The sequence below is a fragment of the Salmo salar genome, chromosome ssa12 (genome assembly GCF_905237065.1).
Source record: "Salmo salar chromosome ssa12, Ssal_v3.1, whole genome shotgun sequence".
Taxonomy (NCBI): domain Eukaryota; kingdom Metazoa; phylum Chordata; class Actinopteri; order Salmoniformes; family Salmonidae; genus Salmo; species Salmo salar.
Genome location: NC_059453.1, coordinates 22,697,500 through 22,825,555, shown reverse-complemented (window position 1 = coordinate 22,825,555; position 128,056 = coordinate 22,697,500). Strand labels below are relative to the sequence as shown.

Genomic DNA, 128,056 nt, shown 5'->3' with positions numbered 1-128,056 from the left:
CTAATGAATTGTTCTGTACTATTCCAGATCTGGAGCGAGAGTCCTTCAGGCCACGAAGGAAGAAAAGACAACTGGAGATCCAGCAGCTTTCTCTAATTAAAAGCCTGGCTATGCTGCCCCAGCCAAAAGCCACAAATAACAACCCCCCAGCAACAGAGAATTAGGAACCATTTTGTGTTTGCTATATAAAAAAAGAACAGGAGAGGAGGAGGATGCAGCTTACACCAGGGACCACCAACACAGTGAGCTAGCTAGCTAGCGCTGGGCTGGATGAACAGCATATTCACAACACAGCCGACTGGGTGGCATAGACCTGTAATACAGATATGAACTACAGCAGAGAGAGAGAGAGAGAGAGAGAGAGAGAGAGAGAGAGAGAGAGACAGAGAAAGAGAGAGAAAGAGAGAGAAAGAGAGAGAAAAGCAAGAGAGAAAGAGAGGGGGGGCTGAGCGAAGACAGGGACGTGAGAGTTTGGATAGAAAGATAAGCAGGAGACAAGGAGAGAAGAGAGAAGAAGGAAGTGAAGAGCAGTAGGAAAGAGAAGCAGAGACACAACACACACATACACACCGGTCCACCCTGCCTCGTACACCAAGGTGGCACAGGGAGAGCAGCATAGTTGTGTGTTTCTAACACCAAGTCAACAGTTTTTTCCATCAAAAGAGGCTGATCCGAACCAAATACCCCTACATCTACAAATCACACTAGACCTGGGTAGTATCTGGGTAGAATCAAACCCCATAGTACGTGGTCCGATATGGAGAGCTACTTTTCTTTCCTACAGTTCTGTCAATCTGTCTTTCCTCTAAGAAGTAAATGGCTGGTGCTGTTTGTTGACCTGGAAACTGGGGTTTGTGACTGATGTGTGGTAGAGATGGGTATGTGCGTGCGCACACACACACACACACACACACACACACACACACACAGATATGTGTTGGATCGGGGTGAGTGACGGTGAAGTCATGACATCTGGCTGTCTTCTGTGACATCACGTAGCGAGTCTAAACATAGCAGAGAAAATAGGGCTATTTGGACTTTTCTTTTTTCCTGCTTTTGTTGTGGTCCCATTTCTAGTTATGAGGTAATTGGAAACATTCGGTGCATCACATCTCTAAAAGTAATAGAAGAAAATCTGGGACCATGTTCGTAAAATGTCTCTGAGTGCTGATGTAGGATCAGTTTTGCCGTTGCAACACGCCTTTTATATCATAATGAATAAGATTATATGGACAAGGGGGACCTGATCCTAGATCAGCACTTCTATTCTGAGATGCTTTTTGAATACAGATCCTGGGTAAGAACATTGCGGTCAAAGTTATTTCAACAAAATAGGATGGAAGGATTTTACTTGACAGTCCCTATTTACACTTATGTGGTAAGAATGGAATTTTTGCACATACTTCAAAGAGTTCTAAACTACCTGGTACTTAACGGCACATAGGAGTGGTTGTTTCAGTAAAACACAAAGATCCAAATGTAATTATAGGTAATTATGATGGAATTTCTCAGTAACCAGGTAAATACCTGACTGTAAAATCAAAGCCACTCTTTGTCACCACCATCACTATTGTTAAACTCTCTTTGTCTCTGTTACTCTTCAGATGTTCCCTTTTCCAAACATCTCTCTCTTCTTCACTTGATTCCCTGTCCTCTACTAAACTCCTTTCTGGCACCATCATCTGTGTCCTTGTTCTCCTGAAACTCAGAAGCTCCGCACAAACACTTGTGCACGTGCACCCACATGCACACACTCTCTCTCTCTCTCTCTCTCTATCCCTTCCTCCCTTCATCTCTCTCGTTCTCTGTGGATGCATGGCTGAAGTGTGAGCTCATAAGCCTTCTGGGTGGCACTCCTGGTATATGTCACTGTCATCTGCTGCCACGAGGGGGGTCCCCTTTTCCAAATACACACTCCTTCATATCGCCCGCCATGCGCGCTCAGGGGCCTTTAAAACACAGTGCAGAGTTGAGTTTTAATGGGGCGCACGGGTGACGTGTACGCACGCACACACACACACACACACACACACACACACACACACACACAGAACAGTTAAACAGAGGCAGGGGAACAGGGGAAGGAGAAAAAGGTATAATTGATTAAAAGCCCAATATGATGGTGTGTGTCAGGAAAAGCAAACTGCTCAAAGAGATGACCAATGATGGAAAGTGGAGAGGTTTTGTGTGTTCTGATGCTCAGCAATCCAATAACACTAGGATTTATAACAGGAGATCAAATGCTCCAAAACACATGTCCATCCATCCCCAAAACTCAATGACCCCCATCCACAAATATATGTATTAATAGTATCCCTATGCTGTATCCACTGATGCTTTCAACTAAAGTGAGTAATATGAGTGTGGTAAAGCTGTGTAGTAATGCTGACATGGGTATTTCTGCAACGGAGAGGCAGGCATATGGTAAACACTATAGCCCAAGTCCAAGACAAAACGAACTATGCAGCACACAGAATCTATAGACACAGACAAATATAGGCTACATTGAAGTAAACAACTGCACATTACACTGAATATTACAATGTGATGTTTAATGTAGGCTGGATCTCTCTAGGTGCGTGTGATAAATCGTGTAACAATACTACAGAACAAGCAGATGTTTCATCACTTATTTAGCGTGCAGCATTTGGAACTGTAGGCCTTTATAATACGAAGGCGTTCCGTTTTGACTGTGGAATTCCTTCTTTCTAACACATGTAGGGGTGCAGGACACGCACAGATTCACACACACACACACACACACACACACACACACACGCATACAGAGAAACTCGAGCGAGAGATGGAGAATGGGCAGATGTGTGTGTGTGTGTGTGTGTGCACTGTGAGATCTTGCATATACATAACAGCTTTTTTGTTTTTAACAATTGGTGTGGAAATCAATCACACGTTGACACGAAGAGTAAAATAAAATAAACTAAATGATGCCGTCACATTTAAACGGGTTCTACTCGCGTTCCCAAGCTGATGAAGCTGATATCTTCTGCCACGCAGGAATGGCTAAATGTAGCGTAAATTAAGCTACTGAATGAAACATTGTCAAATGGTAATTTGTAAAATTATAACGCCAGTCAATCAAACCAAATATTGTCAACTTAAAACAAAAATAAGACCAGGCACCTTTCAAAACAAAAGGTTATTGAAAGCTCGCGTTTTTATGTTTCAGGGCTCCACAATGTTTGCGCTGCAAATATTTTGTGTGTTATTGATTTCACAGTGTAGGAAAACACACTTCGCCTTAAAGATAAATAAGGCAAAATATAACGTTTTCAAAGTATAGAGATTACATTTGCCACTGGCAAGACTGGCACATATGGGAGATTAGGCTAATTCTGAGAGGTTCAGCGTCAGTGAATCAAGACAAGTTGTATAATAAATCTGACATGTTCAATTACAAAATGTTTTTTGCTATGATTTGATATTTTTAAATTCAGTGTTGTTTTCAAAATTGCAAGTAATGATAAGTTGCCAAATGTCGTTATAAATCAAATGAAAACATTTAATTATAAAGTGCTTATTTACACAAAATATATGCCTCAAACATTTACATGGCCACTAATATTGTTAGACATTTTGACTCAATTGACATCTTCAAAACATTTATTTTTTTCATTTGAAACATTTGTTTAATTGAATAGATAAACATCTTTCAAAGATGTGTTTCCCTGATGAATCCACGTCAATACAGAAAACACTATTGACTAAGCTAATTGTCACCAAGTTGCTGCAAGAGTTCATTTCCTATGCGGCTGGAGTTGGGGAGAGAGCGCCGTTTGTGGTACTCGGGATGAAAGCTCCAGAGATGCGGAGCGCCCATTGAATGGAGCGAGGCCGGGGACAGAAATGAAGATCCGGGGACCAAAGCTTGGGTCACTGTGGAGGCTGAGCGGCGCGTCGTTTCGAAATTCTCAATGCTAAGAGACGGAGGTGGAAGAAACGTCTTTTGGACAACGTTCGAATTCCTTGATAAAAGTGAGGAGAGCGCGGGCAAGATGCTGCTCACTGGTGGGATGCTTTGGTTAGAAACAGAATTATGTTCGATGCCCAAGTGATGGTACAATTCCATACCGGGTACCTGAAAATGACACGGTCCTATCCCGTTCGCCCCGTAGAAGGAAAATCCAGGGAGCACGCCGCTGCGCTCGAGCGGGCACCGGGTATCCATCATCCCAAATCGGTAATTCTGCCGTTTGAATCGTTTCCTCCGCCGTAGGAAGCTCCCGTTCTCGAACATATGAGACGACATAGGGTCTAACGTCCAGTAGTTCCCCTTCCCGGGGTTACCGGGCTCTCGGGGCATTTTGACGAAGCAGTCGTTGAGGGACAAGTTGTGACGGATGGAGTTCTGCCACGCGGGGAACTTCTCCCGGTAATACGTGAAGCGCTGGCTGATGAAGTCACATATCTCCGAGAGAGTCAGTCTTTTCTTCGGGCTCTGGAGGATTGCCATGGTGATAAGAGCGATGTAGGAGTACGGAGGTTTCACGGAGGCAGCGATTCTCTCTGTGCACTTTGGCGTAAAGTCACCCTCATCCTCCGTATCCTTCGCTGGCTGTTTTGGAGACAAGGACGCAGCGCTTTGCTGCTCCAGATCTGCCCCGTCTTCTTTGGTCAAAGATACATACCCCTGGTTCCGTGTAGATTTGTTCCCTTTTCCCGCCACGCTGATATCTGCCCTCTCCATGAGCTCGAGCTCTCCTTCCAGGGTCATAATCCTCCCGCGGGTCCGGTGCCACCTGCATGCGCCAACAGGCGAGATGAGGAGCCTCGGGTCGGACACCAGCCAGAGCCGACACACGCGACGGGCCTGCCTCCTGCCTTTTCGCTTTTCATTAGCAAAAAAAAAAAAAAAAAGAAAACCCAGCTGCACCAAAATACTTCCCCCTTCCTCCTCTTGCTCTTTCTCTTCAGTCCTGAAAATAATTACGACAAAGACTTACTAAAGTAAACATCCATCACAAGCAGTCACAACAATCATTAGGCCTACAAACGTGTTTATGATCTTGGGGAGAGCTAAGGTATGGAATAAAGCATAGGCCATTTGACAACTTTATGTCCAACAGACAATGGCACATTAGGACAGTCTTTGGGGCTTGTTGTCATACACAATAAAAATACACTTTTTTGTACTCAAATCAGAAGCCTGGTTGTAATGATTTGATGGGTGAACTATTGTCAGTTTTCTTCGATATATTTAACAGATGACAGGATTTAAGAATATATCCCGTTATCCCATTTGTAAAGCCATTATTGAATACCTACAGATCTTTATTTTAATAGAATCTGTCTCCCACAACAAATGCAAATCCTACCCAGTTCTCGATCCATAGAATCCTTTTATGATGGCTTTCATTTCACTCGGGAGTCAAATATGGTTAAAAATGTATTGTTTTCTGAAAAGAGAAATGAATGAAGAAGCACTGAACTGGAGAGCTAGGACAAAATTACTTCGGTGCCATTGCACACGTGCTGCGCTTTTACGTGTGGCCTCTTTGCAGTAATGCATAAACATTGTAATGCATAAACACTAGCTAACTCGATATTGTATTATCAATTGAAATTAATCATGTATTAGCTATTCTTTCCATTTTGTTTATGGCCAGGTATAACGAATAATATATGATTTAACTAAATGTTATGATTAGGATAGGCTACTTATCTATACATGTGAAAGCCAAGCTAGCAGTAGTCAGATTTTCATTTAAAACTGGTCTATACTAAATATTTCATGAGAATTCCAATATTTCCAGCAGATAACGCAAGTGGGTGGCCAAGCACATGGCAAATACTGTGTGGTTATTATTTCAGAATGGATTATGCGCTTTTCTGATCTGAAAAAGGCACATCGGCAAAAGAAAAGAGCCGTTTCACTACAAGCACAAAATAATGCAAAGGCCTGGTCATGTATTCAACCCTGCTGCAGCAGTGTCTGATATAAACTTGCCTCTTTCTTATTTTGATACATTTTAAAGTCCCAATAATTGCATTTAATTTAAGCATAGAAACACCCCTGAAGTAATTCTCACAAATCAGTTTGAATATGGTTCCGCATCAATTCATATCCCTCATTCTAGACCAAGTTGTAGGCACACACATTCAGAAGGTTGAGAGATAAAATGAAAACAAACCGGATAAGATATGTTAACAAGAATTTTATGCACACCAAACCCAAAAGTGTAGTACACACTAATACAAACGTTTATTTTTGTTACAGCCAGTTAATGCTAAGGGCTGTCCAGAAACAACCAAAAAGAAAAACAAATTAAAAAAAACAAATACAAACAAGAACAAAAGATAATATATCACTCAACTTAATTTAACTTAATGTAACATACAAACTGGATAGCACCAAGGTCAAGCCTAGTAAACAAGGGGAGTAAAGAGTCCAAAATGGCTACCTATTCCCAGTAAAGCAGGGCCAGAGCCATGAGTCCTTAGTCACTATAGTGCACTACCTTTGGCCAGAGACTCCCAATTTCCTGTATAGTGCACTACTTCTGTCAGAGTCGTTTCAGACACAGACAGTCTATTGTCAACAGACACAGCATCCAAGCAGGAGACTGTTCTTCTATTGAACTCTTTCTTCCTAAAGTGACAGCGCACGCTACAGTGCTAAAAGCAGCCAGACCCGTCAGACTGACTCACCATGGCTCAGCCAACACCGTGACCCACCATGACAGTATGTGATGTAATAAATGATCAAATAAACTCCAAGTCGCAAAGTCAGGAGGTGTGGCCAATTACCATGTACTTGGAGGGGGACTGTCTGGGGTATCAGTGTCTAGGACCTCATGACAAGGCCTAAGTGTGTTCCCTTCCCCTACACGGCAGAGTGCTTGCGGTGGGATGTAGCCAGCCGTGATACGTTTCCACATTTGAAGCAGCGCGAGTTGGAGTTTCCCTCCTTCCTAGGGATGTGCCAACACTGCAGACAGCGTACCTTGTACTTCTTATACCTGAGGAGTAAGTAGACATGGAGGAGAATAACAGGGGATATACAGCTGAAGCCGGAAGTTTACATACACCTTAGCCAAATACATTTAAACTCAGTTTCACAATTCCTGACAGTTAATCCTAGTATTGTAAAAATTCCCTGTCTTAGGTCAGTTAGGATCACCACTTTATTTTAAGAATGTGAAATGTCCGAATAATAGTAGAGAGAATGATTTATTTCAGCTTTTCTTTCTTTCATTACATTCCCAGTGGGTCAGAAGTTTACATACACTCAATTAGTATTTGGTAGCATTGCCTTTAAATTGTTTAACTTGGGTCAAACATTTCAGGTAGCCTCCCACAATAAGTTGGGTGAAGTTTGTCCCATTCCTCCTTACAGAGCTGGTGTAACTGAGTCAGGTTTGAAGGCCTCCTTGCTCGCACATGCTTTTTCAGTTCTGCCCACAAATGGTCTATAGGATTGAGGTCAGGGCTTTGTGATGGCCACTCCAATACATTGACCTTGTTGTCCTTAAGCCATTTTGCCACAACTTTGGAAGTATGCTTTGGGTCATTGTCCATTTGGAAGACCCATTTGCGACCAAGCTTTAACTTCCTGACTGATTTCTTGAGATGTTGCTTCAATAGATCCACATAATTTCCCTACGTCATGAAGCCATTTATTTTGTGAAGTGCACCAGTCCCTCCTGCAGCAAAGCACCCCCACAACATGATGCTGCCACCCCCGTGCTTCACGGATGGGATGGTGTTCTTCGGCTTGCAAGCATCCCCTTTTTTCCTCAGAACACAACGATGGCCAAACAGTTCTATTTTTGTTTCATCAGACCAGAGGACATTTCTCCAAAAAGTACGATCTTTGTCCCCATGTGCAGTTGCAAACTGTAGTCTGGCTTTTTTTAATGGAGGTTTTGGAGCAGTGGCTTCTTCCTTGCTAAGTGGCCTTTCAGGTTATGTCAATATAGGACTCGTTTTAATGTGGATATAGATACTTTTGTACCCATTTCCTCCAGCATCTTCACAAAGTCCTTTGCTGCTGTTCTGGGATTAATTTGCACTTTTCGCACAAAAGTATGTTCATCTCTAGGAGACAGAACGTGTCTCCTTCCTGAGCGGTATGACGGCTGCGTGGTCCCATGGTGTTTATACTTGCGTACTATTCTTTGTACAGATGAATGTGGTACCTTCAGGCGTTTGGAAATTGCTCCCAAGGATGAACCAGACTTGTGGAGGTCTACAATTTTTTTCTGAGGTCTTGGCTGATTTATTTTGATTTTCCAAAGAGACACTGAGTTTGAAGTTTGGCCTTGAAATATATCCACAGGTACACCTCCAATTGACTCAAATGATGTCGATGAGCCTATCAGAAGCTTCTAAAGCCATGACATAATTTTCTGGAATTTTCCAATCTGTTTAAAGGCACAGTTAACTTAGTGTATGTAAACTTCTGACCCACTGGAATTGTGATAGTGAATTATAAGTGAAATAATCTGCCTGTAAACAATTGTTGGAAAAATGACTAGTGTCATGCACAAAGTAGCTGTCCTAACCGACTTGCCAAAATTTGAGTTTGTTAACAAGAAATTTGCGGAGTGGTTGAAAAACGAGTTTTAATGACTCCAACCTAAGTGTATGTAAACTTCCGACTTCAACTGTAGGTCACACTGATTGATGGCCTTACGTGTCCTTCAAGTCCTAATTCTTCTCACATATACGGTTATGTGATATTGTGGTCATCAAACCATCTACGTCACTGTCACCATTTACTATAACCACAGGGTCAGAGTTCATTGCCACGTGACCTGACCAGGAGAAACTCTGGGCCGTAACGATGTGCTTGATAATGCACTGCATTTAATGCGACTCACCTTATTCCACAGGCGTTACACAGCGGGGTGCCGTCCTCAGCATCTCGCCACAGAGGAGTCTTCGTGGTGCAGCAAGAGGCACAGATCTTATTCTCTGATGGGGAGAAAGGAGTGGCTATCAGTACAAACCAATAGGCCTTGTGCCATAATCCTCCTAAATATGTTGTAGAATAATGAAGTGACATGTTTCAATGACTATGCGGCTTCTCTTTCATTCTGTTTTTTCTTTCTAGGTGCACGGTGAGTGGGAGTGCCAAAGCACAACCTGATCTTGCAACCCTGCCCTTAACACTGTACACTACGTTACTCATTACAGTCTTAGGATGTTTACACAGCAGTTTCCCAAAATACCTCCATTAAAACTCCCCCTCATCAAATGTATTCCACCTGTCTATGGTTCTAGTTAAAGTGTTTGGATTTGTGTTGTAATGGTACCCCCTCCTGGATTACTGGAGTAGAAATAGTTCTACACAGAACATCCAGTCCCTGCAAATAACCTCTCATGAACCCTTTTTTCTAAGACTGCAGTGTTCTGCCTATTTCTACGGTGCTGGTATTGTTTTGTGCAGTAGTGGCGCCCCCTCCTGGTGAAGAGTGGTAGAGATTGGTAGTCACTGGAGGAGGGGTCGCTCTCTTCAGAGCTGCTGGTCCTCATGGAACTCTGGGATGAACGGGACCTGCCTGCTCTCAGTGACCTCCTGGTCGGACCACTAGAGAGATCTTCACTAGGACGGACGCACACACACACACACACACACACACCTTTATAAAGCAGTTTGTTTGTAGAGAACATTGTGAGATATTTTACAACAATATACCGCATAGGGAAATTTGTGACATAGAAATTGAATTTCATACAATGCTTTTTATTACGACAGCTCCGGCAACTCTAAATAATAGAATAATATAATACATGTTTTTGAGTTATGGGGAGAAAGAGCAAAGCATACTCTGACTTCAACCATACCTGTACTTCTTGGAGGTGATGAGAAGGCGACACTGCTCCCTGCTGTCGTCCAGCTCTGTCTGCATGCGGAACGTCACTCCCTGGAAGTCTGGGTCTCCAACATCCACACTCCGGCTGGGATGGAGCTGCTTCCTGGGGGCCTTGGTGGACCTCCACATGGGGTTAGACGGAGAGGGACACTTCGGGGCTGCGGGGATAGTGTCCATGTCATCCTCCATGTCCATAGACCTTTGGGTGAGGTCCAATGGAGAGTCTGTAATAACACTGGTATCTTGTACTGTGTCTGTGTTCTCTTCCATGGCGCTTTCATTGAGCTCTGCTTTGATGCCTGGAAAACTGGCATCTTGTACTGACTTCGCGTTCACAATCACAGACCCTGCTTCACTGTTCAATATGAGCAACATAGTATTATGAGGGGAGTTCGGGGCTGGTGGCATGTCTCCCTTGGGGTCAAAGGTGAAACATATGTTTGAGTTGAAGTCCAGGGTCATGTTAAGGTTCAGCTGTTCTGGGCCTGGATGTATGCATGTCATGGTGTCTATGGAGGGAGGTGACAGACTTGCTGCATCCTTAATTGTACCTACTTTGTGGACAAGCGGTTGCCCAAACAGGTTTATATATGACACAGACGGATGTTTAACTGACAGCCCGTCTTTTGCCTCAGGACGGGCCTCCTTCACTGTGTTGTCTTCTTGGACTAAGGCACAGGGGACCTTTCCGCTTTCTTCACTCACAGACAATCCATCACCGTTAAGACAAAATGTGACTCCTGTTTCTTTGTTCGTTGCAACCTCAGAGTCTGAAGCTCCCACACCAGCTTTAGTTTTGTAGCTGCCATTGACATCCGGTGATGTCTGAGAACTGGTACCTGGACTTGTGGATGACCAATAACCACCTCCACCCAACTCACCCATCTCTCCCCTGGACCTGACATGAGGATGGGGAGAATCCCCTCTGGTACTGACTAGAGTGGGGCAGACAGGGACAGTGTTCTTACTGCACCCCACACCTTCAGGAGGATGTTCGTCAGAGTCTATAGGAACCAACTGAGCCCTGGCTGAGGTTCCCTCCTCTTGGTCGTCTGACTGGAGGAGTCTCTCACACTGCATGTTGATCAGGCTCATCAACTCCCATGAACTGCTGCTACTATGACGACTGGGCAGGACTGTGTTTGTATGTCTCCTACATTGTTCGAAGTCATCTTTTGGCTGGTTATGAAGGCTCGTGAGAGAGGAATTGTGCTGAGGAGGATAAGGTCTATGATCAGACACTTGATCCTTTTTAGACCTTTCATTTGATACAGATAAAGTCTTAGGCTTTGAGTCTATGGAGCGGTTGTGGACAGGGGTGGGAGTTGCTAGCTTGGTGGCTTCTTGGATGAGGTAGAGGATGGTGGACTGGGTCACCTGAAGAATAAAAGAAAGAAGACTCAACCACACACTGAGATAATATTGACCCACCTCATGCACAGCACACACACCTGCAGGCCCTCCTGGGTGTCCGGATCTTCCATGGTCCCTTGGCTGCCTAGTCTGTAGGTGGCTCCTGTGCTCATGTCGATGTGCCTATCTTGTGGAAAGGAAACAATTGGAAAGTGTTTACTAGCCTTCCCTGTAGCTCAGTTGGTAGAGCATGGTGTTTGCAACGCCAGGGTTGTGGGTTCGATTCCCACGGAGGGCCAGCACAGAAAAAAAAAAAATGTATGAAATGTATGCATTCACTACTGTAAGTCGCTCTGGATAAGAGCGTCTGCTAAATGACTAAAATGTAAAATGTAAATGTACTATACTATTAAGTGACAATATAGGTTTGAATGTAAATACAGTATGTTTTATTGTTAAAGTTATCAGCTGAATACAGTACCAGTCAAAAGTTTGGACACACCTACTCATTCAAGGGTTTTTCTTTATTTTTACTATTTTCTACATTGTAGATTAATAGTGAAGACATCAAAACTATGAAATAACACATATGGAATCATGTAGTAACAAAAAAAGTGTTAAATCCAAATATATTTTGCCTTGATAACAGCTTTGCACACTTGGCATTCTCTCAACCAGTTTAACAATGTAGTCACCTGGAATGCATTTCAGTTAACAGGTGTGCCTTGTTAAAAGTTCATTTCTGGAATTTCTTTCCTTCTTAATGCGTTTGAGCCAATCAGTTGTGTTGTGACAAGGTAGAGGTGGTATACAGAAGCTAGCCCTATTTGGTAAAAGACCAAGTCCATATTATGGCAAAAACAGCTCAAATAAGCAAAGAGAAACGACAGTCCATCATTACTTGAAGACAGGAAGATCAATACGGAAGATTTCAAGAACTTTGAAAGTTTCTTCAGGTGCAGTCGCAAAAACCATCAAGCGCAATGATGAAACTGGCTCTCATGAGGACCGCCACAGGAAAGGAAGACCCAGAGTTACCTCTGCTGCAGAGGATAAGTTCATTAGAGTTAACTGCACCTCAGATTGCAGCCCAAATAAATGCTTCACAGTGTTCAAGTAACAGACACATCTCAACATCAACTGTTCAGAGGAGACTGCGTGAATCAGGTCTTCATGGTCGATTTCCTGCCAAGAAACCACTACTAAAGGACACCAATAAGAAGAACAGACTTGCTTGCACCAAGAAACACGAGCAATGGACATTAGACCAGTCCTTTGGTGTGATGAGTCCAAATTTGAGTTTTTTGGTTCCAAATGCCGTGTCTTTGAGAGACGCAGAGTAGGTGAATGGATGATCTCCACTTGTGTGGTTCCCACCGTGAAGCATGGAGGAAGAGGTGTGATGGTGCTTTGCTGGTGACACGGTCTGTGATTTATTTAGAATTCAAGGCACACTTAACCAGCAATGGCTACCACAGCATTCTGCAGCGATACGCCATCCCATCTGGTTTGTGCTTATGGGTCTATCGTTTGTTTAACAGGACAATGACCCAAAACCCACCTCCAGGGTGTTTGAGAGCTATTTGACCATGAAGGAGAGTGATGGAGTGCTGCATCACCCGACCTCAACCAAATTGAGACGGTTTGGGATGAGTCGGACCGCAGAATGAAGGAAAAGCAGCCAACAAGTGCTCAGCATATGTGGGAACTCCTTCAAGACTGTTGGAAAAACATTCCAGGTGAAGCTGGTTGAGAGAATGCCAAGAGTGTGCAAAGCTGTCATCAAGGGAAAGGGTGGCTATTTGAAGAATCTGAAATATAAATATATATTTTGATTTGTTTAACACTTTTTGGGTTACTACATGATTCCATGTGTCATTTCATTGATGTCTTCATTTTATTCTACAATGTAGAAAATAGTAAAAAATAAAGAAAAACACCTGAATGAGTAAATGTTTAAAACGTTTGACCGGAGAGAGATATATATATCTATCTATCTATAAAATCACACACACACACACACACACACACACACACACACACACACACACACACACACACACACACACACACACACTTCCTAAATAAAAACAAATACTTACCAATTACAATAAATTACACATGATAGTTGATTTCATAATACTATAATAATTCAAGTTAAAAAGATTGTAAAGTAGCCTATTAGTAGCCTACTACTGTTAACTTCTAGAACAGTCTGAATTAGCTGTCAAAATCAAATTAGCTTCGTGAGCAGAGCTAGAATTAATGGCCCAACAAACCTTTGAAAGTCTTTAGTAAATAATGAGAAAGCCTACAATGACATTCTAACTAACACCTAGCCTATTGATACACACTTACTTCGTCAAATTGTATTCATTTCTCCTCAAAACGTAACCATCTGCATTCTACTACTATTTGATAGACGCTCTGAATGAGAATGTCATGTCTTGCTCGAGCTCACTGCTCAGTCTGAGGGCACGCTGAGGCCGTGCGTTTGAATATGAACTTTTCTGCCACACAATATCTCCACATCCTACCTTAGAAAATATCAAGTATTTACATTAAAAAAAATCGAATTATATGAGATCCCTGTGATCGATCGGATTAAATAGTTATTTAAACTATCGCGCTCAATCGTTTGATTGTGTAATGTCCTGATCACGGTACAGTCTCTTACCAAGGCGATCAGGGACAACATGCAGACTCACCCTTGGTTTTCTCACTGAATCTGTCTTGAGAGATGACAATAGTTATTTCCCCCAATTTGATCACTAGCTTCAGGAAATTGATGGTCACGTTACCGCAATGCACTTGTTGTTGGGCCTACAGGATGCCACAGATGTCTGTGATTGAAGTTGATTGGCCTGCATAAACACATAAATGTGTGGGTTGAGTGACTTGCGTTACGAATTGTCGGCCTTGTGGCGCCTCGGTTTCTTCTGTATATATAAAACGTTTTACATACAGGTAAATAGGCAACTAATACTTTGTAAGAATAGCCATCCATTACAAAACACGTGAAGTGAGGTTCTTGGTACAAATTGTAGGCCTACTGTTGAGTTTGACTTGCGATGCTTTATCTTGAACCATTTAAAATGATCTCCCACACAAAACAAATACAACGTATCAGTATTTAGCAGTGACACTGGCTGTTTAGACAGGCAGCCCAATTCTGATAATTTTTCGCTAATTGGTGTTTCGTTGTAAAAAAAATCTGAATTGGGCTGCCTAAACGCAGCCGTTTTAGCAGTGGTATTCAAAGCCAGTCCTCAAAGGGCCAGAGGTGGTTTTCTTGACCCTTGTATGATATTGCAATTGGTTTCCATTTCCTGGGTTTTGAGGATTTAAACTGCTCTCAAGGACTGGTGTTGAATACTGCACTTGTGGTGTTCAATTGCCTTCAGTGTGGTTTTTAAAAAGCATAGGGCTTAAGACAGACTAGTACAAACATTTGGTATTTTTATTGCACAAATCTAAAATAGACTTGCAAATTTGAGATATACCATATATACATAATACACCTACATATTTGTGCGTATGTTAGACAAATTAATTACAGTACAAGTGAAAGCATTCCAGGTTCATAAAGGAGCCAACTAATACTGGATACAGGTGTTTTTTGATGGACAGTTATGAGACTACTAACAGTGAAATGACAAGGCAAATCATTACTGGGTATGGATGGACAGAAACAGAAATGACTTGGGAATTGGACAAAATGCACCTGTCAGTGTAAAATGGTTTAGGCTGCATTTGGACCAATCAGATCAGCTTTGATGTGCAAAGATCTGTGATTGGAATTTTTTTAAATCAAAATTAGGCTCCCTGTGTGAATGCAGCCCAAGTATCTCCTTGGCGTCATCAGTTATCTAACAGATTCAACCCTTTCCTTTCCAATCGATCTCAAGCTGCCCTCTGCTTACAAAACATACTGCAAAAGTGCTACATCAGAGACGGTTAATGATTCCTGACAGGCTTGATGTAGGGAAAGGGCTTTCAGTGTTGTGGAGGGGCTTGTTAAGGTCTTGACTAGTCACCACATGCCCACAACAGTAAAATTCCTAGAAACTTGCCATAAGTAGATATAATGGTGAAAGCTATGTATACGTACACATTACATACTGTTAATTAGCTGTATGTGAGTGCTGCTATTGTAGAGACTGATTACTATTTGGAAGCTCCACCTGAGATGTGTGTATGTTGACCTTGGTAAATGAGTTGTAACATGGAATGTTCTATTCAAGGACACAAAGTTGTCATTTGCGTAGCAATGACAGGCCTTTCTGAAATGCTGACTCAGGTTACTATGAAACAAAGAACTGTTTGTGACATTAAATGGTTTGATAGACATCTCAATCTTGGCCTGAGAACTCTTATACACACACATGACATTTATACATGAATGCTGAAAACCATCCAACTCTTCCACAATCAGCATTACTTTCAGTGTGAGCCAAATACAACACACGTCAGAGGCTGCATTTACACAGGCAGCCCAATTCTGATATTTTTATCCAATAATTGGTCTTTTGACCAATCCCATCAGGGGCGCTGTCTAAATGCAGCCAGTGACTGGTATATAGCTTTTGTCTACGGTCACACAGTCATGTGGCTATGTAAGAGCATTCTTGACTTGGGGGGGATCCTTCAAGCCTCCTCTATCCCAGCTCACCTCTTTATACCTGCCGACAGTTCAAAGAATGCAACTCTCTCTCTTACGACTTAGTCCTGAGGGGCTGTGTTCCAACATCCATACTAGCATACTACTGAGAATGCATGCCCAATATGTTGCTTCACACTAAGTAGGGTGCTAGTGTGGAATGTAGTGTCCTCAGTGTGGTTTGGGAACATGGCCGTCCACGTAGAAGTTCCTGGTGACCTTAGGCAGGGTCAGCTCGATGCCCTCCAGCTCCTGGGTGAGGATGATCTGACAGCCAAGTCTGGAGTTCTCCTGTAGCGCTGGGGCCATGTCCAGCATGTCATCCTCTCTGGGACGAGAAGAATCAAATTGAAGCCATTGATTTGCATGTATGCGTTTATTTGACAGGAGCAATGTACAACGTAAAGACGTGCAATGACATGAGCTCTCGTGGAATATGGCATATCTTATAATAAAACAAACAATCTCATACCTTTCGTCAGGCTCTGGTAGCTTGTCGACATGGTCTCTGTTCACATACACGTGGCACGTTGAGCAAGCTAGTGACGCCTCGCAAGCTCCTTAAAATCACGCATGGACAGGGAGAAAGAAACAAGATGTAAGTGTGGCTCTCGAGTGGCGCAGTGCCTGTCTCTAAGGCAGTGCCTGTCTCTAAGGCAGTGCCTGTCTCTAAGGCAGTGCCTGTCTCTAAGGCAGTGCCTGTCTCTAAGGCTAGAGGCGTCACTACAGACACCCTGGTTCGAATCCAGGCTGTATCACATCCGGCCGTGATTGGGAGTCCCATAGTGCGGTGCACAATTGGCCCAGCGCTGTCTGGGTTTGGCCGGTGTAGGCCGTCATTGTAAAATAAGAATTTGACTTGCCTAGTTAAATAAATAAAAACAGTGTTCATGAATACAATAATGGAGAAATCAATCACCAACTTTTGACCTGAATTCTCTCAGGATGTCATCAAACCCTATTAGCACTCACCTTCCAGTTCAATGTTGTGCCTATGGGCCAGGTACATTGCATTGTCTCCCACTTTAGCCTTCACTGGAATCCTCTTTCCTGATCTATCTATGTACACCACATTCACCCTAAGAGCAGACCAAAAACAACAATATTAAAAACTCATAGTTCACAAATGACAATGCAAGTGATAAATGCATGATGCACTCAAATGACATTAAGGCAAATCAGTAACAAAGTATGTATATATGCCCTTGAGTTTGTCTGCATAAGGGTTAGGGTTACTAACTTGACCATTTACGTACTGTAATGGAGTCAAAAGGGCAAAGACATAAATAGCTAACATTACTCAATTAGCTAGCTAAATGATACACTGGCAGAGTAGCTACTTACACGTCTTCTTGGGGGTCTTCTGCACTTGCACCCGCCTCACTTTGGTACAGACCTACACAAATAAAATAGAGACATAGTCGACATTCAGTACCAGATCCTCTTACAGATTGTCTGACTTACTGTACGACTTTGAGACCAACTTAGTTACAGAGAATTAGCAGCTTTGGAGATCAGTTACACAACTTATCAAACGTTCTTAGCAACAGATGACATGATTGTCTTGCTATGTTATTCACAATGTGGGTGCATTTTTTTTTAAAGTATGTAACCTTTATTTAACTAGGCAAGTAAGTTAAAAACAAATGATTATTTACAATGACGGCCTACACCGACCAAAATCGGACCACCCCGGGCCAATTGTTCGCCGCCCTATGGGACTCCCAATTCCCAATCACGGCCGGTTGTGATACAGCCTGGAATCGAACCAAGGCGTCTGTAGTGACGCCTCAAGCATTGAAATGCAGTGCCTTAGACCGCTGCGCCACTCGGGATCCTTACTAATAGTACATAGTTACGATGTTCTTAGACATAGCTGACTAACTTGTTAGCAGCTGTCTAGCACTAAATTGATATACATTAATTGGTTTGATGGAAGCTGAACAATTGGTGAACGTTAGATAGCAATCCAAGTGTAGCTTCGTAAGTTAGCAACCGACCAACTCACCTTTGGATGTCTGCAAGTGTCGGTTCGACGTCCGAAAACGATTAACATTCGACGAACTAGCTATACCATTCAAATAACTATTCAACCTGTTGAAAGGACATGTGCTACAATCTGGTATAACTCTAGAAAGTCTCAAAGTCAGCCCCACGCTCGACCGGACTCCAGCGGAGGCCGCCATGATTATGTTTTGATCACGTGAATGAAAGCAGCCAATAAAAAAGTAGCAATGACATACGCATGTTTTGACTGTCTTCAGTTATTTGAGCGGCAGAGAGCGCTGTTGCAACACACATTTATAGAACGATAACAATTTTTAGTCTGACTTGTAAATGCCTTTATTATAAATTCTAAAGAGAACGTGATTCTGGTGCTCGCATATATATATGTGTATATAATCTTATTAAATACTTTTTTCTTTACATAGTTGAATGTGCTGACAACAAAATCACATGGATGGAAATCAAATTTATCAACCCATGGAGGTCTGGATTTGGAGTCACACTCAAAATTAAAGTGGAAAACCACACTACAGGCTGATCCAACGTTGATGTAATGTCCTTAAAACAAGTCAAAATGAGGCTCAGTAGTGTGTGTGGCCTCCACGTGCCTGTATGACCTCCCTACAACGCCTGGGCATGCTCCTGATGAGGTGGCGGATGGTCTCCTGAGGGATCTCCTCCCAGACCTGGACTCCCAGACCTGCAGGCAGCAGAACGTTCTCCACGGCGTCTCCAGACTCTGTCACGTCTGTCACGTGCTCAATGTGAACCTGCTTTCATCTGTGAAGAGCACAGGGCGCCAGTGGCAAATTTGCCAATCTTGGTGTTCTCTGGCAAATGCCAAACGTCCTGCACGGTGTTGGGCTGTAAGCACAACCCCCACCTGTGGACGTCGGGCCCTCATACCACCCTCATGGAGTCTGTTTCTGACCGTTTGAGCAGACACATGCACATTTGTGGCCTGCTGGAGGTCATTTTGCAGGGCTCTGGCAGTGCTCCTCCTGCTCCTCCTTGCACAAAGGTGGAGGTAGCGGTCCTGCTGCTGGGTTGTTGCCCTCCTACGGCCTCCTCCACGTCTCCTGATGTACTGGCCTGTCTCCTGGTAGCGCCTCCATGCTCTGGACACTACGCTGACAGACACAGCAAACCTTCTTGCCACAGCTCGCATTGATGTGCCATCCTGGATGAGCTGCACTACGTGAGCCACTTGTGTGGGTTGTAGACTCCGTCTCATGCTACCACTAGAGTGAAAGCACTGCCAGCATTCAAAAGTGACCAAAACATCAGCCAGGAAGCATAGGAACTGAGAAGTGGTCTGTGGTCTCCACCTGCAGAACCACTCCTTTATTGGGGGTGTCTTGCTTATTGCCTATAATTTCCACCTGTTGTCTATTCCATTTGCACAACAGCATGTGAAATTTATTGTCAATCAGTGTTGATTCCTAAGTGGACAGTTTGATTTCACAGAAGTGTGATTTACTTGTGAGTTACATTGTGTTGTTTAAGTGTTCCCTTTATTTTTTTGAGCAGTATATATATATATATATATATATATATATATGTCAATCTTTGTGAATCTTTGTGTACCAACAATTCTACCAACCAATAAACATTTGATCTTGTCTCGTCTGCAATGTCTGTATATCTGTAATGTCTGTATATAGTTAAATAAAGGTTAAATAAATAAATAGGTTACTTTATCCTACGTGAATGTACCCCATGTTGTGCGCGTACTGATACCTTAATTAATGTTAACGAATGAAATATGAAATACTGCAAGCGTCAAATTCGAGCTCTATTGTTTATGTAGTTGGTGTTTTACCGGTACAAACAACATTATCCTTTGTCTTTTCAGTTCAGGTTGAAGAAAACAATTAATAAAAATGTATCGTCGATGGGCTTCCCGGTGCATTCTGGGCGATTCTGGGACAAGGAGACCTCTCCTTCAAGGAGTGAATAGGAGGCTGTCAACCGGCGACTGAAACTCAGTGGTGAAGTTGGATTGTTTGCTAAAATGGATGATGAGGAGGAGACCTGGCTGACGACTGTGGCATGTTTTGGGGGCATGGAGAGGCCAGAGATGGAACAGAAGGAAAAAGGCCATCAGTGGGTGTTCTGCAAGCAGTACAGCGGTTGAAGGCGCGGCATGAGCGTGGTGAACGGATAGACGTGGTTATGGACAGAGAGGAAGAAGGAGAAGAGCCGAGTGCAGTGGGAAGATGTGTGTTGTGGAAGAATGGCGCCAAGTACAAACCCTATTCTGCTGTCTGTGATAGCTCTGATGGCTCAGAAATTGAACCTGATGATTTCCCAGCTAGCACAGTGGATCTGGGCCGATTCCGGCTGAGAGTCAGACTCGGCCGACGTCTGGGCCGCCTTCAGCAGTATTACTTATGGCTAGGATGCGGGAATTGAGCTCGGACCGATTCTGGTGAGAGTTATCTGGCCCAAATGTATTACTTGGGGCTTGGGCCGATTGGGGCTACTCTCTCTCTCTCGTTATTTATTTTTTCCATATTTTGTTATTGTTTCTGTGATCCAAAAATACAATTAACATTTAAATAAAATTATTTTGAGAGTCCTGTTTAAGTAGTATTTTAGTATTTTGATACTTTGTGCAAGGCAATTGATAAGCATTAAAACTTGTGGTGGTTCGTTGCTACAGATGCTGGTTCGATGCCCATGCCGGCCGCAACTGGGAGACCCATGAGGCGACGTGCATTTGGCCCAGCATCATCTGAGTTAGGGGAGGGTTTGTCCAGCCGGGGAGAATATGGCTGGGGAGAAATTAAGTTGGGTACTGTTAAATCGGTGAAGGTAGCACAAAGTGGACTTGTGATGATTTTCATGTTTTTTCCATCCATTCTCGTCACATGCTTAGGGACAAGACCTGTGACCTTTGCTCTCCGGAACAGGGTGCCTTTGAACGGAGTGATTACTGGGGTGGCTTTAAGTGTTGAGGTGTAGCAACTGAAATTGAAGATTCCTTGTCTGTGACGTCCGCTGTTTGGTGCCAATTTAGCTGGGGATCAGAAGTGCCCAGTGTGTTACAGGTTGAGGTTGCCAGGGTCAGAGTAGAACAGAAGGTGTCGTATGCTGATGCAGTGAAGAGAGTAGAGGATGATAGGTCAAGGGTGAGTAGTAGGCCGAGGCCTATAGAGAGTGATACGTATTTGTGCTTCAGTAAAGTTGCCTTCTTAGCATTCATTACCATGGTTATCAACTGTACCGCAGAAATGGAACGTACTGTAAATCACAGACAACAGATGGTGGCAACTACAGAGAAGTACTTGGATGTACGAGGTTTTACAACGTGTTGAACGAAAGATTCCCGTCCTAACTGATCCTGGTGTAGGATCCGACAGGGTCAAAGTAGTGGAATGGGGTGGTGATTTAATTTTTTTATGACATATTGGTATATAGGTGGAGGGTTAGTTGGTGGTATGTAATAGTGGTATACACAGTGGCAAGAAAAAGTATGTGAACCCTTTGGAATTATCTGGATTTCTGCATAAATTGCTCAAAAAATTTGATCTGATCTTCATCTAAATCACAACAACAGACAAATACAGTCTGCTTAAAGTAATAACACACAAAATACTGTATTTGTCTTGTCTATATTGAATACATCATTTAAACATTCACAGTGTAGGTTGGGAAAAGCATGCGAACCCCATAGGCTAATGACGTTTCCAAAACCTAATTGGAGTCAGGAGTCAGCTAATGTGGAGTCCAATCAATGAGACGAGATCGGAGATGTTGGTTAGAGCTGTCCTGCCCTTTAAAAAACACTCATAAGATTTGAGTTTGCTATTCACAAAAAGCATTGCCTGATGTGAACCATGCCTCGAATAAAATAGATCTCAGAAGACCCAAGATTAAGAAATGTTGACTTGCATAAAGCTGGAAAGGGTTACAAAAGTATCTCTAAAAGCCTTGATGTTCATCAGTCCACCGTAAGACAAATTGTCTATAAATGGAGAAAGTTCAGCACTGTTGCTACTCTCCCTAGGAGTGGCGTCCTGCAAAGATGACTGCAAGAGCACAGAGCAGAATGCTCAATGAGGTTAAGAAGAATGCTAGAGTGTTAGCTAAAGACTTACAGAAATCTCTGGAACATGCTAACATCTCTGTTGATGAGTCTACGATACGTAAAACACTAAACAAGAATGGTGTTCATGGGAGGACACCACGGAAGAGGCCACCGCTGTCCAAAAAAACCCAGATGCTGTACATCTGAAGTTCGCAAAAGAGGTTCCAAACAGTACAGGTACTTTTTCTTGCCACTGTAGATGTTAGTTGGTGGTGCATTTTTTATTTTTGTATCACAAAACGTAGGCTACGTGATCGACCACACACTACCGCACAGTAGGTGGCGGCATGCACAAACAAAATGTTCTCCGGAATGATACAAAAGAAGAAGAAAAGTGACTGGGGGTCAATTGGGCGCTAGCTCAAAAACCCAACATTAGCAGGAATTTTGTGAACAAGAAGATGTGAGATAATTAACTTGTTCTATGTAATATCGTACTTTCAAGGAAAATAGACTCATAACCTGACTTTGAGAAGGGATTGCATGACGATTAGCTTACCAACTGCGTGACGCAGCATGACAACGTGAACGTGATTGGTCGACAGTCTGCTGGGTGGGGTGTTGTACGTCTCCCCATTCATTGCCCAATGGGATTCCTATCTCCTACTTTCTCTAATATCTCGGGCTAGGGGCTATCTGATCCAGGCAGGCAGTGAGGGGGACTATGTTTGACTGTCACTGGGCGATGAAGAGACAAAGATTATGTTTTGACTGGAGTCTAGAGGTGGGGTCCTAAACTCCTCTTCTGCACCCTGGGTCGCAATGCAACACACACACACACTCACTCCTCTTCTGCCCCCTGGGCCAATTCAACAGTCTCAGGGGTACACATCCTTTGCCTTGAAATGTCCATTCGAGACATGACTAACAAATAATACTAAAGCTTTCATAGCAGTAAAAACTCCACAGTGGGGCGTTCTTGTTGACATGTGAGATGTGATATACATCCCCATAAAACGACTGAAGTCATTCGTCTAGTGTAAGAACTCTGGTGCTTTATCATGATCTGTCCATAGGCCCCAAGTCAGTCTTAAACCTAGAGTAATATACAGTACATGCCCCAAGTCAGTCTTAAACCTAGAGTAATATACAGCACAGGCCCCAAGTCAGTCTTAAACCTAGAGTAATATACAGTACAGGCCCCAAGTCAGTCTTAATCCTAGAGTAATATACAGTACCAGCCCCAATATGGCTGTATAGAGTTCCTCTACTGTGAGTCTGTCGGGTCACTATAAAATATCATAGGGGTTATTCTTTCTTCTTCTATGAGTCTTCAGGGAAGGTCTTTAGTCAGCCAAGGCCGCCGGGGCCTAAGTAAAGGTGGGCGACTTTAGCTCTGATGGCTAGCTTGGTTCCTCTTCCTGTTCATTCATCCTTCAACCACATAGAGCAGGCCCAAAAGTAGAGGCCCAAAAAATGGTCAAAGACCCCAGTCACCCAAGTAATAGACTGTTCTCTCTGCTACCGCACGGCAAGCAGTACTGGAGCACCAAGTCTAGGACCAAAAGGCTCCTTAACAGCTTCCACCCCCAAGCCTGCTGAACAATGAATCAAATGGCCATCCGGACTATTTACATAGAACCCCCCCTCCCCCTCGATTAACCTGTACCCCCTCACTTTGACTCGGTACTGGTACCCCATATATATAGCCTTGTTATTCTTATGTTATTTTCTTGTGTTCCTTTTTGATTTGATTAGATTTTTTTACTTTAGTAAACTATATTTCTTGAACTGCATTGTTGGTTAAGGGCTTGTAAGTAAGCATTTCACGGTAAGGTAGGCAGTGGGAATGATGGGAAAGCCATGCTTGTCTTACTTCAAGCTCAAACACACACGCTCAAATACCTGTTGTATTTGGCGCATGTGACAAATACAATTTGATTTGATTAGGATCAGACCTGGGTTCAAATAATATCTGAAATCTTTCAAATACTTTTAGCACTGGCTTGAGCCTGTCTGGAGGTTCCAGATCACAGAGTTTTCCCTTTTGGGACTTTTCCATTGATTCCATTCCTCCAGCCAGGCTAGCTCAATCATGTGCAGCTAAAATATTTGAAATATTTGAAATACTATATATACCCAGGTCTGATCCTAGCTGAAATGTGTGTTTGAGTGAGTGCCAAAAGTCCTCACAAGAATAGTAAATCATAAAAAATTAGGGGGATGAGCATGAACTGTTTCTCAGTTAATGTTAGCATCCAGGGAGTCTTCACCTGTGTGCCTGTGGATTCCATTAGGGACCAGGAAGTGTCCCATCCCGGTGCATCCTTGAGCCCTCGGGTCGTCAGCTGTGGCTCTGTAAGGGTGTGGTGGGTGGAGGACTGTTAAACTGTTACACACATGACCTGCAGATGAAATGGCCTCTAGCTGCGAGCCTGTCCCCTCTTGCTATTCTTGTGGTGACTTGAGTGTGTGTGTGTGTGTGTGTGTGTGTGTGTGTGTGTGTGTGTGTGTGTGTGAGCGCATAAGTGTGTCAATATTATCTCAGCTCTCCCTTGGTTTCTCAGCATTGGGTTGAATGTCCTCCGATGGGAAAGCCATGCTTGTCTTACTTCAAGCTCAAACACACACGCTCACACACACTCGCACACACGCTCACACACCAGTGTACATTCTCCCCTCTCTCTCCCCAGAGGCAGGCCTGGGTTTACCTTTCCTCCTCAGCGGTGGCCTGGGCATGTTAGGTTAGTGGAGTCGTCATGCTCCACTGCAACTCCCCTCTGAGAAGTCTCCAGGTCTGCCTGGGGCTGTGTTCTGATACTCTGATATTCCCGGGTCTTTCCACCCAGGACAGGCCGTCGGGGATGGAGCTGTATGTTAGCAGACTCTTCCTATGGGTTTCTCTACACATGGCTAATACAACTTGAAACGTGAAACTCTATACACTCGATCATGGTTGGTGTGTGTGTGTGCATGTGTTTTCGAAGACTTTTGATATTCAAATATCTACTAATGATATTATGGTCATCCACACCACTCTGCATCATCCTGTCATGCTGGGATTTTTGATGGCCTCTAAAAGAGAGCGTGTTGGCAAAAGGGCAAGTCAGAACACGTCTGCTGAACACAATATTTCATGTCGTCTCAACATCTCATCTTTATCTCATGTTTGCAGCTGCTCTGTGTATGCCTGAGTGAATGTAGACGTGTGCAAGACAAGCAGTATCGGGACTCCTTTCTCTTTCAGATCGTTCAGATGACACACAAACCTCAACCTGTCCAAGCTACGTAGGTAATAAAGAACAGGTTACTATGTGCCCTGAAAGCCTCTGTCTGCATGGGAACGCAAGAATATCTGTGAAATTAAACAGAAAAATATGGAACAGAGGATTTTGGTGAGTAGCCTATCGGTTAAGAACATTGGGCCAGTAACCAAAAGGTTGCTGGTTCGAATCCCCGAGCCGACTAGGTGAAACGTCTGTTGACGTTCCCTTGAGCAAGGCACTTAACCCTAATTGCTCCTGTAAGTCACTCTGGATAAGAGCATCTGCAAAATGACAAAAATGTTAAATGTAAACTACATCTGAATAAAGGTTTGGATTGTTTGATAAGTTTGACTAATTGTTTCTTGATTTGTTTGATAGAGCCTAGATTTGATGATGTGTGATGTCCCTGAGACATTTGCACACTGATTGTGACATTTTGATGGTGTGTGTGAATCGTGCCTGTGCTTTCTGCAGGTTTTGATTGTTATGGCAATTAACATCTTTCTGATCTCTGTGACATTGATGTGATGATTCAGAGATATCTTTACTGTATGGTTTGTGCTATACTTTCCATGCCTTATGTGTGCAATGATGTGAAAAGCTGTCACAATCATTGAGCCCATTCACTCTCCCAAAACTACACTTTATAGCCACATTTTTACCAACTGAGGCACATGGACCACAGCTCTGCTAACCCACAGACTTCAGTAGTAAAGGTTATGCTTGGTTTGTCTGTGGTTTGTTTGTTGTTTGTGAGTCGTTGGTGTGCTACCAGTGTCTGGTCAAGTAATAGACAGTATTGACTCGGAACTGTTGACCTTTTGAAACTGTTAACCTTTGACCTTTCAACCTGAGAGAGAAACAGAGGGGTGACAGGGTTGTATAACAAATAATTTCAAAGACCACAACACATCAAGGAAGCCATCGCTCAGTCCTGATGGTGTTTGTTTTCTTTAATCTTTGGAGAAACACATTTAAAAACATATTAATCAATTTGATGAAATTAGTCAATTAATTAATCAAGTTGATGAACCTTTTTGTTTCATGTTGTTGGATTCAAATGAACTACTTCTAACTTTGCCTGAGACGGGTGTAATCATTAAATAGGATTTTAAATTAACCCTAATTAACATACCTATATCAATAGATGCATTCATTGAACAATCCTACTACAGTATATCCCAACGCGTCAATCACAGAATGCCACAGCATTCCAAGTTACCATGGTAGACTGACCTGTCAATCACTTTACCCAGTCTGACACACAGAACACAGATACACCCTGGGAGTATCAGCCAGCCCAGGGCCCTCCCCTGTTGTCATGACAGCAGGATGATTGATGGTTTCTCTGGGGAGTGGAGAGGAGTGGCTTGGGGACGGGATATCTTCTTAGTGTTGAAAGGTAGGGGGGATGATAACTTAGTGGAGTTGGAGGGGTGATGAGTTGGGGTTTTGGGGGTGGATAGGGAGTGGGTGTCCGGTCTCGATCTGTTTCAGCGACGTTTGGTGACCCCAGGTGAGCTTGTGAGATTAAGGTGGGGGGGGGGGGGTGTATTTTGATCTGTCTCAGGGACTTTCCGTGACACCTAGTTGAGGTGGTGAGTTTGGGGGAGTGAGGGGGTTATGTCTTGATCTGTTTTCAGGGACGTTTGGTGACCTCAGTTAACCTAGTCTGGCTAGTCAAGGTTCAGACTGGAGGCCTGTGAGACATTGGATAGAAAGTTCCATAGGGATTAGAAAGTGTTAACACCATGATGAACTGGGTCCTGTTTCACTTCACATGAGGCTGAAGTCTACAAATATATGGGTTCATAATGGTACTGTGTGTTCCTGTAATACCGTTTTTAAGCAACCTCTAAAAAGCTGCATAGGTAACTGATTTTTAAGTTGGCACACATTGATGAGGGGGAGTCATGAAAGGAGAAAAACAGGCTCTAAATCGTCTCTCTTTTCTGCAAACTGGTTGATCCAGTGAAGTGTTCGCCCCAGCAAGTGCGAACTAGAACAATTCCTCCCAACAACTGTATGATTTTTCAGCTGACCACCAACATTTTCCTAACCACCAGACCCCATATTGCATTCAGAAGAGAGAGAGGATTGGATATCCAACATTGACACACATAAATCTAAACCAACACACACTGCCTGGACTGGACCCGGTTGCATGAGCACACTCGCCAACTTGGCAATAGTCTCCCATCTTCACATAACAACAAACTCACTCGCTCCTTGGTGTTACGTTAGTATGTGTGCGGTCCACTCTGTCTGTCTCTCTTTGCTCTTTTTTTCTGACATTGTTTTATCTGCGTGCCCAACTCACTATGGATTATGGGTTTCATCCCAATTGGCGCCCTATTCCATATATAGTGCATTACTTTTAACGGGGCTCTGGTCAAAATAAGTGCACTATGTAGGGAATAGGGTGCCATTTGGAAGAGATCTATGGTTTCTTCCTCTCCAAACCACAGCTATGTTCCTTACTGCCGTCTCCAACAACGGGCAGTCATGCTAGACAGAGGAACAAAAGAATAATACTATTTCAATGGTAGGAACCAGCAGTAGGGAAACTATTGGTAAAGGCTGGACACTGACAGGCTAAAGAAAAGCATATTCACTTCCTACCTTTCAATTGGGTCTTCTGCTTTCCTGACAGTCATAGATGTGGAGTTTTAAGGCACAACAATGAAAGGAGCATTTCACTGCTACTTCTTCACTTTATGCATTGTCCACCATTTCACTTTTATCTATTAAATATTTATTTAACCAGGAAGTCCTGGCCAATAAGTGACTTTGACATATATTGTCCATTATGTTAAATTGGAGGACAACTTTGCTACAAAGATCTAACAAATACCAAGAAACTCCATTTATGATAGCAATGTGGTTGTTTTCTTTACAGCTCTTCGGTCATCATGACTTTCTAATGTGAAGCCTCTTGTACTTATCTCTGTTTCTAACATCTTTGACCTGAACAAGGGGTAAGAGGAGCGTCTCAACGTGCCTGGAACTGATGTCAGTTGTTGACCGAGTCCAAGTCAATATATCAGTAGTGCTTATACTGGCAGAAGACTCCCTATCACTCACTTCTCCATCTCTCCTTTTCTGTCTCTTTCACTCCCACTCACTCACTTCTCATCCAACCCCCAAATGAATCGGAAAACAAACTTGTCTTTAATCAATTGGTCAACGTCTTTGCCGACTGGGCTCTGATGCTACCTCGTTTCTGAGAAAATGGACAGAGAAACTTCAGGCAAAACAATACTAGAAGCACTGCTTTTTGATTTAGTTGGTGCCTGCTTGATCGGTTCCATTGCAACAGGCAAGCTCAAACACAGCTATTTCAAGTATTCTTCTAAAGAAACCAATACTATTGGAACCTAGGTCTATCCATAATGCTACTACTGTTGTGTCTGACTCCCTGGGAGTGGAACGTGTGGAGTGTAACATCCGTACCTGAGCAGCAGAGTTATTGTCTGAGCATCAGGGTCTTATCACCACACAGACAGAGATGATAAGAGAGAGGGATCTTTGGCATGCCTTCCTGCCTGCCTGTGATGTGTCTGTCTACAGCAGGCAGGGTCCAGGCTGAATTTGGATTATAGATAGAGACAGAGTCCATGGTTTACCGCAACAGTGCCTTTGTGCCCTTAGATCCCAATCTAAAGGCTTACCATTGATTCCTAGACAGATATACAGTACCAGTCAAAAGTTTGGACACACCTACTCATTCCAGGGTTTTTCTTAATTTTTTACTATTTATTTTCTACATTGCAGAATAATAGTGAAGACATCAAAACTATGAAATAACACACATGGAATCATGTAGTAACCAAAAAAGTGTAAACAAATCAAAATATATTTTATATTTGAGATTCTTCAAAGTAACCCGGAAGCTTATAAGAAATCCCACTATGCCCTCCGACGAACCATCAAACAGGCAAAGCATCAATACAGGACTAAGATCAAATCGTACGACACCGGCTCTGACGCTCGTCGGATGTGGCAGGGCTTGCAAACTATTACAGACTACAAAGGGAAGTAGAGCCGAGAGCTGCCCAGTGACACAAGCCTACCAGATGAGCTAAATAACTTCTATGCTCGCTTCGAGGCAAGTAACACTGAAACTTGCATGAGAGCATCAGCTGTTCCGGATGACTGTGGGATCTTCTCTCCACAGCCAATGTGAGTAAGACCTTTAAACAGGTCAACATTCACAAGGTCGCAGGGCCAGACGAATTACCAGGACGTGTACTCCGAGCATGTGCTGACCAACTGGCAAGGGTCTTCACTGACATTTTCAACCTCTCCCTGTCTGAGTCTGTAATACCAACATGTTCCAAGCAGACCACCATAGTCCCTGTACCCAAGAACACTAAGGTAACCTGCCTAAATGACTACAGACCCATAGCACTCACGTCTGTAGCCATGAAACGCTTGAAAGGCTGGTCATGGCTCACATCAACACTATTGTCCCAGAAACCCTAGACCCACTCCAATTTGGTTTACGTCCCATCAGATCCACAGATGATGCAATCTCTATTGCACTCCACACTGCCCTTTCACACCTGGACAAAAGGAGCACCTATGTGAGAATGCTATTCATTGACTACAGCTCAGCGTTCAACACCATAGTGCCCTCAAAGCTCATCACTAAGCTAAAGACCCTGGGACTAAACACCTCCCTCTGCAACTGGATCCTGGACTTCCTGACGGGCCACCCCCAGGTGGTAAGGGTAGGTAACAACACATTCGTCACGCTGAACCTCAACACGGGGGGCCCCCTCAAGCATGCGTGCTCAGTCCCGTCCTGTACTGCCTGTTCACTCATGACTGCAAGGTAAGAATGGCAAGAATTGCAAGAATGGCAAGAACAGCACAAATAAGCAAAGAGAAACAACAGTCCATCATTACTTGAAGACATGAACGTCAGTCAATACGGAACATTTCAGTGCAGTCGCAAAAACCATCAAGCGCTATGATGACACTGGCTCTCATGAGGACCGCCACAGGAAAGGAAGACCCAGAGTTACCTCTACTGCAGGGGACAAGTTCATTAGAGTTACCAGCCAAATGAATGCTTCACAGAGTTCAAGTAACAGAAACATCTCAACGTCAACTGTTCAGAGGAGACTGCGTGTATCAGGGCTTCATGGTCGAATTCCTGAAAAGAAACCACTACTAAAGGACACCAATAAAAAGAAGAGACTTGCTTCGGCCAAGAAACACGAGCAATGGACATTAGACCGGTGGAAATCTGTCCTTTGGTCTGATGACCAACCGCCGTGTCTTTTTGAGTGTAGAGTAGGTGAACGGAAGATCTCCGCATGTGTGGTTCCCACAGTTCACATGCTGGTTAAGTGTGCCTTCAATTCTAAGTAAATCACAGACAGTGTCACCAGCAAAACACCCCCACACCTCCTCCTCCAAGCATGGAGGAGGAGGTGTGATGGTGTGGGGGTGTTTTGCTGGTGACACCGTCTGTGATTTATTTAGAATTGAAGGCACACTTAACCAGCATGTCTTCCACAGCATTCTGCAGCGATACACCATCCCATCTGGTTTGCGCTTAGTGGGACTATAATTTGGTTTTCAACAGGAGAATGATCCACCACACCTCCAGGCTGTGTAAGGCTTATTTGACCAAGGAGAGTGATGGAGTGCTGCATCAGATGACCTGGCCTCCACAATCAGCCAACCTCAACCCAATTGAAATGGTTTGGGATGAGTTGGCCCGCAGAGCGAAGGAAAAGCCGCCAACAAGTGCTCAGTATATGTAGGAACTCCTTCAAGACTGTTGGAAAAGCATTCCAGGTGAAGCTGGTTGATAGAATGCCAAGAGTGTGCAAAGCTGTCATCAAGGCAAAGGGTGGCTACTTTACAGAATCTCAAATATAAAATATCATTTGATTTGTTTAACACTTTTTTTGTTACTACATGATTCCATATGTGTTATTTTATAGTTTTGATGTCTTCACTATTATTCTACAATGTAGAAAATAGTAAAAAAGAGAAACCCTTGAATGAGTAGGTGTGTCCAAACTTTTGACTGTCACTGTAGGTGAAATTATTCCATAAAAGTTAAAAGATTCCTGGGTGAATAAATTGAATGATTCCCTAAAAGTAATTGGACTGTTTGGTATATTACTGAAATGATTCACTAAAAGTGAATGATTCCTTAGACAGTTAGATGAAATGATTTCCTAAACCATGAATTGATTCCAAGACAGATTATGGCACGGGTCCACTGAAAGAGCCCACTGTTCTCTAGCAGGCATGTTACTCCTCTATCCATCAGATTTGATCTACACCTCTGACCCCATATACAGCAGGCTTTTACTTCAGCTTAAAACCTGGAGAGAGACATTTGTCTTCACACACTATGAAGAGTTATCTTGATTTAGGGATAGGACCAACAATTTAAACAAAGCATTGATTCTGTGGTTTTGGGAACTTTTCCACCCCTACTGAGATCTCGGGATTAGGTCTCGGTAGATTAGTGTGTGTGTGTGTGTGTGTGTGTGTGTGTGTGTGTGTGTGTGTGTGTGTGTGTGTGTGTGTGTGTGTGTGTGTGTGTGTGTGTGTGGACCCATCAGGGCCAAAATGGCCTGAAAACTAATCTCATGCAAATTAGCTTTTTTAAAATCCAACTGATCAAATAATGACTAGATAGATAAATAAACATGATTTGTAATATGTTGAATAGAATTAGAGAAGATACTTTATAGCGCTAAAGAATTAAAGAAGACACTTCATTGTGTGGTCAGTCACAGTCTCAGTTCAACTACACTGAGTGTACAAAACATTAGGAACACCTGCTCTTTCCATGACAGACTGACCAGGTGAATCCTGGTGAAAATAATGATCCCTTATTGAGGCCACTTGTTAAATCCACTTCAAACATTGTAGAGAGGAGACAGATTAAAGAATGATTGTTAAACCTAGATCTAAACCACAACAGCCTTTGTGACCCTCTCCACCCCAAGCCCCCTTATAGCCAGCCCACCAGCCAACCCCCCCCCCTACCCTCCAACCCCTCAGGCCAGAGGGATGTTGATAAGGCCAGGCTGGGTGGGTGGCAGTTGAACGGTCTTCGCTCTGCTCTGGTTCTTCCTGGAAGAGGGGGTGGTAGTAGGGGAGGGTGGCCAGGCCCCAAGCCCAGGAGGGTGTATCTGTCCCTGGCATCGTGCGGAGCCCTGTCACCCGCCTCTGTGAGTTACTGCCACAGGGTTTCCTTTTGGGTTAAAAGTAAACCTCCCCTCCACCACTCCAGACCTCCTCCCCAGACCCCCCTGTGCTTTTCCCCTGACCTCACACACACACACACACACACACACACACACTTATGTGGCACACACTTGCAGGCTGACACACACACACACACAGATGTGTGTTCACACACACGAACTCAAGCGCGTACATGCATGCTGACACACAAACACACAAAGTGCACCTAAGCACAAAGTAAGGAGTGTTCATTGAGTCATCTTCAGTTTTTAGGAGATGTTTCTAATAAGACTTTTTCACACACCCTGTCTTGTGTCACACAGAAATCCTTGCTAATGACAGATCGCTCAATCATCTCCCTCCTCATTAAAGGGAGATCCAAACAGCCCAGAGGGTGACGTGATGAGAACAGAACAGGTGTGTGATGTGGGGCAAAGACACTTCAGACTGAACTACCACTCTGTGTGACAATCAATGTAAACCAGACAGACAGTGCAAGAGGGCTTACTCACATACATAGACAGACAGTGACACACAAACACACACACACACACACACACACACACACACACACACACACACACACACACACACACACACACACACACACACACAAGGTCCTGTACATTGCCTGCTGGCATGCTTACCTCCTCCAGTCCCTACCCACCTGTCTACTACAGTATGCCTGAGGGAATGCCACAGCATATACACACTGCAAAAACAGGCATAAACAACCAAACATTGAGACACACACACCAGCGACACCAGACAGATAGATGACTGTGTCTTTAATCGCTTTTCCCAGCATTTGGGCTTCGAATCTACATTCTCTGCCAAGACAATGATTGTGCGAAAATGAATCCATCAAAAACCATTTGGCCTTGTGGTTTTTAATGAAATGGGTAACCCACAGCCTTGGAGCTGAGCGTTTTGATGTAGCTGAAGCGTTTTGGTGTAGCTGAAGGGTGTAGCTGAAGGGTGTAGCGTTTTGGTGTAGCTGAAGGGAAATAAGCTCCACACATTCCAATGGAACAGATATACAATGATGATGTCTCCACCACAGTTCGGAATTCCCCCTTATACGAAAGACTTCAGTGCTAATGTCTCATTTACTATGCTTAAGGCAGACTAACATCATACCCTATAGGATCAGAGCTAAGTAAGTAAACAGGCATTAGGCTGCATTCTTTCCACTGACGTGTTTGTTGTAGTATCACACTAATAGCACACCTACACACTGTTGAAGAATGTTGGAAAGAATCTTGGAATGTTATGAAGTATTCCGGAGGGGTTTGGGAATGGGAAGAGCTTAGCGGAATATTGGCTCCTATTCCGGGTCCAGCTTATTGGACCAGGAATTGGATCCAGATCACGTTCCCGGGAGTTTGGCACTCTGCCAAACTCTAACCTCCCCTGTGCCGTTCCTGGGACGCTCCCCCTGACCTCTCCACTGCTCCCGAAGTTCCGAACCTCTCCGGGAGTCAAATATCAGTGTTAGAGAGACTTGGTGGTCTCAGACCACCTGTCAATCATTTATGTCCTGTCCAATACAGTGCCAGTATAGTAATCTACCAGATAGGCCCTGAAAATCTTTGAAGCATTTCAGTTGTGTTTTTACAAAGTATTTTGATGACGTCAGTTCCTGCCTTCCACTGCTCCTAAACATCTCAGAGTGGAAAATGTCCATGTGAGAGAGAAACCTTGGTGGTCTGGTCTTTAACTGTTAGCCATTTCTGTCCAGTTCAATATACATCAACACAGGGATTGTGATTGATTTAGTTTCTTAGCTCTCAATCAAATCAGAAAAAAATCTATCCGAATTGGAGGGTTGCTATGACGTCTTTGCCCAGTGGAATCCCTGTCCAAAACGATATGAAAGACAACCGCCAGATGTCTCTGAAAAGTGAAAACCACTGCAGCATTTCTGGGTTGCATTTTCCGAGACATTCTGTTGACATCAATTGTTCCCATTGCTCATAGTAAATGAAAGGTTAGGGCTCAGTTTGGGTTTCTAGTTTTCCTGCAGTACAATATGAGGATATGAGTGTTAAATGAACACTCGCGATGAGGGACGCCGAGGGAGCCGAGTGAATGTGTGTGTTAGGAAACCTGCCCAGTTTAAATAGCAGGTCCATTTACAACCGCTGGACCCCTACAATAACAAGGATGGAATGGTACATTTTAAACTGTCAGCTGAATAGTCAACTGACAGTTTGCTACGTTCTAAAATCTGATCCAAATCTACAGGCCTCTGTAATGAGTCACACAGTACCACAAACTAGGAGGCATTGAAGATATACTGACGTTCACCTTCTATTACTCCCACTAGCACCATATGTATCTTATAGGCTACATTCAACAGTTGAAAAGAAACAATGTGCGATGGTGGGAACCCCCATATAAGGGCCAGAGCATAGATCACTGCTAAGGAACTGCTAGGCTTCCAACTATGGTAACTGAGTCTTTCTCCCCTCTCTCCCACATGATGTATGAATAATGGACCTGTGCCCATCAAAGAGTACGGGGTTACATCCCAAATGGCAACCTATTCCTTACATAGTGCACTACTTTTGACCAGAACCCTATGGGCCCTGGTCAAAAGTAGTGCACTATGTAGGCAATAGGGTGCCATTTGGAATGCAACCCCAGGCCTGGAGATCCAACAGGAGGTTCAGATACCATCTCCACTAAGAACATCGTCCCTCAGTGGGTTATCTTCAACAAAGATCTGTTCAGAACCTGCTCCATTGTGAGCAATAGGGTTCTCATTCAATCTGGGTGTTCTGGACTGGTGGTGGGGAACTCGCTTGATGGCGTGGTGTGTGTGTGTGTGTGTGTGTGTGTGTGTGTGTGTGTGTGTGTGTGTGTGTGTGTGTGTGTGTGTGTGTGTTTGACCCCCCGTCCTCCTCCACAGCAGCCCTTATCAGCCGCTCCAGGTTTCCATCACAGTCTCTACATATCTGTCTCTGTGGGAGTCAGTTAGGGAGACCTGAGAAGTAGATCAAAACAATGTCAGCAAGACAGTGATCACGGTTTGCATGTACTTCATGTGAATTCTCCAATGTTTTTCCTCAGTATGCCTAGTCGGCCCAGACACTCAGCTTTCCCGGAACCGTAGTAGCAGTACTCTAGTCTAACCACATACTGCTTAGATCACAAGCATCCAAACGGGACCACTGGATTGTGTTCTCCCAGGAAGGCTTCTCCAGTAAGCCTAGTCAGCATCTACTGCATCTAGAAGTTTCTGTGTCAGACAATGTGGTGGCTACTGAAGCCCCGTCTCCTCCTCCTCATCTGTACAGAGTTACTGTTGGTTGTGTTCTCTTGTGGTGTTGGCTTCTGTGGCTGTGCTTATTCTGCATCTCTCTGCTACCCTAAGCGGTCTCATTTTTAGTTAAATATCTGATGACGTGAAAGAACAATTATCCTGTGGATTCTTAATTGCTTGTTACCACATTATAGACTACGCGGTTGATGATTGTACAATATATAATACCCAAATATGTCGAGCGCATTATAACATATGTGCACATTTAGTGAAGATTAAAATGGGATTTGATTTTATTCACTTTTGATTTAATTTATTTATGAATTCATCATGTACTATAGTGTAGTATCATATGTTTAGCATCTGTTTATGCTCTCTCTCGCTCTCTCTCTCAAATCCAGATAGATTTATTGGCATGAAATACAATTTCTAGATATTGCCAAAGCAGTATAGTGGTCCAGCATATCAGTAAATACATTACAATGCAATGAAGATCATTGTCACGGTTGTCGTTGGTTAAGGAGGACCAAACGCAGCAGGTATATGTAAGCTCATCTTGAGGTTTATTAACTCCAAAATGAACACCAAAATAACAAACGAGAACGAACGATCAACACACGGTCTGGCAAGGCACAAGGCTAAACTCAGAACAATCTCCCACAATTAAACAGACAAACACACCCAACTAATATAGGACTTCCAATCAAAGGCAACACCACACAGCTGCCTTCAATTGGAAGTCCACCCCAATTAACCAAACATAGACATACAACTAACTAGATCAACATAGAAATACGTGAAACTCAAACAGTGCCCAAAAACCCCGGAATACTAAATCAAATGCCCTTACTACAAAAACACCACCCTGAACCACATAAAACAAATACCCTCTGCCACGTCCTGACCAAACTACAATACCAATTAACCCTTATACTGGCCAGGACGTGACAATCATGAAAACCAGTTCATTTAATTAGTATTAATAATAGTACATATAATCATGTTTACAGGTACAACACTACTGCTCTCGCTCTGCTTTCTCCTTGTCTCCGCCATCTCTCAATCTCACCCTGCCGTCTCCACCTTTTATCTGGTTAGACAAACATATGTCTGTTCCTCAGTCCCCACAGACCTAGAGTAAACACAGTAAAACGCCACTGGAAACGGCCCCCTCAGTCCCAGGCAGCTAGCAGTAAGCTTACAGTAAAAACACAACCAGACAACAAATGCACAATCAGTGAGGGAGAAAATTCTCTATGTAAGTGAATGTTTACCACTGGATCACTGAACATGTAGCCTACAGTAGAGATAGCATCCTGATCCAAACCAAATGACTTGTATAGAACATTTTGTGTTGAGCTGGAATTTTCCCTCCAAGACTTTTTGTAGAGAAAGTTTAATGAGTGTGAACGTTAAATTAGGACAGTGTCCCTGACCAGGACTAACACTAAACATAGGAAAGGGAGTAACACAGGGGTGTCTGTGAAGCTTCAACTAGTTTACATGAACCATACTTATAGTCCTACTCCAGTCTCACTTTCAGATCATGTATCATCTGATTTAGTTAACTAGATGTCCATCTCAATAGGTGGTCTAGGTATCCTCTGACATGGCACCAGTGGGGGGGTTTCCTCTATTGTTTCCACAAGCAAGGGGGAGGCCAATGACATCAGAGGCCACCATCAGACCGAATCCTTGAATGGCCTACTCCATGAAGATTTTGTTAAACCTTTACTGTATCTGTGTGATAAAGTAAAACAATCACTGGAGTGCATCTTTAAGTGAGATCCATCACTCCTCTAGTCACTTATACACATTGTCAGGCTGAGTGTAGATGTTAGTCCAGGCAGAGTGTAGATGTTAGTCCAGCTAGAGTGTAGATGTTAGTCCAGGTAGAGTGTTGATGTTAGTTCAGCTAGAGTGTAGATGTAAGTTCAGCTAGAGTGTGGATGTTAGTTCAGGTAGAGGGTAGATGTTAGTTCAGGTAGAGTGTAGATGTTAGTTCAGCTAGAGTGTGGATGTTAGTCCAGGTAGAGTGTAGATATTAGTTCAGGTAGAGTGTAGATGTTAGTCCAGGCAGAGTGTGGATGTTAGTTTAGGTAGAGTGTGGATGTTAGTCCAGGTAGAGTGTAGATGTTAGTCCAGGCAGAGTGTGGATGTTAGTTCAGGTAGAGTGTAGATGTTAGTTCAGGTAGAGTGTAGATGTTAGTCCAGGCAGAGTGTAGATGTTAGTTTAGGTAGAGTGTGGATGTTAGTCCAGGTAGAGTGTGGATGTTAGTCCAGGCAGAGTGTAGATGTTAGTTCAGGTAGAGTGTGGATATTAGTCCAGGTAGAGTGTAGATGTTAGTTCAGGCAGAGTGTGGATGTTAGTTCAGGTAGAGTGTAGATGTTAGTCCAGGCAGAGTGTAGATGTTAGTCCAGGTAGAGTGTGGATGTTAGTCCAGGTAGAGTGTGGATGTTAGTCCAGGTAGAGTGTGGATGTTAGTCCAGACAGAGTGTGGATGTTAGTCCAGGCAGAGTGTGGATGTTAGTCCAGGCAGAGTGTGCATGATAGTTCAGGTAGAGTGTAGATGTTAGTCCAGGCAGAGTGTAGATGTTAGTTCAGGCAGAGTGTGGATGTTAGTTCAGGTAGAGTGTAGATGTTAGTTCAGGTAGAGTGTAGATGTTAGTTCAGGTAGAGTGTAGATGTTAGTTTAGGTAGTGTGTGGATGTTAGTCCAGGTAGAGTGTAGATGTTAGTCCAGGCAGAGTGTGGATGTTAGTTCAGGTAGAGTGTAGATGTTAGTTCAGGTAGAGTGTAGATGTTAGTCCAGGCAGAGTGTAGATGTTAGTTTAGGTAGAGTGTGGATGTTAGTCCAGGTAGAGTGTAGATGTTAGTTCAGGTAGAGTGTAGATGTTAGTTCAGGTAGAGTGTAGATGTTAGTTCAGGTAGAGTGTAGATGTTAGTCCAGGCAGAGTGTAGATGTTAGTTTAGGTAGAGTGTGGATGTTAGTCCAGGTAGAGTGTAGATATTAGTTCAGGTAGAGTGTAGATGTTAGTCCAGGCAGAGTGTAGATGTTAGTCCATGCAGAGTGTGGATGTTAGTCCAGGCAAAGTGTAGATGTTAATCCACACATACACACATGTTTTTTAAGTGATGTCACATCCTGCCACTAATGAAGGACTTCTGAGGTATGTAGCACAGTAAGGGAAAATTCCCCACATTCTTCCCCCCACAGAGTACTTGTAGAGAAGAGACATGGGTTAAGGTTAATGCAAGCTTAACAGGCTATGTGGCTAATATGCTTTGAGAATACAATTCAGGACGCAATCAATCTGAGGCATCCATTGTTATGGTCTGTAGAATGTTTAGAATGTTGTCAGTCTATGGAGACCAGTATAATTGACTGTAGCCATGAGAGCTGACTGGCTCTATGTATGTGTGTGTGTGGGGGGGGGGTATGGCCTCGTTCACTCCTCTGGGTAAACAAACTGTGTCGTTCAACATCTCACAATCTTCCTCCTAGACAACTGGTGCCGTTACCAGTAACCACAGAAACTCACATTTCCCCCTTATTAAAGATGACCTTCATCCCATGGTGGTTTTCATAAAGCCTCACTCCCTCTCTCGTCTCCCTCGTACCCTGCCTCCATCCCCCTCTCTCTCCCTCTATTCTCCGTGCCCATTCTCTGTGGGTTTGGGGTTGGGAGTGCAGGCAGGCGTCTCTGAGATGGGGGCCCGTCTTTCTGCCTTTTTCTTCAGGGCAGGGCGTTCACTGGAGGGAGTAAACCCTGCCAGAACACATGCTGGGCATAGTGTTGTCCAGAAACACGAAGGAAATATATTTATTAGAGTGAAAACACAGGAAGCCAACATGTATGGACTCCAGCAGTTCTAGGTTTCTACCCCAGACAGAGAGCCAGAGTACAGAGTGTGGTTAGTGGTTAGAGGGTGTGGTTCATTAGGCATTATTTTGGGCCTGGAGAGTGTGCTTTACCGTACAGTCAGAATCCACCAGGCTTTATACCAGTGAAGGCTGCTGAGGGGAGGACAGCTCATAATAATGGCTGGAACGGAGTCAATGGAATGGCATCAACCACATGGAAACCACGCGTTTGATGTATTTGATACGATTCCACTTATTGCGCTCCAGTCATTACCACAAGCCCGTTCTCCCTAATGAAGGTTCAACCAAGCTCCTGTGCTTTATACTCATGCGCGCGTGCCGGTACACTTACACACTCTTATGACAAGGACTCTGGCAGCTCGGTCTGCCCGGAGCTGCCAGAGTGGCCCGCCTGTCCGGGTCTGCCAGATTGTCCCACCTGCCCGGCCCAGCCCGAGTGGCCCGCCTGTCCTCCGGCCCAGCCCGAGTGGCCCGCCTGTCCTCCGGCCCAGCCCGAGTGGCCCGCCTGTCCTCCGGCCCAGCCAGAGTGGTCCGTCTGCCCGGGTCAGCCTGAGTGGCCCGTCTGCCCGGTGCAGCCATCGGCGCCACCGAAGTGGGCGACGCTGAAGGTGGAGCGAGGTCTACGTCCCGCACCTGAGCCACCTCCAGGAAAGGTGGGTTGGGGAGGGAGGGTGTAGCACAGTGCCGTCGTTGACGGCAGCCACCCTCCCTTCCCTCCCTTATTGTTTAGGGGGTATTGTTTATTGGTTTTGTTGGGGTATTGGGGATTTTTTGTGTTTTCTTTTTTAAGGTGCATTCCGGGGTCCCTCTATACCAGGTTCTTTAACTCCATTCCTGCAGGAACCAGTGACTGTAGGATCTCGTTCCAACCTGCTATTAGTTCAATTATACATAGGGCATATTATTTCACTCTCCTGCACTTTACACGAAGAGTCATTTCCAATGAGGGAGGGAGGGAGGGGCTGAGGGAGGGAGGGAGGAGCTGAGGGAGGGAGGGAGGGATCAAAAACAACTTCTCAGTCAGGAGTTGAGCTTTGGGACAGTAAGAGGTCAAAGCTGACAGACTGAAAGATACTGCTGATGATCTGCTGTGGTGTCCCTGAGAACGTGTGGTTTGTTGGGAAACTAAGCCTGCGCCTCAGCCCCCGTCCGTCCATGTGTGTGTGGTGTGTGTGTGTCTCAGGCTGTTCTAGAGCAGAATACATATCAGAGCCTAAACCTGCTCACCCTGTTAAGACCAGGGCCATTTCCTGTGGAAACATTGGCACACACACAGAAACAGTTCATCATAGTGCACCAACAAACCAGGTCAATTACAGAGAAGTTGAACGTTTACCAAAACATACAACCGAGTCAAGATGGGGACAGAAACAAACATGGAGTTTAGATGTAATCTAGGCCGACTCTCTGCACTTGACTGGCATGCTGCTGTGTGATGGTTTATACTGCATGTAAAAATGGCCATAGGGAACCATAACCGATTGACAATAGATGTTCTTCTTCTTAGTTCTTCTGGTAATCATACATAGCATATAGGAGCATATGGGAAAAGGTTTGGGAATGGGAGAGGGACAGAAGAACACATACTGTAGAAGAGGGGAGAGTGAACGTTTGGGAATGAGGGATAATGAGTCGGAAAAGAGAAATGGAGAGAGGGGGAGTGGGAAAGGGAAGTCCCGGAGTTGGAGAGTAGGGTAAAAGTAGAGAGTGGGAGAAACCATTTGAAACATATGAGAGGAAGAGGTGAGTGGGAGGATGACAGAGAGGGGAGTGGGAGAGTTAGAGGATGAGAAAGAGAGGGAATGAGACAGAGCGGGAGAAGGAGAGAGGGTGGGAGAATGAGAGGAAAAAGAGGAGTGGAAGTGTAGTACAGTAAATAAACAGAGGCCCCCTCGACAAAGAAAAAGCCCTCCAGCTGCTGATCCCACATACTCTCTCCCTACCACTCTCTCCCACATACTCTCTCCCTACCACTCTCTCCCACACACTCTCTCCCTACCTCTCTCTCCCTACCACTCTCTCCCACACACTCTCTCCCTACCTCTCTCTCCCTACCTCTCTCTCCCACACACTCTCTCCCTACCTCTCTCTCCCACACACTCTCTCCCTACCTCTCTTTCCCTACCTCTCTCTCCCACACACTCTATCCCTACCTCTCCCACACACTCTGTCCCTACCTCTCTTTCACACACAATCTCCCTACTTCTCTTTCACTCTCTCTTTCTCTTCCTTGCTTTCTTTGTCTTTCGATCTCTGTCTCTCTTTTTTTCTTTGTCTCTCTCTCTCTCTGTCTATCTGTCTGTCTGTCTCTCACCCTACCTCTCTCTTTTTCTCTCACTCTCTCTTTCTCTTCCTTGCTTTCTCTCTCTACCTCGCTCTTTCTTTCTTTCACTCTATAGCTCTTGTTTTCACCCTCTCTCTCTCTCACACACACACACTAATGCATGTGCACGCGCGCACGCACACACACACACACACACACACACACACACACACACACACACACACACACACACACACACACACACACACACACACACACACACACACACACACACACACACACACACACACACACACACACACACACACACACACACACAGAGAGAGAGAGCCTGGAAGGTGTGTGTTACCTGTAACTATTAAAGGTTATATATGGTGATGCAGCAGCCAGCACAGCTCATCTTCTTGTCAATTCCCCCTTTCCTCTCCTATAACTAATGAACTGAGACCCTGCTGCTCTCAAGCTGGGGCTCCTCCATACTGAGCACATACCAAACACGTTACCCTGCAGAGTTCATAGGCTCAGTGTGGATTTATTACTAAGCACCAGACCTGGGGTGAGTTTCCTGAAAGCTTCACAGCTAGTGTGGCACGTTACTTCTCTTGACGAGAGCATAAAATCGATGTACGACGGGCAATCCTGTGTGTGGATGACTTGTTTTCAGAGGAAGCACTATGAGTAGAACTGTTAGTGTGCATCTGAAATGACACCCTATCCCAGATATATTATCCAATGGGCCTTGGTCAAAAGTAGTGCACTACATAGTGAATAGGGTGTCTTTGGGGCACACACCCTTAGTGTACAGCTGTACAGTGTTTCTGATTTGGAATGTCAACATGTTATGCTGTCACAATGAATGACCTGTGCTGCTAATCCTAGTGCAAGATACATTCTATGCTATTATACACTATAGGACTAGTTGAAGGTAGGCTGCAGCTGATGCATAATGCTAGCTTGTTTCCATGTTATGCTATTATACACTATAGGGCTAGTTGAAGATAGGCTGCAGCTGATGCATAATGCTAGCTGGCTTCCCAGGGTCAAACCAAGAGCAATTATCTCAATCCGACATGGAATCAGGACCTTACAGTTTCCACTAAACATTAGCACAGATGTGTGAGTGTACACATCTCTTCTCTACTCCGGACACAAACACACTGCGGAACCAAGACACACACACACAGTCAGTGTGGGAACAGCGGAAGGAAAGAGAGAAAGAGGGGTTCAGGAGTGGCCAGTGAGGGGTTATTGAGGGCTCTCTTCTCTCTCGTCTAAACACTCATGAATTAGAGAAGGATCTGTCTCTGCATACTGAAGTATTCCTGGCTCGTCCATGGATCCATTATAGACTATCCCTTTCATACTGACATTTTCCAGCCAACGTTACCATACCACCGCCTTTTCATTATATGTGAAAGGCATTGCCTGTAGTAAAGCCAACGCTTTTATTTCCGCCAAACGACCTAGTAGTCTAATGCATTAACATGTCGGTAAAGTTCTGCCTACTACTGATATGAAACGTAGCCATAATGCTGAGGCGACATTGCACACACTTCCCTGTTTAACTCTTGATGGTCCTCCTGGCAGTTCTAAACGTTGCGAGGGAAGTCACTTCGTCCATCTCTTAGCATAGCCCACCACTGAGCATGCACTGTTTTCTAAACCACAAGTGGATGGATCCACAAAGAATGAATTACTTTGTGACGAAAATATTGGAATAAAGTAGGCTAATGCAATTGTATGAAATTGTTGCTGACTGAAACTCCAAAAGTCATACAACTCTTTTGATGCAATAGGACCTGCGTGTGGTCAACTAGATGGTCATTTCAGCCCCATTTTCATCGGGACATCGCCATCGTGCTGCTTTGAGACAAGCTTGGGGACTAGTCTTGATAAATCAATAAATGTTGGATTTTTGTTTTCAGTGAATCTCCGTTTGGATATTGGCTAGGATACAATTAGGCCGGGAAAATGTTAGTTAATGATCATCTTGTCTAGTTTGCTCATTTATTAGAATATTTTGCCACGTTATGTAGTTTAGCAATTGGGTTACTTTACTCGCAGCCACTTAGTAGCCTAGACCTCAGGACCTGACTTCACTGACTTCTCTGATAATCAATCAATGTCATTTTGTTTCACCTAATCTTCATCTGTATAGGCTATTTGGTTAAATGGTTTCTGGCTGGGCAAATAAGTGGAGGTGGTATAGCTCATCTATTTGCTTGATCATCTATGACCAATTAGAACCATTTAGCATGCCACAATGTAGCCTAAATCAAGTTTAGGCCTATTATTTTGCCAGATCGCTACTCCAAAACCTCATGGAGGTTGTGAAATAATACATTTTTTAATAGGATTGCTATTATTTTCTATCAGTATCATGATGAAGGTAAGACCCTATGCCTGCTCCCTAATGAAGTGGATAGACGTGTATTAGTGGATGCCAAGGGAAGCCAGGTTTCCCAAAACATTTACCAAGAAACAAAATAATGTATCTTTCGTCTCCCTGTGTTTCATTAACGTCCTTCAATTCACAAGAGGCTAAATGTATCTCACTGGAGAAAGCATCGGAGCGAAGGAAACAGCGCCCCCTGTGTCTCAGTAGCCTATGTATAGCCCATCTGTCTGATCCTGTGGTCAAAAAGAGTATGACATTGTTGCTGGCCGTAGCATTGAATGCAAGTGAAGTCAGCGAGCATTTGGCCTCCCTTGATATTTTTTTTCCTATAATAGCCCATCAGTGTTGAGCTAAACTGAGTGAGCTCAGCTGGAAATGGTCCTGGCATACCAAAAAAAAAGCTGACACATGTTGTTCTCCGGTTTTGTGGTGAAACAAAGGTGTGGTTGAATTTATTCTGTGTCTTCATATTGTCTCGGCCTTAGGCCTATATATCACAGTCACAAGGCATATGAACTAACAGGTTATAGAGCAAACAACGCAATTAACACATAAGGCTTTTTTCCCCTGGATTGGCTTCCCCAGTGATTTTACACACACACTGCTACTGTTCCCCAGTGATTTTACCCACGCACTGCTACTGTTCCCCAGTGATTTTACCCACGCACTACTACTGTTCCCCAGTGATTTTACCCACGCACTGCTACTGTTCCCCAGTGATTTTACCCACGCACTGCAACTGTTCCCCAGTCATTTTACCCACGCATTGCTACTGTTTCCCAGTGATTTTACTTTTTAAATGACAGCGATTGTGAGCAAAAATGTTTTTGCCATTTCTCCGCAAAAACATAGCTGATATGGCTGACTTTTGAAATGTACAGCGACAGAATTCAGAACATGGGCCGTTCTTACAGTATTCTCCCTGTACACCAAGTCAGAACCGTAGGATAAATAAATGTATTTATTTTATTTCACCTTTATTTAACCAGGTAGGCAAGTTGAGAACAAGTTCTCATTTACAATTGCGACCTGGCCAAGAAAAAGCAAAGCAGTTCGACACATACAACACAGAGTTACACATGGAGTAAAACAAACTTAGTCGATAATACAGTAGAAAAATAAGTCTATATACACTGTGAGCAAATGAGGTGAGATAAGGGAGGTAAAGGCAAAAAAGGCCACAGTGGCAAAGTAAATTCAATATAGCAAGTAAAACACTGGAATGGTAGATTTGTAGTGGAAGAAAGTGCAAAGTAGAAATAATGGGGTGCAAAGGAGCAAAATCAATAAAATACAGTATGGGGAAGAGGTAGTTGTTTAGGCTAAATTATAGATGGGCTATGTACAGGTGCAGTGATCTATGAGCTGCTCTGACAGCTGGTGCTTAAAGCCAGTGAGGGAGATAAGTGTTTCGAGTTTGAGATTTTTGGAGTTCGTAAAGGGGGCATATAAGCAGACAATGAAAGCTCTTATAATATTCAATGATGACATTTCTCTAAAACAGGCTATATGTGCACCACCAAGGCAGAACAGTAGGCTAAGTTGAGTAGGCTCGAATATTGTAAGAGCTTTTTTTATTTAATCCCAGTCCCCGTCTCCGCAGGAGGCCTTTTGGTAGGCCGTCATTGTATATAACAATTTGTTCTTAACTGACTTGCCTAGTTAAATAAAGGTGGGAGGAGAATCCTGTCTTTCCAAGTAATGTCACGGCTGTCAAAAGGAGAGGACCAAGGTGCAGCGTGTGTGTAGTTCCACATTTTATTTACTCTGTGAAACTATGCAATACATCAAATAACTGAAATGACAAAACAAACCGTGACGCAGAGGAAAAACAAACACTACTCAAAAATATTCACCCATAAAACCAAGGAAGTAAAACCCCTACTTAAGTATGATCTCCAATTAGAGACAACGAGGACCAGCTGCCTCTAATTGGAGATCATCCCAAACAAACCAACATAGAAATACAAAAACTAGAACCTAAGAACATAGAAATAGAACACATAGAATAAACCCCCGTCACACCCTGACCTACTCTACCATAGAAAATAACAGCTTACCATGGTCAGGACATGACAAGTCAATAAAATAAAATATTATTAGACTATAGTTTACTCAGTGTCTGTAAAGAAATAGCCTATTGATAATGGAAAGAAATGGAGGGCACTCAACCAATGTGAGTCAAGGTGCAATCAAACAAATGTATTATCATTGAAAAGGAAATGGCACAACGTGTGCATAGGTTACCATGGTGAGTGAGTGTTTTCATTTTCCAGCTGGCTACCTTTTGTCTTTTCACTGTCTTTCCATCTGTCTCTCTTTTTTTCTTTGTCCGTCCGTCCGTCCGTCCGTCTCTCTCTCTCTCTCTCTCTCTCTCTCTCTCTCTCTCTCTCTCTGTCTCTGTCTCTGTCTCTGTCTCTGTCTCTCTGTTTCTCTTTCTCTCCTCTTCAGTCCACATTTCTATTGGCAGAGCTGTGCATACCTAAACTGGAAGGGGAGGGGAAAGGTCCCTAATGACACATCCCAATGGGAACGTAAATGAGAATGTCAGAGGCTCACTAGAAAGCTCGTGAAATCCGACATCCCGGCATCGCCTCATTTTCCAAGTTCTCCCTCAACTAAAAAATGCCTCTGTCTCTTTTCATTCCTGCTCTCTAACATGGAAAACCTGTCAGACTAGGAGCCTTGGGTCTCCTGTGTTGTTGAACAGTAACACAGTTAACAGCTAGCTCACTAGCTAGTTAGCCCCCCTTTGACTTCCATAGGGTTGTTATTGAGAGGCCATTGGGGACCAATATGGCCGCTCAGTTGCTCGTATAATTGTGCTTCTGTAAACAACAAGGACCATCAGTCACAGGAAAACAAAAATAACCCCTTTCTACTGAAACATCCCAAACAAAATACTACAACAAGTAGTTGGGATGATGGCTGAGACTCCCACTGACCTGGTGATCTCCTCAGTCCCAAAACACTGATTGGGATTGACATAGAAGAACGCAGAACTGTATTTATTTCACCTTTATTTAACCAGGTAGGCTAGTTGAGAACAAGTTCTCATTTACAACTGCGACCTGGCCAAGATAAAGCAAAGCAGTGCAGCACAAACAACAACACAGAGTTACACATGGAATAAACAAGCATACAGTCAATAATACAATAGAAAAAGTCAATATACAGTGTGTGCAAATGAGGTAGGATAACGGAGGTAAGGCAATAAATAGGCCATAGCGGCAAAATAATTACAATATAGCAATTAAACACTGGAGTGATAGATGTGCAGAAGATGATTGTACAAGTAGAGATACTGGGGTGCAAAGGAGCAAAATAAATAAAATAGATAACAGTATGGGGATGAGGTAGTTGGATGGACTAATTACAGATGGGCTATGTATAGGTGCAGTGATCTATGAGCTGCTCTGACAGCTGGTGCTTAAAGATAGTGAGGGAGATATGAGTCTCCAGCTTCAGTGATTTTTGCAGTTCGTTCCAGTCATTGGCAGCAGAGAACTGGAAGGAAAGGCGACCGTAGGAGGAATTGGCTTTGGGGGTGACCAGTGAAATATACCTGCTGGAGCGCGTGCTACGAGTGGGTGCTGCTATGGTGACCAGTGAGCTGAGACAAGGCGTGGCTTTACCTAGCAAAGACTTATAGATGACATGTAGCCAGTGGGTTTGGCGAAGAATATGAAGCGAGGGTCAGCCAACGAGAGCATACAGGTCGCAATGGTGGGTAGTATATGGGGCTTTGGTGACAAAACGGATGGCACTGTGATAGACTGCATCCAATTTGCGGAGTAGAGTGTTGGAGCTATTTTGTAAATGACATCGTCGAAGTCAAGGATCAGTAGGATAGTCAGTTTTACGAGGGTATGTTTGGCAGCATGAGTGAAGGATGCTTTGTTGCGAAATAGGAAGCTGATTCTAGATTTAGTTTTGGATTGGAGATGCTTGATGTGAGTCTGGAAGGAGAGTTTACAGTCTAACCAGACACCTAGGTATTTGTAGTTGTCCACATATTCTAAGTCAGAACTGTCCAGAGTAGTGATGCTGGGCGGGCGGGCAGGTGTGGGCGGCGATCAGTTGAAGAGCATGCATTTAGATGTGCAGAACTGTAATGACTACTGAGCAGTTTACTGAAGTGACCTGGATGCCAGTCTGTTTGGATAAGCTAATGTGGTTAGCAGATGGTAAAACAAATAAGCTAAATATATTTTTCGGGGGTCAATATACACTTTTACAGTTTACATTTGTTGTTATTTAAATTTTAAACTAACAACAATTAGGCTTCAATTGCATTGTTTGATTGCAATGCCTCTCCAAGTAATCTGAACATGAAAGAGAGAAACGGCCTGATATATACCTGAGGTTAGGGTTACTTATTTTCTTTCCAGAAAAGATTGTAAAAATAGTATGGTCTCTGGTTCTATTTGTGATCGTGTAGACAATGGGAGCAGAGAGAGGGACCGTCTGAAAAATGAGGAGTCAAACCAGGGTTGGGGAGATCATTTTTGACCTGTGTGTGTGTGAGTGTGTGTACGTGTGCTCAGTCACGTGTGGATATACTCATGAATATGATCATCATATCATGATACTATATACAAAATCATTGTATACGGTATAGGATTTTGGGGTGCACTGCAGAATGTGTGTTTACGTGAGACCATTTAAATGAGTGTGGTGTGTGATTATGGTACAGTGTTTCAGTCCCTGCGGACAGAAGAGGAATCCGTTGTGGACCATGTTGAGTACTGAGCAGTCAGGCTGTCCAACCACATACGTTCAACACACCTCCCTGGCTTTCACTTTTCACTGCGGGCAATTTAGTATCCTAGACGACAGCAGCTGTTTTGTATCTGCCGGTATGCTATGCAGCACTATGTTGATGTAGACATGATACCCCATTGAATAAAGTCTGCTTCGAGTTGAGTCCAGTCGGCACTCCTCGCTAGCGAGAGGAAACAGAAACAGGACCCAGATGGTAGTGCTTGTGACCTGAGAGGCTAATTGCTAGCAGTGGAACAGTTGAAAAGGCAGATACACACACACACACACACACACGCACATATGCACACGGGGCACACATGCCTACACAAATACACACACACAGAACCCCCCCAAACCCAGACACCGCTCAGAGATGGAGATGTGGTTTGGGGGCTACATTACATATCCTGACACAGAGAGAGAGACTTGACGTTGAGGAACCCAAGGAAGACATTACAGTTCATTGTTGGGCTCACGTTTCCCCCGGCTCAGCCCGGCCCAACCCAGCATGGACCAGTTGAATGGCTTCCAGAACCTGCTGGATGATGACACATTAAATATCTCCTACTGCCACTCTGTGAACTTCATGAACAGTGATAGTCGTGTCGCTTCCCCACATGAAAAAACATTATTGTATACATTGGTGTAAATACTATAGTATTCACTGTAGTGTTTGTTGCAGACTTTACTGTAATATTCACTGTAGTGTTTTTGCAGACTTTACTGTAATATTCACTGTCGGTTTTTTTCAGACTTTAGTCCTGTAGTATTTAATCTAGTATACCGTAGTTAGTTTACAGTTAACTATAGTATAACTAATGTAGTAAAATAAATGTGGTATATACTATTATCATTCATGTAGTGTTTTTGCAGATTGTAATATTCTGTAGTATTTACTTCAGTGTTTTTGCGGACAGTACTGTATTATTTACTATAGTGTTTTGTTTTTATTATCTTTGAAATAGACGTGGAGGCTTTCTCCTTGAGGAAACCTACTGGATAAATACTCAAAGAGCACATTTTCCATAACCTCTAGGTAGGACTGGGGTCTGAATGGATACTTCAGAGGAGCTTCTGCACTTTTTGATAACCTGTATGGAACACAACATGGTCTATACTTGGCATATACGTTTTTCACTTATGGGTGGCATAAATTGGGCTATGGGGGAGAGGGGAATGGACAGGGTATATGCAAATTAAATACTGTAGTATTTTCTACAGTTAAATGATATGTTTTTTGCAGACTGTGGTGTTTTTATGAAGATTACTATTGCATTTACTGCAGTGTTTTCTTTTGTTGGGGGGGTTATACTGTAGTATTTATTATAGTATTCTACTTTTACATTTCAGAAGATGCTCTTATCCAGAGCGACTTACGCTAGTGACTGCATACATGTTATACTTTTTCATACTGGTCCCCCATGGACATTGAACCCAGAACCCTGGTGTTGAAAGTGTCATGCTATACCTACTAAGCCACATGGGCTACTACCACATTCTATAGTAAGTACTACACATGATCGAGGGATACTACAGTGTGTAGTACAGTAGCTACAGTATGCTACAGTTTACTATAGAATTCTATCGTAAGTACTGTAGTATTCTATAGTGAACGTAATTGTTTTCATGTGGGGCCATGCCTTCCCTGTGGCTCAGTTGGTAGAGCATGGTGTTTGCAACGCCAGCATGGTGTGTGCAACGCCAGGGTTGTGGGTTCGATTCCCACGGGGGGCCAGTACAATTTTTTAATTTTTTTATAATTAAATGCATGAAATGAAATGAAATGTATGCATTCACTACTGTAAGTCGCTCTGGATAAGAGCGTCTGCTAAAATGACTAAAATGTAAAATGTAAAATGCCATAGAGATTATTATAGATCTCTATGGGTGACAGTCTGAGATAGGACCATATTCAACTCAATCATAACAGTGCATGCTAAGTATAGGTTATGTCATGTATTTCCTTCTCATTATCAAATGGGCTATAAATGATGTCTTACACAACTAAAGTTATGACTGAATTTATTGTGAGCATGAAGCTTGTTTGTGTGGAGACTCTATTTGGGTTGCTTGTTTTTAATTGATCTTCTTAACTTCTCTTTTCTACACATCTTAACAGTTCCTTCTAGCTTGTTTCTATTTTTGTCCACTCATTGAACTGTTGACACCTGGTTGCTAGGCATTCCCAGGACGATGTGACATATTACAGACGTGCAGAGAGGTTGAAATATTCCCTGCTGCTTTAAAAAAAGATATTCTGGTAAAATGTAACAATCCAGCAGAGTACTGAATGAAAGAGGAGACTAAATAATTTATAGATAACACACATACGCCATCAGTTGAACGAGTTCCAAGAGTGTTGACTCGCTTCAAATCAAGGACACATGTTGTAGTAACTCTTGTCATAGAAGAACCCTCTTTTTTTTTCATAGTAACTCTTGTTGAAGAACCATCTTTATTTGTTTTGCTCCCATCTTTCTTATTGATTCTCCCAAGTCTGAAATGTTCTGCTGCATAAACTTTGAATTAGCTCTCGCATTGTTGTTTTACATTTTACTAGACATGCTCAAAACATCCCACAAACCTCCCTCACAAGTACAGTAGAATAGTGTTTATGGGGTTCTACAGAGAATCCAATTGTTGAAGAAACCACTCATGTTCTGCCATGGGCATTTCTATCAAATGCCAGGAGAGTTAATGGTTTTTTGAGGGTTGGTCGGTTTGTTGAGTAATAAACCAAAGTTTGAGGTTCATGGTACATCATCATCATCATTCTTTTTGATATCTGTCATATTTTTTGAAGAGCCATCCAAACCTCAGCTAATGACCCTGGCGTGCTAGAGAAAAGCTCCAGAGCCCTGCTCGCTGCAGCCTGCCAGAGTCTCACACTCAAGTACAGCTAAAGTACTTGAAATACTGTTAAATACTATTTGAACCCAGGTCTGCCCGTGCTCTCACACTCTCACTCTATTGGGAACATGACAAGAATATCACGACGACACCAGACCACCAATAGGAAGGAATGGAGTCAGCGTTGTAACGGATGCGAGGAGCTAATTTGCCTTCGCTCAAATCCCCCCTTTTTTTATGGATATTGGAATTGGAAGGAACATGCTTTTAAGAAAGTACTTGAAAGGGAAAAAAGGAAGTGAGAGCAACTCAGAATTCACTTAATCCTTTCCAGTCACGCTAACGTTTTAGCTAGCCTCCATTTGCGTGTCTGGGGTTGTGCTCGGCCATACATATTGCCCATCCATCTGGAACTACAGCATATAAAGCACTTCTACTTCCTAAACAAAAGAGACTGGGGCGAAAGGAGAGTTTCAGGCTGTAGCATGTCTTGGCTTTCTGCTAGTTCAGCCTTTCACCTTATCAGTCTTCTTGGTTGCATGTTCAACAAATTAGCTCAGGATACAGGAGAGGACAAACACTGAGCTTGAGCACCAAGTGGCAGCCTATTCCCTTTATAGTGCACTTCTTTTGACCAGGGCGCATGGGGCTCTGGTCAAAAGTAGTGCATTATATATATAGGGAATAGGGTGCCATTTGGGATGCATTCTAGGTCTGAGTCTGGCTTTCATTTACATTCTTGCTGCTTTCTAGTTTCTTTTCAACTAAAAGGGGTAAAGAGAGATGGAATTCCATGGGGCATTAGAAAGAGAAAATACCAGGAATTACTCTCAAGCAACACAATCCTCAAGAGTTGAGATCCACAGGGGATCAGGCCTGCACAGCTGTGTGGTGTGGTGTTTTATTGTGTCGTCCTCTCATTTATTTTGATTACCACCATGTGTCATTGAAACGGCGTCCAATGGGGCTCACTGTGTCGGAAGTCTTCGACTGACACCCACACAGGTCCCATAGGGGATGAGTGTGAAATCTGGCAACTGGGAGGAGTGAGCGACTCATCAGGCGTCAATCTTGGGGATTGAGTGAGATTTAATGAGATGTGTCCACAGGAGGGGGCCTGAGGTGAACACAGTCGCAGCGTGCCCTGTGGAGGCCTGTCTGTCTGTCTCTATGATGTGTTACACAGTCCAGTGAAGCCGAGAGGGGTGTAATGTAGCACACACAAAACCCCAACAGGGCCCTGGTCTGCTTCTCATTAAGACTGTGGTCTGCCAGGGCTGACTACATCCAAACTAAATCCAGACTTTCCCAAGTTCTCCCATGTCACCCCGCTCATCCGTACACTCCATCGGTTTCCAGTCGAAGGTGGCACCCACAACAAGACTATGGTGCTTGCCTACAGAGCAGCAAGGAAACTTCCCCTCCCTACCTTCAGGCTATGCTCAAACCCTACACCCCAACCCTGAAGCAACACTGAACCATGCGTGAGAACACCAGCTGTTCTGGACGACTGTGTGAACATGCTCTCCGTAGCCAATGTGAGTAAGACCTTAAATCAAGTAGTAAATCTGGTGTTAAATGAGGTGAAAAGGAGAATGGATAAGGACTTTAAAGGTGTCCCAGCTGATTCTTTCTCTTTCTGTCCAGGGTGTAATATCCTTGTTATCTCTGTAATTGAGCCAGTAGGGGCCATTTTCTCTGGAGAATTAGGTTTAGGCCTAATTGTGATGACTCACTGCTTGCGGATTCTTTCCTGCTATCCACACAAAACCACTCTACCAATATCAGTAGTGGAAGACAAGACACTTACCGCACCCACCCACTTTCTCTGAACTAATTTCTTAAAGTAACTGTCTAGTGAAAATCTCACTATTAAAAGTTAATATTCTGTTAACTCATACCCAAATAATGTTGCTGACTCATCCTTTACTCATATTTGTGGCTAAAGCATAAATTGGAGAAAAAATTCTATAAAAAACACCCCAAACTTGTATCTCAAACAGACCGTTTAAAAAATGCTTGTAATTCCCTCATAGTGGACGGTGTCATCCTCCTGAGGAGAAGGAGCTGGCCAATCAGCAGTCTACTCGCATTCATGTTTTTTATGGCTGATATGTCACATCCTGACCCTTGTAAGAGGTCATTTTCCATAGTAGAGTGGTCAGGGCGTGACAGGGGGGTGTTTTGGGTGGTTTTGGTTTTCTGTTTCTATGTGGGTTTTCTAGATTTCTAATTCTATGTTTTTGTTTTCTATGTTTGGCCAGGTATGGTTTCCAATCAGAGGCAGCTGTCTATTGTTGTCTCTGATTGGAGGCCATACTTAGGCAGCCTGTTTTTCATGTGTGGGTGTGGGTAGTTGTTTTCCGTTTTGTATGTGTTACCTGATGGAACTGTTGGTTGTCGTTTTGTTGTTTTTGTTTCCAGTGTTATCATTAAAGTAAATATGAGCACTCTACACGCCGCGCCTTGGTCTCCTTTATATGACCCATGTTACATGATATACCATTCCAACACAGAAAATATGTTTTTAACATACTTAATTCAACAAAATTGGAAGGGAAACTATTTAACTTATACTATAATTAATTATAGGTCATATTTTATAGAAATCTGGAAACACTTGACAGTTACTTTAACTCCTCCTGCGAAAAGCCACTGTGCTTTCTCTGCAGCCACTTCAAATGAAATTGAACCTCATAAACCGAGGCTCATGTGGAACTCCAAACTTCTGCAAGTGGGGTGGAAAATCCAAACAAACAACCTAATGACAGTCTCAGGTCATGTTCATGTAACCTAACTCCAAACAAAACGACGTAATGACAGTCTCAGGTCATGTTCATGTAACCTAACTCCAAACGAAACGACATAATGACAGTCTCAGGTCATGTTCATGTAACCTAACTCCAAACGAAACGACGTAATGACAGTCTCAGGTCATGTTCATGTAACCTAACTCCAAACGAAACGACGTAATGGCGGTCTCAGGTCATGTTCATGTAACCTAACTCCAAACGAAACGACATAATGGCGGTCTCAGGTCATGTTCATGTAACCTAACTCCAAACGAAACGACATAATGGCGGTCTCAGGTCATGTTCATGTAACCTAACTCCAAACGAAACGACATAATGGCGGTCTCAGGTCATGTTCATGTAACCTAACTCCAAACGAAACGACATAATGGCGGTCTCAGGTCATGTTCATGTAACCTAACTCCAAACGAAACTAGTGAGAGATCCAATACGTAAAGAGTAAACATCACGCACAACGATGTGGGCTTCCATTGGAACCTGGAAGGAGAGAGAGAGAGAGAGAGAGAGAGAGAGAGAGAGAGAGAGAGAGAGAGAGAGAGAGAGAGAGAGAGAGAGAGAGAGAGAGAGAGAGAGAGAGAGAGAGAGAGAGAGAGAGAGAGAGAGAGAGAGAGAGAGGGAAAAACACTCAGATGGTAACAGTTGAGGAAGGAATGCACTCTTATCTTTAGTGACCTGGTCTGGGGTCTGTTGTTAGGCCTTATCAGTGAGTAAGGATTTAAGTGTGTGCGCGTGGAGGGGCAGGGCGGGAATGGGGGGGGGGGTGACAAGCCAATAGCCTGAAGGAATGATAACCTGGTGAGTGGTGAAGAGGGGGACTGGATTCTGATAGTCCAAAAGGCTTTTTAATTTATTTACCAAACATGGGGAGTGCCTGGGTATTTTGTTTTTGTATAAAGCATACTGGATAGTATTTATTTAGTATTTAGTACTTTATTAGGATCTCCAATTAGCTGCTGCCAAGCTACTCTTCCTGGGGTCCAAACAGGAAACAAAACACAACATAGGACTGTTGGCCAATCAGAAATACTCTGTCTCTCTAAAGACATGGGCACCTGGTGGATGTAGGCTGTGTAGCTATAGAGCTGGTGGTTGGAGCCTATAAGTCTGTGTAGCTATAGAGCTGGTGGCTATAACCTATAAGGCTGTGTAGCTATAGAGCTGGTGGTTGGAGCCTATAAGGCTGTGTAGCTATAGAGCTGGTGGTTGGAGCCTATAAGTCTGTGTAGCTATAGAGCTGGTGGCTATAACCTATAAGGCTGTGTAGCTATAGAGCTGGTGGTTGGAGCCAATAAGGCTGTGTAGCTATAGAGCTGGTGGCTATAAACTATAAGGCTGTGTAACAATAGAGCTGGTGGTTGGAGCCAATAAGGCAATGTAGCTATAGAGCTGGTGGCTATAACCTATAAGGCTGTGTAGCTATAGAGCTGGTTGTTGGAGCCAATAAGGCTGTGTAGCTATAGAGCTGGTGGCTATAACCTATAAGGCTGTGTAGCTATAGAGCTGGTGGTTGGAGCCAATAAGGCTGTGTAGCTATAGAGCTGGTGGCTGGAGCCTATAAGGCTGTGTAGCTATAGAGCTGGTGGTTAGAGCCAATAAGGCTGTGTAGCTATAGAGCTGGTGGCTGGAGCCAATAAGGCAGAGTAGCTATAGAGCTGGTGGTTGGAGCCTATAAGTCTGTGTAGCTATAGAGCAGGTGGTTGGAGCCAATAAGGCTGTGTAGCTATAGAGCTGGTGGTTGGAGCCTATAAGGCTGTGTAGCTATAGAGCTGGTGGTTGGAGCCTATAAGGCTGTGTAGCTATAGAGCTGGTGGTTGGAGCCTATAAGGCTGTGTAGCTATAGAGCTGGTGGCTGGAGCCAATAAGGCAGAGTAGCTATAGAGCTGGTGGTTGGAGCCTATAAGTCTGTGTAGCTATAGAGCAGGTGGTTGGAGCCAATAAGGCTGTGTAGCTATAGAGCTGGTGGTTGGAGCCTATAAGGCTGTGTAGCTATAGAGCTGGTGGTTGGAGCCTATAAGGCTGTGTAGCTATAGAGCTGGTGGTTGGAGCCTATAAGGCTGTGTTTCTATACATGTAGAGCTGAAGTAGTGAAATAAATGGGCCTGACGTTTTATAGTTTTATAGGTCTGACAAGCAAGTGTGGGTCCGGTTCACACATAGGACATAGCTATTTTGCTTTAAGACCAACAATAAAATGAGAGTTAAGGATTAAATGTCATGAGAGATAAGGATTAAATGCCATCAGAGTTAAGGGTTAAATTCCATGAGAGTTAAGGATTAAATGCCATGAGTGTTAAGGCTTGAATGTCATGAAAGTTAGGGATTAAATGCCATAGAGTTAAGGATTAAATGTCATGAGAGTTAAGGATTAAATGCCATCAGAGTTAAGGATTAAATTCCATGCGAGTTAAGGATTAAATGCCATGAGAGTTAAGGATTAAATGCCATGAGAGTTAAGGATTAAATGCCATGAGAGTTAAGGATTAAATGCCATGAGAGTTAAGGATTAAATGCCATAGAGTTAAGGATTAAATGCCATGAGAGTTAAGGGTTAAATGCCATGAGAGTTAAGGATTAAATGCCATGAGTGTTAAGGCTTGAATGTCATGAAAGTTAGGGATTAAATGCCATGAGAGTTAAGGATTAAATGCCATGACAGTTAAGGATTTTTGAGTGAGCAGTTACCGTACGTTCTCCTCTTGACAACCATCTCCCTCTACATAGACATTAAATATCAGGGCATAAAAAGTTTAAACGCACTTCTACTAGTGAGTGAGATGAAATGTCTGGCCATTTACCTCTGCCAGTCCAGAGAAATCATAGAAACCTCACTATGACCTCACTTCCTGGATCTCATCATCGTCATGGCGACCTCCGTGTAGGGGAGAGACTGTGGTCAACCGAGAATAATCACCTCCTTCACCTCATAACTGCCCACAACGCCAGGGCTACCAAGGCCATGGCTACATCCAAATCCCAGCTCAGAGGGAAGAGAGAAGCTTGTTCAGCTGAAAGGGATCGGCATCCTAGTGTGTGTGTGGGCCAAAGGGCTGGAGAATTTATTTTACTAGTACATGACTTCACAGTGTTGATGTATAAAAGAAATACGAGAGAAAGAGAAAATGGGTATGGGAGGGAGGGAGAGAGAGGGAGAGAAAGAGGGAGAGGAGGACAACCAAATGAGAGTTAGTGAATAAGATGAGAAGACTGACAGTGAGAGAGAAAAAGAGAGGGAGAGAAACCGAAAAGGAGACTGCATTTCCTCAGCCCAACACTCACCAGCCCTGCCTGCCTGTTAGATCACTCATCCGCCCCACATGAGACAGACACCATCATCCCATGGAGGCCCTATGATGTTCAAGGCCTCTGTCTGCTTTCACTCACAGGGCAGGCAATCACAGGGTATTAGTCTGTAATGACCCCCTGATAAGGACACACTCCCACACCACAGCAGCACTGGAGTGATTTGGTGGTGATGACGCAGACAGACACACATGGGGACACACACAAGCATGCACGTAAACATGGACACACACACACACACACAAAAGATTGGAAAGCAGCTGCTGTCATCCCCCTCTTCAAAGGAGGGGACACTCTTGACCCAAACTGCTACAGACCTATATCTATCCTACCCTGCCTTTCTAAGGTCTTCAAAAGCCAAGTCAACAAACAGATTACCGACGATTTCGAATCCCACCGCACCTTCTCCGCTAGGCAATCTGGTTTCAGAGCTGGTCATGGGTGCACCTCAGCCACGCTCAAGGTCCTAAACGATATCGTAACCACCATCGATAAGAAACAATACTGTGCTGCCGTATTCATTGACCTGGCCAAGGCTTTCGACTCTGTCAATCACCACATCCTCATCGGCAGACTCAATAGCCTTGGTTTCTCAAATGATTGCCTCACCTGGTTCACCAACTACTTCTCTGATAGAGTTCAATGTGTCAAATCGGATGGCCTGTTGTCCGGGCCTCTGGTAGTCTCTATGGGGGTGCCACAGGGTTCAATTCTTGGGCCAACTCTTTTCTCTGTATACATCAATGATGTCGCTCTTGCTGCTGGTGAGTCTCTGATCCACCTCTACGCAGACGACACCATTCTGTATACTTCTGGCCCTTCTTTGGACACTGTGTTAACAACCCTCCAGACGAGCTTCAATGCCATACAACTCTCCTTCCGTGGCCTCCAACTGCTCTTAAATACAAGTAAAACTAAATGCATGCTCTTCAACCGATCGCTGCCTGCACCTGCCCGCCCGTCCAGCATCACTAGTCTGGACGGTTCTGACTTAGAATATGTGGACAACTACAAATACCTAGGTGTCTGGTTAGACTGTAAACTCTCCTTCCAGACTCATATCAAACATCTCCAATCCAAAGTTAAATCTAGAATTGGCTTCCTATTTCACAACAAAGCATCCTTCACTCATGCTGCCAAACATACCCTCGTAAAACTGACCATCCTACCGATCCTCGACTTTGGCAATGTAATTTACAAAATAGCCTCCAATACCCTACTCAATAAACTGGATGCAGTCTATCACAGTGCCATCCGTTTTGTCACCAAAGCCCCATATACTACCCACCACTGCGACCTGTACGCTCTCGTTGGCTGGCCCTCGCTTCATACTCGTCGCCAAACCCACTGGCTCCAGGTCATCTACAAGACCCTGCTAGGTAAAGTCCCCCCTTATCTCCGCTCACTGGTCACCATAGCAGCACTCACCTGTAGCACGCGCTCCAGCAGGTATATCTCTCTGGTCACCCCCAAAGCCAATTCCTCCTTTGGCCGTCTCTCCTTCCAGTTCTCTGCTGCCAATGACTGCAATGAACTACAAAAATCTCTGAAACTGGAAACACTTATCTCCCTCACTAGCTTTAGCACCAGCTGTCAGAGCAGCTCACAGATCACTGCACCTGTACATAGCCCATCTGTAATTTATCCCAAACAACTACCTCTTCCCCTACTGTATTTATTTATTTATTTATTTTGCTCCTTTGCACCCCATTATTTCTATTTCTACTTTGCACTTTCTTCCACTGCAAATCTAACATTCCAGTGTTTTACTTGCTATATTGTATTTACTTTGCCACCATGGCTTTTTTTGCCTTTACCTCCCTTATCTCACCTCATTTGCTCACATTGTATATAGACTTATTTTTCTACTGTATTATTGACTGTATGTTTGTTTTACTCCATGTGTAACTCTGTGTTGTTGCATGTGTCGAACTGCTTTGCTTTATCTTGGCCAGGTCGCAATTGTAAATGAGAACTTGTCCTCAACTTGCCTACCTGGTTAAGTAAAGGTGAAATATATATATATTTTTTTAAACGCATGAGCCATTTCACTGCACCTTTTGTGTGTGTGTGCATGGTGTCTGAGCGTGAAAACACACACATACACACAATAGCGAGGAAACACTCACGCAAGCAACCAGATTTAAAATGTGACTCAAATACAGAAATCGCCAAACCACAAAATGACACAAACTAGCTTGAGTCACCATGCTATTCATGCATGTCTTTTGTGATGGCATCGCAATGGGGGGGATGTCTTCATTTCCCCAAGGTCTCGGAATAAGTTTGAAACGCCTAGTGTAAGTGAGGACTGGGAGACTGTATATTCTTCAGGTTAGGTTCTACTTTATGTGTTCTCTCCCGTGTGTTGGTAAGGGCACAGATGACAGACAGGGGGGCGGAACAATGCAAATAGTCCGAGTAGCCATTTGAATACTTGTTCAGGAGCCTTATGGCTTGGGGGTAAAAACTGTTGAGAAGCCTTTTGGTCCTAGACTTGGCGCTCCGGTACCGCTTGCCATGTAGTAGTAGAGAGAACATTCTTTGACTGGGGTGGCTGAGGTCTTTGACAATTATTAGGGCCTTCCTCTGACACCGCCTGTTATAGAGGTCCTGGATGGCAGGAAGCTTGGCCCCAGTGATGTACTGGGCCGTACGCACTACCAACTGACCAACTGGCAGGTGTCTTCACTGACATTTTCAACATGTCCCTAATTGAGTCTGTAATACCATCATGTTTCAAGCAGACCACCATAGTCTCTGTGCCCAAGAACACTAAGGCAACCTGCCTAAATGACTACAGAACTGTGCACTCACGTCCGTAACCATGAAGTGCTTTGAAAGGCTGGTAATGGCTCACATTAACACCATTATCCCAGAAACAGTAGACCCACTCCAATGTGCATACCGCCCAAACAGATCCACAGATAATGCAGTCTCTATTGCACTCCACACTGCCCTTACCCACCTGGACAAAAGGAACACCTACGTGAGAATGTTATTCATTTTATTACAGCTCAGCGTTCAACACCGTATTGCCCTCAAAGCTCATCACTGAGCTAAGGATCCTGGGACTAAACACGATTAACTGCAAATACTTCACAGCCTTTTGGACACTTAGTGTGCATCCCTAATGACACCCTATTCCCTATATAGAGAAATATAGGGTGCTGTTTTGGGATGTAGACCTAGTCTTTGCTGCATTTTCTGTTATTCCTTGAAGACAAGCAGACTGGCCTTTTTCATGTTGGCTCAGCCTATGGTAAATGTTTACTCTGTCGATCCTCTCATATGTGTCAGTGTGTCAACGAGCCGTCCTTAACTGACATTGTCAGACTAGGAGAAATGCAGGCACTTGACCCGTCTGTCCATACATGAGCGTGTGCACACACACGCTGAGAAGACAATCACATGAGAACACACCCACACACGGGCACACACACACGCACGCACGCATGCACACACACACACACACACACACACACACACACACACACACACACACACACACACACACACACACACACACACAAAGGAACCAGACTTAATCCCCCTGGGAGGGTGATCAGGGTAGCTCCCAGCTAACGCTAATCCCATAAACAAACAGTAGTTTGTGAGGAGGGGAAAGGCATTGTCTCTTGGGCTCACCTGGTTATATGTACTAGACCTGGGTTCAATTAGTAATCGTTTTCTTACAAATACTTAAGCTGTGGTTGATTGAGATTGCCTGGCGCTATGGAACCAACGGAGTACTTGCAAAAGTGCAAACCCCGCCCATCTAGTACTTCAGGCAAGGATACATATATTATTTGAACCCAGGTGTGTTTATGTACGCTACAGGTAGAATGTTGGAACAGCCAACAGGATTATAGCAGGATATCCATAATACAACCGTCGACAAACAGTTGGTGGAACCTCTCATTTGAATGATATGCGGATCAACGTTCAGGTGTTACATTCACCTCCCAAGTTTGTGTGGGAGACTGACTTATATGGATTCTGTGTGTGTGTGTGTGTGTGTGTGTGTGTGTGTGTGTGTGTGTGGATGACGGATCACCACCTCAAGCTGAACCTCGGCAAGACGGAGCTGATCTTCCTCCCGGGGAAGGACTGCCCGTTCCATGATCTCGCCATCACGGTTGACAACTCCATTGTGTCCTCCTCCCAGAGTGCTAAGAGCCTTGGCGTGACCCTGGACAACACCCTGTTGTTCTCCGCTAACATCAAGGCGGTGACCCGATCCTGTAGGTTCATGCTCTACAACATTCGCAGAGTACGACCCTGCCTCACACAGGAAGCGGTGCAGGTCCTAATCCAGGCACTTGTCATCTCCCGTCTGGATTACTGCAACTCGCTGTTGGCTGGGCTCCCTGCCTGTGCCATTAAACCCCTACAACTCATCCAGAACGCCGCGCCCGTCTGGTGTTCAACCTTCCCAAGTTCTCTCACATCACCCCGCTCCTCCGCACACTCCACTGGCTTCCAATTGAAGCTTGCATCTGCTACAAGACCATGGTGCTTGCCTACGGAGCTGTGAGGGGAACGGCACCTCCGTACCTTCAGGCTCTGATCAGGCCCTACACCCAAACAAGGGCACTGCATTCATCCACCTCTGGCCTGCTCGCCTCCCTACCTCGGCGGAAGCACAGTTCCCGCTCAGCCCAGTCAAAACTGTTCGCTGCTCTTGCACCCCAATGGTGGAACAAGCTCCCTCACAACGCCAGGACAGCGGAGTCAATCACCACCTTCCGGAGACACCTGAAACCCCACCTCTTTAAGGAATACCTGGGATAGGATAAAGTAATCATTCTACCCCCCCCCCCCCAAAAAAAATATATAGATGTACTATTGTAAAGTGGTTGTTCCACTGGATATCATAAGGTGAATGCACCAATTTGGATAAGAGCGTCTGCTAAATGACGTAAATGTAAATGTAAATGTGTGTGTGTACAGTGTGTACAGTGTGTACAGTGTGTACAGTGTGTTTGTACATGTTTTAGTATACTTGTGATTACCAAAAGTCCTTACAAGAATAGTAAACCAAAAATTCAGAGAAGTGAGGACATTTTGCCAGTCCTCACTTAGGTTAGGTTTAGAGTTAAGGTTAGAATTAGGGTTAGTGGTTAGGTTTAGGGGTTAAAGTTAGGTTTTGGGGTTAGGGGTTAGGGAAAAGGGTTAGGCATGCTGGTCTGTCCAAGCAGGCACGTGCACAGATAGGGTTCTTAGGGTTCTATGAGAAAAGTGCTCTTTTAGATCGGTAGCATTTTTGTATTAATACATGTTGATTGAACTTTTGTCTCTTTTCTCTGCTGTTCTGTAAAGAATTTCCCATTAATTGAGCTAATTTCTCATTATCTAATGTTGGAAAATTCCCCCTTCCCCCGCTCCTCTGCCCCCATCCTCCTGCTGTTGCACAAGCAGAATCTACTGACACCTAGCGGTAGTAGGAGTAGTAGCACACTGGTTACTTTTTAAGTTGTATGTCGTCTCACGGTCAGGGAAGGGTTCAATCAGACTGTTTCTCAAGTAGGCCTACAACGCTGATGATAGCAGCAGAACAAACTCCAATCACAGGTAAAGAGTAGTTCAATAGTTACAACAGCATAGCTAACAGTTAGTTAACTAACTAGTTAGCTGAGTTAGCCTACATCCGCTACATTCGCTTTGCTCAGCTGATAGGCCATATACTGCCCTCTCTGTGAGCAGTAGCTTAGGCTAGGTAGCTTGCTGACAGTGGGATGAGTGTCTTTGAGCACCTGCCTCTCCAAAGGTATGCACACAGCCCTGTATCCAATATATGTAAGCACCCACACACACGTGTATGGTACATGCTTTAAGCCAAACATCCCAATCATGGGACATTACATTACACTGGTTGGCCAGGCACTCTCAGTGTTAACAGACCTGGTTCAATCTGTAGCCACGTTCTGTTCTGTTCCAACAGACCTGGTTCAATCTGTAGCCACGTTCTGTTCTGTTCCAACAGACCTGGTTCGATCTGTAGCCACGTTCTGTTCTGTTCCAACAGACCTGGTTCGATCTGTAGCCACGTTCTGTTCTGTTCCAACAGACCTGGTTCGATCTGTAGCCACGTTCTGTTCTGTTCCAACAGACCTGGTTCAATCTGTAGCCACGTTCTGTTCTGTTCCAACAGACCTGGTTCAATCTGTTGCCAATGCCTGGAACGGTTTGGCAGGTGATAACACATAGCAGGTCTGAGCATGTTACTAGCATTACTGACAATCTCTAGAATAAGGCTGGTCTATAACACTACATAAACATTGAATTTATTTACACTTCCAGATGATGTTAACAGTAACTATTTACTATAATCAAGCCAGCGAGGTACAACTGTTTCATGTGTTCTGTCTCTATGAAACAAGCACCCTAATAAATAATCAAATGAGTATTAGACTATAGAATCCAGCCATATGTTCTGTGGGTAAATTCTATGAATATGCTATTCTCTTGCCCCCTCACTTTTCCCTGCCTGTACTGCTTGCTCCCTGTATTTTTAAAAGTTGAATTGAGTCCAAAAACATCGATGGATAGTGTGTGTAGAGAGAGAGAGAGAGAGAGAGAGAGAGAGAGAGAGAGAGAGAGAGAGAGAGAGAGAGAGAGAGAGAGAGAGAGAGAGAGAGAGCGAGATTGGGCTAAGACCAACCCCCCTGGATGTTTCAAGTTAGATTCTGCTGCTCCGGTGTCTTGCTTGTCAGTTCACTTTTGTGCGGTGGTTAGTGTGGATTCTCTTCAACGCATTGATAAGATCTCTCCAAATAATATTCAAGGTAGGTTTATTTCATATCTGTATTCACAGATGCAATGTCGTATTGCTGGTCTATGTTAATAGAAAGCGTTTTACCAATACGCGGTCATTGGATGCGTTGCTTTTACGCGCTCGAATTGCGTCTTTATGTCTGTTGGAAAAGATAAGGGTGTATGCAGTGTGCTGAATCTCTTCTCAGAACATGTTTGAATTCGGTTTAATCCAATTTCACTTTCTGTTTATTAGATTTCGTTTGACATGTATGTAGCCTATGCCATTTTGTGTGGAATGCACAGGCCGTTAACTTATTTTTGGTCTGTGGACCGTGGGAACTTTACAGACCATGCACATCTCAATTAGACGTTATTGGGGTGCTTCGGCAATTAGGCTGAATTTAGACAGACAGTCCAATCTTTTGACCAATTAGATCAATTCTGAAAAAGATCTGACGTGATTGGGGTAATTACCGGTCAATGAACTGAATTGGAAATGTAGGCATATGAGCACAAGACATTGAAAATACGTCTTTGAACCAATTTTGCTTAGTGGGATGTGATTCCATGGCAATGTACAGTGAGATACAACAACTGTCACTATCATATTTTTAAGAACAGTTACAGATTTATCTATATGTAAACTATTATATCCAGGCTATATTGTGGAATTTGTGTAGGCTATGTATTTTGTTGTTGCTTGTTTGAAACATAGAAATCCTTTTAAATTGTGTATTCTAATTCCTAGCAATTCTATAGTTTGAACCTTGAAACTTCAGGTTTGTTGCCCCGGTTTGTTGCCCCAATTTCATTGGCTACAGATTAGATTAGAGTTAACGTTTCCAGACAAGACCATTTTTTAAATCTTAACATATGACCCAAGGCAAGAAAATAATCCATTCTCAAAACACAAGACTCAAAGGAATGCGACCCATATCACACTTAATGGTTTTCTTACATAAACATTATCTGATCAAAGACACTCTCCACTCTGGTTTCAATTTCTTTTGACAAGGCATTATTTATGAAAGTATATGCATTCCAGATTAAATTCCATACATTTTACACTGATTTCGTTCTGGAAACATGAGCAATTCAAATTTACTCCAACCTACAGACATTTCACCCCGACTGTGCTATGACGAAGCTGGCAGGTGAAAGTGTCCGCGTGTGCCAACTTTTCGCACGCACTGTTATGACGCTGAATGTCTAATATCGTTCACATGATTAACTCACTCTTTAAACATAATTAAGGTAGTTAAAGAAAGAGCTTGAAACATTTCACATGGCCTCTTTAGGTACTCGCTAACTCAGTCAAAACCTCTACACCAAGTGGTGTTGTCACTATGTGTTTTAAGCTAAGCGCATGTGTCGCTATAATGTCGACTCTGCTCCACACTTCCCATAACCCCAGTGTTTTAATGAAAAATTAATCACTATAGCAAACGTTTTAGGGCAACGAATTAAAGATTGCCTTCGGGGCTTTGTTAATGTTAATTATGGTTTATAGATTACTTGTTTGAGATTTTATTGCGCTTTTGGCCAGGACGCTCTTGAAAAAGAGATTTTAAATCTCAATGAGCCTTTCCTGGTTAAATAAAGGTTGAAAAAAAATAGGCTAATTTAATGAGAATTAAAATGTAGATAAATGTTTTGAGTTATTTTTTATTTGTTTGTTTATTTGTTTTTCATTATGTATTTGTAATTAGTCATACTGTACTGTTCTCACCCTAATGTCCTCTCACCCTAATGTCCTCTGTATTATTTAATTCACAGGAATTGGACAATAAGCTGCTCAATCAAGACCCCTTCAAACAGAGCACATGACCACCCCCTGGTGGCATTGACAAGCATAACACCTGTGATCAGAGACGTGGGGAAATAGAACCACTACCGGGCTCAGCTGCAATTTACGTCTTCTTGTCTATTGGATTATAGTTCTGTCATTCTATGGAGCGAAACTCACAGAGAGCCCCCATATCAACTGGTATTGAAGCATGACAAGTTCAACTATGCGTTAATTAATACCTAGAATAAGGAATTAAAAAGTCACCCAAAGAGTTCACTAAAGAAGATTTAACAAACTGTACAGAAACATGGAGATGGAAGCCTCCCGTGCTGCCTACACTGGGGCCTTCCCCACTGAATCTATAGACTCTCTACCCACCAACACCTCCTCTCCAAGCCTGCTCCAATTCTTCTGGGATTACCAGAACAATGACGTCATTGTGACCCACTACAACTACACAGGCAAGCTCCAGACAGACCGGTATCGTGAGGTGTTAAAACCTGAAGCCATAGCCTTCCTGGTAGTGTGTCTTCTTATCATCCTGGAGAATGCTGTGGTTCTAATAGCCATCTGGACCAATAAGAAGTTCCACCTGCCCATGTACTATCTCCTAGGTAACCGTTGTTGTTGTTTTTGTCCTACATCCACCCCCCTTTCTTCAGAGGCCAACTTTATTACTATGACTATACTTTATATAACTTAAAAAAAATATGTTATGTTACAATATTATTTAAAAAAATCCACCATATGCAATTCCATTAATTTTCTATTTTTTCTTCCTAGGTAACCTGACTCTGTCGGACCTGCTGGCCGGTGTCACCTATATGGCCAATATCATCATGTCTGGTCCTAATACACTGAGACTAACTCCAATACTCTGGTTTCTGAGGGAAGGAGGCGTCTTTATCACATTAGCCGCCTCCGTCATCAGCCTATTGGCCATCGCTATAGAACGCCACGTTACCATGGTGACAATGAAACCATACCACGGGGCAAAGAAGGGTCGGATGCTGGCTCTGATCGGGGGGAGCTGGGCGTTAGCAGGGCTGCTGGGGGTGCTCCCCGTCCTAGGCTGGAACTGTATGGGTCGTCTGGACCGTTGTTCCACGATTCTCCCGCTCTACGCCAAGTCTTACATCCTGTGCTGCGTGTCCGTGTTTAGCGGCGTGCTCCTCGCCATCGTCGTTCTCTACGCCCGCGTCTTCCGTATCGTGCGCACTAACACCCAGCGCCAACGCCTCGGAGGAGCAAAGGGAAGTCTTCGCAAAGGCCTTGCCAGGAAATCCCAGAAGTACATGGCGCTCCTCAAGACGGTCACTATTGTACTCGGCGTCTTCATCGTTTGTTGGTTGCCGCTCTTCCTCCTCCTCGGCCTAGACTCATTCTGCCCCGCCCGCCGCTGCCGACTGCTCCTCAAGGCGGACTACTTCCTGGGCGTTGCCATGGTGAACTCGCTCCTCAACCCCATAATATACACCCTGACCAGCAAAGACATGCGTCGCGCTATTTTAAAACTGCTCTGCCGCCCGTGCCTCATGACCAAGGACGGGCAGGTGAAGAGGATGGGGGTGCCGTTCCTGGAGTGTAGCTTCAGTAAGACGGAGGTGGCATCGCAGAAGCTGGAAGGCCTGGAGACGACGATCTCCTCTGGGAACATCATCACGGCTCAGTCACCCATAAAGACTCTCTACCCCAAGCTCTTCAAGGTCTAAAGAGCCTAAAGTGGATAGCTCTGTGATGGACAGGGATCTCCCGAAGATGGACAACATAAGTGCTCCATATGGCCTCATGAAAAGACAGGCCTGAGGGACCCTATGGGCAGCTCTGTGTTTGAGAGAGTAAACCATAGAATTAGGGGCTTTGTCCCTTCAAGTAATTGTATTTCTATGGAGTGAACTTCAAATTGAAGTGGTGGACAACAGGAGTGCTCAATATGGCCACCTGAAAACTGCATCACTTCCTGTTTGGCAGCTCCACTCCGATGGCCTCCGGCAGACTAGCCTACATCTATAACTCTCTTCTGGCCAATGAACTAAGCCTAAGAGCAAAACCTCAAAAAGACAGGTGAATGATCTATGATTGGGACAGATATAGCTACAGGTGTTTTTGATGAGAGCATCAAGTTCAGATGTATATCTCTCTTCAGCAAGTCTGTAGTGGTGCACTTGCAGCAATATCACCACATCAAAAGACTGATGTTGTAAAAATGATGACTAAACATCAAGCCAGGTGGAAGAAATGAAAATGTGAATTAAGCAACTCTTCTTGTATTCACAAAATACTTCCAGAACTGACTTGCACTAAGTTAACTCTGCATTGAGAGACCATTGAAAGCCATGGATTAAGATTGGACATTCTGTTCTAGAACTAAGACTGTAAACTGGACATTCCAACCATGTTGATTTGTTGTGGCGAGTGCGCCTCGGTTTACTTCACCCAACGTTTTCTCTGTTTTTTTTATTGTTGTTGTTTGAAATGCCTTAAAGAAGGCATAATATGGACATAATAATAATATGCCTGTGGACACCTGGACTTCGCTGGCTCGAAGGTCCATGTTGTGCCTGCCTGTGTCCCAAATGGCACCCTATTCCCTATATAGTGCACTACTTTTGACATTTGGGATACAGTCTGAGACGCTGGTTGTGATAACCCCATACAGCTACACAGTGTGCCCAAACAGAAGCATATACTGGAAGTGGATGCTGTGTTGTTCACCCACCAGTTGCTCTTTAAAACACAAACACACAATGGAAACCTACGCATGCACCTAAACATTGTGGTACCTGGATGTGGAGGGAGACGTCAAACAATATTAAGATCACAGGAGGCTGGTGAGGGGAGGACGGCTCATAATAATGGCTGGAATGGAATAAATGGAATGGTGTTGAAAGTCATACAAACCAAGTGTTTTATACGTTCCATTAATTCTGTTCCAGCCATTACTATAAGCACCTCCTCCCCAATTAAGGTGCCACCAGCCACCTGTGACTAAGATTATAATTTGAGGAGAAAATCTCCACACTGTTTTAGTGGCATTGTAGCTGTAACTGTTGTTCTGAGCTTACTCAGTCAAGTGGAAACTACCTGTTGGTTCCTGATTGGAATTCATATTTTAAATGCCATCACACACACTACAATACAGAAACACTACTATAACAATGTCACCATGAACCCAACTACCTGCAGCTCTAGTCAGTGATGGACTTCTTCACCAAGCAAAGGACTTCATGCAGTCCTTCATGTTCCTCTTGTGTTATTGTACCGATAAGAACCATCTGTTGCACTTGGGGGTCTCTGTTTTGAAGACCGTGTTATAACCGATAAAACAACAGACCACAAGGTTACAGGTTACAATCCAAACCTGCTAGTCATCATCCAGCTGCATTGGCTGTTTGGTAACGTTAGACAAGAATGTGCTTGTCAGCTATAAATCAAGATCAAAGTGGGAAGATACACAGATGTATACAGTGCAATTATAAGAAAGACAATAGCAGGTAAAGACACTTTAATAAACATTTTATCAACATTTATTTTTTACACATCTGTTATTACTGGCTTTAGAGAGGGTTTGCCTATACAGTCTATGGACCTGAATGTATATTTTTCTACATTTAAACTGGTAATATCATCTAGCAATTCAAAAATAAAACGTGTTCTGTATTTGGATGGATGAATGAGACGGTACACCATACTTTTGTACTGTATGTTGTGTATTGAGCAATTTATTTTTGTATTTCTAAAGGAATTTGTTAGGGCTTGTACTTTGTACTGTAAAGTATATGATTTTTGTACTACAGGAAAAAGGTTCTAACATTATTAAAACAACTGTTTTCTGAAAAATCTGATTATAAAGTTGGTGTTCCCTCTCCAGGATTATGCATGCGCAGGTGTACAGTGACTTCAGAAAGTATTCAAACTCCTTGACTTTCCACATTTTGTTGTGTTACAGCCTGAATTTAAAATGGGTTAAATTGAGATTTTGTGTCACTGGCCTAGACACAATACAACAGAATGTCAAAGTGGAATTATGTTTTACTAATTCATTCAAAATTAAAAGCTGAAATGTCTTGAGTCAGTAAGTATTTTACTCCTTTGTTATGGCAAGCCTAAATAGGTTCAGGTGTAAAATTGTGCTTAATAACAAGTCACATAATAAGTTGCATGGACTCTCATATAAAAGTGTTTAACATGATTTTGGAATGACTACCTTATTTCTATACCCCACACATCTGTAAGGTCCCTCAGTCCAGCAGTGAATTTCAAACACAGATTCAACCACAAAGACCATGGAGGTTTTACAATACCTCGCAAAGAAGGGCACCTATTGGTAGATGGGTAAAAATAAAAAGCAGAGGAAAACCTGGTTGTCTGCTTTCCACCAGGCACTGGGAGACAAATTCACCTTTCAGCAGGACAATAACCTAAAACACAAAGCCAAATCTACACTGGAGTTGCTTACTGAGAAGACAGTGAATGTTCCTGAGTGGCCTAGTTACGGTTTTGAATTAAATCAACTTAAAAATCTATGGCAAGACTTGAAAACGGCTGTCTAGCAGTGATCAACAACCAACTTGACAGAGCTTTTAATTGTTTAAAACATTTTTTAACCTTTATTTAACTTGGCAAGTCAGTTAAGAACTAATTCTTATTTACAATGACGCCCTACACCGGCCAAACCCGGACGACGCCGGGCCAATTTTGCGCCGACCTAGGGGACTCCCAATCACAGCCGGTTGTGATACAGCCGGCCGTAAAATATTGTACTATCCAGTTATTCAAAGCTCTTAGAGACTTACCGAGAATGACTCACAGCTGTAATCACTGCCAAATGGGATTCTAACAGGGGTGTGAATGCTTATGTAACTGAGATATTTATGTATTTCATTTTCAATAAATTTGCTAAAATGTCTGAAAACATGTTTTCACTTTGTCCTTGTGGGGTATTGTGTGTAGATGGGTGAGAAAAACAATTTAATACATTTTGAATTCAGGCTGTAACACAACAAACCGTGGATAAGTCAAGGGGTATGAATACTTTCTGAAGGCACTATGTGTCTGTATGTGTGCAAGCCTGCGTGTACTTGTGCATACATGCGTTGGCGTGCAGGTCCTCCCATTGTGGAGGAGCTGAGTGAGTGAAATAGCATTTCTTGGAGAACTGTGGCAGGAAACAGTCTCAGACCCCCCTCTCCAACATCTGTTTATAACATTGGTCTGGATACTGTATAGCTTCTGACATGATTCAAATATTTCCGTCGTCCAGCTCCTGTCAGACTGACTGCGAACACACAAAGAGCCTATTCTTCAAAGCCAGGCCCCTGACACATGGCCTTCCTGTCTCTCTTAACCTGTTACACCAGGGTTGTATTAATACAGCGTCAAAAGGGAGGAAACGGGAGTTGCCCAGAAATGGCCCAGAAATGGACATACACATGTATGGTAATAAAAGGGTTATAGCGTTCCTAAGCTGCACTCCAGTCTCCTTTTCAGTTAATTTATTTACTTAACAAAAGGCATTTCTGAATAGGTGGTCCAGGGATCCTCATGACATGGGCAGGCGGGCCTTTCCTCTTCTGTTTTCCATTGCCGATGACATCAGACCAACTCCTTTAATGGCCTACTCCATGACGTTTGCACTTGTGTCTAAAAAACACTATTTTAAGTACAAATTCTGTCTGTTCTATAGATTAGGGTTACAGTTAGGATCATTGAGTTGCCCCCTTTACAGTGAATAATATGTTTCACAAACAATCCCATAAGATCTATTTACTGTACGTTTTAAGTAAATCCTAATAATCTACCCGGGTTTAACATGTAAAGATTATTAACCCCGTAGAGTGAAGTGTCTTTTGTTAGTATTGTGAGACTTTAAACACCTCTGGATTATCTGTTTCTATAGCGATGGCTTTCAGGTTATTAGACGGTTCACAGTGAATAACACACACACACACACACACACACACACACACACACACACACACACACACACACACACACACACACACACACACACACACACACACACACACACACATACACACCAGACACATGTGGATGATTTATGAGTCTACTATAGAAGCAGTGTAGTGTACAGAATAGAGTAACATCATACCAGCTGGTCTGAAAAGACAAATCCATTCAATAATAATACCACATAATGTTCTGTACATACAGTTTACCACAAAACAGATGAATCATCCCTCTCTGTCTGTCTCACTCTCTGTCTCTCTCTCTCTCTCTCTCTCTCTCTCTCTCTCTCTCTCTCTCTCTTTGTCTCTTTCTCTCTCTCTCTCTCTCTCTCTCTCTCTCATTGTCTCTTTCTCTCTGTCTCCCCTCTGTCCAGTTGTTACTATGGCTCTGAAAACATGAGAGAAGTATTGTGTGGTTGTAACCTGTGAGTTGATCTACGAACTTGGATACATAGATCAAACATATAATCTGACATACTGGTTTTCCACGATATGATGACCACATAGAACATCCCAGCCATCCTACAATCTAAGCTTGATGCCCTCAATCTCACACAAATTATCAATGAACCTACCAGGTACCACCCTAAAGCCGTAAACACGGGCACCCTCATAGATATCATCCTAACCAACTTGCCCTCTAAATACACCTCTGCTGTTTTCAACCAAGATCTCAGCGATCACTGCCTCATTGCCTGCATCCGTAATGGGTCAGCGATCAAACGACCTCCACTCATCACTGTCAAACGCTCCCTGAAACATTTCAGCGAGCAGGCCTTTCTAATCTACCTGGCCCGGGTATCCTGGAAGGATATTGACCTCATCCCTTCAGTAGAGGATGCCTGTTTTTTTTTTTAAATGCCTTCCTCACCATCTTAAATAAGCATGCCCCATTCAAGAAATTTAGAACCAGGAACAGATATAGCCCTTGGTTCTCTCCAGACCTGACTGCCCTTAACCAACACAAAAACATCCTGTGGCGTTCTGCATTAGCATCGAACAGCCCACGTGATATGCAACTTTTCAGGGAAGTTAGAAACCAATATACACAGGCAGTTAGAAAAGCCAAGGCTAGCTTTTTCAAGCAGAAATTTGCTTCCTGCAACACAAACTCAAAAAACTTCTGGGACACTGTAAAGTCCATGGAGAAAAAGAACACCTCCTCCCAGCTGCCCACTGCACTGAGGATAGGAAACTCTGTCACCTCCGATAAATCCACTATAATTTAGAATTTCAATAAGCATTTTTTTACGGCTGGCCATGCTTTCCACCTGGCTACCCCTACCGCGGTCAACAGCACTGCACCCCCCACAGCGACTCACCCAAGCCTTCCCCATTTCTCCTTCTCCCAAATCCAGTCAGCTGATGTTCTGAAAGAGCTGCAAAATCTGGACCCCTACAAATCAGCCGGGCTAAACAATCTGGGCCCTTTCTTTCTAAAATTATCTGCCAAAATTGTTGCAACCCCTATTACTAGCCTGTTCAACCTCTCTTTCGTGTCATCTGAGATTCCAAAAGATTGGAAAGCAGCTGCTGTCATCCCCCTCTTCAAAGGAGGGGACACTCTTGACCCAAACTGCTACAGACCTATATCTATCCTACCCTGCCTTTCTAAGGTCTTCGAAAGCCAAGTCAACAAACAAATTACCGACGATTTCGAATCCCACCGTACCTTCTCCGCTAGGCAATCTGGTTTCAGAGCTGGTCATGGGTGCACCTCAGCCACACTCAAGGTCCTAAACGATATCGTAACCACCATCGATAAGAAACAATACTGTGCTGCCGTATTCATTGACCTGTCCAAGGCTTTCGACTCTGTCAATCACCACATCCTCATCGGCAGACTCAATAGCCTTGGTTTCTCAAATGATTGCCTCGCCTGGTTCACCAACTACTTCTCTGATAGAGTTCAATGTGTCAAATCGGATGGCCTGTTGTCCGGGCCTCTGGTAGTCTCTATGGGGGTGCCACAGGGTTCAATTCTTGGGCCAACTCTTTTCTCTGTATACATCAATGATGTCGCTCTTGCTGCTGGTGAGTCTCTGATCCACCTCTACGCAGACGACACCATTCTGTATACTTCTGGCCCTTCTTTGGACACTGTGTTAACAACTCTCCAGACAAGCTTCAATGCCATACAACTCTACTTCCGTGGCCTCCAACTGCTCTTAAATACAAGTAAAACTAAATGCATGCTCTTCAACCGATCGCTGCCCGCACCTGCCCGCCTGTCCAGCATCACTACTCTGGACGGTTCTTACTTAGAATATGTGGACAACTACAAATACCTAGGTGTCTGGTTAGACTGTAAGCTCTCCTTCCAGACTCACATCAAACATCTACAATCCAAAGTTAAATCTAGAATTGGCTTCCTATTTCGCAACAAAGCATCCTTCACTCATGCTGCCAAACATACCCTCGTAAAACTGACCATCCTACCGATCCTCGACTTCGGCGATGTCATTTACAAAATAGCCTCCAATACCCTACTCAATAAACTGGATGTAGTCTATCACAGTGCCATCCGTTTTGTCACCAAAGCCCCATATACTACCCACCACTGCGACCTGTATGCTCTCGTTGGCTGGCCCTCGCTTCATACTCGTCGCCAAACCCACTGGCTCCAGGTCATCTACAAGACCCTGCTAGGTAAAGTCCCCGCTTATCTCAGCTCACTGGTCACCATAGCAGCACCCACCTGTAGCACGCGCTCCAGCAGGTATATCTCTCTGGTCACCCCCAAAGCCAATTCCTCCTTTGGCCGTCTCTCCTTCCAGTTCTCCGCTGCCAATGACTGGAACGATCTACAAAAATCTCTGAAACTGGAAACACTTATCTCCCTCACTAGCTTTAAGCACCAGCTGTCAGAGCAGCTCACAGATCCCTGCACCTGTACATAGCCCATCTGTAATTTAGCCCAAACAACTACCTTTTCCCTTAATGTATCTATTTATTTATTTTGCTCCTTTGCACCCCATTATTTCTATTTCTACTTTGCACTTTCTTCCACTACAAATCTAACATTCCAGTGTTTTACTTGCTATATTGTATTTACTTTGCCACCATGGCTTTTTTTGCCTTTACCTCCCTTATCTCACCTCATTTGCTCACTTTGTATATAGACTTATTTTTCTACTGTATTATTGACTGTATGTTTGTTTTACTCCATGTGTAACTCTGTGTTGTTGTATGTGTCGAACTGCTTTGCTTTATCTTGGCCAGGTCGCAATTGTAAATGAGAACTTGTTCTCAACTTGCCTACCTGGTTATAAATAAAGGTGAAAAAAAAATAATAAAAAAAATAGAAGACCTACAGCAAATGTTGGTAGCGTATATACTGTAGGCCTATAGGTTTCCCCACTTGTTAGCACCACACTTTGCCACTACCTCCATGAACATGACCATGTTCTGAAAGATGTCAAAGGTCGGTAAACCCTAACATTAGCTTCCTTCCTAGGCCACTCACCCCTGTGTTGCAGGACTGTAAAATCGATTCCCCGCAGCTGTTGTAAGGTCTCTTATGCACAACAAAGGAGCAAGTTGTAGCCAGGGTAGATGGCGAGGTAGAGACTCCCATGTATCTGTCTCAGGAATACCCAATCATTGGCCCTGGGCCACCTTTCCTTCCTGTAGTGGAATGGCAGAATGGGCCATGGATAGACTGAATTCACACAGATGAGTTGCTAGTGTCACACAAATTAAAGCCGATTTAAGAATTGTCTTCCAAGGCTCAATATGATGTTATTGGAATGAAGGTGTATTCTTCATCACTAATGAAGTGTGAACATTCATTTTCCTTCAAGCATAGACATTAACATTTGGAATTTGGACATGAATGAGTTTCAATATGGTCTCTGCTGCAAGCTGGCTCTGGGCTACTCCTGCAATATTACGTTTATTAAAGGTCCAGTGCAGCCGTTTTTATCTCAATATCAAATCATTTCTGGGTAACAATACTGTGATTGTTTTCAATTCAAATGGTCTTTAAAGAAACAAAAATACCTTCTTAGCAAAGAGCAATTTCTCTAGCAGGAATTTTGCTAGGACTGTATGGGAGTGGTCTGAGTGGGGAGGGGGAAACTGAAAACTAGCTGTTATTGGCAGAGAGGTTTGGAAGTCTTTCTATTGGTCAATTAACTAATTTACAGCCTGGTGATGTTACCGGGCAGGCAAAAACTCCATCCCACCAAAACAGACTTTTCAAACAGCTTTTACACTAAAAGGGCATTATCATAATTTTTACAACTTCAGAGTATTATTCCAACCTACTATTGTTTAATTATATATAACACAGGGAAATCATGTTTTTGACTGCACTGGGCCTTTAAATACCTTCTCTGCAAAGAGTGGTTTCAATCATCTTAGCTCTGTGGTGGTTATTGCCATTTAAGATGTTCAGTCTCTGAATGAACAACAGCATTGATGTGCAATTCATGTCTAAGACACACTTTTTTCCCTCATAGTTCCTGTTCCTAAAGGCCCCAGGTAATTGGAGAATGGAGATATGAGAGAATTGGATGTTGGGGACAGATCGCAATTTACTGGGGGGAGGGGTGGTAGAAAATAGGGGTGGGTTGTCAAACTTTTTGTTTTGCTTTGGGGAGGATTGTGTTTTGTTTTTGGGGGCCAGGGGAGGGTAGTGCGTTTCTCCCTGGTTTACATTCTCTCTTTTGCAGGTTTTACTACATCATTTCTTCCATTCTAGCCAAATTTCCTAATCTGCTTGCATGCACCTCCCCTATATCAAGGTGTTCTGGTACTTCCCTTATGCACTACGCTTTTCCATGTGTTAACTTTTACTATACAACAGCTAAGTATAGTCTACCAGTCTATCCTGCCCTCTATCCACCATTCATAGTGAGAATAGTGGTAGGTGGATTGTTTGTCCAGACATGCAATAGGCATCAATGCTCATGAAAGAACAGTGAAAACGTAACACACAGCTCAAAAATCTTCCCTATTGATCTTGTTTAGGGACAATACAATTATCCTACCTAAACTCCTATAAAAAAGGTGCTATCTGGAACCTAAAAGGGTTCTTCGGCTGTCCTCATAGAAGAACCATTGGAAGAAACCTTTTTGTTACATGTAGAACCCTTTCCACAGAGGGTTCAACATGGAACCCAAAAAGGTTCTACCTGAAACCAAAAAGGGTTGTCCTATGGGGACAGCAAAAGAACCCTTTTGGAACCCCTTTTTCTAAGAGTGTAGACTAGCCTAACACCAGAATGAATAATTGCATTATTGTTTTCAAGTGAGTACAACATTCTAGCCTACTGTAGGTTGCAGTGAAAATGTCATTTGAATAACGATGCAAAAGCCCTGTGATTTGCCTTTAAAGACTCGATGGGAAAAGGATTTGGGGGAGGAACTTGGGGAAGACACCTGGGAATCTGTGCTGCACAGGGTGCATTCATCCTCTTTTAGCACTAGGCACAGCCTCATTCAATTCAAGGTGGTTCACCGTATCCACTGGTCCGGGGCCAAACTTGGAAGAATATTCTCTGATTTTGATCCTACCTGTGTCAGATATAAAATGGAACAAGCCACACTGTTGCATATGTTTTGGGGCTGTCATAAACTGTCAGGTTTCTGGGAATGAATATTTAAATGTTTCTCTGATATATATGACACTGTTATAGATCCGTCTCCCCTTACAGATCTTTTTGGAGTACTGCCCATAGGTACCCCCTGTCAAGAATCCAGTCGGACACTGTTGCTTAAACAACTCTTTTAGCTAGACGGCTAATACTACAGAACTGGAAGGTGGCAGCTCCCCCATCTTATAAATATTGGGTGAGAGATGTGTTGTGCTTTAAGGCATTAAGGTTGATGATGTGCTTATTTATTGTGACCTGCGGATGCCTTGTTCATCTTGCCTGGTCAGAGACTGAAATGTGAGCTTGTGTGAGTGGTTGCATTTCTCCGCCCCTATCCCTTGACTGTTTACAGGAACAATGGTGAGGTGTTTGCTCTGTCCCTGTCCTATAGATGTCACGACTTCCGCCGAAGTCGGCTCCTCTCCTTGTTCGGGCGGCGTTCGGCGATCGACGTCACCGGCTTTCTAGCCATCGCCGCTCCATTTGTCTTGTCTTGTCTCCATACACACCTGGTTTTCATTTCCCCAATTAAGCTACTTGTATTTAACCCTCTGTTTCCCATCATGTTTTGTGTGTAATTGTTTCATGTTATGTGGTGTTAGTTAACGCGCTTTACTTTAATGTTCCGTTTTTTGAGTGCGTTTGATTTATGTAGTGCTCTTGTTTTTGGAACTATAATAAAAGTGCGCCTGTTCATTATACTCTGCTCTCCTGCACCTGACTTCGCCTCCAATACACCTGTTGACAATAGATTGCCCTTTAACCTTTATAGCCTTCTGCCTGGTGTGTTTAACTTGTCTAAAGTATGGTATCTTTAAAGTTATTTTAAAAAAATATATATATTATTTGTATTTTTTCTAGTTGAGTATATTATTTATATTGCTTTGTGTTGTCTTGTGTATGTAAAACTGAATAAACAGAGTTTTCAACAAAAAGAAAAGCCCTGTGATTTGAATACTTCATTTGATTTGGATCAGTTGTGGGTCTACTCTCGACAGTTTATAAGGTCTAGAAAAGCACAGTAGCAGGCCAGTCTGGCTGTATTTTTACTTCTGATACTGAATGTGCTGTCTGCTGCAGATCATCATTCTCCCAAGTCATCCTATAATAATGTGGCCACATGCTCCCGGCAGGCCCAGTTATTCAGGAAAGTTTAACACATGCTCTGACTCCTCACCAATCTGAGCTATTCCTTGCGCACCTAGAACCTAACACTTCAATATATTGTCAAGAATAGCAGGCTAAGGCCTAGTTTTCTTTTACATTTTAGTGACAGAGAGCATGGTTAGGAAGGCCCCACTAACACACACAGACACTCATGAAGAAGTTTCACTTGCACCCATGCACGGAGCATTAAGAAGAATGAATATTGAAAGAAAATGGACATGGAGTAAAAAAGTAAAAAAAGTAAAAGTAAAAAAAAATGGTACAAATATTTATTAAGATGATTATTGAAGGTGTTGAATGTTAAAGGTTGAAAAATGATTAAAGGGGATTAAAGTAATGTAGTAAACTGGTTAATAATGTTCTGTTTGTTTTGACGTGCAGCACATTTGGATTATGTTGAAGAGGCTTGGAGGACAAGGTTCAATAATGAAATGTCATAATGATTAAATGTTATAAATTATATTTAAAATGTTGGGTGTTCAAGATATAACTGGAGTAATAAATTTGATTGGAGTAGGATCAGAATTGAGTGAAGTTAGAAGGGAATAAGAAAGGTTCATGTTTAAAAAATGTTTTAAAAGGTCATGTTAATGAAGTATATTAAGGGTGGAAATCCCCAGGTCAGAGCAGCCAGGGGAGGCGAGGAGGGGGGTGGGTGGGACATCCTGTGGAGGCGCACCTCTTGCCTAGGCGAGGATAAGGTGGGGGTTGTGGGTGCTGAAAAAGCACCTTTTGAGAAATGGCCACATTAGGTGTCAACCACTGAATGCGTCATCGGGGCAGGTGTTAGCCACGATGAGCTAGCAGAAGATGAGGAGTATGGTATAAAAGAGGCAGGATTTTAGAGAGAGGTACGACTCTCTTTGAGCTTGCTAAAAGAATCTGTTGCCTGCTGGAAGAAGATTTTTTCTGTAGCTTTTTAGTTTAAGATATATTTTGAGGTTAAGGTTACCTAATTGATAGAAGTGTTAAGAGTTTTTTAGACACCAACTGAGGGACTGATCATCCTGAGGGGGAGACAAAAAGCTGTTTATAAGTTGTAGAAGGTAAGAACACGTTTTTCTTGTTATTAAACACTGTGCTTCTCATAATAAAAGACAAAAAAAAGACAAAAAGACATTGTAAAAGACAAAAAAAATGTATTGGCACTCCAATAAGGGTTTAGTTAAGGGCGCTGGAGGCATCTATCAATTTAATCCAAGATTCATTTTCGCTTGTCATTGATTGGTGATATTCATTTGGTATTTTTATGCCTGCTTCCGGAATTTTGAATAAACTTGCTTTATTGTTCTGAAACCCTGTGTTTTACTCTAGGGGTCTGAAATAGACTGGATTCACTTAGGATTTTTAACATCTGGTTAATTAGTCTATCGGGAACTCGAATGGCTGGAATAAAGGAACCTGAGTGCATTGGTAGGTGTCGTAAGAGGGGTGTCTCTGGGCTAAGCCAACCCAGAGGAGGGCGACCCGCTCATAGCTCTGGCCCGGGCGATCCTGAGAAGGCACCGGGTTTATAGGTTCAGGGTGAGGGAGCGTAAGCGCTCAACTTTGGGGATAGCCCACTTTACTGTTGAGTTTAAGGAACTCTCCCTAGCCGTACACTAGCTCAGTGGTAAGGCAGAGTTGCATCTATCAGATCCAGGGGCGCAATTTTGGCTTTAGAAGTGGGATGGACATAATTGTTTTGTTTTTTAATCCAGTCGGATAAACACTCCAAACAGCCTACCTGACCGCTCTGAGGCGTCCGCATGGTCCTAAAGCACACCGGTTTGTATCACATTCCATTGATAAAACTGGAGGGGACAAAAATTCATCCCCAGTGAAAGTTGCTCCCCTGATCAGATTTGTATGGATTAATTAGGAATAGCTGAACTGCCATTGGGTAGGCAGGGGCAAGTTGAATTGTTGATCCTGCATAGGTGGTATTTTAGCTTCGACAATAGCCTAAATATTTATGATTAAACTTTTAAAATATATTACCTTTTATATGTGGCATAAACACAACCAGTCACAATGCTTTAATATGATTAGGATACCTTAAAAGTCTCCTGTAGGCATGCACACATTCATCCAAAATAGAATTCCAGCATCCTCAAAATGGCTTGACATTGAAAACCTTTACCTTTACTTTACCCTGCGAGTAAAGTAGCCTACATGTCTGAGAAAATGTTTCACCACATCATGAAATAAGTTATGATGAACTTCACAGGGTGGTGAAAATGCACAGTGACGAGGTTGGTGCTCCTTTTAATAAATAACGAGGGTCTTATTCTGGTGACATGATGATCGATACTTGGCATTTGACAAATAAAAAATAATCCTGCACTTTTGTCCATAATAATCTCATCATGTAGTAGGCAATAGCTGCACTGCATCAACCAGCTGTTGGCTAGACAAAACCATCAGTATGCCTTGAGTTGAAAATGCAATGCAAACCCATTTAACTTGTATTTTGTATTCAGTACATGGGAATTTAACCTCAAAAGGTATTTTTATGTGCATTATGTATTTACACACAGACTTTCATCTGCAACAAGTCAATTTGATGAAAACACAACTCTGATGGGAAAAAGCTCCATTTTTTTTTTAAGCAGATAAATAAAATTGTAGCAGGCCAAATTGTCCAGCAGAGGCTGTCTATCATAGCCTACACCCCCAAATGTGCGCTTCAGCACCATACTCTCACGCCTTGCTCACAGGTGCGCCTGCTGCTGAGGAGAGAGAGCAGCAGAGGAGCCTAGGCTACTGTTGATTGTCAAGATGGAGGCATTTTTCATTGAAGTAAAACAAAAGTTAGAGGGAAAAGAGTATACCTATAGTGAAAAGCCTACAAGGAGAATTTAATATAAGTTTTAATATTGTAGTGGACTAAGATGAGACTAATACAGGCTACTGTGCAACTCCTTACTCAGGCAGGATTACATTTTGAAAGTTACATTATTTATAATAATTTGTTTGATCGTTATCATTATTATTATTATTGTATATCATTGCTATTATTGTAAGCCTATTCATGAATCAAAACCAGTTATTTAAATATGTAAAACCTGTTTTGTTAAATTCTGTTGAGACATTTTCATTGGCTAAATTACATTTGATCTGTCTTTTTAATTGTGTGCTCTGTATTTAGTTTAGATAGGTCATAAGTAGGTCTGTTGTAAAATAAGTTGTAAAATAAGTAACATTAGCCTATTTCTGTCATTTTTGGGTATAGTAGGCATTTGCCTTTGTTGGTAATTGCTGCAATGTAGCCTGTTCAAAACTTTTGTGAAGGTTTAAACCAGTTAAATCTGCAAGTGTTTTGTTTAATTCTGTTCAGCCATTTTCTTTGGCAAAATCAAGTTCCAACTATAATGCTGTGTTTGCCGCAGTACAATAGCCTGGTTGTATTCCCCCTATAAACAATGGCATGACTTACTTTTGACATTTTCCTGATAAAGTTTAGAAATGTTTGTGAAGGTTTGGAGTGGCTATTATTAAGCTTTAGCCAATGATATTACATTTACATTACATTACATTTAAGTCATTTAGCAGACGCTCTTATCCAGAGCGACTTACAAAATGGTGCATTCACCTTATGATATCCAGTGGAACAACCACTTTACAATAGTGCATCTAAATCTTTTAAGGGGGGGGGTTAGAAGGATTACTTTATCCTATCCTAGGTATTCCTTAAAGAGGTGGGGTTTCAGGTGTCTCCGGAAGGTGGTGATTGACTCCGCTGTCCTGGCGTCGTGAGGGAGCTTGTTCCACCATTGGGGTGCCAGAGCAGCGAACAGTTTTGACTGGGCTGAGCGGGAACTGTGCTTCCTCAGAGGTAGGGGGGCCAGCAGGCCAGTGGTGGATGAACGCAGTGCCCTTGTTTGGGTGTAGGGCCTGATCAGAGCCTGAAGGTATGGAGGTGCCGTTCCCTTCACAGCTCCGTAGGCAATCACCATGGTCTTGTAGCGGATGCGAGCTTCAACTGGAAGCCAGTGGAGAGAGCGGAGGAGCGGGGTGACGTGAGAGAACTTGGGAAGGTTGAACACCAGACGGGCTGCGGCGTTCTGGATGAGTTGTAGGGGTTTAATGGCACAGGCAGGGAGCCCAGCCAACAGCGAGTTGCAGTAATCCAGACGGGAGATGACAAGTGCCTGGATTAGGACCTGCGCCGCTTCCTGTGTGAGGCAGGGTCGTACTCTGCGAATGTTGTAGAGCATGAACCTACAGGATCGGGTCACCGCCTTGATGTTAGTGGAGAACGACAGGGTGTTGTCCAGGATCACGCCAAGGTTCTTAGCACTCTGGGAGGAGGACACAAGGGAGTTGTCAACCGTGATGGCGAGATCATGGAACGGGCAGTCCTTCCCCGGGAGGAAGAGCAGCTCCGTCTTGCCGAGGTTCAGCTTGAGCTGGTGATCCGTCATCCACACTGATATGTCTGACAGACATGCAGAGATGCGATTCGCCGCCTGGTTATCAGAAGGGGGAAAGGAGAAGATTAATTGTGTGTCGTCTGCATAGCAATGATAGGAGAGACCATGTGAGGATATGACAGAGCCAAGTGACTTGGTGTATAGCGAGAATAGGAGAGGGCCTAGAACAGAGCCCTGGGGGACACCAGTGGTGAGAGCGCATGGTGCGGAGACAGATTCTTGCCACGCCACCTGGTAGGAGCGACCTGTCAGGTAGGACGCAATCCAAGCGTGGGCCGCGCCGGAGATGCCCAACTCGGAGAGGGTGGAGAGAAGGATCTGATGGTTCACAGTATCAAAGGCAGCAGATAGGTCTAGAAGGATGAGAGCAGAGGAGAGAGAGTTAGCTTTAGCAGTGGGGAGAGCCTCCGTGACACAGAGAAGAGCAGTCTCAGTTGAATGCCCAGTCTTGAAACCTGACTGATTAGGATCAAGAAGGTCATTCTGAGAGAGATAGCAGGAGAGCTGGCCAAGGACGGCACGTTCAAGAGTTTTGGAGAGAAAAGAAAGAAGGGATACTGGTCTGTAGTTGTTGACATCGGAGGGATCGAGTGTAGGTTTTTTCAGAAGGGGTGCAACTCTCGCTCTCTTGAAGACGGAAGGGACGTAGCCAGCGGTCAAGGATGAGTTGATGAGCGAGGTGAGGAAGGGGAGAAGGTCTCCGGAAATGGTCTGGAGAAGAGAGGAGGGGATAGGGTCAAGTGGGCAGGTTGTTGGGCGGCCGGCCGTCACAAGACGCGAGATTTCATCTGGAGAGAGAGGGGAGAAAGAGGTCAAAGCACAGGGTAGGGCAGTGTGAGCAGGACCAGCGGTGTCGTTTGACTTAGCAAACGAGGATCGGATATCGTCAACCTTCTTTTCAAAATGGTTGACGAAGTCATCCGCAGAGAGGGAGGAGGGGGGAGGGGGAGGAGGATTCAGGAGGGAGGAGAAGGTAGCAAAGAGCTTCCTAGGGTTAGAGGCAGATGCTTGGAATTTAGAGTGGTAGAAAGTGGCTTTAGCAGCAGAGACAGAAGAGGAGAATGTAGAGAGGAGTGAGTGAAAGGATGCCAGGTCCGCAGGGACGCGAGTTTTCCTCCATTTCCGCTCGGCTGCCCGGAGCCTTGTTCTGTGAGCTCGTAGTGAGTCGTCGAGCCACGGAGCAGGAGGGGAGGACCGAGCCGGCCTGGAGGATAGGGGACAGAGAAAATCAAAGGATGCAGAAAGGGAGGAGAGGAGGGTTGAGGAGGCAGAATCAGGAGATAGGTTGGAGAAGGTTTGAGCAGAGGGAAGAGATGATAGGATGGAAGAGGAGAGAGTAGCGGGAGAGAGAGAGCGAAGGTTGGGACGGCGCAATACCATCCGAGTAGTAGTTACCACAGCTAGAAAGTCAAAACTGGCTACATCATAAAAATTCATGAAAAAAATAAAACAATTGGTGGTGTTCATTTAAGGTTAGGGTTAGGTATAAGGTTAACGGTGCAGTTAGGTTTAGGTTTGAAATCATATTTTAAGAAGAGAAGTTGAAGAAATAGGCGGGGTTTATTGGTGGAGTTGTGGAGAGGATGCAGCTGTCAATATTACGTTTTCACCTTCAATTCACTCTGTAGAACACCAGGCAGGATCAACTAGGAAATGATCGTGTAATGCGAGCACCCACATCCTGGGGTTGAGGATGCGAGGAATAAAATATTTGGGACAAGGACATGGGGTAAGTGTGGTGTGTGCCCAGCATAACAAACTAAGCTCTCAGTGCCACCTTGTGGCTGTGTTCTGGAATTTACAGTACTTGCTGGAATTACGTATTTTCTCTAGACAGAACACTGTTTAGGGAAGAACAATATGTATTGGTGTGTCAGCACCTTCCGCACCTGGAACAAGCAGCATATATTATGTGTCCAGTTGTACAATAATCATATCGTGAAATTGAATGGAAAATGTACCCAAAAGTTCAAATCCATGGGAATATGAAGTGAGGTATATCAGGTGAGCCATATGATAATATGTTATTATGGGGTTGATGAATGTAACTAAATGTATATTTTCATATAGGCCTATTCAACTGAACAGCTGTCTATTTCAAAATGACGTCATTCATTCAAAGAAAAAGATGCATTGTCAGTGTAAAAGCTAGCGTTATTCATTCAATCTACTGTAGTTTATTGTTACGATTCATTCAGTTTTCCCAGTGCCTTGTTTCTGTGTGAACTTGTAACTCAGCTTTATTGAAAAGTGCACAGCCTGCACTTCATTCAAAGCTTAATTCCTTATTTCTGTAAAGTGCACACACATTTATTTAACGGATTGTACAATTTCTTCGAATACGACTTTCTAATGTATATTTTGAGAAAATTGGGCTAATTTTGTCAATATTTGATTGTCAGAAGCGCGTTGAGAACGTTGCAGAACTAGTCCCGCTTCCTTTATTCTCAGAACTCCTCTTCCGTAAAAGTCCCCTCCCTCCGCTCATACTTGTCTATGGAGGCCAGCAGACTCGTATTGGGGCCCACTCTTATTTTGGCAGTGAGAATCAGTTTTGTACAATGCTTAGTCATGGTGTTACAGCTTTCCCCAGTTCCTATGTGGCGCACAGACAGCGATGGAACTATTCAGCTATGTGAGTCTATTTTACTATTGAGAAAGCCGATCACGATTGATTGTGAAGATATATAATATTAGTGATTTTGTCGCGAGAATGTTAATGTTCCGATTCCAATCGGTAACATGTTTTCTACGAATCGAGTCGACACCAATAATGCCAGGCAGTTACTGACAGCGAAGCTAATTTTGATTATCTGACACTGTTTTTCACAGCGTTTGCTTTTACTAGCCGTGGTGTTTTGTTGCTATAGCCTAATAGTACATCGACTGGTTGCCTAATGCTCATATTTGTTGTGAACGAGTAGTGAAGTATTTTAACGTCGGTGCATGCCAACACGTCAATGTGTTTAGCTATAACTGTTACATGTGACTCACCAAGAAAGCTAAATGTATCACTGTAGCCTATTTGTTGGGAAATCGCCATTCCTTTGTCTGAAATCTGTAGCAAAATCAAATGGTGCTATATAATTGCGCGGTAAGCACTTTCTTTATGTCCGTTTACATAAGGACTCTTGACTTCTGGGTCATGTTTTGGTACACGCAGTTCCGTAATTTGCTCTCTCATCACAGTCCACGATAAGATGAGTCACTGGCGAAGGCGCATTGCCAGTCTCTAGCAATCTTGTTTGAAATAAGCCTACGTTTTTAATACAGGTGGGCATTGTTTCAGATAGTTTAGGAAAGGTTAGGCTACCGGTGGTCGATCAGTTTGTCGTTCGTCTAGTGTCAGTATCTATCAAAATGTACAACGTCTGTCTAAATTAATTATTTAAGAAGCGCGAGAAAGTTATGGGATCGAGTTACTATTGTAACTCCGATTAAGCAACACTTCACATTTCCCCAGACAATCCAGCAATTTTGTAGTCTACTTTGTTGCAAGTGCGTATCTCTTATGTCGCACATCAAATTGAAACATATTGTCGTTCTCTGCGAAGTAACGTTATCGTATTTGGCGCGGAGAAAGTGTCCACTTTAGGCCGGGGATTGTAGGCCTGTTGAGGGATAGCTCTAGTGTAAATCCCTGTAATGTGGATATCTTCCATACAGGGTTCCAGCGTGATCTGCCCAGAAGAGTGTAGCCTATAGACATATATTGACTACGAGGGCAGTTTCTAATTTACAAAACTGGCCCCATGAATTGCAAAGCGTTATGGGATATTAGAACCACTTTGTCTTAATATGTAGGTTGAAGATTACAATGTTAACAAGCTGGATAGATGTCTTTTGTCTTGCATTAGCTTCAATTGCAATTTTTCACCAACCTTATGATCTGCTTCAGACCGCTTGCGTTCTGCCTAAGCAGCATAGCTACTATGCTTGAGCTGGTCCCATGGTTGATTCAGAGCGGTAGACCCTCTGCATTATTGTGACTCCATTGTCTTAACCTTCCTATCGTAAACCTAAGCATGGGTACACTCAAAATGTGACAGTTAGTGGAGGCTCCTCAGAGGAGTGAATTTCATAAAAATAGCGAAACATTAAAGGTAACCTTTTTATATAACACTATACTAAATATATTCATGTAAATTGATTAAAACACACTGTTTTGCATTGAAGGTCTGCAGTAGCCTCAACAGCACTCTGTAGAGTAGCGCCATGGTGTAACCGGAGGACAGCTAGTTTCCGTCCTCCTCTGGGTACATTGACTTCAATACAAAACCTAGGAGACTCATGGTTCTCACCCCCTTCCATAGACTTGTACAGTAATTATGACAACTTATGAGGTCCTCCAACCTATCAGAGCTCTTGAAGCATGAACTGACATGTTGTCCACCCAAGGATCAGATAATTAATCTGATACTGGAAGCATAAGCTACAGCTAGCTAACACTGCAGTGCATAAAATGTGGTGAGTAGTTGACTCAAAGAGAAATACAATAGTTGAACAGTTTTGAACAATTTCATTTCCTAAAAAATGAATAAGCAAGCATGATATTTTGTTGTATTTTCTCCACGTTCACTTACTTAGTTAGCGAATGCAGCTAGATAGTTTAGCCTACTCAAACACTGCTCAAACAGAGAGGGATGCCATGTTAGCTAGCAGGCTATGGCTATCCAACACTGGAACTTTTTTCCAAGTCAAGGTAAGCTTCTGGTTTGATTAATTTATTGCCACCGGAGCCGGCAGGTGTAACTGCTAAACTGCTTGATGACTGTACTGCATAATTTGTAGCGATTACTATGCTTTAGTTCTAGTAGCTATGTTGTTTATGAGTATGATGTTAGCTAATATGGTGACAAAGATGTAGGCTGTGTGTAGCTGTTATGATGGTTTGGAAGGTTTTTTTCACCTGGTCACAGACAGCTGATGTGTTGTGCACTGAAGTCCACAAACAAAGGGGAAAAATTGAGAGGTTGGAGAGCGCGAAGATGTAAGAAGGAATTAACGAGCAAAGTGATCATGCTGATTGCATGTGGCTGCTATGAAAGTGAACTGTGTTTGCGTGTGGTCAGGGGTGTATTCATTCCGCCGATTCTGTTGAAAAACGTTTCTTGGGGGGGATCACGTGACCCTTGAACAAGATGGCTGCAACTAAGAGCTCCGCACAAGTAGTTTACAATTCCTAATCTTACCTCCACTTCAAGTTTAAACTCCTTTTAGCTTTAGTCAAAAAGTCATGGCGGCGACATTGCAGGTGACATTTTTACCCAGACTCGAGCATTAGCGACGGAAAAAGCCTCCAAGAAGCAGCTAGCTTCAGAGGCCCAACGAATGCCAACCTCGCACTCTGTCGAAGACATCCTTTCTGAGCTGAGATCCCAACGTACAGAACTCAACATTAAATTAGATGCCATTAACTCTCAGCTCAGTGCGATAGGGGGCAAGGTGACAATCCTGGAAAATGCTTTGCCTGACATCAACAACAAGATAACCATAAACGCAGGGCCCCTGGACGAGGCAGAGGGGCGAATCCTATCCATGGAAAACTTATTGACAGACGCCATGGAAACAATAGCATATGCTAAAAAGAAAATGGAGCATCTGGGAGAGAAAACAGAGGACCTGGAATACAGGGGGCGAAGGAATAATTGTGTTCAATCTGGGCAAAAAAGAAGAGGGAAACATGCCACTGATCCGCTACCTGCAAGACAAACTTCCCGAGTGGCTCCACCTGTCCACCGACAGGCCCATAGAACTCGAGAGAGCCCACCAAGCACTGAGGCCCCCACCAGCAGCCAGACAACCACCGCGCCCAATCACCATACGTTTCCTGAGATTCTCCGACAAGGAACGAGTCCTACAGGCGACGAAAATCAACACCTTTACCGTGGGAAACGCCAAACTCACTTTACACCAGGACCTGTCAGCTGGAATACGCCGAGAGTTTGACGAGGTGAAGAAATACTCCATTGACAGAGGCATCTTTAGGGGATTCAAATACCCAAACGAGCTCAGGATTCTTCACCAAGGAGCCCTGCGACGCTTCAAAACTCCCGAAGAGTGAAAACGTTTTTTGAAAGACAATCCTGGTCAATGAGAAATGGAACAATGACTAAATGCAATTACTGTTATTATTAAAGGAGGTAAGACAACATATAGCCGACATCCAAAGACCCACCCGCCCCGCTAAATGTCATTATAGCCGTCTAATCTATATTTATTTACCTTTAGCTGAGAGGGATAGGCTCTATAGTCTAACCTAGGCCTACAAACGTTTCAGCCTACTTTTATTTCCCCTTTTTTTTTTTGTTTTGTTGCACTTATTACTTGTGGTTCCCTATGTCCATTGGGGGAGGTATATGTAGGCTGGGCTATTGATTTTATTTTCTCCCTCTTTTAATGTGGTCTGGACGGGGGCTACGTTGTCATTTACTCAATGCGGGGCGGAGAGGATGAGGCATTTCTTTGGTGGGGAGGGGGAGACGTTGTGCGTTGCTAACTGTTCCAGGTTATTTTTTTTTTTTTTTCCCGGAACAATTAAAAAAAGAGCAGTCGGTGTACAATCATGGCTATCCGAACAGCAGGGGACGAGGTCACATATGACCCAAAAAATATCAATTTAACTTTTCATGATTTTTACAGCAAACTATATACCTCTGAGAGAAAACACACGGAGGCAGAACTCCACTCCTTCCTAGAGGGACTCTCGCTACCTAAATTATCAGAGACTGACCAAGAAGATCTCAACTCATTTACATTTACATTTAAGTCATTTAGCAGACGCTCTTATCCAGAGCGACTTACAAATTGGTGCATTCACCTTATGATATCCAGTGGAACAACCACTTTACAATAGTGCATCTAAATCTTTTAAGGGGGGGGTTAGAAGGATTACTTTATCCTATCCTAGGTATTCCTTAAAGAGGTGGGGTTTCAGGTGTCTCCGGAAGGTGGTGATTGACTCCGCTGTCCTGGCGTCGTGAGGGAGCTTGTTCCACCATTGGGGTGCCTGAGCAGCGAACAGTTTTGACTGGGCTTCCTCAGAGGTAGGGGGGCCAGCAGGCCAGAGGTGGATGAACGCAATGCCCTTGTTTGGGTGTAGTTAGAGCCTGAAGGTATGGAGGTGCCGTTCCCTTCACAGCTCCGTAGGCAATCACCATGGTCTTGTAGCGGATGCGAGCTTCAACTGGAAGCCAGTGGAGAGAGCGGAGGAGCGGGGTGACGTGAGAGAACTTGGGAAGGTTGAACACCAGACGGGCTGCGGCGTTCTGGATGAGGTGTAGGGGTTTAATGGCACAGGCAGGGAGCCCAGCCAACAGCGAGTTGCAGTAATCCAGACGGGAGATGACAAGTGCCTGGATTAGGACCTGCGCCGCTTCCTGTGTGAGGCAGGGTCGTACTCTGCGAATGTTGTAGAGCATGAACCTACAGGATCGGGTCACCGCCTTGATGTTAGTGGAGAACGACAGGGTGTTGTCCAGGATCACGCCAAGGTTCTTAGCACTCTGGGAGGAGGACACAAGGGAGTTGTCAACCGTGATGGCGAGATCATGGAACGGGCAGTCCTTCCCCGGGAGGAAGAGCAGCTCCGTCTTGCCGAGGTTCAGCTTGAGGTGGTGATCCGTCATCCACACTGATATGTCTGACAGAGATGCGATTCGCCGCCTGTAACTCCCCCTTCACTCCTGAGGAGGTCCTGGAGGCAATTACTTCCATGCCACCTAACAAGTCCCCAGGCCCAGATGGATTCCCCAGAGTTCTATAAAGCTTTTTGGCCCCAGCTTAGCCCTATTTTTATGCCAATGAGGATTTTTGCAAAAACTGAGTTCTCCCAGACTCAATGCACACAGCTCGCATTACAGTGTTGCTCACAAAAGACAAGGACTCTCTATCCTGCTCGTCCTTCCGGCCCATAAGCTTGTTGGATTTTGACTACAAAGTAATTACCAAATTGCTCGCCAAAAGACTAAACACTCTTCTTCCCAAAATAATAAAAGGGGACCAAACTGGATTTATTAGAGACAGATACTCTTCTGATAACATTCGCCGTCTTTTTGATATTATTGATCAAGTAAACGCACAGAAGACACCTGTCCTGCTGGCTTCACTGAATGCTGAGAAGGTGTTCGACAGGATGGAGTGGAGCTTTCTGTTCTCAGTCTTAGACAAGTTCAATATGGGCCCAAACTTTATTAAATGGATCAAATCACTATACTCTCATCCAAATGCCATGGTGACTACTAACGGACTGAACTCTGACAGATTCCCTTTGGGACGGGGCACAAGACAAGGGTGCTCGCTGTCCCCCCTGCGCTACTTGTTGGGGGCGGAGCCTCTGGCAGAGTTGATAAGGAGCAATCCAAGTATTATGGGTGTCTCTGCTGGCGGCCTGCAGCACAAGATTTCGCTCTACGCGGATGATGTCTTGCTCTACATATCCAACCCTGAGAAATCCCTCCCTCCCATTTTAGACACAATTGCTCAGTATGGCAAGTTTTCAGGTTATAAGATAAATTTGAGCAAATCCACTGTCTGCCCTCTCAATCTTACACTCACCAGCTCTATGAAGACACTATGTCCATTCCAATGGAAGACACAGGGGTTTCAATACCTTGGGATCTTCATAACACCAGATCTGAATAGCCTTTTCAAGGAAAATGATCTTCCACTCCTGGATCGAATCAAGAACGATCTCCAAACCTGGATCTCCCTCCCAATTAGCCTAGTAGGAAGAATTATTGTCATCCGTATGAACATCCTCCCTAGACTGAACTATTTATTTCAGATGCTCCCATGCTATCTCCCAGTTTCCTTTTTCAAAACAACTAACCAAAGCATCACCAAATTTATATGGGCCAATAAAAAACCTAGGATCAAGTTCTCCACTCTATCGAAACCTGAATCTAAGGGTGGTCTTGGCCTTCCCTCCCTTCAATTGTACTACTGGTCTGCCCAAATCCGCAACATGATAACATGGATCACAAACAGACGAGTCAACGTGGATTCAAATAGAAGCCCAATCCTGTGGTTCATTGCCCCTAAGCTCAATTATATTCATTAATAACTTTAGTGAAGTGGGCAACATAGCCAAAACCTTTGTGATTTACAGCACCCTACTAGCGTGGAGGGACTGTAAGAAATACCTGGGCATTTCCTCTCAAATATGTTCTCTCGCCTATAGTAGGCAACTCAGACTTGCCAAAAGCCCTGAGGGATGCCAACTTTAATCTTCAGCATACTCTAGGAATCAGGACCTTTTCAGACCCACTTCATCAGAAAACCACTACACTGAAATCCTTTCAAGAGCTCTGCAGTGAATTCAATGTGCCAAGATCCCTTTATTTTTATTTTTTTAATATCTTCAAATTAGACGTGTCATTTACTTCCAAGAGGAGGTTTAGAACTCAGTTGAATGAAGTTGAAACCCTTCTTGTCACAGCACAATCCATTAAAGGCAAAATAAGTGTACATCTTATTACACTCCTTTGAGACTCCATAGAATGAAAATTGACATTTCTCCTAACTGTAAAAGATGTACCTCTGAAAGTGGAACCTATATGCATGTATTTTGGAGTTGTAGAGAGATTGCCAAAATCTGGCAATCTATACATACTGCTGCACAGAAAATACTAGATGTACAGTTTGATATGACCCCGTGTATCTATCTATCTTAATGCCCAGCAGGACTTTGTTCTTGATCCTGACAGAGAGAATTTGCTTATGACTATTACGTACTTTGCTAAGAAATGTATTCTTGTATTGCGGGCCTCTAATACCTCTCCTCCATTTAAAATGTGGATTGACCAGATTGTTGACTTTCTCCCTCTTGAAAAGCTCACTTATGACCTCAGCAAGAGACAGCCCAAGTTTGACACTCTGGTCTCCACTACTCAAATATATTTCAAATTGGACAGAGTGAATGGGGTGATTAGGGAAATGAGCAGATACATGTTGTGTAAGGTGCTGTAAAATCTAAAAACTAATTATTTGCTCGTCGTCTCAGCTAAGGCTGGAAATAGCTAATAAGAACCTTGATAGTGCTGCTGCAAGTTTTTTATATGTGTATATATATATATATATATATCTCTTCTTCAATAATTATTCTTTGTGGTGTGTGTGTGTGTGTGTGTGTGTGTGTGTGTGTGTGTGTGTATATATATTTATTATTATTTTTTTAAGTCTGTCACATCTGTGAATGTGGAATGTGTTTTGTTGGTTGATTTGAAAAACAAGAAAATGTAATAACTTTAAAGAAAAAAGTTTCTTAAACAGAATCAAACGAAATGGTGATAAACACCTGAATTTCTCCAATAGAAACTCTCATTTGCAACTGATGGACTAATGATTACACCCTAAATCAGCTAGATGCAGGCAAGAGTGAGCAAGGCGATATTGAATGTGTAAATGTCTGTAACCTTGATTACTCAAATGTTTCTCTCAACTTGTGCACCTACGTTGTAAACTTTCATTCATAGGCTAGGTTGTAGCAACCTCATGATGGGTAAAGGGAAAACTAGAGTATTCTGTAGTAACCAAAACCTATCAATGTTACATTGAGCTGGGTGAATGGAATATGAATGACAGTCATCCAATATGCTGTAATAGAAATAAGGCTATGCTCATAAAAAAGAAAGAATTGTCCTCCCTCATATTAAATGGCACCGACAGCCACTGCTGCCTGTCCACCCATTATGACTTAAATGGGGACGCTCGTTCTAGTCATTCTATTTCTATGGTACCACCACAAGTCATGGGACTGATATTAGCTTTTTCTGTGCATAATGTTCAAATCATTTATAAGTGACTTTGTTGAGCTTCACAATCAATTTTAGATATTTTCCCATGATGTGAATGGGATTTGTGCCACAAATACTGAAACGTTAGCATGTGGAACCAGTGCCAGGGAAACTAAACCGACACATGAATTGCTGTCATAACTTGTCCATAGACTGCTTACAGGGTAAGGAAACCATTGTCATTTTATAATTTGGGTCAACTATCCCTTTAATGATTTCCCTTGTACCTATTGCTGCGTTCTTGTGCTAGTCGGATCAAAGAAACTGACATTTTCGACTTGTTAACTGCTTGAACGTGTCACGTGTAGAACTACAACCAGATAGCAAGTCGGAAATTGTAGAGTTTCCTAGTTCCGACTAGCACGTGAACGCGGCATATGTTTGTAACTGCAGGCTTTTCTTTGGGTGCTGAAATCTGTTGTTTTTGATTAAAAACATAATTTTATGTGACGTCTGTGAAATTGCACCCCGTAATCCACAGTTTTTCAATGGAGTAGGAAGTTACGACTTCAAGCGTGCACCACCACACGATACTTTTATAAATATCCATTCTTTAACGCTTACTGTGTACCTGTGCTTGTCCTGATTGTAATAGAGTTGTCAGTTGAATTTGGAATGCCCCTTGGCAGGGTTCATGTAAAATGCTACTTTTATCAAAAAATACAGATTTTAGTAAACAAAGAAAAGCTTGCAGCTACACAGAACAAACATAGGTACTAGGAAAGCATTAAAGAATTTACATTTTTACAAGTATTGACTGACGGGGACTTGATGTAGTTGGAGTTAGCCTACAGTCCACCTACACTCGTCTCAACTCAACTCCATCGAGATGAACACTGAGTGTACAAAACATTAAGAACACCTGCGCTTTCCATGACAGATGGACCAGGTGAAAACTATGATCCCGTATTGATGCTGCTTGTTAAATCCACTTCAGTCAGTGTAGATGAAGGTTAAAGACCAGAAGGATTTTTAAGCCTTGAGACAATTGAGACATGCATTGTGTATGTGTGACATTCAGAGAGTGAATGGGCGAGACAAAAGATTTAAGTGCCTTTGAACGGGGTATGGTAGTAGGTTTGTGTCAAGAACTGTAACGCTGTTGGGGTTTTCAAGCTCAACAGTTTCCCGTGTGTATTAAGAATGGTCCACCACCCAAAGGACATCCAGCCAACTTGACTCCAATGCTTCTCACAGTTTTGTCAACATGGGCCAGCATCCTGTGGAACACTTTTTGACACCTTGTAGAGTCCATGCTTCGACAAATTATGGCTGTTCTGAGGGCAAAAGGGCAAATCGATATTAAGGTGTTGTTAATGTTTTGTGCACTCGGTGTATATATCATCGTTGCGTAAACTCAGCTAGTTGAGGGGGTGAGTTCTTCCATGATGAGTACACTGTGAGTGTTGAGCAACAGCCTACTATTAAACTGTGACATTTCTTTCTCAAGAAACTGTGAGGGATAGGCCTTCCATGAGATTTCACACAACAAAGACACAATATAGGTCTACTTACCACTAGGCCTACTACTGCTGCTTTGTAGCCTACATCTAGGTATAACTCCTACATCTCCTCGCTAAGCTATAACTCTTACATATCCTCGTTAAGCTACAACTCCTACATCTCCTCGTTAAGCTATAATGGGTAACTATACATTCCTACAATGCCGTGCCTTTTCTTACCCCAGGAAATATCACTTCTTCTTTAGTGTAAAATGTGGAATCCAAAAGGATTTAAATATAAGGTCAGGTGTCCTTTTACCTTAAACACAAAAATATGGATATTGAAACTGAATTGTAATGCATTTGGAACTGTTTTCGTAGTGGATGTCGGTGTTTTGCCATGTCTCTGGCTGTTATTCATCAACTTCCACAATAAATATAAGCCATAAAATATTTCATCTTTCTTCATTATTTTATAGTCCTAGTTAAATTCTCTCAACAATGTTTTTTTTCATGATTATTGTATTTTATTAAAGATTGTCTGTGTATCTCTTTTTCACCCTGTTAGTTTGTTGTAATTCTCCATTTAAGAAAACAACCCCTTTTAATTTATTTGGTGAGAAAACAACAGTGCAAAGCTGAATAAATATAAACACTCAGTTAGATCTATTTGTCCATGTTTCATGTTAGTCTGTATGTCCAACTCATAAATGTCCACCCTGTTTTTAGGCTAAATTATAGAGGGAAATTGACCAAATTTCAAAAGCTTAAAATATTTTTGATTGAGTTTAAATTACTTTTACTTCTCTATCTTGCTCACTCACAGTGCTGGTGGCTAATTTAGGCTCAACATTTCCACCCGGTTAGGTTCCACCCTGTTAGGATTATGTGCCTAACCGGTTTAAAAAAAAAAGTGCCTGAGCTTGACCAATATTTTTCTCTGAAAGTCGAAAAGTCCTTTTTCTGAACCTTTTTTCTAAAGTTACGAGGTCCAAAAGACACTACATTGTAGGAATGACCCAACTTTACTTCAGTTAGGCCTACACACTGTAATAATATATCAGTGTCCAATGTAAGCATCGTCTTCTTTCCAGAGAATCATCCAACCACATAATATTAGTCTAATCTTGGTTTCACTTCAGTGAGTTGTACAGGATTTCATGTAATATAGAGGGAGGGTAGTAGAATGACCAAGATAGAACTGTAGGTAGGCAGACCATACAACTAAGTCTGCGCCCAAATGGCACCCTATTCCCTACACTTTTAGAAAAAAATGGTTATTCGGCTGTTCCCATAAGATAACCTGTTTTGGGTTCCATGTAGAACCCTTTCAACAGAGGGCAATACATGGAACCCAACATGGTTATACATGGAACCAAAAAGGGTTCTTCAAAGTGTTCTCTTATGGGGACAGTCGAAGAACCCTTTTAGGTTCTAGATGGCACCTTCTTTTCTAAGAGTTTACATAGTGCACTACTACTAGAGTCCTATAAGCCCTGGTCAAATGTAGTGCATTACATAGGGAATAGGGTGCCATTTGGGAGGCGTGTAAAACAGGTAGGCCATATAACTTGTCCTCCAGTTCAGCCAGTCAGTTTTCTTATCTACTTGTACAGGTAATCATTATGTGCAAAACGTAACATTGCAGTTATGTTACCCACTCAGGCCAGAGCAGCTGCAATAACACGATAACAATTGTTGCTGAGTAACTGACTCTCTATAGTGGCTTTTGTATTGGCCTAGTTGTGAATGAACAGGCTTAACACCTGTATAGCCTGTAACTTACTTATTTGTGTGTGTGTGTGTGAGAGAGGTTATTTTCCTACTCTCCACTGCTGTAGCCAGATTGGTCACAGGACAATCCAGGGGAGAAAAAAACACTGTCACGATGACTAATTCAATTCTGTCCTAATTTAATTCAATTCTGTCCTAATTGAAGTCACTCACTCTGTCTTCCTCAGGAAGTACATCACTCGGATCAGACTCTCGACTAGAGGTTGGGCTGTCTTACCGCCAGACCTGGGTTCAGACTCTTTTACAAATCTTTCAAATACGTTGAGCATTTGCTCTAGTCTGTCTGAAGAGCCAGATGGGTGGGGTTTGCACTTTTGAGACGTCTCTATTGGTTCCATTGCAGCAGGTATGCTCAATCAAGCATAGATGCAGTATTTGAAATGATTTCTAATGGTATTTGAACCCAGGTCTGGGGGGACAGACTCTGCATTCCCTTGTGTGGAATTTGTGTAGACACCCAAGCTCTCCAAGAGCTGTGATGTTGTCTAAAAGTATGTTGACTCTAGTCACAGTGACTAAGAGAAACTGGGACCCCTCCCAAGAGGATTCATGGGTGACTGTAAACTCTGATTACCTTAAAGCTACAGTGGGGCAAAAAAGTATTTAGTCAGCCACCAATTGTGCAGGTTCTCCCACTTAAAAAGATGAGAGAGGCCTGTAATTTTCATCATAGGTACACGTCAACTATGACAGACAAAATGAGAAAAAAAATCCAGAAAATCACATTGTAGGATTTTTTAATGAATTTATTTGCAAATGATTGTGGAAAATAAACGTATTTGGTCAAATAAAGTTTATCTCAATACTTTGTTATATACCCTTTGTTGGCAATGACACAGGTCAAATGTTTTCTGTAAGTCTTCACAAGGTTTTCACACACTGTTGCTGTTATTTTGGCCCATTCCTCCATGCAGATCTCCTCTAGAGCAGTGATGTTTTGGGGCTGTCGCTGGGCAACACGGACTTTCAACTCCCTCCAAAGATTTTCTATGGGGTTGAGATCTGGAGACTGGCTAGGCCACTCCAGGACCTTGAAATGCTTCTTACGAAGCCACTCCTTCATTGCCCGGGCGGTGTGTTTGGGATCATTGTCATGCTGAAAGACCCAGCCACGTTTCATCTTCAATGCCCTTGCTGATGGAAGGAGGTTTTCACTCAAAATCTCACAATACATGGCCCCATTCATTCTTTCCTTTACACGGATCAGTCGTCCTGGTCCCTTTGCAGAAAAACAGCCCCAAAGCATGATGTTTCCACCCCCATGCTTCACAGTAGGTATGGTGTTCTTTGGATGCAACTCAGCATTCTTTGTCCTCCAAACACGACGAGTTGAGTTTTTACCAAAAAGTTCTATTTTGGTTTCATCTGACCATATGACGTTCTCCCAATCCTCTTCTGGATCATCCAAATGCTCTCTAGCAAACTTCAGACGGGCCTGGACATGTACTGGCTTAAGCAGGGGGACACGTCTGGCACTGCAGGATTTGAGTCCCTGGCGGCGTAGTGTGTTACTGATGGTAGGCTTTGTTACTTTGGTCCCAGCTCTCTGCAGGTCATTCACTAGGTCCCCCCGTGTGGTTTTGGGATTTTTGCTCACCGTTCTTGTGATCATTTTGACCCCACGGGGTGAGATCTTGCGTGGAGCCCCAGATCGAGGGAGATTATCAGTGGTCTTGTATGTCTTCCATTTCCTAATAATTGCTCCCACAGTTGATTTCTTCAAACCAAGCTGCTTACCTATTGCAGATTCAGTCTTCCCAGCCTGGTGCAGGTCTTCAATTTTGTTTCTGGTGTCCTTTGACAGCTCTTTGGTCTTGGCCATAGTGGAGTTTGGAGTGTGACTGTTTGAGGTTGTGGACAGGTGTCTTTTATACTGATAACAAGTTCAAACAGGTGCCATTAATACAGGTAACGAGTGGAGGACAGAGGAGCCTCTTAAACAAGAAGTTACAGGTCTGTGAGAGCCAGAAATCTTGCTTGTTTGTAGGTGACCAAATACTTATTTTCCACCATAATTTGCAAATAAATGCATTACAAATCCTACAATATGATTTTCTGGATTTTTTTTCTCTCATTTTGTCTGTCATAGTTGACATGTACCAATGATGAAAATTACAGGCCTCTCTCACCTTTTTAAGTGGGAGAACTTGCACAATTGGTGGCTAAAGACTTTTTTTGCCCCACTGTATGTTGTATATCGCTTTCTGTTCTAGGACAGTCTTTTGTTCTGACTGGAGTGATTGCGGTTGGATGGCTTCGGGATGTTATTTAGCTGAGTCATTCGCTTGTCGAATAACATACTAAATCACTCTCGAAAATGAAAGTTCTAGCTCCAGACTGCTATCTGTTTTGATCAGACATGGAAATAAGTGCTAAAAACAAATTAAAGGTAGATGGTGAACAATGAAGGGAAAATACTGACATTTTGGTGCAGGTACAGCCAACTAGCGCAAAAAATATTATTTAAATATTGTCAGTACGATATATCATCAAAAAGTATATCCCGATATGTAAATGTGTTTTCTTTCCCCCATCACTATTAGATAAACCCTATCCACCCTAACACCTAACTGTCCTGTCTTTTCTCTCTTCTAGTTGCCAACGGCGCCCAGATCTTCCCAGTAAATACAACAGTGCAATTTGAGATTCCAGAGCAGGGCGACTTCTGGGAAAGCTTCTAGAGTGGAGCAACTGATCAACCAAACTAAACTGAGCTCCCCCCTCTCATTCCTGAATCCTCAGGGCTGCTAGCTTACGCTGACGACATTTTTGGCACCTGCTCTTTTTTCTCTCTACAGAGTTTAGGAGTTTACACCCCTCTACTACCCAACTCCTGGCAGAAGTGTAGCTAGCTCCATGAGCTAAGTCCTGATTATAATTATGACCACCATTTAAGTTGCAGTAGTATATCAGTGTCTGTTTTTTGGGCCTCGGAGCGAAAAATGAATAAGCAAGTTTTGACCTGCGACCGCTTATCTTCACAGGAAAAACATTTTTCAGTTGGAAATTGATTTCTGTGGATGCTTGAAATAACGTAACTTAAAACAACTTCTGAACGGAGTAGTTGGACTTGAGAGAAGATGTCAGAGTACTAGACACATCTGTCTGTTTTTCTGACTGTTGCTGACTCTCCTTTGTTCAGAAAGTTCCCCTTTAGGAGAAAAACATATCAACAAGCGGACGTGAATAACAGTAATTTCCCTACTGCGTCTTTTTGGACTTGCTGCATACTTCCTGCCATAAAGACCATACATCTTGCTGTTCCTTTAATTAAAAGACGAGAAGTTTACTCAAGGGCAGGTGGGAAAGAATCTAGAACACTGGTTTGAATGATGCCATAAATCGTGGTGGATTACGATTGGCCTGGTTATAACGTGCATAACCATGACTGGCAGTTCATGTAGAAGTATTTTTTTAGTTTTACACTAGCACCTGGATGTGCACTATGGCTGGGCTTGTGGAATAAGTAAGACTGTAAGAAAAACTCTTGGACACAGTGGCTGGAATTGAGGAGTAAGGGCTAAGAAACCGTCTTTCGGGCCTTTCTAAGAAAGCGAATTTGGTACTCTCTGAACTCTACAGTCCCAGACATACATTCAACCAAAAAAACAACAAAGACCCCAGGAAAAGGGTCCTAGCCTTCTACAATCCCTCCCTAGCGCCTCCAGTTTTCAACATTTCCCTTGTGTCTCCTTGCCCCTCAGTGAGCAAGGATGTCCGGCAGTAGTCACTCCCAACACTGTTCTTAGTTGTTGTCACAGCTTCAACAGAAGCACCAGGAAGGATCCTTCGTCAGTCAGGATGTCTAATGAGTGCCCGACGGAGTGCAAGGCGGTGGTGACGCCGTCGACGCGCAACGGCCACCGCGTCTTCAGCTACACGCTGGAGAGCCACACAGCGGCCGCCTTCGCCATCATGAACGAGCTGCGGCTGGACGGCCAGCTGTGCGATGTGACGCTTCGTGTGTGCTACAACGACCTGGAGGCCGTGGACTTCGTGGCACACAAGGTGTGTAGCATTGTGTCAATAACGGTTATGCTATGGACGGAGTCTGGCGTAGCGGTAACGCTTCTGACTTCAGAATACTCGTGCCCCCTTGGCAACAGGGGGGTCTGTGCCCTTCTCTTCTAGTTTATCCCCAGATTTGTTTCTAACACGATTCTGTCTGTGAAACTCCCCCCAAAAATGTCTGAAAAAAATTATGTTCGGCACTCCGATCTCCTTTAAAGCTCCAATGCAGCTGTTTTTTTAAATTTTTTATCTCAAATAATTTCTTGGTAACAATTAAGGACCTTACTGTGATTGTTTTCAAATAAAATTGTCAAAAATAACCCCTCCCAAGAGAGGGTATGTAAACTTCCGACTTCAACTGTGTGTGTGTGTGTGTGTGTGTGTGTGTGTATATATATATGAGGTTATGCTAGTGATTTCGGGGGACCTTTTAAAACCGTCTTGTGAAAGAGGAGTGCATGGTGATATCGGGGAATCTCATAATACATTGGAAAAGTTGATTAACAGACATATTGCTTCATTGAATTGTTTGTACACGGTAGGAGCCCTACTTTTATATGTTTGAGTTATCAAGCTGACAGTTCATGTCTACAGGTGGTGCTGGCATCGTCCTCTCCGGTCTTCAGAGCCATGTTCACCAACGGCCTGAAGGAGTGTGGGATGGAGGTGGTGCCCATCGAGGGGATACACCCCCGGGTGAGTGCTACAACACATTTTACAAGACTTGCCACAGGCATGTAATAAACCTTTCTAGCTGTTGGCCTAAAGTAAAGTGTTAACCAATTTTTATTGAAACCAACTGTATTTTCATGTGAGAATCCGTGAGTAATAGTAGTGAACACTGGATAGATGAGGGAGACCTGCGTAAGTAGGAGGGTGAGAAGACCGCCTTTCATCCAGGTGTGTCAGTAGAGCTAGAGTTTCAGAAATCCCAGTTGTAATTATCCACGTTGCATTCAAGATAGGAAGGCAGTCACTCCACGTTTTCCTACGAGGGACCAAAGATTGACTCCATAAGAAAGACGGTTGTATTTCAGTGGTAAAAATACACGCTCACACACACACACCTGCTTTTATCGCTGGCTTCTTTGTTCCAGCTGGTGCGTACAGCCTCACTGAGTTAGCTCCGGAGAGATCGTAATCATGCCGCTGCCTTTAGACACGCAGACACACCAAGCTCACAGAGAGTGCAGGATTAGCCATGTTGACTAATGAGGGAACTGATAAACCAGCAGCTCTCTGACTGCTCTCTGTCATAGGCTAACTCAGAACTGTGCCACACTGCCATGGCTTTGATAGTATTTATTGTGCTCCTATTTTTATTTGTGAATTGTCTTACTTTTTAACTCTGCATTGTTGGGAAAGGGCTCGTAACTAAGCATTTCACGGTAAAGTCTACACCTGTTGTATTCAGCGCATGTGACAAATACAATTTGATTTGATCGGTTTTATTTGATTGTGTAGTGCCTCAGTACTGAGGCAGATTGTGTCAGTCTGGGCCCTTATGCAACAATAATGATGTAATTGAATCGACCCCTTTCTGTCTTCCTGTCTCTTCTAACTGTTCTAATGACTCTCGTCTCATTCTCTCTCACCTGCCCTCCACTCTCTTTTCCATCTGTCCCATCTCTTCTCTCCATCTCCAATCTTTTCTCTTCCTTTCTCTCTCTCCACATCCCTCCTCTCTCTCAGGTGATGGGCAGGTTGATAGAGTTTGCCTACACGGCCAGCATCTCTGTGGGGGAGAAGTGTGTGATCCACGTCATGAACGGCGCCGTCATGTACCAGATCGACAGCGTGGTCAAGGCCTGCTGCGACTTCCTGGTTACGCAGCTGGACCCTAGCAACGCCATCGGCATAGCCAGCTTCGCCGAGCAGATCAGCTGCACGGAGCTCCATCAGAAAGCTCGGGAATATATCTACATGAACTTCAGCCAGGTATGGGGTGTAGATACTGTTTTCTGGATTTGAGCAAATATCTACTTCCCCAGGGTAGGATGACCTCATGGATACTATTTTTATGTCTCTGCATCTAGTATGAAGGAAGTTACATGTAGTTTCGCAAGACAATGCCAACAAGCATGTTATGACCTCTAATATCCTTCATACTGGACACAGAGACATAAAATGGTATCCACGAGTTCATCTGACTCTGGGGAAGTAGATAACAAGCTTCATCGCCAACATCCCGAAGTATCCTTTTAAAACAGTTAGCTTTCCCCCCCCTCATATCTGATTCAGGATCAGCTTTGCCTAACCTTGTTCTTTGGGTTTTGCGATTCTCCAAACCATAGGTAGAATCCTTTTAAACTCACGAGGGGAGTGAACAAGTACACACTTCAGAGAGAATGACGGTCTCTCTTTTTTTCTCCCCCCGAGTTGGAAAAGTCCAGTATCCAGAGCATGCTCACTGTTGATGGCACGAAGTGTTTCACCATGACACTTTGCTCCTTGACCTTTCGATACGCCCTATGGGGTTTCCCAGGAAATAACCACGTCGCCAGACTCCGATCAGTTGAAATAATTCAAGCGGATACTGTGCATCTCTCCTTATCTTCATTTGATATGGATGAGTCATTCAGTCAACCTTATCGTTAGTTTCACTGTCAGGCCATACAGCTGCTATACAGATGAATGGCTTTTCTCAGATCTGTAGTCCCTTCCTGTAATTGGTGTCTTTGAAAAGCCAGAGACCGTTTCCTCAACTGACTCACTGTGTTTAGTTAAGGGAAACGTCAAGGCTTTGCCACCTGCACCACTGAGCAAATAGTCTCAGCTGTTACTGTACACCATCTTCCTTTCTTTTCTGCTTTGGCCCTTGGTGAACACTCAACATGAATAATCGTACTATTGTGTGGTAGTGGGTTAGGTGAGTGTGTGTTGGGTTAGTTTTGTGCGTGAGTTGGGTGAGTCGTGTGGAATCAGAGTGTTGTGTGGGCAGGCTCATGGGGGTTTACATGTATGTTCAATGTACAGGCAGTCAGTCTGCATAACTTCAAAGGGAGTCAGACTGAAACTGTTACAATGGAAGAGCCGGTTGGCTGGCTGGTTAACAGGGAGAGATGTGTCTCTCACACACACACACACACACACACACACACACTCCCACAACCAAAAGAATGATTATGAGTCATAATCAGATGAATACCAGTGGTGAACTGTGTGATTCAGTGTGCTCCATTGAAGAAAAATGTTTTCAAAATGCTTTGTTACTCCCCTTTTTAATTCTAAAAGCCTAACAATTGCCCATTAACCATATCCAGTAATTCCTTGTTATTCTCCATGTGTTCATTTTAGACTGGCAACCAAGTGATGCCTTTCTTAAAACAGTCTCCTTCTCACCTTTAGGTGGCGACCCAGGAGGAGTTCTTCAACCTCTCCCAATGCCAGCTGGTCACTCTCATCAGCCGCGACGAACTCAACGTGCGCTGTGAGTCGGTGGTCTTTCAGGCTTGTGTGGCGTGGGTCCGGTACGACCGGGAGAACCGGCGGCCCTACGTCCAGGCCCTGCTCCAGGCTGTGCGGTGCCACTCCCTCACCCCACACTTCCTCCAAGCCCAGCTGCAGTCTCTGGAGTGGGACGACCAGTGTAAAGACTACCTGGCGCAGATCTTCCAGGACCTCACCCTCCACAAGCCCACCAAGGTGAGATGGTTGGTTGGTATTTTGGGTAAAAATAAATGGTACAGTTACAGTTCAAAAGCCTCACCCTCCATTGTTTCTGATGTGCATCAATGACCTTGCTGCTGTATCTAGCACTTAATGTCCAATACTGATGCCAAGAACCTTGATTAAATAAAGTTTTAAAAAACTACAAAGCCGGCCTCCCGAGTGGCGCAGCATCGCAGTGCTTGAGGTGTCACTACAGACCCGGGTTCAATCCCAGGCTGTGTCACAATCGGTTGTGACTGGGAGTCCCATAGGGCGGTGCACAGTTGTCCAGGTTAGGGGAGGGTTTGGCCGGGGGGGGACTTGGCTCATCACGCTCTATCGACTCCTTGTGGCGGGCCGGGCGCCTGCTGCCTGACTTCGGTTGAACAGTGTTTCCTCCGACACATTGGTGAAGCTGACTTCCGGGTTAAGCGGGCGGGTGTTAAGGAGAGTGGTTTGGCGGGTCATCGACCTTCGCCTCTCCAGAGCCCATTGGGGAGTTGCAGCGATGAGACAAGATTGGAATTGACATTGGGAGGAAAAAAAGGGGATAGGGAAATATCAAAAATATTTCCAATGCATTTTTCTCCAAGGTAATCAATCTCCTGATGGATCAATTGATTGATACATTTATGTGGTCCTCCTAGGTGATCTCATGCCGCACGCCCAAAGTGCCCCAGCTCATCTACACGGCAGGGGGATACTTCCGTCAGTCCCTGTCCTATCTGGAAGCCTACAACCCCTGTACTGGGGCCTGGCTGAGGCTAGCTGACCTTCAGGTCCCCCGGAGTGGCCTGGCTGCCGTGGTCATCTCTGGGCTGTTCTACGCTGTCGGAGGAAGGAACAACGCTCCTGACGGGAATATGGACTCCAACACGTTGGATTGTTATAACCCCATGAACAACTGCTGGTTGCCTTGTGCTCCCATGAGTGTACCCAGGAACAGGATAGGAGTCGGGGTGATTGACGGGATGATCTATGCTGTCGGAGGGTCGCATGGATGTATTCATCATAACAGCGTGGAGAGGTTCGTAGAACTGAGATCTGATTGGGAGGTTTGATGAAGGGAGCGGGAGTTTTTGGGTCCTTAGGTTGGGGTTATGATTGGTTAGGTATGTAGGATTCTGTGCGGAGCAAAGTGATGTTATACAAGGAAGTAAACTCAGCAAAAAAAGAAAGGGACCTGTCTTTCAAAGAAAATTCGTAAAAATCCAAATAACTTCACAGATCTTCATTGTAAAGGGTTTAAACACTGTTTCCCATGCTTGTTTAATGAACCATAAACAATTAATGAACATGGAGCTGTGGAACGGTCGTTAAGACACTAACAGCTTTCAGATGGTAGGCAATTAAGGTCACAGTTATGAAAACTTAGGGCACAAAATAGGCTTTTCTACTGACTCTGAAAAACACCAAAAGAAAGATGCTCAGGGTCCCTGCTCATCTGCGTGAACGTACCTTAGGCATGCTGCAAGGAGGCATGCGGACTGCAGATGTAGCCAGGGCAATAAATTGCAATGTCTGTACTGTGAAATGCCTAAGACAGCGCTACAGGGAGACAGGATGGACAGCTGATCGTCCTTGTAGTGGCAGACCACATGTAACAACACCTGCACGGGATCGGTACATCCGAACATCACACCTGCGGGACAGTTACAGGATGGCAACAACTGCCCGAGTTACACCAGGAACACATAATCCCTCCATCAGTGCTCAGACTGTCCGCAATAGGCTGAGAGGCTGGACTGAGGGCTTGTAGGCCTGTTGTAAGGCAGGTCCTCACCAGACACCACAGGCAACAATGTCGCCTATGGGCACAAACCCACCGTCGCTGGACCAGACAGGACTGGCAGAAAGTGCTCTTCACTGACGAGTCGTGGTTTTGTCTCACCAGGGGTGCTGGTCGGATTCGTGTTTATCGTTGAAGGAATGAGCGTTACACCGAGGCCTGTACTCAGGAGCAGGATCGATTTGGAGGTGGAGGGTCCGTCATGGTCTGGGGCGATGTGTCACAGCATCATCGGACTGAGCTTGTTGTCATTGCAGGCAATCTCAACGCTGTGCGTTACAGGGAAGACATCCTCCTCCCTGATGTGGTACCATTCCTGCAGGCTCATCCTGACATGACCCTCCAGCATGACAATGCCACCAGCCATACTGCTCGTTATGTGCATGGTTTCCTGCAAGACAGGAATGTCAGTGTTCTGCAATGGCCAGTGAAGAGCCCGGATCTCAATCCCATTGAGCACATCTGGGACATGTTGGATCGGAGGACGAGGGCTAGGGTCATTCCCCACAGAAATGTCCGGGAACTTGCAGGTGCCTTGGTGGAAGAGTGGGGTAACATCTCACAGCAAGAACTGGCAAATCTGGTGCAGTCCATGAGGAGGAGATGCACTGCAGTACTTAATGCAGCTGGTGGCCAAAACAGATACTGGCTAACTTTTGATTTTGACCCCCCCCCCTTTGTTCAGGGACACATAATTCAATTTCTGTTAGTCACGTCTGTGGAACTTGTTCAGTTTGTCTGTTGTTGAATCTTATTTTCATACAAATATTTACACATGTTAAGTTTGCTGAAAACAAACGCAGTTGACCGAGAGAGGACGTTTCTTTTTTTGCTGAGTTTATATACAGTATATATATTTTTTTATCTCAAAGAAAGTATTTGTTTGTGCCTAAAAATAAACCAGGAAGAAATGACTTTGTCACGATTTTCCAACCTCACACTAAATATAGTCCAGTTGGTTGATTTTGTGGGCGTGTCTCTCTGTCCTGCTCCGCTGGTGTTGTCAGTGTGTTTGACTGACAGTGTCTCTGTCCCTTCCTCCTCAGGTATGACCCAGACAGGGACCAGTGGCACCTGGTGGCCCCCATGTTGACGCGGCGTATCGGGGTGGGCGTGGCGGTCATCACCCGGCTGCTGTACGCGGTGGGGGGGTTCGACGGCACACACCGTCTCTCCTCCTCAGAGTGTTATAACCCAGAGAGGGATGAGTGGAAGAGCATGGCTGCCATGAACACTGTGCGCTCTGGGGCAGGTGAGGAACAAAGGGAGCACACTGACTTTGGACAGAATTTACGGTCTGATTCTCTACCCTTCTCTCGACGTGTGTACTTACACGCCCCTTCATTTATTTAAAAGGCGTGGACAGGAATATGGTGGAAACTCTCCAGCCATGCTTGCACAAATCCAATGTTCTCAAATCGATTTCAAATGCACTGTTCTGGGTAAAGGGTGGCGATTCAGAGTGAAACCTGTGTGTAGGCCTAAAGTCCCACCTGGGTCAAGAAGGCCCTTCTAATAATGAACTTTGACCCATCAGGTGTGTGTGCGCTGGGGAACCGTATCTACGTGATGGGGGGCTATGACGGCACCAACCAGCTGAACACAGTGGAGCGCTACGACGTTGAGACTGACACCTGGAGCTTTGCAGCCTCCATGAGGCACCGGCGCTCCGCCCTGGGCGTCACCGCGCACCATGGGAAGATCTATGTACTGGGTGGGTATTGTAGAAGCAGGTTCTACCGCAACAATGCTTTAGCGTAATTATGAGGAATTTGCTTCGGGGGCAAGAATTCTTTCTTTGAACGCCGTAAACAAAGCCCTGGAGTCCGCCCCAAATACCCATTTTGTTTTAGCTAATACATTATGACAGAATCAACCCCCAAATGAAGTGCAGTATGTAGTACTACAGTGTTTAGGTCACATTTAGTTTTCCAGTGTCGAAGTGACATAGAGAGAGCATATCTTATTGTTTTTAAGTGTTTTTATTTATTTATTTAGTTGGATTTTTTTTTTTATAAAAAAAAAAATGGCTCATTTGTTGAGAGACGCATCTGGTGGTGACTCACAGAATTGCAGGAGTGATTATGGCAAGTCAGTTTATATTTGGCAGCTAGCTCCATTTGAATGATGCAGCAGCAACACCTGGTAAACAGCATCGGCTTTTTGGCCTCCTGCTCCGGTTCCTAGAGGGAAGTGGACTGCGGTGTGAGGTGATGCAGAGGCTCGCCTCGTAGGGCGCGTTTCAGGACTACTGCTGAGGTGTGGTGGTCTTGTTTGCGCTTTTACAGTCCCTGAAGCATGAGCCAGGTGGGTGCTACCAGCCTGATCTAGAGAGGAGGAGCTGTGAACATCGACAGACAACGAGGAACCCGATGAAGAGCTCCATGGCCTGTCTGTCAGATGTCTCTGCCTCCCTGCCTGGCTGTTCCAGCAATGCTCCCTCCGCTCATAATACTACCTTTCTGAACTGCCCATGATGAAAGACCATCGCCCAATAACTACCAGATCCTCCTACATTTTTTTGTTGTTGAATTGTTTTGTTTTTGTTTTTAAAAGCAACTTTGCGATTCAACGTGTAATGAAAAGCACTATATAAAATACATGTGTTATTATTTACATTTTGAGATACAATTCTCATATGTTATAAAAGTGTTTATAAATCCCATCCTGTCCTAAAGAATGCTTCTCCTCTCCTCCTCCGTTCTACAGGAGGTTATGACGGGAACACGTTCCTGGACAGCGTGGAGTGTTATGACCCGGAGACGGACACGTGGTCGGAGGTGACCCGCATGATGTCGGGCCGCAGTGGTGTGGGCGTGGCCGTTACCATGGAGCCCTGCCAAAAAGACCTGGCCCAGTGTCTGAAGCATGAGAGGACGGAGGTCACTGGCGGTTGTGAGGGTGGTAGTTTGGGGTGTTCAGGGACAGGAGGGGACTCTGGATCGTACCATAACTCCAGACACGGTGCCTTCGGCAAGGGGACTTGAGTCGTACGCTCTCCACCATCCCTGGCTCAGTCCTCTTCAGTCTTCCATGGAAAAGCGCCCCACACCTTGAATAGAAGACAGAAACACAGGTCTTCTGAAAAACACAAGATCAGAGGCCCTCCCTAGCCATGTTGGTTTCACACAACTTCAGTCATATGTGACAAGTTGTTTAATGATAAATGTATATGGTTTATGATCTAGCACGTTGATTCACTCACTGTTCCCGTGATAACAATGCAGATGGGCAAAGTCATAGAAATAGGAGTTCTAGATTGTTTAATCTGTTCAAATCTACTTCTATGTGCTCCATCCCATACCACCACAGTAGCACTGTAGCTCCCCCTTGGACCAATGACCAATGTTTCCCTGGTCTACACCAAGAGAAAGGGCTGTACAATATATTTGAAAGGCTACTAACTAACCTCTGTCTACTAAATTAGTAGTCACTTTTTTCTATTTCAAGACCAGCCTGTGCAGATAAACCAAATATTTTGGGGAGGGGAAGAAATATACAAAATTGCATACCTTCAACAACAAGAAAGTGTAAGACAAAGTACCTATTGCTGAGAATTTTCCTGAACAGCAGTAAATGCGAACTTGTAGTGTATTCAAGGTTTAAAAAGGCTTCTAAAATTTGAATTTTCCACTTAAAAATGTTAGATTTGATTTTCCCTAATGAAAAATGTATCAACCCTACACAAAAATGTCCATTAATTATAATCCACATAATTCATATTTCCTGTTGCTGCAGGATTATTTTCCTACTGTAGCAAACTCTCTCAAATTAAAGATCCTACATCTGTAGTACTTTTGGCAAAGTCTGTGGACAAATAGGGAATTTTAGGGTTTTCCTAATATAAGTGCCATTACTATGCCTGCTGGCATGATTACCACCATCAGCATACAGACCACTCTCTGGTGGCAAGAAAGCACGTTGGTGCTCGGGCCAAGGGTTGGAGACTTAGCCTACAGTGGTCGAAGTAGGCCTAGAGAGTCTAGATACTATCGGCTCAATAGTGTCGCAAACCAATCATAAAGAATTTGTGGGACGGGAATGTACTAAAAGGTTTAGAGTAGGGAACTCACAAGGACCGCCCATAAGGACAAAGAAGTGTCAATTAATTTGATAACATTACACACAAATATATCTCCAATCTCCCCCCTGCGATTGCTTTTGGGTTTTAACACTCGTACACACATCTGGCCAAACCACAGGTCAAGTGACCATTGTTGTGCATTAAGTCGCATTGATAATGTCACTAAATGGGAAGAAGAGAAGAAAAGGGGTCAGTCCCAAATGTCACCCTATTCTCTATGTCGTGCACTACGTTTGACCAGAGCCCTATGGGCCCTTATCAAGAGTAGTGCACTAAATATTTCCTGATGACTCTGAATTGAATTCCGCTGCTCTATTGATGGAGAAGGCATGTCAGTGGGCCGGAGCCTGCCAAAACTAAATTGGGAATAGAGTGCTATTTAGTACGGGCTACTTAAAGAAATGTATTTGTAACAGCGGTTTAATTAAACTACAAAGGTTTTTTTAAGTGATGTTTTGTACATTGATATTATATTCCAATGGAGTCTTGTACAGAAGAATTTAAGAGCTGAAGTTTTTTATTTATTAATTTTGTCCTTTTTTTTTCTTGTTTGCTTTGACTTACTACAACGACTTTGTATTAAAATTGGACTCTGATATTGTTTTCCTGCTAATGAGAAGCATGCATTGTATTTAGGCATGCCTGTTGAATGCCTACATTTGTATAGAAAGGATGCCTCTTTTGAAAGGGACTTTTTTTCCCTCTTCTTAGTAGTTAAAGAAATATAATAGAATATTTAAAGAAATGCTTTGTACATTTTTCAGCAAACAAACACTGTACAAAACACATTGTATATTAAAATATGTTTATTTTAACAGTGGCATATGTTTTTTTGTCGAAATCCCAGTTCAGGACTCGTATTCACACAGCGTCTGATTTAGAAGTGCTGATATAGGATACGTTTTTGCCGTTGCGATCAAAATAAAGATGGTGATCTGAGCCTATTTTTAGCAATACTCCAATTAGCTTTGAGAGAAAGGCACCTGGATCCGGTTCGTTAGAACCATCGTTGAACTTGGCCTTAAGATACTTTAGGGAAACCGGGCCCTGATCAGTGAGTGTATGCACAAAGAGAGTACAGTACGACGATGGGCAGAAACTGCTTCTCCAATAGAAATCCCCGATCACGCTCGTATGCGATGTCATGGCGACTTTGGCTGGCTAAATTCATGCGCGGAAGCACGTAATCGCTTTTAACGGTCGTCTCGCGCCGAACTGCATGTGCAGGCCGTCAAATCAAAGGCATGCCTTCGATATATCGTTGTTTTTGACGAAAATTAAAACTTGTCAGTTTGTCATTTTCAGGAGGTTAGTCATAGCATGCTCAGCTACTTAAGACATTGTCTCGAATCTCGGTTGTGTCTTTTAGATTTCGAAAACGTTTACAACTAAGGAAGAATTTTTCCACTTCTCTAATTGACTTCTCTAACGCCAAACTCCGGCCTGGTCTGCTTTCACAAGCGTTCCCGGAAGTCTCGCAATGTTGCTCCTCTGGGTTTAGAAACTCTGTGGTCTGCATCATGCTGCCACAAGATGGCGCCTAAACACAGATTTTCGTGATACCACCAGATGGCCACGATATCACAAGTTATTGATGATAACATTGATGTGGATTTTGGATTATAGTTCACATATTTTACTATTAAGGGTTTAATGTTTTATATTTGTTCAATATTATTTCTTATTTTATAATGTAACTGCAAGCTGTTGGCTATAAACCAAGTAATTAATTGTAAGTACTGGCCATTCATGATGACTTGACATTTCGCATTCCCTTGGTGAATCTGGCAGCGGAATGCAAAATAGGCACTGGGCTACAGTAGATTTAGATAAGTAGCCTAAACTCAACTCCATATACACTACATGACCAAAAGTATGTGGACACCTGCTCGTCGAACATCTCATTCCAAAATCATGGGCATTAATATGGAGTTTGTACCCCCATTTGCTGCAATTTGTTTTACATTTTACATTTTTTTGTCATTTAGCAGACGCTCTTATCCAGAGCGATTTACAGTAGTGAATGCATACATTTCATTTCATGCATTTTTTAAATTTTTATTATTATTATTATATTTATTTTTTTGTACTATTTCAGTCTCCACTCATCTGGGAAGGCTTTCTAGATGTTGGAACATTTCTGTGGGCACTTGCTTCCATTCAGCCACGAGCATTAGTGAGGTCCGACACTGATGTTGGGCGATTAGGCCGGGCTCGCACTCAGCGTTCCATTTCATCCCAATAGTTTTTTTATGGGGTTGAGGCCAGTCAAGTTCTTCCACACAGATCTCGACAAACCATTTCTGTATGGACCTCGCTTTGTGCACGGGGCCATTGTCATTCTGTAACAGGAAAGGGCCTTCCCTAAACTGTTGCCATAAAGTTGGAAGCACAGAATCATCTAGAATGTAATTGTATGCTGTAGCGTTAAGATTTCCCTTCAGTGGAACTAAAGGGCCTAGCCCGAACCATGAAAAACAGCCCCAGACCATTATTTCTCCTCCACCAAACTTTACAGTTAGCACTATGCATTGGGGCAGGTTGCGTTCTCCTGGCATCCGCCAAACCCAGATTCGTCAGTAGGACTGCCAGATGGTGAAGCGTGATTCATCACTCCAGAGAGCACGTTTCCACTTCTCCAGAGTCCATTGGAGGCAAGCTTTACACCACTCCAGTCGACGCTTGGAATTGCGCATGGTTATCTGCGTTATTGTCCTTGGGTGCTGCAATCTAGTTTTCGCAAAAAATAGCATTTTATGTGATGCCTGTCAAATTGCGCCGCGAAATCCAATGGAATATGAAGTTTGCCACTTCAAACATGCACTGCCAGTCTTATGGATAATTTTATAAAGATAAATGATTTAACGCTAACTGTGTACCTGTGCTTGTCCTGATAGTTATAGAGTTGTCAGTGGGTGTTGCAACCCATAGTTTTATATAAAAATAAAAAAATGCATTCTATGCATCCCCTGCCAAAACTAAGCTGTTCCTTCTCTGTTAACAATGTCTCCCTTCGTGGAGGTCGCGTAAAATGCTTTTTTTTTAACTACGGTTGCAGCACCCAAAGAAAATAACGTAGTTACACAGGCCAAACAGTTACAAGGTACACATTAAAGAATGGGCATTTCTGCAAGTATCGACTGATACTGAAACAATGTAGTCGGAGGTACACTCTGCCGACCCTCATCGCAACTCGGCTCCATTGAAAAGTATGGAGTTATATAAATGATTGATTATACAGACCAAGAAAGAAACAAAAAATGCTGAATAATAATGATGATGCACTTCTCTTCATTCTAGATCAATGTCAAGGTGACATTCCTATTTAATTGCCTATGTAAGCAAAAAATCGACACATCCGTTGATTTTTTTGGGGGCACACTGTCACTGGGTGGGCCAGTCAAAGTAAGATTAAGCGTCGATGCGTCGTACGTATTTCAGGAGGCGGAAGGCTTGCATTACCTGTATGGACTTCGACAATCCTGTGTGGCGTGGTAGGCTACTGAACGACACCTCACAGTCAAACAACAATCTCAAACTTAAACTTGGGTCCATGTTGTCATCGACTAAAAGCCGAAAACAATAAGTATTTCCCCGCCTCAATAGCCTATTGAGTGGCCTGGCAGCGATGTATCGGCGTTCTGATACTGTCTGTTAGGAGGGACACTCGCGGACTAACCCCCCCGTGGATCTCGCACGAGCTCAGGTAAGTTGCCCGCTCTGAAACAATTCATATCAGAAATAATTGAGAACTTTTGGTTCTTTAAACGATTTCTTTATCTTTCATACATTTGAACTTAAAAAAGAACTTTCATGAATTGTTTTGAAAATAGATTATGTGAAATAGATTACAAACTACTTTTGTAAACGAAAATTGTGTCTTCAATTTTGTGTGACAGATGCTTTTCTCACAAGGTATGGCGGAGGCCATAACGAACTGTAAAATCAATTGGCTCATGTGCAATAAGCTGTGTTTTCCTGATTCATTGTGTAGTGTACTGTAATACATGTGTCATAAAGTGTCCGTTTTTTTAATATAGGATAAGTTATAGGCTGGCTACCCTATAAAAGTGTAGGCTACTTTCACAAAGCATGTTGAAATGTTCATGGTTTTGGTCAATATAAGTAAGGTTTTCAGAATGAAATAGTTGCATTCTCAGTCATTAGCTAGGCTATTTGCTTTAAATACACTGGCACGAGGGAGACAAAATGACTAAGCCTGTTGTGAAATGGTCATGTACCTCTTGAATTTAAAACACCCAAGATATGATTACCTCAACTGTATCACTGTCCTTAGAGACCTCTCTTTGTTGATCAGCCATTGTTGTCTTGTCATACAATACAGAACAAAAATATAAACACAATATGCAAACATTTCAAAGGTTTTACTCAGTTACAGTTCTTATAAGGAAATCAGTCAATTGAAATAAATGCATTAGGCCCTAATCTATGGATTTCACATGACTGGGAATGCAGATATACATCTGTTGCTCACAGATACCTTAAAAAAAAGGTGGGTACATAGATGTTGCCTAGTTAAATAAAGGTTCAATAATAATATTTTTTTTAAATAAGAAAAGTAGTCAGTATCTGGTGTGACCACCATTTGCCTCATGCAGTGCGACACATCTCCTTCTCATAGAGTTGATCAGGCTGTTGATTGTGACCTGTGGAATGTTGTCCCACTCCTCTTCTACGGCTGTGTGAAGTTGCTGGATATTGACAGGAACTGGAACACGCTGTCGTACACGTTGATCCAGAGCATCCCAAACATGTTCAATGGGTGAAATGTCTGGTGTGTATGCAGGCCATGGAAGAACTGGAACATTTTCAGCTTCTAGGAATTGTGTACTGCACATTTTAGAGTGGCCTTTTATTGTCCCCAGCACACGGTGCACCAGTGTAATGATCATGCCGTTTAATCAGCTTCTTGATATGCCACACCTGTCAGGTGGATGGATTGTCTTGGCAAAGGAGAAATGCTCACTAACAGGGATGTAAACAAATGTGTGCACAAAATTTGAGAGAAATAAGCTTTTATTGCATATGGAACATTTCTGGCATCTTCTGTTTCAGCTCATGAAACATGGGACCAACACTTTACATGTTGCGTTTATGTTTTTGTTCAGTGTAGTTTGTCCACTTTGGACTACAGTTCCGGCTACAGGCCGGCTCCTCATTTTCCCATGCAAGGCTCATAGATACTGTAGGAGACACCTCAGGAGAAGCACATTCTATTCCCTCCCCAACCCCTTTCGAAAACACAAAATAAATCTTTCTTCCTAAATTATAGGTTACTATCAGGTAGAGACATGTTGCTTATAATCCAGTCTTTGTGTCAGATGAGTTTTCTAAGCAGGTTGGCATTGTGTCATGAATCTTGCCCTGGAGGTTAGAGACCTCTCTAATGCCCAGAAAGCTCAGATTCAAACTCCCATTCACCAGCCCTGCAAGCGTCATAATGTCAAATGTCAGTTTATTAGGCACACCTCCCTGTTCCCGAAATGGATCGCTCCTGAGTCACGGGGCTGTGGCTTGCTGTATAAAGCAGGCAGACAGGCATAGAGGCATTCAGTTACTGTTCAATTGAACGTTAGAATGGGCAAAAAGAGTGACCTAAGCAACTTTGAGTGTGGTATTATCGTTGGTGCCAGGCGCACCGGATTCAGTATCTCAGAAACAGCTGCCCTCCTGGGGTTTTCACGCATGACACCGTCTACAGTTTACAGAAAATGGTGCAACAAACAAAATGGCCCCATCCTGCCTGGTGTCAATGGTACAGGCTGGTGGCGGTGGTGCACTGGTGTGGGGAATTTTTTCCTGCCAAATGTTAGGTCCCTTGATAGCAATTGAGCAACAATTGAACGCCATGCACCGAAAAAGTCAGGCTGTTTGGAGGCAAAGCGGGGCCCGACCCGATACTCTATGTGTGTACCTAATAAATTGAGTGTACATTCGTTACTCACCAAATATTCGCTGAGCAGCTATCTTCTATTACTCCCGTTACGGCCGGTATGCAATTCCAAAAAAGGTTGCTTGTAAATGTTTACTTAGACCTTTTTTGAAAGTACCTACCAGCCGTAACAGGGGTAAATGAAGATAGTTGCTTAGCGAAACTCTTTTGTGAGTAAAAAACATATTTTGACATTATAACACTTGCAGAGTTGGTGAATGGGAGTTTGAATCGGAGCTTCCTGGGCGCTAGAGAGGTCTCTAATGCACAGATACTGGGGCACCCTGTAGGCAGCTCTGCAGAGTGGTCACTAGCTGGCACAGCCACAAAGACATACAATCAGATTTGAACCCTAATCCCTAACCCTAACTTTAAATACAGACCAAAAAGCTCATTTTTACAATATAGTCAATTTTGACTTTACAGCTTGCCCATATAGCAGAAATCGTTTGGTTCTGCCTCTGGGGGAAAATTCATGACAGTAAACGTCAACCTGCATCTTCTAATGTTGGGCAGGCTTACTATAACCTTAAACATTGATATTTTGTAATATAGTGACTATAACTAAAGCCATACATTATGATATTATCATTATCATATGTGTTGCTTATTTTTGGTTTAATCCTCAACTGGTCACTTCCTCATTCTTTCTGCATCCTCCTCTTCTTCCTCACTTTTCTACAGTGATCAGGATGATACCAGTAACTGAGTTCCGGAACTTTGCCTCATCACAGAACCCCGAGTTCCGGGTTCTAAAGCCATGGTGGGATGTGTTCTCGGAATACCTATGTATTGCCATGCTCATGATCGGAGTGTTCGGATGCACCTTACAGGTAAGACTAAACTCAAACTAACCACCAATGAAGTTATACATTTTCATTGAATGATGAGTAGATTTAAGTCAAAACTGGAACATTCACTGTCTTCTTGGTAAGCAACTCCAGTGTAGAGTTGGCCTTGTGTTTTAGGTTATTGTCCTGCTGAAAGGTGAATTCATCTCCCAGTGCCTGGTGGAAAGCAGACTGAACTAGGTTTTCCTCTAGGGTTTTGCCTGTGCTTAGCTCCATTCCATTTATTTTGTATCCTGAAAAATCCCCAGTCCTTAACAATTACAAGCATACCCATAACATGATGCAGCCACCACTATGCTTGAAAATATGGAGAGTGGTACTCATTGTAATGTGTTGTATTGGATTTTTCCCAAACATAACAATTTGTATTAGGGACAAAAAGTGTATTGCTTTTCCATTTTTTTGCAGTTTTACTTTAGTGCCTTGTTGCAAACAGGATGCATGTTTTGGAATATTTTTATTCTGTACAGGTTTCCTTTTTTCACTCTGTCAATAACACTAGTATTGTGGAGTAACTACAATGTTGTTGATCCATCCTCAGTTTTCTCTTATCACAGCCATCAAACTGTAACTGTTTTTAAGTCACCATTGGTCTCATGGTGAAATCCCTGTCGTTTCCTTTTTCTCCAGCAACTGAGTTAGTAAGGACACCTGTATCTTTGTAGTGATTGGGTGTATTGATACACCATCCAAAGTGTAACTAATAACATCACCATGCTCAAAGAGATATTCAATGTTTGTTTTTTATTTTATTTTTACCCATCTACCAATAGGTGCCCTTCTTTGCGAGGCATTGGAAAACCTCCCTGGTCTTTGTGGTTGAATCTGTGTTTGAAATTCACTGCGCGACTGAGGGACCTTAGAGATAATTGGATGTGTGGGGCACAGAGATGAGGTAGTCATTCCAAAATCATGTTAAACACTATTATTGAACACAGAGTGAGTCCATGCAACTTATTATGTGACTTGTTAAGCAGATTTGTACTCCTGAATTTATTTAGGCTTGCCATAACAAAGGGGTTGAATACTTATTGACTCAAGACATTTCAGTTTTTAATTTTGTATTAATTTGTAAGAAAAATAACATAATTCCACTTTGACATTCTGGGGTATTGTGTGTAGGCTAGTGACCAAAAAATCTAAATTTAAACCATTTTAAATTCAGGCTGACCCACTTGAGAAAGTCAAACTTTCGTAAGGCACCGTTAGAATCGATGACATCAGTCAGAGTAATGATGGCCAACTATTGAAGTTTGCAGTTTTGTCTAAAAAATACTATTTTGTTCAAAACATATATTTTTTACCCTTAAGTGTGTGTATATTACTGTATTTATTCTTGGGATATTGTTTTTCAACAGGAAAAATTCAAAAGATAGCTGGAGTGCGTCTTTAAAGCACATAGCAGATTAGCCCCCGGGGCATCATTGCAACAGCTGAATGTAAGCACCTAATGGAACTGTTGGATCTTGACAGATTTTGGTATTGTGTAGCCTGTAGCGATAAGAATAGGTGTGCCTACAGTATATGAAATAAAAATACTTGGCAATTACTTACTTTATGTAAATTAAATATAATTTGACCTGAACAAGTTTACCTGTTATTAGTGATATGTGAGGACAACTTAAAAAGCGAATTAATGTAGAAAGCATTTGGCCCTGGATTATGAAAACATTTTAGATGTGATTAGTGTGTCCTGTTTGAATCTACTCCTGCCACGTAACAAAGAATTCTTATCAGTGGTGGTGACCTCCAAGTGGGAAGGGAAAAGAGAGACACGTTAACTAGTGTTTCCCCAAATGTATTTAGCACCGCCGCGGCTAAATCGATCAATGTTTCCCCTGGAATCAGGTCACTAACTCCGTATTTAATATGTCATCTTCTCATCACACGATCCTAATCATTGGTTGATATCAGACCTGGGTTCAAATGGTATTTGAAAGAAAAAAAATACTATTTGAACCCATGGCTGTTAGATATCAACTGGAACAGGAAAGAAATAGATCCCAAAAATCTAAGCCTTATGTTATGTAGGTGGCTACTCTGCATGTTGTTCCATTGCCTCATCTTTCCAATAGCACTCACTCTGCTTCTCTTTCTCTTTTTCCCTCCCTCTCTCCATCATAGCTCACCCAGGAGAAGATCTCCTGCCTTCCCAGCCATTTCTCCAGCTCAACTCCAGAGGCCATCGATTGCAGCCACGTCCGTAGCCACGGCGAGAACGAGACATGGGAGCACCATACCTTAGTCAAGCCCGTCAGGTAGGTAGCCTTGAGCTAGAGGTTAGAATCCCAGCTCCTAATGGGGGAAATTTGGTGGCCAGATAAAGAAAAAAGACACATGTCTATTTGGATAGTTTGGATCTGTTGATAAGCAACTTCTTGCTAAGGTTAGGGTTAGGTTTAGAATAAGGTTTACATTTAGAGTTCAAATAGTATTTGGGTTAGAGCGAGGTTAGCAGATAGACTCTACAGCATCTAGAGATGGACTATCCAAGTTCTTCTTTTACAGCCCCAATATCAGGGAGGTGTACGGACGCAAGAACAACCTTGACATCCACCAGTACATCTTCGTCAACCATTACTGCTACGAACGGGCCGTGCACTGGTACGGCAAGTACTTCCCCTACCTGGTGGTAATCCACACATTGATATTCATGGTGGCCAGCAGCTTCTGGTTCAAGTTCCCTGGGACGTCGTCCAAGATCGAGATCTTTGTCACCATCCTGGGGAAGTGTTTCGACTCGCCATGGACCACCCGGGCGCTGAGTGAGGTGTCTGAGGAGCGTGGTGAGGAAAAGATGGTGATATGGAGGAAGAACACCATGTCGAAGTCGATGGCATCGGCGTTCGCTGCCTCGCCGGACAGTGAGCCAGGGGCGGAGGAGGAGATGGTGGGACTTCTCCGGCAGTCGTCCATCAAGTCAAATCCAGAGAAGATGAACCCGGAACTACAGCCAGCGGATTCACTCTTGGACAAGAAGGAAGGGGAGCAGGCTAAAGCTCTGTTCGAGAAGGTCAAGAAGTTCAGAACGCATGTGGAGGAGGCGGATCTGCTCTACCTGATGTACGTTCTCCAGACCTCCCTCAAGGTCTTCAAGTTCGTCCTCATCACTTGTTACAGTGCTGCATTGGTCCCCAACATTGAGATTGTAGTTCGTTGCTCAGTTCCTCCGGAGCTGACCGGCTTCGAAATCTACTGCTGCAACCACACCAAAGCCCACCTCTTCTCCAAGCTATGCTACTGTTACATCTGCTTTGTGGGAGTCTACGGACTTCTGTGTATCTACACCCTCTATTGGCTCTTCCATCGACCTCTTAAAGAGTACTCCTTTGAGCATGTTAGACTGGAGACGGGTATCAACGACATCCCAGACGTCAAGAACGACTTTGCGTTCCTCCTCCACCTCAGCGACCAGTACGATGCGCTCTACTCCAAACGCTTCGCCGTCTTCCTCTCCGAGGTCAGCGAGAGCCGTCTTCGCCAGGTCAACCTCAACCACGAGTGGCCCGGCAAGAAGCTGCGGGGCCGCCTCTCCCGGAACGCCGACAACCGTCAGGAACTCCATCTCTTTATGCTCCCGGGTCTCCCCGACACCGTCTTCGATGTCCCTGAAGTGGAATCTCTCAAACTGGAGCTGCTAAACAACGTGACTATTTCCTCCAGTGTAATCCAGCTAGGTTCTCTCCAGGAGCTGTCCCTCATCCACTGCCCTGCCAAGCTCCAGCTGGCTGCCCTGACCCACCTCAGAGAGAACCTCAAGGTCCTCCGGCTAGCCTTTGAAGGACTGGAGCAGGTACCAATGTGGATGTACACACTTCAGAGTCTCGAAGAGCTCCACCTGAGTGGCACTTTGACCCACGAACTCTCCCGCAGTGCAACCTTAGACTCCCTGAGAGAACTCAAAGCTCTAAGAGTCCTGACGCTTCGCAGCCGCCTAACCAAGATCCCTCCGAGTGTTGGGGATGTGGCAGTCAACCTCCAGCGTCTCTGCATCTATAATGAGGGCCTCAAACTACAAGCCTTCAGCAGCCTAAAGAAGTTGACCAACCTGGTCTCTCTGGAGCTGATAGGATGCGAGCTGGAGCGCATCCCCAGTGCGGTCTTCAGCCTGTCAAGCCTGCAGGAACTGGACCTGAAGGAAAACAAGCTGACGACAGTAGAGGAGATCCTGAGTCTACAACATTGCCGGCGCCTGGTAACTCTTCGTCTCTGGCACAATGGCATCGCCTACATCCCTGAGCACATTGCTAAGCTGAAGTCCTTAGAGACGCTGAACGTCAGTTGGAACAAGCTCCGGAAACTTCCGTCACGTCTCTTCTACTGCACCAAGCTCCGGCACTTGAACCTGTCCCACAACCAGCTCACGTCGCTACCAGCCGAGGTAGGGATACTCCAGAGTCTCCAGGTCTTCTCAGCAGCCTTTAACTCCCTGGAACAGCTGCCGGAGGAGCTGTTCTCCTGCAAGAGGCTCAAGACCCTGGCGTTGGGAAACAACTGCCTACTCTCGCTTAGCCCCAGAGTGGCTAACTTGGCCCAGCTAGTGCGCCTGGAGCTCAAGGGGAACAGACTAGACTCTCTACCTCCGGAGATAGGGGACTGTCCCCTGTTGAAGACCAGTAATCTTGTGGTAGAGGACAACCTGCTGGATCTACTGCCGTCGGATGTACGGAGCAGGATGAAAGACAGTTGAGAGACACTTACTTTGCTTACTTTAAAGAGCTTTTTACTCCTGCTGGTGTATAGGCTGCTGACAACAATTGAGAGATAGGATAAAGGGTCAGGTTTGGTGACACTTGATTGGTCAGAGCTGTCAGCTCCGTGGGAAAGGATTGGACCTCTGGGTGGGTTTGCAGTTTTGAGACATTCACTTTTTTAAAGGCAAATAAGAGCCCGAAAGTACGAGAGGACAAGTAAGGACGGAACTATGGACATACCGTAGCATATAAGGTTCAAGAAAGGACTTTTTGGAGGGACATACAGTATAGCAATAGAATAATTAGCAAATATAATATATTTTGGTCAAATCATCCTCAAATCATGTTCACCTAATTATTGCCATGACTATACTTTTTAAAATGTTTTTTGAATACAAAGATTATCAAATTGTCCTTGATGAAATGTCATCCTTAAAGCGTTTGTCATTTAATGATTCTCTTTTTTTATTTAACTTGCTGGTGGCTTGGACATCGTTGCTCATGAAGGCTGTCTTGCAGGCTTGTTAAGGGCACTATTCAACCTGTATCACTGAAGTGTATTGCACACTAGAAATACTGTAAAGGTTATTCCCGATTGAGCTGACCAATGCAAAGTTTACCGTGAGTGCAGCCTCCACTAACTCTGAATTTCCATGATATGGATTGATTAGAGCCTTAAGTTTACAGTGAAAAACTGGCAAAGTGAGTTACTGTTTTATGCCATAGAAAGGATGGAGGGTGATATGAACACACATGATACAAGGTAGTGGGAGGAAAACATCTAAGTATCAGTTTCTCTCTTCTCAAAGATTATACCTCTCATGTTCAATTTATTTACCTGCTAGATTAGTTGTGTACGACTAGCGGAATCATATATTTCTGAGATCTCTAAAGACAGAACTTCAGTTGCATCCAGCCAGAGGGTAAAAGGGATGGGGATCCTGTATCCTGTTCAACTGGTTGTTTCATACAGCACAAAGGGTATTTGTATCACTGTCATGGAGATGTGACAAATGCAGAGTGAAATCTTTTCAATGCCAATGTGTCTTGGGAGTTTGACCTTTTCCCACATTAACTGAGTGACTCATTGAATGAATGTTTTTCATTGTGTTTTATGCACATCAGTTGAAACTAAATGGAGGCCTATTCAACTAGCTAATCATATACAGTAATACTGTAAGCTTCATTATGATACACTGCAGTACATTCACAAAGTGAAACGTGTTCTTTTACAATGTAGTACACCACAACCACACAATCATGACACTGGTAGGCAATGCACAACTGTATTTCACAACGTTTTTACAATCCACCTGTAATGAGTGAAAAACGTGGACCCAAGTGAAGCTTCCTTATTCCTTTGTTGTTGTCATCCCTTGGTGGTTTTGACTACCTTTTCAGCATGTGAGTCACACAACCAATGTTAAGAAATAAATGAGGGCTGAATCTAAGGTCAGCACTATAAAGGGTTGTACACAGTACTATACTGTAGTAATACTGTAGCAGTATGAGGAGTCAGCTGACAGTACTATACTGTAGTAATACTGTAGCAGTATGAGGAGTCAGCTGACAGTACTATACTGTAGTAATACTGTAGCAGTATGAGGAGTCAGCTGACAGTACTATACTGTACTAAAACTGTAGCACTATGAGGACTCAGCTGACAGTACTATACTGTAGTAATACTGTAGCAGTATGAGGACTCAGCTGACAGTACTATACTGTAGTAATACTGTAGCAGTATGAGGACTCAGCTGACAGTACTATACTGTGGTAATACTGTAGCAGTATGAGGACTCAGCTGACAGTACTATACTGTAGTAATACTGTAGCAGTATGGGGAGTCAGCTGACTATACTATACTGTAGTAATACTGTAGCAGTATGGGGAGTCAGCTGACAGTACTATACTGTAGTAATACTGTAGCAGTATGAGGAGTCAGCTGACAGTACTATACTGTAGTAATACTGTAGCAGTATGAGGACTCAGCTGACAGTACTATACTGTGGTAATACTGTAGCAGTATGGGGAGTCAGCTGACAGTACTATGCTGTGGTAATACTGTAGCAGTATGAGGACTCAGCTGACAGTACTATACTGTAGTAATACTGTAGCAGTATGAGGACTCAGCTGACAGTACTATACTGTAGTAATACTGTAGCAGTATGGGGAGTCAGCTGACAGTACTATACTGTGGTAATACTGTAGCAGTATGGGGAGTCAGCTGACAGTACTATACCTTGGTAATACTGTAGCAGTATGAGGACTCAGCTGACAGTACTATACTGTAGTAATACTGTAGCAGTATGAGGACTCAGCTGACAGTACTATACTGTGGTAATACTGTAGCAGTATGAGGACTCAGCTGACAGTACTATACTGTAGTAATACTGTAGCAGTATGAGGACTCAGCTGACAGTACTATACTGTGGTAATACTGTAGCAGTATGGGGAGTCAGCTGACAGTACTATACTGTAGTAATACTGTAGCAGTATGAGGAGTCAGCTCTTTCAACAGGTTGCATACTTTACTACAGTATTATACTATAGTGATAGTACTAGAAGGCAGGGATGTAGTCAAGTCACTAAACCTTGACTGCAAGTTCTTTATACTCGAGTCACGAGTTGAGTCACGAGTCCCTTGGTAGTGCTAAAAGCTGCGGTTCAAAAAATGTTTAAATGTCAAATGTGTTAATATGTTGCACATTGTAAGGATAACTAGATAACACAGCTCTCTAACATTTGCTGTTGTAGCTAGTACGGTATGTTAAATGATGCCGCAAGAGAGGTTTTCTGACAGTCACTACTGGTCGAGTCCAAGTCCAATTCCCCACTGGTTGAGTCCAAGTCGAGTCACAGTCCTAGACTGGAGTACTACAACACTGCTCGGAGGTATCAGGGAGCAGTTTAGAACACACAGACATGTACAAAAGGCATCAGGCCATTGATCTGATTATTTACAGATGCAAGTTACTGCACAATGCCACAATGGACTGGGTCAGACACAGCCATGTTAACACACAAACACCAAAGCGTTCCTGTTGTCAGTGTGTTGTGTTTCTCCTCCTGTAGAAGGAGCCCAGTCATGCCCTGCCTTTTGTCTCCATAACAAGGGTTCATATCAGCCAAGCCAGGAACATACATACCTCAGTAATACCTAATCACACAGGCCAGCCCACACACTGACAATCACAGACAAGGCCAATGGGGGGAAACTGCACTTCCCTGTTCATGCTGGAGCTACAGTAGGGGAGTAGGCAAGGTTGGAAGGTGGGGGAGTGGGTAGAGAGATAGAGAGAGAGCAGCCAGTGGAAATTTCCAAAGGTGTGCAGACAGCACTGTGTGTCCGTGGTATGCACATGCACACACACACGTGTCCCACTCTGCTCTGCCAATCATTTCCTTTCCCTTTCAGGCAGTAGTGTCAGTTAAAGGTTGATTTGGAGTTTGGAAATGACGTCCAGGATTAGTCAGACACAACCCAGTTTAATAACCCCCGAGACAGAGCCATAGACAAGCCCTAACAGAGCCCTAACCTCAGCCCTAGACACTCCGGTAGAGCTGATGGAATTCGATAGGTGTACAAAGTATGGTAATTGCTTCTTCTGGCCTTTTAATAGGCTGGGTGGAGTTCTTACCGTATTGTTTACACCTAACAAATCACAATCAGATCTACTAGGGATTGTTCCTGGAAGGAGTAATAGATCGGGTGTTGACTCTAAACTGTGCTGCTTAGCAAGTAGAGCACGAGCACAAGTCTCTGAATGCGTATCATGTTATGTTTGTTTCGGTGTGTACCAGCCAACAGGTCTGGTCATCCTAATGCAATATTTACACAAATAGGAGTTGATCTCATCTCCTCTAGGTGAAGATACTTCCTCTAGGTGCCTCCCAGAAATATAATTTAATTCCAGCAAACTTGAAAAATGTTTACCAACTGCGTGATTTAAGTTACTCAGTGTGCTGTATATCTGGGATAGCCTGGTTCCAGATCTGTTTGTGCTGTGTTGTTAATGCCTATGGTCATTGGCGTGATAATGACCATAGGCGTTGGCAAGACGGCACAAACAGATCTGGGACCAGGCTATATCTGGGAGGCAGAAACTGTGTCAATGTTTCCTATCCTAACAGATGTGATAAGCTCATAATGACTCATTATATTACTTCATCATGAATGCTAAATATACAGAAATTGAACCGGTATGTTGGAAAGGTCTAGCATGGGTACCAGTCTGTTTGTCTAACGTTCCACTCCTTGTTCTCCGTGTCATATGCCAAAGATGTTTAGCATGACAAGGAGTGGCAAGGAGTGGAATGATAGCTAAACCTACTGGTAGCCAGACTAGGAAAGTTCATTGTAATCATAACATTATCATCATGTCACCATACTGCTTAAGCACTATTTCAGCCCCAAATACAAGTTTGCCCATAGACACAGATCTAGGATCAGATTATTTCCCCCTATTGTCAAGAGAAGAAGTGATAAGGATGTTTTGTTAGGTGAATTTTGGCTTGTGGCACATACTGTAGGAAAACAACACATCCATTGTGCCAGGCAGTGCCCTTCTATGCCTGGACTTGGGTAAACTGCCTGGACCACTCTTAACCAAACAGGGCCTTCATTCATCCCTGTGTGCGTGCGTCCGTGCGTATAAGTCCAGATATCTGCCGTTACCTTTGTGTTTACTCTGTGTAGTACATTCCATTGTGGAGTCATTAGAAATGTCCTTGTTGACTCACCTTGGAGTTAACACTCATGAGTGGAAAAAAATAATACAATGGACAAATGTTACCTCAGGTAAAGTACTCTATCTAGAAGTGTATCTCTGTAGCCACATTCACACTGCACTTAGCCCAGAGCTAAGAGAATGCAGTGTCAAAAGGCCACATGTAAGATGTTTTTTTTTAGAAATGCCAATACAATAGATTAATAACACAACTGAATGGGTTTACAATACAAAGGTATGACAGCCACGAAGAGAAGACTCTTAAGCCTTAAAATATTTTCTGTCTATAATCTACTTATGAATTTGTGAAGGTTCTTGAAATTGTATGAAACCACCACATTGTTATCTCAAAAGTGTTATGGGGACACCTGCACCTAGTCAGGTTTGCCCGTAGAGAGAGAGAAAACTCATGGATATAACCCGTTTCAGCATGAACATTGCCATTGAGGGCTCCCACCATTATAAAGTAGTCAATTGGGTGGGGATTCCTATGGGTTGTAGCCTCAATAGCTCTGCCACAGGTAGCCTAGTGGTTAGAGTATTGGGCCAGTAACCGGAAGATTGCTGGATCGAATCCGCAAGCTGACAAGGTAAAAATCTGTTGTTCTGCCCCTGAGCAAGGC

General features: G+C 43.5%; 6 protein-coding genes and 1 non-coding gene across 15 annotated transcripts; 3 read left to right on the top strand and 4 right to left on the bottom strand.

Annotated features, from left to right (window-relative positions):
* Window positions 1-2,535: 2,535 nt before the first annotated feature.
* On the bottom strand, window positions 2,536-5,070 carry LOC106564516 (forkhead box protein D1-like). Its single transcript, XM_014130640.2, has one exon. It carries the CDS (start codon window positions 4,730-4,732, stop codon window positions 3,728-3,730), a length of 1,005 nt encoding a protein of 334 aa, XP_013986115.1. The 5' UTR covers window positions 4,733-5,070; the 3' UTR covers window positions 2,536-3,727.
* A 1,281-nt stretch (window positions 5,071-6,351) lies between these two features.
* On the bottom strand, window positions 6,352-14,283 carry LOC106564515 (uncharacterized). Of its 6 annotated transcripts, none has more exons than XM_014130639.2 (6): window positions 13,898-14,283; window positions 11,288-11,376; window positions 9,808-11,204; window positions 9,456-9,565; window positions 8,841-8,934; window positions 6,352-6,977 (listed from the first exon to the last, which is right to left on the bottom strand). In XM_014130639.2, the coding sequence occupies exons 2-6, from the start codon at window positions 11,360-11,362 to the stop codon at window positions 6,842-6,844; spliced, it is 1,812 nt and encodes a 603-aa protein (XP_013986114.2). In that variant the 5' UTR covers window positions 11,363-11,376; window positions 13,898-14,283; the 3' UTR covers window positions 6,352-6,841. The 6 variants fall into 6 exon arrangements, with proteins under 6 accessions (XP_013986114.2, XP_045547018.1, XP_045547021.1 ...); XM_045691062.1 differs by having other exon boundaries at window positions 6,358-6,977; window positions 9,808-11,213; window positions 13,867-14,283; XM_045691065.1 differs by having other exon boundaries at window positions 6,358-6,977; window positions 9,808-11,213; window positions 11,288-11,372; window positions 13,867-14,283.
* A 345-nt stretch (window positions 14,284-14,628) lies between these two features.
* Window positions 14,629-18,055, bottom strand: LOC106564505 (ferredoxin-2, mitochondrial). The gene is made up of 5 exons (XM_014130628.2): window positions 17,858-18,055; window positions 17,194-17,245; window positions 16,822-16,928; window positions 16,322-16,409; window positions 14,629-16,177 (listed from the first exon to the last, which is right to left on the bottom strand). The coding sequence occupies exons 1-5, from the start codon at window positions 18,033-18,035 to the stop codon at window positions 16,021-16,023; spliced, it is 582 nt and encodes a 193-aa protein (XP_013986103.1). The 5' UTR covers window positions 18,036-18,055; the 3' UTR covers window positions 14,629-16,020.
* Window positions 18,056-49,948: 31,893 nt separating this feature from the next.
* Window positions 49,949-50,001, bottom strand: LOC123725767 (U7 small nuclear RNA). The gene has a single exon (XR_006758281.1). It is a non-coding gene; the product is annotated as a U7 small nuclear RNA (small nuclear RNA).
* A 14,602-nt stretch (window positions 50,002-64,603) lies between these two features.
* Window positions 64,604-70,682, top strand: LOC106564504 (sphingosine 1-phosphate receptor 1). The gene is made up of 3 exons (XM_014130627.2): window positions 64,604-64,730; window positions 66,478-67,104; window positions 67,274-70,682. Exons 2-3 carry the CDS (start codon window positions 66,798-66,800, stop codon window positions 68,200-68,202), a joined length of 1,236 nt encoding a protein of 411 aa, XP_013986102.2. The 5' UTR covers window positions 64,604-64,730; window positions 66,478-66,797; the 3' UTR covers window positions 68,203-70,682.
* Window positions 70,683-85,622: 14,940 nt separating this feature from the next.
* LOC106564503 (kelch-like ECH-associated protein 1B) lies at window positions 85,623-112,023 on the top strand. Of its 3 annotated transcripts, none has more exons than XM_045691059.1 (9): window positions 85,623-85,645; window positions 100,269-101,681; window positions 102,279-102,380; window positions 103,377-103,622; window positions 105,033-105,329; window positions 105,983-106,362; window positions 108,171-108,376; window positions 108,662-108,838; window positions 109,834-112,023. In XM_045691059.1, exons 2-9 carry the CDS (start codon window positions 101,475-101,477, stop codon window positions 110,109-110,111), a joined length of 1,893 nt encoding a protein of 630 aa, XP_045547015.1. In that variant the 5' UTR covers window positions 85,623-85,645; window positions 100,269-101,474; the 3' UTR covers window positions 110,112-112,023. The 3 variants fall into 3 exon arrangements, with proteins under 3 accessions (XP_045547015.1, XP_045547014.1, XP_045547016.1); XM_045691058.1 differs by lacking the exon at window positions 85,623-85,645 and adding an exon at window positions 86,098-86,276; XM_045691060.1 differs by lacking the exons at window positions 85,623-85,645; window positions 109,834-112,023 and adding exons at window positions 86,155-86,276; window positions 109,413-109,807.
* Window positions 112,024-113,914: 1,891 nt separating this feature from the next.
* LOC106564502 (volume-regulated anion channel subunit LRRC8C) lies at window positions 113,915-123,135 on the top strand. Of its 2 annotated transcripts, none has more exons than XM_014130623.2 (4): window positions 113,915-114,914; window positions 117,846-117,994; window positions 120,137-120,270; window positions 120,521-123,135. In XM_014130623.2, exons 2-4 carry the CDS (start codon window positions 117,854-117,856, stop codon window positions 122,700-122,702), a joined length of 2,457 nt encoding a protein of 818 aa, XP_013986098.1. In that variant the 5' UTR covers window positions 113,915-114,914; window positions 117,846-117,853; the 3' UTR covers window positions 122,703-123,135. The 2 variants fall into 2 exon arrangements, with proteins under 2 accessions (XP_013986098.1, XP_045547013.1); XM_045691057.1 differs by lacking the exons at window positions 113,915-114,914; window positions 117,846-117,994 and adding exons at window positions 118,882-118,907; window positions 119,371-119,451.
* The last annotated feature ends 4,921 nt before the right edge of the window (window positions 123,136-128,056 follow it).

Excerpts from the sequence above, each read along its gene's own strand:
- LOC106564516 (XM_014130640.2), bottom strand. The coding sequence starts at position 4,732 with ATGACCCTGGAAGGAGAGCTCGAGCTCATGGAGAGGGCAGATATCAGC.
- LOC106564515 (XM_045691062.1), bottom strand. The coding sequence starts at position 11,362 with ATGAGCACAGGAGCCACCTACAGACTAGGCAGCCAAGGGACCATGGAA. Across the intron at positions 8,935-9,455 it reads AGAGAGCGACCCCTCCTCCA|AGAATAAGATCTGTGCCTCT; the intron begins GTGACTACCAAT and ends TCTCCCCATCAG. Across the intron at positions 6,978-8,840 it reads TGTAACGCCTGTGGAATAAG|GTATAAGAAGTACAAGGTAC; the intron begins GTGAGTCGCATT and ends CTTACTCCTCAG.
- LOC106564505 (XM_014130628.2), bottom strand. The coding sequence starts at position 18,035 with ATGGCGGCCTCCGCTGGAGTCCGGTCGAGCGTGGGGCTGACTTTGAGA. Across the intron at positions 17,246-17,857 it reads ACACTTGCAGACATCCAAAG|GTCTGTACCAAAGTGAGGCG; the intron begins GTGAGTTGGTCG and ends TTATTTGTGTAG. Across the intron at positions 16,929-17,193 it reads GAAGACCCCCAAGAAGACGT|GGTGAATGTGGTGTACATAG; the intron begins GTAAGTAGCTAC and ends GTCTGCTCTTAG.
- LOC106564504 (XM_014130627.2), top strand. The coding sequence starts at position 66,798 with ATGGAGATGGAAGCCTCCCGTGCTGCCTACACTGGGGCCTTCCCCACT. Across the intron at positions 67,105-67,273 it reads GCCCATGTACTATCTCCTAG|GTAACCTGACTCTGTCGGAC; the intron begins GTAACCGTTGTT and ends TTTTCTTCCTAG.
- LOC106564503 (XM_045691059.1), top strand. The coding sequence starts at position 101,475 with ATGTCTAATGAGTGCCCGACGGAGTGCAAGGCGGTGGTGACGCCGTCG. Across the intron at positions 102,381-103,376 it reads TCGAGGGGATACACCCCCGG|GTGATGGGCAGGTTGATAGA; the intron begins GTGAGTGCTACA and ends CCTCTCTCTCAG. Across the intron at positions 105,330-105,982 it reads CCCTCCACAAGCCCACCAAG|GTGATCTCATGCCGCACGCC; the intron begins GTGAGATGGTTG and ends TGGTCCTCCTAG.
- LOC106564502 (XM_014130623.2), top strand. The coding sequence starts at position 117,854 with ATGATACCAGTAACTGAGTTCCGGAACTTTGCCTCATCACAGAACCCC. Across the intron at positions 117,995-120,136 it reads TGTTCGGATGCACCTTACAG|CTCACCCAGGAGAAGATCTC; the intron begins GTAAGACTAAAC and ends TCTCCATCATAG. Across the intron at positions 120,271-120,520 it reads ACCTTAGTCAAGCCCGTCAG|CCCCAATATCAGGGAGGTGT; the intron begins GTAGGTAGCCTT and ends CTTCTTTTACAG.